This window comes from Terrapene carolina, unplaced genomic scaffold (genome assembly GCF_002925995.2).
Source record: "Terrapene carolina triunguis isolate 2854851 unplaced genomic scaffold, T_m_triunguis-2.0 Scaffold714, whole genome shotgun sequence".
Classification (NCBI taxonomy): Eukaryota; Metazoa; Chordata; order Testudines; family Emydidae; genus Terrapene; species Terrapene triunguis.
The window spans coordinates 4592486-4694020 of record NW_020665065.1 but is presented as its reverse complement, the minus strand read 5'-3'; the positions used below and the strand labels follow the sequence as shown (position 1 = coordinate 4694020).

The window sequence follows — 101535 nt, the reverse complement described above, 5'->3', positions numbered from 1 at the left end:
CTGTAAGTCGACCTAATATACACATAGGTCTGCAAGTCCAAGTCCCAGAATCCGAGTGCCCCCAACCCCTGTTCTCCCTACCAGGGCCATATGGAATTGGAGGCTTCAGAATAAAACTTCATATCCATGACAGTGTCCTATGATAGTTGTTATATTTCCAGTTCCAAGGTCTTTCCAAAGGTAATAATATGATCTCCAGGCTATATTCAGGGATCGTTTCATCCAGCCCTGAAATGTGGCCATCGCGGGGTGGAAGCAGGCAGCTATTTAAGAGTTCACAGCCTTGCACCAGGTTAAGTGCAAGGCTGTGAGTATTCAGTTAATTATTCAGTAAGTATTCAGTTAATTACAAGTGGAATGTAGGTAAGTGGAACATAATTCCTCAAACAGGAATTTGGTTAGGAGATGTGTACATTGGAAATGTGTACACGGCCAGCAGCACCTCAGCTTCTCCTTGCAGCAGTGTATCTATCTACATGACCCATCACCATAGTGTTTGGGCACCTAGGGTAGAAGTAGTAGGTGGCAGCATCACTTCCAGACACATTTGGGGTGTGATCCTGGCCCCTCTGAAGATGATGGATTGAGACAATGCCCCAGGATTTCACCCATGTCTCCCAGCCAGCACCTGCTTAGCTTGTGAGCACTGACCACATCCCAGCATGAATTGATAGGACGGCAGGATAAGTCTTAAATATTTTCATATTCCAGCTGCCTTATCTTCATGCCTTATCAGTGTCCTTTGGGCATTTAACCCCCTCACTGCTGTGTTCTGTTGCAGCTTTTGTGCTATTACACAACTTGGCACCATTATTTTGAGTCTTACTATTCCTTTGGGATGTTGGCCCTTGTAATAGCCCAGGTATGTGGGGCAGCAGGAGGTGCATTTCCCCCCATGTACCTGTGCTCTATGAGTACTGACGGATTTAAGTATAGGGCAGGAATAAAATGCCAGCACAGATCTATTCTTAATATGCTAACTCCTGAACGAACCAAGATGGCTCTGCAACGTGGTGGTGGTGGTGAGAGTGGGGAGATGCGGATGGAGACCTTTCTGAAATCAAAGCTCCTTTAGGCCCCACGTTCAGGAAATAATCCTGTTATGTCGTCCTCTTTTATAGGCACAGAATTCAGCGACAACGTATGTGAGGTTTGCCCTGAAGGAACCTTCTCAGCAACCAACATGTCACACACCTGTCAGCCATGGACCAGGTAGGTGACTCTGACTACACATGGCCTTTTCCCTTGCACCGACTTTACACGCTGCATTCTCTCCTTTCATTCATTGTTATTTCTTTGTACCTGAATTTTGTGGCTCTATCAGACCTGGTTAGAGATGCCCTGAAGTTCAGTAGCTGGGAAACGTAACCCTAAATCAGTAGGGCTGTGAGCTGTGTGTTGGGGAAATCCTTCCCCCAGGAATCCCTTTCCGTACCCTGGACACTCTCCGTGAGGGCTGGATTCACCTCGGGGCTGTTTATAAACGTGACATAAGATGGCCGGTGGATTCCAACTGCAGCCCCCTCTGCCAAATCCTCCCTGCACAGAGCCCAGTGACATGGCGGAGACACTGTGTGGAACCAGGTCCTGGGCCATACTGGGACTGGCCATCCATGAGTGTAACAGCCCCAGTTCCATGGCCAGAGAGCCCCGTGGTCACACAGGAGCGGGCAGGGTTTGCAAATATAGAGACTTGAAAACCAGCTCCTCCTCCTATTATCCACCAAGTCCTAAAGACCTTTCTGCTTCCTTGGCATGGGCAGCTGGGAGCCAGTTCAGCCCCTGACGCAGGCTAGGTCAGTTCTGAGGCCTACCAGGGGCCACGACCCCCTAGAGACCACTAATGGGGGGCAGAACTGCCCTGACCCTGCCCCCTCCCTGGGCCAATCCATCTCTGGCCTGCCCCAGGTGAGGTCCCATCCCAACCGCACAGCCCATCTGTCTCACAAACAGTGCAAAGGGGCTGTAGAGCAATGGTGAATCTCGCCCTTCGGCTCAGTTAGGGTTTGCTCTGCAATGGATGATTGTCACCAAGACAGTGAGAAGGCTGTGGATAAGCTGACACGTTTAATAACATGTCTTCCTTCATCTTAGGTGTGAAGAGGAAGGGATGAGAGAACAAAAGGCCGGGACAGCCACTTCTGATGCAGTTTGTGTACAAAGAGGCCTTTCTACCACAGCGATAGCAGTACTAATAGTCCTTGCTCTCTCACTTTTATCTGCATTTGCTGGAACAGCGTTCTTTTTTTGGTGGAAGAAGAAGAGGAAATATGGATTAACACGTAAGTCAGAAAAGCGTGGGACCTGTGAAACCTGTCAAAGGGTCTCTAAAGGGGTCAGACTGGCAGAGTTCGTATTTGGCACATTGGTCTTTGTTTCACCCTGGAACATGCCAACCTGTAACTGTAATTGCCTCTTCAAACCGAGAATCCCTGTGAGAATCTAAATCTGGGTGGCCAACCTGAGCCTGAGAAGGAGCCAGAATTTACTAATGTACATTGCCAAAGAGCCACAGTAATAAGTCAGCAGCCCCCCCATCAGCTCCCAGCCGATCAGCGCCTCCCCCTCCCTCCCCGCACCTCCCGATCAGCTGTTTCATGGCATGCAGGAGGCTCTGTGGGGAGGAGCAAGGGAACGGCAGGCTCAGGGGAGGGGGTAGGAAGGGGTGGAGTGGGGGCAGGGCCTGTGGCAGAGCCAGGGGTTGAGCAGTGAGCACCCCCCGGCACATTGGAAAGTTGGCGCCTGTAGCTCCAGCCCCGGAGTCGGTGCCTATACAAGGAGCCGCATATTAACTTCTGAAGAGCCGCATGTGGCTCCGGAGCCACAGGTTGGCCACCCCTGGTCGAAATCTGCCTTCTTTAAATCTATGCCTTCAGGATCCGCTGGCCCTAAATTTGACCTACTTTACGGGGTGAACTGGCTGGTCCCAGGCCAGGGTGCTGTGCTATTACACCAGCTGCAGTGGACATGCCCCCTCCCCAACTCGTGTCCTAAACTGGTCTTTTTCCCAGGTCAGATTCCCCAGTGGCTAGAAATACCAGCTCTTCACATTCTCCAAGCAACCTGGACCAGTTCTCCCCTGCTTATGATCTTTCCCACTTGTATCTAATACGTACTTACAAAGTTCCCTTTTCATTGGCTGGGGGAGCAGTGATGTTAATGGAACGGGAGTTTGGGCTCTACTCAGAACCTCCTACTGTTGCAGAAATAAGCATCTCAGTTTTGCCCCATCATTTATCCACCAAGAGAAGAATATGTTCTCAGGTCCAAGAGAGAACGTTGTTTACTGGTTCTTGCTGGGGACTGGGAATCAGGACGCCTGGATAATATTCTCAGCTCTGCCAATGACCAGAGGTGTGAATTTTGGCTAATTGCTCAATTTCCCTGTGCCATAGTGTAGCTGTTTGACATAATGCCCACATTATAGGATTGTGTGGTTTGCTGTTTGCAAAACTCTTTGAGATCCTTAGAGGTTAGGTGCTGTATAAATGCTGAGCATTGTTAGACCCTAAAATCACATTGGATTAGCATTGTCACCTAACCACCTTCCTCTCCCAGCGGGGCGATTCCTCAAGATGCTGCTAAGTGTAGTGCAAAGCGCAGTTACTGCACCGTGGGGCCATGTTCTGTGGATGTTCACACGCAAGGCCCCACTGAATTGCAGAGAGCTGTGCATGCGTCTAAGGGCAGGACTTAGCCCGGGGACATTAATACAGAAACACATTAATACAAAATGCACCAGACTGTTTTCTGATGAGATTGCTTCTTTTTCTTTGCAGCTGCACAGGAGACAGGGGTGAGTTGTCTGGTCTTTTATTTACTATGCACAAGCACCTGGCGCAGGGGTTGCTGGATGGTATGAGGGTCTCTGCCATGCCTATGGCTGCTTGCCACAGGAGTCTCTGAGAACAAGTGTGTGTTTGCGTAAACTCTGAAGTCCCCGCTGGTCAAGTGAGATTAGCACCAGGGGCTCTGAAATCAGGAGACCTGGGTTCTATTCCCAACTCTGTCACTGAGTCCCTATGGGACTAGGGAACAAGTCTCTTAAACAATATGGTCTAGATCAGGGGGCAGCAACCTTTCAGAAGTGGTGTGCCGAATCTTCATTTATTCACTCTAATTTAAGGTTTTGCGTGCCAGTAATACATTTTAACATTTTTAGAAGGTCTCTTTCTATAAGTCTATAATATATAACTAAACTATTGTTGTATGTAAAGTAAATAAGGTTTTTAAAATGTTTAAGAAGCTTCATTTAAAATTAAATTAAAATGCAGAGCCCCCCGGACTGGTGGCCAGGACCCAGGCAGTGTGAGTGTCACTGAAAATCAGCTCGCGTGCCATAGGTTGCCTACCCCTGGTCCAGATCCTCAAAGGTATTTAATGTCCATTGATTTTTAAAGGTATTCAGGCCCCTGATTTCAATGGAAGTTAGGAACCTAAATATCTTGGAGGGTCTGGGTCAATGTGCCTTACTGTCTGCATCTGTAAAATGGGAAAAATACCTTAGGGGGTACTGTGATGGGTTGGATCACAGAAACCCCCTTGGGAGCTGCCACCCGATGTACCAAGACTACCCCTGCTCCTGTTTTCCCTGCCAGCTCAGGACTCCAGCACCCTGTCTTGCTGAGCCAGACACTCCCGTCTGCTCCAACACAGACCCAGGGTCTGAATCACTTGCCCCAAAGCTGCAAGCTTACCTAAAAACAGCTCACAGAAGTGTGCTTGTCTTTAGCCCTCAGATGCCCAACTCCCAATGGGGTCTAAACCCAAATAAAGCCATTTTACCCTGCATAAAGCTTAGTTAATACTTAGTATACTATTAACTAAGCTTTATGCTTAGTATACTTAGTATACCCTGCATACTCTCAGTTAATTAATAAGTAAAAAGTGATTTTATTAAATACAGAAAGTAGTATTTAAGTGGTTCCAAGTAGTAACAGACAGAACAAAGTAAGTCACCAAGCAAAATAAAATAAAATGCCCAAATCTATGTCTAATCAAACTAAATACAGATAAGATCCTCACCAGTTCCAGAATGCTCCCTTTTACAGGCTAATCTCCTTTTAGCCTGGATCCAGCAATCACTCACACCCCCTGTAGTTACTGTCCTTTGTTTCAGTTTCCTTTAAGTATTCTGGGGGGGGTGGAGAGGCTCCTTCTTTAGCCAGCTGAAGACAAAATGGAGGGGTCTCCCACGAGTTTAAATAGACTTTCTCTTGTGGGTGGAGATCCCCCTCCCCCCCACTCCTATGCAAAGTCCAGCTCCAAGATGGAGTTCTGGAGTCACCTGGGCAAGTCACATGTCCCTGCATGACTCAGTCTTTACAGGCTGAAGCCATTGTCCACATGGTATCTTGTATGTCTCCAGGAAGACTTCTTATGTGGATTGGAGCATTCCAAGATGCATTGTTCCCCAAGTGCTTCCTGGGTCCTGGCCGCCGCCCCCGCTCAGCCCGCTGCCAGCCTGGGTGAACGGAACCCCAGGCCGGCAGTGGGCTGAGCGGGGCCAGCGCCTGGAACCTGGCTGGCAGGAGCCGGCGGACGGAACCCCAGACCAGCGGCAGGCTGAGATCAGCCCACCACCAGTTTGGGTACTGTCCGCTGGTGTAGTGCATTAAATTTTTCCCCGTAGGAATGTGCTATTTGCGGAGCACCAGGACTGGCAGTCATAAGTAGTACACCGTAAGTAGCACATTCCTATGGGGAGCAATTTAATACACTACATCTGGCCCTGCTCAGCCCGCTGATGGTCTGGAGTTCTCAAAATATGTTCTCGCACCCCTAATAAAAAATTATACTACAATTAGCTTAAAAACTTGAAAACTTAAAAACTTTGTATATTACAGTAATCGTTAAATGTATAATGTTAATAAATGCATAGGTTTGATGAAACAAAGTAGTTGTACTTATGTGCCTGTGCTTAATTTGTGTTTTCGATGATTTACCTTCTAAAAAAATCTCGCATGTCTCGCACCTCCAGAAAGGGCATCTCGCACCCCCAGAACCACTGCACTAAACTGATAGGATCTGCATTTTAATTTAATTTTAAGTGAAGCTTCTTAAACATTTTAAAACCTTGTTTACTTTACATACAACAATAGTTTAGTTATATATTATAGACTTATAGAAAGAGACCTTCTAAAAACGTTAAAATGTATTACTGGCACACGAAACCTTAAATCAGAGTGAATAAATGGCACAGCACTTCTGAAAGGTTGCCAACCCCTGACTTACACTTTTGTTCTAAGTGGGGAACGACGTTAATAAGTATTATAATACTTCATAATGAATAAGAAAACTAATTCTAAGAGAACTCTAGCAGGTGCTAGGAAAATGTACTGGCCATTTGATTGATAGTACCTGAATGTTCATCATCTCTTTGTTTTACTTTGTCATATTTTAAAGGGTGAGCTAAACGAAGAGGTTGCGGAAAATCTGATACAGACTAATAAAAAAAGGACTGATGCAGCCCTCCCTGTTCAGGAAACTACTAAAAACTCTGGCACATCCACCCTTCACAGCACCCGAACAAACACAGGCAAGAGCCGATGCACTTTTTCAAAGTTGGGGAAGAGAGAAAACCATTTGTCAGCCCTGCAAGTGAGAGAGGAGGAACATGGAGAGGAGTCTCTCCTACAGACCTAGGGAAATGGCCACCAGCCTGGATTCTTCTGAAGGCTCAGGACTACTCTAGAAAAAGCTGAATGATCAAGGACCAAAAAATCGATCAGAGTTTAGTGATTGGAGGCTTCTGAAAATCCCTCTTGACTGGATTCTAATGATCATCATCACTGTAACTTTAGGCCTTGGCTACACTTGCAGCTGTACAGCGCTGTGAGGTAAACCTGTCTTCGTACAGCTGAGTAGGGAAAAGCGCTGCAGTCTGTCCACACTGACAGCTGCCAGCGCAGTGGCATGGTCACACTTGCAACATTTGCAGCTGTGCTGGGAGCGGTGCATTATGGGCAGCTATCCCAGCATTCATGTGGCTGCAACGTGCTTTTCAAAACGGGGGGAGGTGGGGTGGAGTGGAGTGTGACAGGGAGTGTGGGGGGGAGAGAGTGCTTTTTGGAGTGTGTCAGCTCTCTATTTTGCAAGTTCCGAACTCCCGGCCCCCTGCTCATTCATTTACTCACTCAAAGCAAACAGCAAACTGTTTGCTTTTTCTCTGTGGTACGAGCTTTGAAACCGGCACTTCCGCATTCCTGCAGCCAGTCACAACAATGGAGAGGATTGGCCACTTGACAAGGTGACTAGTACAGCGCTGCAAGCGTTTATACTCACACCCGTGAGTCGTAGCCACTCCGCTGTATCTCTTATGCTTCTCGGGGAGGTGGAGTACCTGCAGCGGTGTACCCAGAGAGATACAGCACTGTAAGTGCCCTGCCAGTGTGGACAGGGAGTGAGTTACAGCATTGGGGGAGGCTTTACAGCACTGTAACTCGCAAGTGTAGCCAAGGCTTAGTCTCTCTGACTGTCTCCTGTTATGCTGAAGCCTTCCTCACGGACACATTGCTAGGCGTAATGTCAGCAGCCTCTGGGCTCTTGGTTTCATTCAGTAAATACACTTAATTTTCCATTTATTCATTAAAATGTTTGAGAGTTCCTACTCACACACCACAAATACTTAACCTGGTATCCAGGAATCTTTACTGGACTAGTTGCTCTTCCATATTGGACCAGGTGAACACAAATAAAGTGTATAGTCAAAATGGATTTTATACATCGCTTTAGTTTTATAACAGGGCAATGTCGTATTGCTGTAAGTATTAGCTCTTAATATCTCATCCTGTGTTAAATCGGTACCTTTATTGTCTCTTGTTAATCAGATTTGCTTTGAACTTTCTCTATGGGTAAGATAAAATCCCAGTTAAGAAGTATGATTGGAAATAAAGCTAAAGCCTTTCAGTAGTGAAGATTGGAGGGTGGACTGCACCATTTTGGTACCCTTGATAAAGCAGCAGTCAGAGGGCTGGACAATCTAGGTATTGATTTGTGATGAGTATGAAAGAAGAAGACAGTGAAGTCACATTCACCCCAGAGCAACTTTCCTGTCAGTGGGGATAACGGGTTGTGAAGGTTCATTCATTAATATGTTTAAGCACTGCAGTGCTTGGATGAGAGGCATTACAAGAGAGAAAAGCAGCATGATTATTATTCTGTGGCATGGTAGAACTGGGTCTTGCGGAGGGATTTGAAGGAGAGTGCTGTGGCCTTTTCGATTAGTCTGGTTCATCGCTCCAGACCAAAGTGAGCCGGGGAAGAAAGAGCCAAGGTGCTTGTGGGAGAGGCAGATGAATGGGTGATGGAGGCTGCCATTGTGGGAGGCCTGGGGATGCTGGGGGCGATTTAGTAAGATACAGGAGCAGACAAGTAGGGAAAGGCTGCATTAAGAGGAGTCTTAAAGGTAGGGAAGAGACCCTTGTGTTCTATAGAGTGCAGAAGGGTGAGGCTACATTAACAACAATGTGTTAACCCTTGAGGGCTCAGCCGAGTTCTAGTTCATCATTTAGCAGTAAGGCATTCCCTGGGAAATATCCCTCCCTCTTCCACTCTCTGACTTCACCCCCTGAACCAAGCTTCACAATCATCATTGCCGTGAACAGTATTAAATTGTTTAAAACTTGTACTGTGTGTGTGTGTCTTTTTTGTCTGGCAAAAAAAATTTCCCTGGAACCTAACCCCCCCATTTACATTAATTCTTATGGGGAAATTGGATTCGCTTAACACAAGGGTGGGCAAACTTTTTGGCCCAAGGGCCACATCTGGGTATGGAAATTGTATGGCGGGCCATGAATGCTTATGAAATTGGGGGTTGGGGGGTGGGAGGGCATGAGGGCTCTGGCTGGGGTGGGGCTGGGGATGAGGGGTTGGGGGTGCAGGAAGGTGCTCCGGGCTGGGACCGAGGGGTTCGGACGGCGGGAGGGGGATCAGGGCTGGGGCAGGGGCATGGGAGGGAGTCAGGGGGTCAGCCAATGGGAACTGCAGGGCCAGCACTTGCAGTGGGGGCAGCGTGCAGAGCCCCCTGGCTGCCCCTACGTGTAGGAGCCAGAGGGGGGAGGTGCTGTTGCTTCCGGGAGCCATGCGGAGTGGGGCAAGAGCCCGACCCCGCTCCCCGGCTGGAGCGATGGAGCAGGACAAGCCTCAGACCCCACTTCCCAGTGGGAGCTTGAGGGCCAGATTAAAACGTCCGGAGGGTGGATGTGGCCCCCGTGCCATAGTTTGCCCACCTCTGGCTTAATGTCATTTCGCTTAAGGTAGCATTTTTCAGGAACATAACTACAACGTTAGGTGGAGTTACTATATAGCGATAGGGGGCGGTGAGGAAGGTCTGATCTGGAACGGAGTTTCCTCAGCGTTTGCAGGTGGTTAGAGCTGAGGTTTTGGTTCCGGTTCATCTCTACTTAATTAATGTTCGTTAACCTTCACCGTGGTTAATGATTGCTCACAAAGCACTGTGAGATCCTTGGATGAAAGGCGCTAGAGGAATGTAAACGATTGTTAATAATGGCTATTTATTGTGTTACTCACTGCGGCCTAGTGGTGAGAGCCCAGGCTTGGCAGCAGGACGCCAGGGTTCCAGCCTGGCCTGTGATCCACGTGGACCCTTGCTGTGTGACCTGGGTAAACCACAGAGATCTGCCCTGAGTGTAGGAGGAGGGGATAATATTGTAATAGGCTTCTCCCCTGTCCATTAGTTGGGTGTGGGTGGTTTTGGTTTGAGGGAGAGGCTGGAGGAATGGGGTTCAAACAAGTGCTTGTGGGGGGTGGGGCTGCCTGACCAGTTCTAGGGGTACCATAGTCGGGGCTCTGACTGCATAAAAGTTGGTTGGATGTTTAGACAATGTGGTCTCGCCTCATTCCTTTGAGTACCCCTATATGTTACCTGTCTTAACCATCCCTGCCTCACAGCCGGAGGGGAAATGTGGCTAATGTCCATGACACAGTGTAAGATCCTCAGATGAGACAAAGGAGCTAAGAATTACTGTACTGCTATTCAGCACTGCCCTTCTGAGCAGCAATTTGTCTCCGTGCCACTCTAGTGATCTCCGCAGAGGGAGAAATATCCCTTTGACTCAGAAATTATTTGGTGGTTAAGGCCGGGAAGCTCAGTTTACAGGAATCAGAGGGGTAGCCATGTTAGTCTGGATCTGTAAAAGCAGCAAAGAGTCCTGTGGCACCTTATAGACTAACAGACGTATTGGAGCATGAGCTTTCGTAGGTGAATACCCACTTTGTCAGATGCATGTAGTGGAAATTTCCAGAGGCAGATATAAATATGCAAGCAAGAGTGAGTCAGGCTAGAGATAACGAGGTTAGTTCAATCAGGGAGGATGAGGCCCTCTTCTAGCAGTTGAGGTGTGAACACCAAGGGAGGAGAAACTGCTTTTGTAGTTGGCTAGCCATTCACAGTCTTTGTTTAATCCTGAGCTGATGGTGTCAAATTTGCAGATTAACTGAAGCTCAGCAGTTTCTCTTTGAAGTCTGGTCCTGAAGTTTTTTTGCTGCAGGATGGCTACCTTTAAATCTGCTATTGTGTGTCCAGGGAGATTGAAGTGTTCTCCTACAGGTTTTTGTATATTGCCATTCCTAATATCTGATTTGTGTCCATTTATCCTTTTACGTAGGGACTGTCCAGTTTGGCCGATGTACATAGCAGAGGGGCATTGCTGGCACATGATGGCATATATAACATTGGTGGATGTGCAGGTGAATGAACCGGTGATGCTGTGGCTGATCTGGTTAGGTCCTGTGATGGTGTCGCTGATGTAGATATGTGGGCAGAGTTGGCATTGAGGTTTGTTGCATGGATTGGTTCCTGAGTTAGAGTTACTATGGTGCGGTGTGTAGTTACTGGTGAGAATATGCTTCAGATTGGCGGGTTGTCTGTGGGCGAGGACTGGCCTGCCACCCAAGGCCTGCGAAAGTGAGGGATCGTTGTCCAGGATGGGTTGTAGATCACTGATGATGCATTGGAGAGGTTTTAGCTGGGGACTGTATGTGATGGCCAGTGGAGTTTTGTTGGTTTCTTTCTTGGGCTTGTCTTGCAGTAGGAGGCTTCTGGGTACACGTCTGACTCTGTTGATCTGTTTCCTTATTTCCTCATGTGGGTATCGTAGTTTATAAGGAAATAAGGAAACAGATCAACAGAGCCAGACGTGTACACAGAAGCCTCCACTGGGTTAAACTTCTAACCAAGCCCTGAATGATCTGCAGGGTAAAGTGCAAGCGCCCACCGAGTATTAATAACCGTGCTCGTGATTTAACCACTGTGTGTGTTGATATTTCTGTACCCCGGGCCTTGCACAGACTCCTTCATGCAACCTTACAGTGCCTTTGCATCATCTCTCCCTTGCTCTGGACAGGTTCACTTCTGGCCCCTCTTGTTACACACACACACTTCCGTGCAACTGCTTTGCAAAACTGTCCACCTCTGAACTCTTGCACCCCCTCATTTCAGTCCCCTGTGGATTTTGCACAAATCCTTCTACAACTACCTTCTACATGGTTTAGCCACGACATCCTTATTTCCTTTCGCCAGGGGTGCTGTGCAGAGCCCTGTAGCCAGCGCACTCTGTATCCTCACCAAGCTCCTGCATCCCGCTGAGGACAGGACAAGAAGCAATGGGCTTGCATTGCAGCAAGGGCGGTTTCAATTGGACATTAGGAGAAACTTCCTGTCAGGTTGCAGAGTAGCAGCCGTGTTAGTCTGTATCCACAAAAAGAACAGGAGGACTTGTGGCACCTTACAGACTAACAAATTAATTTGAGCATAAGCTTTCATGAGCTACAGCCCACTTCATCGGAGGCAGAGAATGGAACATATAGTAAGGAGATATATATGCACATACAGAGAACATGAAAAGGTGGGAGTTGTCCTATCAACTCTAAGAGGCTAATTAATTAAGAGGAAAAACTTCTGTAGTGATAATCAAGATAGCCCATTACAGACAGTTTGACAAGAAGTGTGAGAATACTTAACATGGGGAAATAGATTCAATGTGTGTAATGGTTAAGCACTGGAATAAATTGCCTAGGGAGGTGGTGGAATGTCCATCATTGGGGATTTTTAAGAGCAGGTTGGACAAACCCCTGTCAGGGATGGTAGATAATACTTAGTCCTGCTGTGAGTGCAGGGGACTGGCCTAGATGACCTCTCGAGGTCCCTTCCAGGTCTATGACCCCCCCTGCCTCCCCCATGGGACATGGCACAGCTCAGCCTCTGCAATCTCTCCTCCATTCGCCCCTTAGTCCAGTCACCCCAGCCATGCATTGCACAACCCCCCTCCCTGCACTGCTCACCTTTGCACCGCCCCTCTCCTTGACGCACCTGTCTCTAGCCCCGCCCGTACCGCCCCCGGGAGGAGCCTCGCCCTGTCGCAGGCGCTGATTGGCTGGCAGCTCACGCATAGAGATGAGAAGGGCGTGGCCCCCGTCCGGCAGGGTCACGCGTGTGCCCGCCCCAGCAGCTGATCGCTGCCGGGCGCTATAAGAGACCGTCTGGGAGCGGGCGTAGCGGGGGCGTTACGGGCGCAGCTGATCATGGCCGCGGTGGATCTCGCCAAAGTGGGAGCCCACACGCTGAAACACGCAGTGAGCGGGCAGGTGAGCGGGGCGGGGTTGGGGGGCAGCCGCCAGGGATGGGGGGTCCCCACCTCTCCCGGCCCTGGGGAGCACGGCTGGGGGGAGAGGAGTCCCCGGGAAGCGAGCCCGCTCCCCAGGGCTGGGCCCTGCTGGACCCTGAGCTTGCACTGCTGCGGCGCGAGGGGTCCCTGGGTTTTCCCCCGGTTAGGGTCAGTCCAGCCGGTCTCCTTCCCGCTGCCCCCCGTCTCTTGCCCTCCGGGCCAGGCAAGGCAGCTCTCCGCGTCGGAAACGTGACAAAACCCCTTTGAACTAGAGGGGCGGGGCGCGAGAGACAGACACACGCAGTGACAATGTTTCATAATCAGTTATGAAAATGCTGCTTGTTTCTGAAGACTCTTGATCACCTTAGACACGCCTTAAATCTCTTTGCTACCATCATGTTGTGGTCGGTGGGTTTTTTTTTTTGCTTGTTTGCACAGGCCAACCATCTTAATTCTCAGCCAGCTGTAGCTTTGTGTTGGCCTACTTTAAAACTAATACAGCAGGGCCTTATCTCACTCTAGCAGAGTAATGATCTTGATCATGTGTCCCTAATAAACCTCAGCAGGTTCTGTTAAATGCCCTGTTTGATGGGGGTGGGTGGGTGGTTCTTGTTTTGTTTTTCAGACTCATAATAATAATTAATTATCTCCTTCCACCCCAAGTGGAAAGGACACGAGTCCGTGTTATTATAACACTTCCTGTTTTAAAAAAAACCACTTGCCTTATCCTAGGAGTGAGCATCCTCCAAACTCGGTTTTTAATCTTTCAGAGAGAAACCTCATCAGTTTATCTGCTACTGGCCAGATTTTCAAAAGTGCTCCGCTCTCATTTAGCCCCACAAATAGAGGGTTATCTGCAATGCCCAGCTCCCACTGAGCACTCCCTGTCCGTTTGGCCCCAATGCTGGGGGCTGAGTATACTTGACCATTGGGCCTCTTCTGTATAGGCCTTGTCATGGTTTCCTGGGCATAGTCAGTGGGGGCCTTTCACACCATGTTTCTCTGCTCCACTTCTCTCTAAAACCAGACAACATGGCTATAAACCACAAAGTGGGGACAGAGATAACGATTCCTCTAATACTGTACCTGGAAACGCCTCCTAACTCTTCAAACAAACTGCCTGATGAGCTTGCCAATGGACGATAGCCCTTCAATTTGATGAGGTTGCTATAACCTGTAAGTTCTGCAACAAGTGTTAGGATGCTTTCCTGGTGCTGGCCCTGTAGCTACCGGTAATGCCTCTCCGTAGGTGGTGGAGCTCCGGGCCCTGTGGCGGGACCAGCCATGTGTGGTGCTCTTCCTGCGGCGGTTTGGTTGCCAGGTTTGCCGCTGGATTGCCAAGGAGACCAGCAAACTGAAAGAGCTGCTGGACAGTCACAATGTCTGCCTGATCGGTGTCGGGCCGGAGAGCGTAGGCCTGCAGGAGTTCATCGATGGGAACTACTTCAAAGGAGGTAGGACTAGGGGATGGGAACTTCGCCCTCTAAGAGTTTCTGAGCTCTCCTGTCTCCTCTGGGGAAGTGCTGCACCCAGTTCAGAAAGCAAGGTACAGGAGCCTTTATTCATCCTTGTGCTAATGCAAAACCTGGGGTGCAGAGACTGCGAGTTCAAGGCCAGAGGGGACGACCAAGTCACCCAGCCTGCCCTCCTGACATGGTAACACCCCCTTTTCCATGCTAGAATTGTTCTTGTATTTCATTCCTGTGTATGCCAGGCAGTCATGAGTTGAAGGACGTGAACAAGGTGTAATTAGTACTTCATGGCTCCAAAAAGTTCCCTTCAGCGGGCTTGGCATTAGCAGCTGCTTGGAAGGTTAAATTATACTTGCATAACCAGGTGGAGGAAACCTGTGCATTGCTGGCAGTCTCAGCAGAGAGGCCGAGGACATGGTGGCCATGGAGTCTACCCTGCCCCTGGGGCATGTCCTCTAGAACCAGCCCCAGCCCGACTGGAAGAGCTGCATGGGGAAGCCTGCTGTACATGCTCTGTGGATAACTTCAGCTTCCAGCACTGTCCAGCAAATGCCTTTCTCCAGCCTCTAAAATTGGGACTGCCAGCCCAGACTTCAGAGCTGAGCATCTTTGCTAGCTTGCTAACTTGTACTAGGGCCAGCCGGGTGCAGTGCTGGGGCCAGGATCTGGGGGTTGTGAAGGCGGCTTAAAGTCACCTGCTTGTCTCTGGCTGCCTGTTACCCATTGCCTCTCACCCACTGATTACCTGCATCTGCAGATCTGGCCCACTCTTGACTAGCTCTGCAGAACCTGATTTCCTGCCTGAGCTCCACCACACTTCTGAGTGCCCCTCTTTTCGCCCCTCTGTCCATACCCCAGAATGTGCTGCCTCCATGCCCAGCCATTGGACCAGTCTCCTGAGTGACATTCATGCCACACCCTTCTTCAGTATAAAACTCTGTGCCATGGATCCTCATGCAACGCCACTGACGGCCTCTAGGTACTACAGGGGTGTGTGCCTGGCAGCACAAGTATTCGTGAAGTGTCTGGAGTGCTTGCAGGGAAGCTGTCTTCTGTTATAGTCATGGGCGGGGGGGGGGGGGGAGACAATTAGGTTTGAGGCAATATCTTGCTGGATGATGATGCTATTTTGTGCGCTTGTTCTAGAGACTAGTCGTGTTTTGACTATGAGCTGCTTTGCTGGCTGGCTGCTACTGAGATTTTTTTTTTTTTTTGCAGACTGTCATAAAACAAATACTGCTGAGACAGCACATCTACCCTGGTTGTGTTAACCTCACCTTTTTTCCCTCCCCAGAACTCTATCTTGATGAGACTAAGCAGTGCTACCATGACCTGGGTTTCAAAAGGTGAGTGGCTCCTATTGACTTATTGTCCCCAGTCTAAGAGAACCTCAGCCCTTAATCAAAGCAATTTGAAGGGACGTAGCTAAGATGGCTGGGGCCCATTCTAGCAGAAGGCAGCACCCACTCCTCCGACTGAAGACAGCTTTGCCCCAGTGTAGTTCTAATGGTCTCTGACTCCTGTGGGAAAGGGCTGCCACGTGGCAAACTGCAAGGCTCCCTCAGTACAAACCCACTTGGGGCGCCAGCTCTTGCCTGTCGCTTCGTTACCCTGGGGGCCATTAATGGTTAAGTGACTGTACTTGGTTTGAGACCTAGGCAAATATACAAGGCTTGGATCAAATTAAAAGCCTGGGCATACGAGCGAGATCCTGAGCTCAGTGGCTTCTGGCTAGCTTGTGCTGGTGTGCTGGAACGCACTAACCACAGGGATCCGTGGTGGTGCTTAGGGTCTTCGTTACAATGAGTCAAAGTCAACTTTCTCCTTTTCCTCCCCTGTGTGCAGCCCCCTCACCCAGGGTCGCAGGGCTCGGGCTGCAGCCTCCTCTGCCCCACCATGGGGTCATGTAGTAACTTCATTGTCCTGCAAGCCCCTTCAGACAACAAAGTTGGAGAACCCCTGGCTAATATGACAACATTCAATAGCAAGCTGCATGTAATGAGTGCAGATCTCTCTGAGAGCTTAATTATTGGGGTCAAATCCTCAGCTGGTGTAAACAGTGTAGCTCCATTGACTCAGCTGAATTAGAGCAGCAGAGGATAACCAACATGTCCTTTCTTCCCCCTCAGGTACAATGCCTTGAGTATAGTTCCTGCTGCTCTGGGGAAACCAGTTCGAGAAGTTGTCACGAAGGTGAGATCCTAGATAGTAGGAAATGCACCATCTAAAGCAGTGGTTCTCAGCCAGGGTACGTGTACCCCTGGGGTACTCAGAGGTCTTCCGGGGGTACATCAACTCGTCTAGATATTGGCCTAGTTTTACAACAGGCTACATACAAAGCACTGGTGAAGTCTGTACAAACTAAAATTTCATACAATGACTGGTCTATAGAGCAGTATAAACACTAAATGTAAGTACATATTTATATTCTAATTGATATATTTTATGACTATACGTTGAGAGTACTTGATTTGTCAGCAATAATGTGGCTGACACTTTTGTATTTGTCTGATTTTTGTGAGCAAGTAGTTTTTAAGTGAGGTGAAATTTGGGGGTACACCAGACAAATCAGACCCCTGAAAGGGGTACGGTAGTCTGGAAAGGTTGAGAACCGCTGCTCTAAAGGCCTGACCAGACTTGTGCTGAGCACTCGCAGGACTTCAATGGGTACATCTGGGACCCTTCTGTCCCACTGGCTTGAGTGGGTTTTGAGAGGGCCCTGAGCATCCTCAAGATGAGGCCTTTGTATCACACTTGCAATGGACTTGGGCTTTATTTTTCCCTCAGGCAAATGCGGACGGCATCCAAGGCAACTTCAGCGGTGACCTCTTGCAGAGTGGAGGAACAATAATAGTCAGTCAAGGTAAATAAATGTGAATCCATCTGTCAAAACTATCAGGTAACTGGCCATAGCTGGTGAAGGAGACACATTTCTAGATGACCTGCTTGGAGCAATTTGGCTGGTCGAAGAGCCTATGCCAGGAGAAGGCTTTAGAAGCCATCACATTGAAATCCTGCCTCAAGAAGGCAAGACAACTGGGTTTAGGGTGGGGAGGCTTTGCAGATAATGGAGTGGGGTGGTGGGGAAACCTGACAAAGGAAAAACTGCTAGGCAAGCATCTGAGTAGTTAGATGTATCAGTTGGTCACGAATGGATGCCATCCTTGCTAACGCTCTGCTATTTAATGGGGTCTTTCATGGTATTAGTTAGGCCAGTTAAGTCACTTTTATACTTTCTCAGATCCTGGAAAAGTGTTTTTTAGTTCTTCCTACTGCCTACAAACTAAGACTAACCCTTGACCCAGCACTGCTTGGCAGGTCCATGGCCTGCATAACGGTTCAGGCATTTGACTTCAGTTGTACTTGAAAGTATGCAGTTAACAAGAGTATACAAGGGCTCTGCCTGGCAGGGAAATCTCTTCTGGCTGAAACTTGGTACCTCCCAAATAGTGGAGTTAATGCAGAGCCCTGGCCCATCTCTGCAATGGGAGCTGTCCATGCTGTGGTGTCTGTAGCTGAACGTACTTAAGCCTTTTTTGAGATCTGATCCACAACATGTCATAGTTTTCTCTAATGCTGCATTCTCCAGTTCTTAGAGTTGGGTCCAGCTCTTACCACCTGGTGGCAGTATGGTAGAAAGCATTCTCAAAACACTCTTCTTAACAAAATTTAATTTTTTTTTTTAAAAAAACCCGTAGCTAAAATGCTGCCTCTTCTACAGAAAACAAACGTTGTTGCTAACATAATGTTTAGATGCTGGAGTGTAAAGCAATAGGAAATCCAGAGTGCACCTGTCCCAGTTGGATGTATAGAATGTCTGAGTACAGAACATGCTGCTTCCTCTTTAATAAAATAGCCCTCTACGAAGTCAAAGTTCTTGCTTGGGTCTCAAGTCACACTAGTATGTCAGACTGCTCTCCGTTCTGCCGCAGAACATATTCTGAGTGACTTCTCAAAGGGGAGCTGGCAAACACTTGTGATGAACACACCTGTATTTATTGTTTGCCGACCCAGGAGTGACGCTAGGTTTTTGTAATTGTTGGAAACGTCAGTCTTCCTACAGGCTTTAGGAAAGCCCCATGCTACCCTAGAACTGCTGCATCTGGAATTCACATGAGAGCGTGGGTCAGTACAGGTCACTGCAGACACAGGACTTGTACACACTAGCGCTCTACTTCGGTATAACTTAAGTCGCTCAGGGGTGCTCCCCTGAGTGATGTAAGTTACACCGACCTAAGCACTGGTGTAGACAGCGCTATGTTCGTGGAAGAGCGTCTCCCACTGACATAACTACTGCTGCTCGGGGAGGTGGGGTGAGTAATTTGATGGGAGAGCTCTCTCCCATCGGCATAGAGCGTCTGCTGCTGTCGCAATTCTAGTGTAGACTCAGCCCTGAGATTGCGAAGGTTTGAATGGGGCATGGAGGGCAATCTGATCTCTCACCCCTAAAGTGTTTTGCAGTCTGTGGTTCACTCTCTCATTGGGGTGCACGTGAGCTGTTCTAGTTTTGATGTGGACGGGACAGGCTGTCAATCAGTGACCCCTTATTAAAGGCTACATACATTCTCTGCCTTGCTGCCCAATGCTGGTCATTTGTAATGACCTTAAATACATTCTGTCCTTTTTCAGGTGGAGAGAAGTTGCTCCTGCACTTTATACAGGATTCACCTGGTGACTATGTTCCCTTGGAAACAATCATCAAAAGCCTTGGGATCTCGGCAAGTGTTAAAGAGGGCGTGAAACCTCAGGTAAGAGCTATTGTTCCTCTAATGCTGGAAACTGAGCTACCATTTTAAAAAGGAAGGAACCTGCTGGAGCCACCTCACTCCAAACTTTACCTAGCTCTAGTTAAAATAGAGCACTGTACCAACAACGAACCAAGCTCGTCTCCAGGGGAGAGGAATGCACACTCCAGACGTGTGATTGCTAAAGTGCACTGACTGATCAGTATCAGAGGGGTAGCCGTGTTAGTCTGGATCTGTAAAAAGCAACAGAGTCCTGTGGCACCTTTAAGACTAATAGATGTATTGGAGCATAAGCTTTCGTGGGTGAATGCCCACTTCGTCAGACGCATGTGACAAGCCCACGAAAGCTTATGCTCCAATACATCTGTTAGTCTTTAAGGTGCCACAGGACTCTCTGTTGCTTTTGACTGATCAGTGTAGACCCTGCTGGAGCGTGCTCGGAGTTCCCTGGTGTGCTTTAACATGGTGCTCTTTCATACCCGATAACAGGAAGTAGGTGTTGCTCCTGTTTGCCAAGAGAGACTACACTTTGAACAGGACTACATTAAAACACACTAGGGGACTTTAGTGCCCTCCAGCAGGGTCTGTACAGTCCTGTTAGTGCGCTTCAGTAATCATTGGGTGTAGTGTGCATTGCTGCTCATGTAGACAAGCCCTCACTCTCTGTTCGCTAGCAGAGTCAAGACACTCCCATAGAGATGCTTGAAAAGTAGTGGATCTACTGCAGTCAAGGAAAAAATCAGGGGGTGGGGGAAATGTAGCCTGAATGAATCCTTGGCAATGTGTCTGTGTTTAATGAAAACAGACCAGGTGGCCTAGCACTTCCACCCCACGCCCTCTGGAACCTAGAGCCCTGCTGTGTCCTCCAGAGAGGGTTAATATGGAGACCAGGACCATGTTCTGCTGCTAGTCACTACCGTGACTCCTCTGAAGTCTGGACCCGAGCAGAAATGGAGCTTCTACAGGGATCTTTGGCAAAGCTAGAGCAAGAGGGGGGCTAAATCTGTGCCTTCCCTATAGCAAAGCTACTGTTGCCTTATAATCCAGCTCAAAGGAGCACTTCTACCCAAGAGTCTCCATGTGCTTTTCAGACCCTTTGCGGGAGGGGAGAGCTGGGTGAGCAGCATGAGGCACAGAGGAAGTGTCAATCTGGGCAAAATGTCTTGAGCTTTCAAAAAGGGGACTCAATCCTTATGAACTTTTCCTCTTATTCAACCAGCTCTGGAGCAGGGTGGGGCTCGAGCCTGGGACTCCTGGCTTCCAGTGCGCTTCTTCCTCCTAAAACACCCCTGCTGCAGTCCTGAGCTGACTGTCTGTCTCCTCCCCCTCCCTTAGATCTGTGAGAGGCTCCAGCCGTCCTCATGCTGTTACCTGGGGGTTTCAGAACCCAAAGCAGTGGTACCTTCACTGTTTCACTCCAGGCAGTATCAGGAATAAATCCATGGGAACCCAGCAATTTCTGTCTGATAAAATGATTTAATACAAGTAAACGTGCTTGTATTTAAAACTACAAATAGATATTAAGCATACACAGGCATAAGCAATAAGTTTAGGACGTTCCAGATATAGTTACCCACAGTCTGAGATGGTTTTGAGTAATCACTAGCCAGACTTCCAGGGGCCCTCTTTCTGTCCAGTTTATGGGGAGTTTAGATGTCAGCTCCTTTTCCAAAGAAAAGCTCCCTCGCACTGTTCCAAGGTATGTACTTTTACCTAATTTTTTTTATAGCTAACTTTAATAAAACACAAAACCTTAGTGACTTTTAGTGGGTCAGCATTCTAACCGTTACTGGATTACCAATTTTCACACAAACAGCAAAGGGAAAACAGGTAACTATGCCAGCTTTCTCTTTGCTGTTTGTGTGTGAAAGCCCTCTAGCAGAGGTGTGGCAAGGACAGCCAGATTCCCATCAGCTTGCTGCTAAAGAGGATTTGGAAATCACTGGGCAGCTCTTAAGGCTAATGCTCTTTGGGAACAGAGCACAGTGTAATGCAGTTTGCCTGTTCCTAAACTGTCCCCAGGATCTCTGTAGCAGTAGCTCAAATAGCCCCTTGCAGCTGAGATTTGTAGGTGCCACTAACTCTTGCTGAGCATCCAAGACTTCCAAAGAGAAGTCTTGGTGCCTGACTTCCAAAGAAATCAGGCTCTCCAAGGAGTGGGTAGAACAGTTACTTGACTACCCACACACAGTCACTATCGGGGGGAGGGGGGTAACCGTGTTAGTCTGTATCCAAAAACAACAAGGAGTCTGGTGGCACCTTAAAGACTAACAGATTTATTTGGGCATAAGCTTTCGTGGGTAAAAAAACATCACTTCATCAGATGTGTGTGGGTAGGAGAGGAAAGGACCAATCAACTTTAGTGCCTTCCCCCTGAGACAGTATACGTGACTGGGAGGCTAAGCTGTCAATGCCCTCCAACAAATTTGTCCCATAAGGTTAATGGCAGCAGCCTCACTGATACCTACAGTGCTTCCAATTACCAGAGGAAGGTGCTTTTAGACTGGCCGAGCCAGCAGTAGGCCTAAAAGGAGATGGTGTGACTAGGGATTTCAAAGGAAGGGCAGATGACTGGCTGGGCTTAAATACTTGGCTATGCTGGCACAGACTCACTCGCAGATGGAAAGATTCCTCTAAGTGGGAGGCTTAATAAACGTGTATGGAAAATCAAGTATAACGTCCATGTGCTGTGGTGACTTGGAACAAACCCCTCCCTGGTGTGTTAATTATCACTTGGAACAGCAGTTCTGGCACTTGCCCCTAATGGCACCTTTCTGCAGAATCATTAAGTTCCACAGTAACTACACTGTCAACCATGCAACTGCCCCCTGACCTGAACTGTTCCTCAGGCCCGGCGACAGCAATTCTGGGCCCCAGGGCAGAACAGTTCCTCCTCCTCCTCCCCCCAAACGCTTCCCCTTGTTTTCTCGGGATACGTGCACTCTAGTCTCTTGTCTGAGACACTAGGCTGCTATTGCAACTCAACAAGGATCTACTAGAGAGACAGCCTGTAAAACACGGGTTCATAACTTCCTTGGTCAAAACTCTAATTTCCTTCCATCCACTAGTTATTGTGAACTTGTAGCCACTCTGGGGTTTTCTTGCAAATGAGATAAAATGTGTAAACTACTTCTTTGTGTTCTTGGAGAAATAGGCCAAGACTCTTTACTCCAGGATCAGTTCTATTGAGTAGAATAACAAATCCTAGACTGATAGTATTGCAGTTGTCACAGACACCTACCTCTTGCTCTGTTTGTACAGCACACGAGATGTACCCATGGTTTGCACCCATAAGCTGAGAGAGAATTCCTGCAGGAAGTGGACAAACAGGAAGCCAAAGGCAGCCATCATTGCTGCATATGAAAGTGCACAGCTTGAGGGTCTTTGTGCTTCGAGGGAGAAGGAAAGCAACCCACGTAGGGAGCCCCAGGAAGGGTGGATTAGGGTTTGTTTGACCTGGTGGAAGAAGCCTGGTTTTTCAGGTTCAGAAGTGGATTCCAGGTACAGGTGCCTTTATGGAGGCCATGAGATGAAGCTGGGGTCTAACCTAGTGGTTTAGACAGGCTAGAAGAAAAGGAGGACAAGTGTAGAGAAGTAAAAGGAGCAAAATAATCTTTTGTGTAGGACTTCCTGGGTGTCTCCCCTGCCCCGTCTCCCCTTGGGCTTGAGGGAGCCACTTTGCTAACCCAATGACTCTGTCTCTACAGTGCGATGAAGAGGCCTGTACCAGATGATGGAGAGGAGCAGGGAGCAATTTTTCTTTAAGCAAGAAAGAAGCCAATGTGGTGACCTTCTCTGTTCTACTGCTTCATAGCTGCTGTAATCTCACCCCACTGTATCTATATTCATACTTTTGTATAATGGCCAAATCACTGAAGTGTGAGTAAATGCCCTAAAGCAAAGTGCTGTGTCAGACTGTCTTGGACAAGCATAACAAAGCTTTCCCTGTTGCTCAACGTTGTAACCAATCACAGCTAGTATGGTGGCTTTCTCATTGGATCATTTTGATCAGGTGACCAGTAGGTGTGAACAAGAGTATTGTCTGAGGATTTTGACAAGGAGAGCCTCTCTTGCTTCATGGCCAGTGCTAATAGTTTGTAGACTTCCCCTATTCGCTTTCTTCCCTGGTTAGAAGTCCTTTCCACCCACGTTACACTTGTCCTGCTTTGCAGAAACACTTCGTTAGCAGGTGGTGATGGCTTAACTTTATCCATCTGTGTTAACACTTCACCCTTCTTAAAGGCATTAAAACAGAAGAGCCTTACAGATGACTGTGGGCAGAGTGCCTGAACACACTTCTAAAGCTGGGCCAGTGTCAGCTTGGTCAGATGGCAGCTTGAATCAGCGTCTTAGCTGAAGTAGGCTGTTGGAATACATACCCTGGGGTGCACCAGCAGGTGGAGATCAGGCTGCTGCCTGCACCCAGAACACCGCATGCTCTTTCATTTAATAAAAGAGCTAAGACTCTGTACTCTTCCTATCTGAGGCTGGTGTCTGAATAGACTTTACTGTAGCTTCAACCTAAGCTACAGTAAAGTGGACTCAAGATTTTTTTCCTTGGTGCAGAGAAATAGATTTTGTAGGTAAATAATATTTAACAGGCACCACATGCCATTCAAAAGACTCTGAGGAAAGCCCAGCAGCCCTATCTACCTTCCATCTCCCTACCTATCCCTCATGATCTTCCTAATGATGAAACTTTAACACTAGCCCTGAATAATCCTTATGTCCCAGGAAAACTCCAGGACATGAGCCTCTCTGGTCATCAAATCCAGGCTGTGAGGAGCAAAGAATGCCAGATCCCAGAGAAGCATTGATGCCTTCCTCCTCCTAAAGCCAGTGTGCATTCGCTGAAGTGCTTGGAGCAAGGTCAGCCATTGGGTCAACTAGGTGCATTTAAAGAGCCATATTCTAACTGCAGACACACCCAAGAGTAGGAGTCTCATGCTGACACTGGAGTTTAACCTTCAACTGTCCTCATTATTTTCTGTTGTGTGAACTAATTGCAATAGGTTTCCTGGTTTGGAAAAGGTGAGTAAGTGGAGATGGACAATAAACATGACAAATAAAGTGACTATTATTCTACCTGCAACTGTACACAAATGATTTAATAAGCTGATTTTCAGAGTACTTAACACTTCTTTGTAATTAGTCATTTCATTAAAAACAGTGTAGAAATAGGAAACACTTAGAGAAAGACTAGCTTGACTATTGTACACATCAATGATGCACATTTAAATATGATGTAGGTTAATTTCTTGTGATCACAGCAAAACATATACAGCATTTCCCCTGTCAAAAGCTGAGGGTGATACTTCTTCTACTTTGCCATAGCAATGCATAGCACTCTGCAAAGGGAAGGTCCCTACCCTGAAGAGGTTACAACTTTTGAACTAGGACCAATTGCAAACCTTGTCTAGTCATAGATTCCAAAGGCCAGAAGGGACCATTGTAATCCTGTAGTCTTGACCTCCTCGATAACACAAGCCATGGGCTTCCCCCAAATAATTCCTAGAGCAGATCTTTTTAGAAACATCCACTCTTGTCAGAATATGAATATCTCAAATCTTACACTGCATCATCCATGCAATTCTGGTTAATTTATCACCAGAGCAGAAAAGCACTCAGGCGTCTACCACCTTCAAAGCAAAGTCTTAAAGAAGCAGTGAAGTTGTTTTTTGTTTTTTAAACGGTGAATGAAAATATTTTGCAAGCTGTTGTAATGCAGAGCTGAGACTTCTTCTGTGCTATACCAGTGCCTTGATCTTTGTATAGGTATAGCTTTCTAATTGCGGGGAGGAGAAAAGGTCTGAATACTTGGCCTGGAACTTCATAAAATGGGAGAATAAGAGATCTGGTTAATTTTTAAACTGTAGCTGCTGTAGCATGCTGTATGGTTCCAATTGTAGATTGAGTCACAAAGTGCTGATTAGAAATGGAATCTAATTTTAATATACACCAGGCATACGAACTGCATGTTAACCGAGGAGTTAACAAATGTGTTATATCTTGGTGCTTAATTTTACCAAGTGAAGGGGCTATCCTTCCTGTTTTCTTCCAACTAAACCACCTTTAGGGTGTTTAATCATCTGCTTTATCTTAATTGAACATCTAACTGCCAAGAAAAAATGAGATCCAGGTTCCTAACATTAAGGGTAATTGAAACTTGCCAAATACACACTGATTTTTATCCTGGTAGGTGAATGCTTCACCATGCCCAGTATTTTACCATCTAAGCTAATTGAACAAGCCCTACCTCACTGGAAGTGACCAAGTGCCTTCAGCTACTCGCTGATGGGAAGTAGATGTGTTATGTTAAACTTCAGTAAATCCCAGAGGTGCCCAAATGATTTCTCCCTGAAAACTACCCCGGAGGAGACCTCAGCAGAGAGTTCCTGTGGCCAGGTTCTGCATCTGCAGCTGTCATTTCAGTAAGTAGACTTTTTAGGTCACTGACTCAGCGAGGAAGGTTTTGTTTTATACATCCTACAGCAGGATGGGGGGGGGAGGCAAATTTTTTTTCAAAAAAAGCTAGCGAAGCTTGTTTCTAGACTCATCTGTTTGGTTTTATGCCTCTAGACTCGGGGGCCAGATTTTTCAAAGGTCTCTAGGCTTTAAAGGCCAGATCCTCAAATATATTTAGGCTCATAACTTGCATTTATTTATTTTTTTCCAGTGGGAGTTAGGCACTTCAAGCTAGATTTTCAAAGACATTTTATTCTACCAGCCTCATTAATGGCTTGAATCTGGTTGTAGATTTTCATTTCTTAGTTGCAGAGCCCATTTAGGTCTAAACACTCCAGCTACCACTGTACAGGGTTGGGTCCTAAACCCCCATTTTCTCCAGCTGATGTTTATATAAATACCAAAACCAGGAGCTTTAGAGAGCAGTCTCATGTATGCACTCTCTCTCTGCCTGAGCAAGCATCTCTAATGTATATGGTCATGCTTGTTTGAGATCTGGTACGTAATACAGCTAAGTATGAAAATAGCCCATGCTCAGTGAATAGCAGCATGTTCCTAAGGGTTTAATCCTGTCCTTGTTTATACCCCCTGCAATACCAGCGTGCATAGACCGTCCTAGGTGGGGCTGAGCACTATCACCTTATCTTGAGGATCAGGCCCTAACTAATGGCACCAGTTGCTTACAGACATAAGGGAAGGCAACTGCCCATGTTACTACAAAGGCTTTCTCTCTTCTATACACCACTCCCGTGGACTTTGTGGTACATAGGAGAGAGATTAGACCCTGAGAAAGCACAAGGTCTCTGAGTTGGGGAGGGAGGGGATAAGGGCAGATAGGTTAGTCATTAAATAAACTCCTTAATCTAGAAATTCAAAATAAATGAATTTGGGATTCTCTGCTGTAGTAGCGGCTCTTAATTTTTAGATGAACTTCATTTTGCCAGGAGAAGGTAATGTATTACATGTACATGCAAATATTATCCAGACTTCATTTGGTAAGACCACACTATTACTGTCAAATAGTAAAATAGCTCAGTGACAACTAGACACTTCTCTCTAGTATAAAGCTGCTACTGGTAATTAGTGCTGATTTAATGAAGTGAATTCCAGCATGCATCAGTTTCTTTTGTTTTTAACTCAATGACTTTAAATTTGAAGATTGTTCTAAGATTATTTTTTTTAAAGGGGTGAGGGGATTAATTAATTTTGTTAATGAAACTTGCTTGCTAGATGGACACTCAACCACAAAATAGAACTCTTACCAAAACGCTACTGACCCTGGATGTAAGTCGCATTCCATAAAAATAAAATTAATCTTAATTATGCATTACATAGATACTAAGTGAATTAATAACTTGGTTTGACATCTGTTAAGATAAGGAATACCAAATGTTGTTAAATTATGAAGAATAAGTGGTATCCTGCTTTCCAGTGGTACATATACCAAAATTAAACATTTTCAATGAAGAATGTTCAAGTCCAATATAAAGGATTGACCATTTCAGTACTAGTTACTCTGAAATTTTAGCATTCATGGAAGAAAGCAATCCAGACCTGTTTCTACAGATAAATGCCTGAACAGTTTGCTGCAGTACAAGTTTTATTTATATAAAAATTAACAAGACTTGTGCATTTTTAAAGTGTAATGACATCCAATCTTTAAAAGCAGACTATAGCAAAATAAAAAAGCCCAGGATTAAAAATAGATAATTGTTTCCCTGTGTAAATGTTTTGCTGTTTACACTAAGCAACAAGCTTTTGCCACTAAAATATTCTAAATATTTACCCTTAATGGAAGAATAAGCATCCTCTTAAATATATTTCTGAAGGGAGGAAGAGACCCATGTAATTCTGAACTTGGCAATGCTAGAGAATCTCCTCTTTTAAAAGTTCTTTACATCTCATTGCGTTGAGATCATGTTAAACTTGCCCAGCAGAGCAAAACAAGAAGTGCAAAAACTGGTTCAGCTTTGCTTGAACTCAGCAGCCAGTAGGTATTTTAACAGACAGCTCACCTTGTAAAATATCAAGACAAATTACAATCTCTTACAACAAAGCAGTCATCGAGGTGCGAGCAGACAGTGTTACATGGACAGCACACAAGTTTAACTAGCTCTACCGTTGGGTTTGGGAGAAGTGCACTAGAAACTGAATCAGAATATTGAAAAATAATTAACTCAGTGAAAAGTCAGACAGGCTTACTGAATCTCGAAAGGATTCGTTAGGTGTAAGACATACTAAAATGAATATTCCTTGCTGAAAAATAAAGCTGCTTTTATTTTTTAAAGAGCTAGTCTTTGTAACCCTGATGTGGTATCTTAACAGTCAGGATGTCATTTGAAACAGTCATTTTTCTCCTGAAGCACACGGTCGCTTTCAATCCAGCCCGGTCAGACAACAGTGCGAGATGCCTGCGTACATTCCAGCCGAACCACAAAAGCCCGTCAGCTGTAGCTTCTTTAATTCTGACTACAGTAGCTGCACCATTAACCTTGGCTGTCACTGCACAGGAAAACATCAGGCACGTCACTGGCTAGAACTGTTCAGCAGGTAGCCACACGAGTTCAGTTTTTAGACTGTGCAGTCAAAGCATTATCAGCATCATTGTTTGTTTTGGCTACCACACTCTGCATTTCTCTACAGGGTGCATGGCTGTGCCCTTCTTACAGTGGAATGCTTCAGAGAAAGCTTCAAAGTTTTGCAAGGATCCCATCACCCTAGACAACACAAGGGAGTAAAAGAAAGGGGTTTATTTGTACTTTGGGGGACACAGTGCAGAAAAGAACGTAAGCATGTCCTTGAGAGAATCAGAGCTGGAGGTCTAATCAGGTCCTCATCGTGCTGGGCACGTACACTAAGAGATGGTCTCTACCCCAGATGGCTTATACAGTCTAAGGCTATGATTCTGCAGTCAGGTTCGTGCTGGCAGGCTTTTGATCCCGCACGGAGCCAGTGGGTCTGCGGGTGGGTGGATTGTTGCAGGATCTAGGTATAAGGCAAGATGCAGCATCCTCAGTGGCACAACTAGTGCTGAGGCCAAAGGGAGCCCAGCCACTGAAACAAACTCCATGAAGGAGAGGGATGGTCCTCAGATGCCTGCAAAGAGCAGCCAGCCACTGTCAAGCACGGCCACTGGGTACAGTCTAGACACAGGTCCTGCTCCAGCAATGAGGTTGACATGGGTAGACACTTGTGCCTGCGTGGATCCACAGTCAAGTGGCTCACAGCCGTACTGGGGCTCTATTCTGTAAGTGACTCTTCCTTACAGGATTCTTCTTCAAATATATACACGTGTGTACACATACACCCTCCCCCCCCCTTCCCTTGATGTTCAGTCATACAGACAAGAGTGAGTGAGTTAGTTTTAAACCCAGCTTGAAGACAATCCAGTGAAATGATGCAAGAGAATTATTCTTTCAGGTGGAGAATCAGACTTTAAAAACAATGCCTGGGGACTCATCGAAGAAGCAATAGCAGGAGTTTTGCAGGCTGGTTTATTGCTGCATTGCCTAATCCATGGCAGGTTCTGGGTGGGATGCAGATAAGGAGCGTACTGCTTCTCAGTGCGGCCAAGTTCCCTGGGCTCAATACGGGAGTGTTTCTTTTCAGGTGTGTCTAAGGTGGTGGAATTCTGGCAGAAATGTGCCTGGAGGGGGTTAATCCAGTTGGATTGTGTTAAAGCATTAGCAAGCAGTTGCTAGCTGCGTAAAACAGCTTAAGCATGCGCTCTCCTTCTGATACATTGCAGTGAGGGGGTGAAATAGGTTATACAGTATTAGCCCAAGTCCTTACGACTCACCTGTATTTCAAAGGGCTGTGAACATCTGTCTTTATAGACTGGCTGGCGTACTCAGGTCTGTAGGAACCACACCACACCTATACAAGGAAGAGGATTAAAAACTCATGGATCAAGAGCAGGGTAATTTAGCAGGCCAAGGTACTGGTGACCCCTTTCACATAGCAAGCCGCTGAGTGTGACCCCCCCCTTATACATTAAATACACTTTTTTATATATTTAACACCATTATAAATGCTGGAGGCAAAGCAGGGTTTGGGGTGAAGGCTGACAGCTCACGACCCCCCCCCATGTAATAACCTCACAACCCCCTGTGGGGTCCAGACCCCCCAGTTTGAGAACCCCTGATTTAGATGGAGTTGCAACTGCTGAAATCGTGCCCTCATTGACGTTAATAGGAGTTTTGCCATTGACTTTCACCCAAGATGTCAAGCCCTTGAGAGGCCCCAGAGATGTTAACACCATGGATTGTCCTCTAGAAACCTCCTGTCCTGGGGAGTCAGTTTTCTCCAAAGCCCCATCTTCCCTACACCATGTTCCCCCAGGTGTCGATCATGCTCTTTCTGTGAAGGTGTTGAAAAGATGCTAATAGTTAAGCCATCTTCAGCGTTGGGTCAGAGGACCCTTTGCTGACAAGCCCTGTCCGTAGGAGGGCGTTTCCTCAGGTGGGCGAGGCTCAAGAGCATTCGGACACATTCTTTGTCCCTAAGCTTCAGCACGTTATAATCCAGTTTATATTTTCATGCAACTCTCGGCAAAAGCCAATGGGTTCCTACCTGGGCAAAGTTCAGAAAGAAAAGTTGCTTGTGAGTCAGGTCGAGTCCTGGTAACTTTGGCTCCTTCCCTTCGTGTTCCAGCCATTTTAAATAGGCCTATAAATGATCACAAGTTCATTTAGCAAGAGGCCTCCCCATTCAGACACGATGGCTACTCTGAATGTCACTGTTCAGATAGGGTAAATCCAGCCTGAAAAGGCCTGGTCCCGCTCCCTTTTACCTTGGACACTTTAGTAATTGTTTTTATTAGAAAGCAGCAATTTGTATTTATTCTCATAAAGAGCCTTCCATCCTAACGGGCTTTGTAAACTTTAGATTTATATAGAAATACAGCGAGATCACTTTGCACATCAGCAGCCACCTCTGGGCCGAAACAGTTTCTGGAGTGTTGCTGCGCATTAACTGGTGAGGAAACAAGAAAAACCTGATGATTTCCAGTTCTGTTCATTCTGTCTGGGGCACCTGGCATTGGCCACTGTCAGAAGACAGGATACTAGACTAGATGGACCATTGGTCTGACCCAGTATGGCTGCTCTTATGTTCTTAAAAAATAACTCCAAATGGAACTGCAGGTGGGATTTTAGATCAGCCATATGTAATTACTTGGCTTTGAATTTGGGCAGCCCACTTGGGTTAACATCTCTAACCTTAAAAAGACTTATCTTTAATGATCATGAATTATCAGGAGCTCTGTTGCAAGTCTCCAGAAAGGTGGCACAGTACGGTGCAGCACTCTGCTGGACCAGAGATTCACCACACGTTCCACAGCAAACAAGAATGGCAACGTAGGACACATGCTACTGTTCTGAAAAGCCCTGACAACAATTCATCTGACAACGTAGATGTAGCTCAAAGCAATCAACGTAGACTGCATGCACGTAATTGTGGTTTGAAATACAAGCATAGTGGCAGAGTGCCCGGGACTTTTCCGTATGACCATGGAAGGAAAAGGAAAGCAGATAGTTAAATTTCCTCCTCACTTCTGTCTCTCTCTCTTCAGGTAACTGCTCATAAAATAGCAGATAATAACCCTGAACAAAGTTAAATCCATTACCTGTTACTGTTGCATGCTAATTGGCCAATTTTCTTTTTTTAGGTCCATTGACATAATGAAGACAATTTAATGTGTCTCATGCCAGTTAAATCTGAACATTTTATTACCATATCCTCTCACTCACATAGATATTCCCAGACAAAAGGCTTTAAAGGTAGCGTGAACGGTGAAAATACAAGTTTCATAGCAAAGAATCTCAGAAGATTGAACTGTAGGGGCCATTAACTACCACCAGGCCACTCTGTTTCCCATATTTCCAATGTGTTCTACAGCAAAGTTAATGTTCAATTTTAAAGGCTTCTCAGATATTCAGAATATTTATCTTTTTGAAAAATCAAGGAATTCAGAGGCAAGGTTACACAAACATCCTTAACTCTGACCCCATATCTCCACCCACTATCCCTTTAATAGGGATACAGGTAGATCATAGTTACCACAACTTTAGAACTGTTTCATGTCAGTAACTACATTCCACAATCCCACACTTTCTCCACGTGGAAGGAGCATTTAGACTGGTGACTACAGTACTCATATCTGCAGCCATTGTGTGTAGAAGCAGAGGGGGGGCACAGATACAGCAGGTCTCTTTTGTGTCTGGAGTGGCACATGTCCTGGCTGTTGCAGGACAGCGAGTGAGACGTACAGCGGGATATCTAGTGTGTATAAAGAAGGTGGACAGGCTAGGCTGAATTGCCCCACTCTCAGCGGGATGGGAATCCCCTGGAATGTCAAATGTACCTTCTCTTGCTCTGAAAATATCTTCCAGGATTGAGAACACTTCTCTTGGGAAGGGGCAGGCTGCTGTTGATATATAGAATATATTGAGTGCCATTTTCAATCTGCTCCAGAGGAGCATGCAAAATAAATAGCAACAAGATGGAGGAAACTTCTGTGTGTCACTGTCTTAAAGGGTATAAAACTTGCGAGGGAAGTAACAGAGGCAACTCAGGGGCTGGATTCTACTGTGACTTTGGGGGGCAGAGACTGTTTACAGATATGATCCGTATTTCTTTGATAGCAATGCAATATTTCTATCAATGCTTTGATGTCTCCCCTATCACACCTGACATGTGTTTCATTTAGTTTCAGGAGGAAAAGTGCAAGAAAAGTAAACTGGGGGGGGAGAAAGAAGGGGAAAAAAAAAGGTTGCTGTGCTTTAAAAATCATCATCAAATCATGTTGCTAAGTAATGAAAGCTCTGTTGCCATGTGACAGATACCATTTGACAAGCTGATTGAAGTTGAAGCAAGCATCTCAGTCCGATGGGCTGTGTCGAGAGGCAGGTTCTTTCACCCTCTTCGCTGTCTATTTATTCCCACACTGCTTGTTCCTCTGACCTGTTTGCACAGCACCTCGCCCAGTGGGGCCCCGGTCTGTGATTTGGGCCTAGGCACTACAGATAATGATAATGAGGATAGCTGTGGTCACTTTTGATCTTGTGATTGGATCCACATGGGCGTGCTTGCATAGATCCTATTCGGGGCGTTGGTCATTTGACCAGTGTTATGCAGTGGCATTCACTGAATTCCCTATGGCACAGGGCACTTTGCCTGGGTAGGGTATTAAACTTCACCTCTCAGTCCCAGGAGTGATGCCCGTAACTCCCAACACATCCTCATGAAAATAAGCACATTTGGCTCGGACCAATTTCTGGCTTTCCTGCAAAAACCAACTCGCAGTATTTTAAGAAGCTACCTTGTAAGCCTGTCGGACTCCTCCATTGTCTGCAATATTCTCTCCCAGCGTGCTTATTCCACTGACCTGTAACACAGCAATTGTTTGTTTACCGTGTGTAATGTCCGTCACTCCAAAAGCATTTCACAAGTTGAAATAGAAACACTATGCTCCCCGCTGATGTGCAGCCACCTCTGGGGTGGAAGCAACACTACATCATGATGGAGGAGAAAGACTGAAAGGGAATAATACCGAATGTTATGGAAGCAGCAGGGTAGAGTGTACAGGGTCTACCAGAATTGGAAGTGGTTTAGGAAAATAACAGCAAACGGGCTGTTGGGGGGGGGGGGTATATTCTCCATCAGCCAGGGCAGTTCATGGTGGGACAAACCCTTTTGTCTATAGGGGAAGGTGGGGTATGTCAAGTTGTGCCCCAAGAGCTTGACAGGGTCTTGCAGCAGAAGCAGCTATGAACCCAATTCATTAGGGTCCTGTTGCCTCCTTTACAACCCATGGCTCTGCTAGACTAGCCTAGTAGCCCAGGTTAGGAAACACCATCTCCACAATATTTCCAGGGCAGCCCTCACCCTTACAGAGCACAGCAATCCTCCGCTTACAATCTCCAGCCCTGAGATTTTTTTTTTCATTTTGGTATAAATGGGGCGTAGGCATCTGCTTTTAAAGCCATGCACCTGGCATGGGCTCAAAGGGGCGGGGCGGGGCAGGGGCAGGGGGAGGGGGAGGGGGGGGGAAGGGGAAATGTGCTGATTCAGCAGAACAGCAACTTTTTTTCTTCTGCTCTGTTTTTAGTTTTCTGCCTTTTCATGCGTTTGGGGGGTTAACAGTTGCTGTATTTAAAAGGGAAACCCTCCTTTTAAAGCAAAACTATGTATTTGACTTTGGTTTGTTTGCCTGCTCTGCAAAGCATTGTAGGGGATGGAGGGTTATAAAAAGGTCAGCCCAAAGGCAGCTGAGGCAGTGTAAGATGGGGGTGTGGTTAGGGAAGGTCTAGAGCTAGGATTTGACTTTGTTTGGAGGGACCTGGAACTTTTCTCTCTTAGTGGGTTCTGCTCATTCACTGTTTCTACATTCTATCACCAAAACTACCCTAGACCTGGATGCATTTAGAGATATCTTCTGAACAGATTTTGGGAAGATAAAAAAATATTTTACCTATTCCTCTGTTCTACCATTCTCTTTAAGTTGCCTCATCCTTTTTAAATCCCCCCTGATCAAATTATAAATGAAGAAACAAAACTAACGAACTCCTACAACTGGGGAAGTAGGAATCAAGCTTTTCTTGTTATCAAGAAGGAATTTGTGTCTTCTCTCTGTTTCCCTAATTCTCTGGGCTGGTTTAGATCTGGTAGCTTTGGAAGAAAATAAGAAATAAAGTTAAGACTGGGGTGGTTTTACCTCTAGAGACCTAGCTTCAAACCCTGGATTGTAGAGTTTGGATCAAGTGCTTGAGACTCTATTGCTATCAAACTAGTTGCTTTCCCATCTGCTAAATTAATTCATAAAGGCATCCTACCCAATCCCTATCCTGTGGAGTGTACTCACATTCTGCCCTCCAGCCAGCTCCCATGTGTAGTTTCCATACTGATAAACCATGCAGCGTGACTGGTCTTTGAAATGCATGGCTGAGAAATTGCTCCACCAATCAAACATATTTCCATCTTTGTCAAAATTTCTTCCTGTTCATGAAAGCAAAGAATGGAGGAGAGACTGTTTCAGGGTGCAATGATCTGTGTGTCCAGAGACCCTGACTGATTGCCAGCTTTAAATATTGGCACACAGTTCCTATAGATACATTTAGCAGTCTAACTAGAGCAACTTCTAAACACGTTTCCCTTCCCTAGTACCCTTGTCACCTGCCTGCCTCCCTTCTGTGTGTTTGTTACACCCACTTGTATCTTCTCTATTTTGAGCATCAGTTCTTAGGGCTAGAGACTGTCTCTTACTATGAGAATGCACAATACCCAGCACAATATGGCCGTGATCCTGATTACAGCTCTTATGCGTGTCTGTGATACAAATAATAATATTCCTAATTAGCCACTAAATCCTTGCAAGCCCGGTGCAAATACAGAAAGTGCTCTGCAATTGACAAATGAGGAACCTGAGGGTCAAAGTGACTTTGCCAAAGCCACAGAGGGAGCAAACCAAGATCAAGATTCTGGTGTCTCTGTTCCTAATCCTGTTGCTCAGAGCACACCTCTTGCTCAATATGGACCTGTATCCAGACAGCTACAGCAAGTGTTTTATGTTTAAATTATATAGGGCCCATAGAGGTAAAAGCCACATTCAATAAAGCCTATGTGTAAAGAATTATTGTTTTTTTTTTTTTAAAGAAGTATCAGAATTGAGTCTTAAGGTCCAAAACCATTTTAGGCCCCTGTCAATGATAATGACAAAATCAATTATTTTTTTAACAAATGGGTTTAAAAATAAAGAGGCCTCAGGGGTCAGGACTCTGTGTGTCATGGTGCTGCCACCAGAATGCGTTTCACAGATTTCATTTTACTTTGAAAGGCAGCACACAGGCTAGTACTGACAGCGTTTCTGATACTTTACTGCTGTAAAAGTAACAGGTTTTCTGGCGTATTGCCATTAATTTAATTCATTTCTTTAAATTCATTACCCTCATTTTGCCTGATCGGTTCCAGGATCATTCACCCCAAATCACGCATCTGTAGCATTGTTATTACTGCGTGTGAGTGTGTGTTTCAATCACAGCAGTCAGAGCGGATAGACTATTACCACCCACATCTAGTTTTCTACTGTGTGATCGATGCAATTATAAAAGAAATATTTTGCTTGGATAATTTTTTTGTCTCTTCTCACCATTGTCATCAAAACCATGAGTAATTTCATGTCCAATTACCATCCCGATCCCTCCAAAGTTTAGTGCCTGTGGCTGTTGTTTGCTAAAGAAGGGAGGCTGTAGGATTCCAGCAGGAAACACTGCAAAATGAGAGAGAGAGAGAGAGAGAGAGGTTCAGAGAATTTCATCTGTGTGTGCTCTGTAGATGGGTCAGCCTTTGGCAGCAGATCAAGCAGAAAATGTTTCCTCTGTTTATGACACTTGCTTTATGCATCTTATAACACATTGAGGATGATCATGTGAACTGAGCTCTGCCTCTCTGACTGTGCAAGGAGTCGTTCTTAAATGATAAACGTAGTAAATCTGTAACTATAAAATCTCCCATTTGAGAACCCACCATAATTTCCCTTCCAGCTCCGCTTGTTTAGTCTTATATAGCTTGTACATTAAAGTGCAGTTATAATTAGAAAAGAGACTTAGAATTACACAGTAGAATCTCCTTATCTATTCCCTTTTAGGGAATCAAGCAAAGAACTGTTTAGGTTACAAGCTGAACGATAATTCCCCCCCACCCCCTAAAGCTGACAAGCTCAGTCCGAGCCTCAGATCTGAAGATCAACCTGGCTTTGTCTGCTCCTAATGTCATCACGAGAGAGTCAACAGTCCAAACTAGAACAGGTCACAAAATGAAACCGATTTTCACACACACACTTCAAAACTGATTTCATTTTGAAATGTTCAGAACGGCTCCATTTGCAGTGGTCGTCGGTTTTGGCAGTTGTTTTTTGGAAAATTTAACAAAAGCAGGTTTTGGGTGAACCAAACAAAAAATTGCAATAACATCTTTGAGAAAATGTAGAGAAAATATTGAAAAAGTCAGATTTTTTTCATGAAATACAAAAAAATGTCTACAATTCCAACAAGTGTTTGCAAAAAAAAAAAAAAAAAAATTATTAAAAAAAAGGCTATTTAATATAGATGGCAATACTTCATTAAAAAAAAAAATGGTTTTAATCAGAACAGAACTGAAAATCCTTCAAATGATGCAGGTGGCAGAATGGACCCTCACCCTGACTCCTTCACCCACAGTTGTATTAAATTTTATGGGGCTGGCACAGAGGTAGTTAAAATTTTGTATTTGTCATTAAAGGCAGCAGCTCTGACTCAAAGACACACCAAGCACCCTGGGTTACGATTACATGTGAATACTGGCTCACCTGTACATTTTTTCCTCTTTGCTGTCCCAATGAACTATGTTCACTTTGTATCACGGAGCCATTTTATGGAGAAGCTAATGGATATTTTATTGCTTTATTTTTGTTAAGAGAAAGGTTAACCACCATATGCGGCCTACAAATAACACTGAGGCTTAATGTTTAAAGCATACTCCATAGGAATTACTACTGTGTATCAACTGTACTTTGGATGACAGCCTTGGAAAAAATCGCTCTAGCCTCCTCCACACTACACACAAAAGCCTAATATAGCGGCAGTGGGGTTTATTCTTCCTTGCAAGCGTTGAACAGGAGACACGTGACCTTCAAGAAGGAATGAAGGCTGCAAATGGATCATTCTAGAATGGGTCGTTCTAATAAGATGCCTTCTAATAAGTGAAAAATGTGAAAAAAACACATGGCAAAAATTTGTGTCGGGAGATGCAAAGCCCTTTGTAAAGGAGGATCATTGTGTACCCAGACCAGTCACTAGGAGAAGAAAGGCAACCAGTTTCCACTAAGACAGGAGCAGAAATGTTAACACTGTGAAAAATCAAACCAGAACTCAGTAGGTACATTTGCTCTGGACCCTAGATACAATGAGCCTTGGTTTTATTGGCCAGGGAGAGTGTGGAGGGGGGGAAGCAAGAATATTTGTAGGAGGAGTTGGTACTTCTTAGCATCCCATATGGGCCCAATCCAATAAAGGATGTTTTAGTCACAGCTTTTACAGATCTGGAAGCTCTCACGAGTTTGACGTCCATTAGCTGAGGCAAGTTTCTTCAGTCTTGTGTGTCTCTCATAAAAATAATTTCAGTGCCATCTGCACAAACAGCAAAGCCGGGAGCAGCGCTTAAGTTTCCCAGGCATGCGGAGACATTAAACAGCCTGAAATACATGGTAAGTGCTCACTACTCCCTGAAGTTGGCACTCACTTGGTGGCTGTTCCTTGCTAGGTTGTCAAACACAAGGCTATTTCAACGAAGGAATGTAAACAACTTTGCCAAGTTTAAGTGAGTTGAATATTCATCACAAAAACAAAGGCTGGAGCAGAACAGCTCATCCACCTCGCACCAGGAGTGCTACAAATGTTCAATCTGGGCTGCATATGGGCAACCACATGGCACCGCTAACATGCATTGCTTCACATACACAAATTATTCTTAAATTCCACTGCTCAGTCAAAATGGTTTGAAACCTACCTATCTGATTTCGGTTGGGGGAATAGAACGCGTTGACCACTGCAGCACCAATGATCCATCTAGAAAGAATAGTACGTAAAGATATAGTCATTTTTATAAGCATTCTCTTTATTGAGTTAATCTCCTCCTAGTTGCATATGAAATGGGAGGGGTGGAGGAGAAGAAAGCAACTGGGAATGGTTCAGCAAGGACACTCAGACTGGAAAATGGTAACGCTCTTTTGTTTATATGACACCGTTCAGCCTAAAGGATCCCAGATCAAAGCCAGGTGTCATTTTGCTCGCTATTGCTAAGCAGCCACCTCTGGGGTGGAATGTGGTAGCTGTTTAACAGTTCATAATACTGCAATTTAACAGTTTGAGACAGGAAATGAAGACTACAACATCTAAATAAAAATGCAGAGGGGAAGTTTAGGGCAGCAGAATGGATTTACCCACACTGAGAACTGGGACAAAGTTTGTCTATTGAAAATGTTTAATTAGAACAGTCAGAGAGTAAATCATTACAAATTTAGAACCAGACGTACTACCATCTATATTGTGAAACCGATTTTTCATAAATAGTGAGTACTCATTTTGATAAGTAATTCCTGTTTGAAGTATATGATTTTGGAATAGCAACCAGTCCCTCCTCAGTCTATAATGAATGGCTACATCACTATATGGTTTCACAGCATCTCCCAGACAGACCTCACTGCGTCATGAAATGAACAGGTGAATAGCCAAGAGACTTGTAATAAACCTTCGCTTTTACTCTACAGAGGGACATTTCCAGGATGTGAACATAGGCATTCCGTCTGACTGTGATAAGTAGTTGATAGGATGCTGAATAAGATATTAGTTATAAAATCTTCTTCAATTTGGGTCTTTAAACAATGGACTGTTAACGATCTAAAGTGATAAGTGGTTTTATGGCTTATTGGGAAAATCTTCCAAGCCTTCAAGGGGACTTTGCTGGAAGTCTACAAATCATACACGAAAAATGAAAGCCATAACTCCACACACTACCAAATTACCACACAAAGAAGGCCTGAACCAAAGCTCATTAAGTCAGTGAAAAAAAGCTCCCAATGGGCTTTCGATCAAATGAATGACTTTTCCATTACTTAATACATCCCAATTCCCAAAATACCAACCTGTGAGTGATAGATACTGTAACCTACACAGGCTTTAGTAGGTATATTCTGCATATTAGATGAAAATAAAATGGCTGCAGTGCAAGGCACTGACATCAGGGCACTTATTCCACATCTTAATCTGAACCGAATGGCTTTTGGCTGCAAAGTCCTTAATATCATTGTTTATGAAAAAATCATAATTTTAGGCTTGAGCCTGCTTCCTTGGAAGTTCACGGCCAAATTCCCGCTGGCTTCAATAGAAGCAAGATCCCAGACCAACCCTTTAACAGCATATTTTGTGTTATATAAACAGAGGTGTTAATCAAATGCATTTTGGAGTTTGCTTCTGCCTTTCTTTTGTCTTGGGAACATCCTCCTGCTGCATGGAGGCCTACTAGCATGTAAACAACCAATCAGTTGTTGGCTTTCTTGCTGTTGCCCGTAACCAGCAAAACCACTCATGCTGAAGGCTAATGTTACAGGACGATGCTCCTTACTCAACAGCAGCTTGCCTTGCCACGTGTAATGGATTTGGAGCTGCCTGTAATAGTTTATGGATGCTGTATGTTCTCTGTGTGTCTAATTGTTGTGAGGGGGGTTTACTCTATGCCCGTATTAATTCAATAGCAGGATGGTCAGGAAATGCACACCCAAAGCAGGGACGAGGAGGAACCAGATAGACCTTTCCCAGCAAACGCTGAGAAACAATGCTGGGGCCATTCACTTGGACGCTCTAGCTCTGTCCCACGTGGCCCTCACCGGACTGGTTTTGGGCAAGCATGGGAGCTGACAGAACAAAGACTGTGGGCTGGATTCCTAGACAGGCCCTCAAGGACAGGGAGGGAGAGATAAGGTGAACCGAGACAGACTCCAGAGGCTGGGGGACCAAGGGAGAAGTTAGACCTACCGGGGTCCCCAAGAAGAGGATGGTTAAATTCTAGCTATACGTGTGTGGGCCTTTTATTGGTTTAAAATCCTTTTCTCTTATGTTATGCTTTGTTCTTGTTGTCAAATGAACAATGCGCCTGTTTTAAGAAGGTTGTTTTGGGTCCCTGTATGCATTGCTGGTTCTAAGCTCCCAAAGCGAAGAATTGCAGGTACATGAAACCAGTGTTCTTGCAGGGCCTTGCAGCACAGTCAATACACTGGAAGGCTTGAGCTCGGGACCCAGCCCAAGAAGGGGAGAATCGTCAGACTCCACCTCAGAGCGGTAAAGGCCTGAGGCCTGACACTTGAGGGGGTGGACTCCGAGAGGCCAGAGAAGGGGTTAGAGGTGCAGCTAGCCCTGTCGCCATGACACTGATATCGTAAAAATTACATTTTCAGACTATTAAATTCACATTTCTAATAGTCGGGGTGAAAATACTGATATTTAATTGCTTCATCCCCCATAGCAATAAATTAGCTTAATTAAAGCTGGGCCTGAGCTTAAAAGTTCAGTTCTGGATCCAGATCCAAACAGCTCCAAAGCCCAGATGTGTTGGGAACTGGAGTTTGAAAGGCTATTTTAAGCCACAGTTTTTACCTCCTTTCAGTTATTCGCTTTCCAAGGTACACACTGGCCCATCCTCATTGCTCCCCTGCCAGGAAGATCAGTCCCAGTGTTTGTGATAAGTCGCTCCATCGTCATATAATAGTGTGTAAAGTGGTTCTGTGAAGGATTTTAAACTGAGATTCCAAAATGTCTGAATGATCCCATGTAGCCACTGTTACGTACATTACCACTAGAGGCAGACAAAGAGCTATTTGCTCAATTCCCTCAGATGCCCCATTCTTAGACAGCCACAAACAAAAGTATTCTTAATGATCTGATATGAGTGGAGAAGGGCAATGCCACCACTGTAGCGCCAGGGTGGTCCCTAACCATTATTCCAGGATTTAGGGTGCTTATATAGCCATGCAGTCTGGACACTCACATATCTTGGTCAACTCTCTCTCGAAGTTTTTTCAAGCTCTTCTGGGCTCCAGCCCTCAGGTTTTCCAGGCTGTTTTCAAAATACTTGTGTTCACTGAAGTTTAACTGAAGAAATACAAATCCCAGCATATTAGCAAATTTCTTTTAATGGAGAATTTCCTTTAACCACCACCTACGGGATGTTGCTATGAAATATTTGTCCTGTAGTTATGCATCGTATAGAAACAGATGGCCAGCTCTTTCTTAAATAGTGAGTTGTTTGGGGGCAAGGACTAGGTCTTTGCATGTGTTACACAGAATCTAGCACAATGGGGCCTTGGTCCTGATTGGGCATCCGGGGGTGACAGTAACACAGGTATTTAATATTGTAAATAGCAATGCAATATGTTTACACTTTTGTATTAACCCTGTTCAGGTACATGCCGCATACTTACATTTGCATATTCCTGATCCAGTTTTTCATTCTGATCTTCCAAAATATAGTCTGGGTAGCCAATTTGTTCTTTAATTGCCATTGCCTACAAGAAAAGAAAGCCCACAATGGTCTCACAATAGTAAAAAAAAAAAAAAATCTGGATCACTGCAGACAATGGATCAAATTCATTGCTGGTGTTGGTCCACTAGTTTCAGTGGAGTTAAACCCGGGGTGAATTCAGCCTAGTCAATATTCATATGATGAGCCAACAAAGAGTGTATTTGATGTAAGTATTGAGAATGTGTGCAAGGGTTGTTCAGGGGTGATGGGCTTGGGTAGAAGCATTTGGTGCACTTATATAGGGCTTCCTGAATTCAGAGGAAAGTGACTTCAGTGGGAACTGGAGTGGGATTCAATGATCCTTTTAATGTTGAATCTCCATGGGACACATTCTGTCCTCATTTGTGGCCTGGATCCAAGTTCCCCTGAAGGGCCCTAAAAGCTTGATTCAACGTCTAGGGATGATTCCCATTGACTTCAACAGCAATTGGCTCCAGATCCAATTCATGCAACGCCACTGAAGTCAATAGTCCGACAAGATATGAAATGAACACAGGGTTCCTTCTGCTTCCTCATGCCATATGAACATATGGCTGCATTATTTAAACATGTCAGCTTCTGCTACCTCTGACTCCCTCAGAGAGAGCACCGGACATGGGGCTCTCTGCAGTGAAAACCCTCAAACGCCCCATTGCTGAAGAAGCACAGCCTTTTGCAATGCGGTATAGAGTGACCCAAATACTTTTTGAAAAGAGGCAACATTACTGAGAAGTAAGAATTTTTTAATAGGCAAAAGTTTCCATTTGGGAACCATCTGAATACCTTCATATTGTGGAATAATGCATGATGGACTGGCTAGCATCAAAAAGGATGCTCTTCATTTGATTCATACACAAGAAGAATTTAAGGAAACTTGGCCTAATCTTTTGGAAGTTTATTACTAATATATTTCTTTTTAATTAGTTTGACCAATTTGGCTCTTTTAGGTAACTTGTAGTTTGTTTGGGTTTCTTTGGCTTACCACTTTTATGTGATACATTACATTAGATTCTATTATAGTTTGTTTGGAAATAAAAAATGTTTGAAAGCTAAATAAATACAGGATCAAAGGCAATATCCTGGAGAAAATTATGGATAACTGTGAAAGTGGATTTTTATTTCTCTCTCTCTCCTTTTTTAAGGGAGGGAAAATAAGTCTTGCAAAATTTGACACGATCTTCTGATATTCCCGCACAGCACAGTGTGGTCTCTTGTTATTTCTGACCTTCTCACGAGCTTTCTCTTTTGATGTTTCATCCATCCACTGTAATTCATCGAGCGTCTCAATGAACACTTCCCGGATTTTGTCTATTAAGTCTCGGACCTAAAATAGAGACAAGTAAGAAATTCACCATTGACACACTATTTTTTCTTCTCAACCACTTCTAGAGAGATAGCAGGCTCCTAATGAAGAATAATCTCCTCAAATGCTTTGTGATAGCACATGGCGCTCCACATTTAAATATACATCATAAATGAGTTCCCTGTGTCTGCTACCTGCTGGCTGATTGGCACAGTTCCCAAGACTCGGTTATGTGTGTCTCCTGACTTGACTGAACTGTGGGAGACATGAACTGGAGGAGCTGAAAGGCAGGCAAGAGATAGGTATCGTGCTCAGCAGCTAACCATGCTGGGATACCATTGGGAGGCAAAGCATGTGGAAGATCACAAATCACATAGCTTGACCCATCTGAGCTGTCTGGCCTAGTGGATAATGCACTCGACTGGAACACTGGCACTCTGGGGTCTGTTCTCAGCTTTACCACTGGCCTGCTGGGTGGCAGTCTTCAGTATTTCCCAACAAAACAAAGAGAGGATCTGGGGCCTGCTGGTATTCTGTCAGAAAGTGGCTGACTATCTGCAGAAGGGGAAATCCCTCTCAGAAGAGAGAGCCCATAATCCTCTGCTTTAGGAACAGGGCTGGCTCCAGGCACCAGCTTACCAAGCAGGTTCTTGGGGCGGCCACTTCGGCGAGGGGCGGCACGTCCAGCTGTTCGGTGGCAATTCGGCGGACGGTCCCTCACTCCTGCTCGGAGCGAAGGACCTTCCGCTGAATTGCCGCCGCAGATCGCGATCGCGCCTTTTTTTTGTTTTGTTTTGTTTGGCTGCTTGGGGCGGCCAAAACCCTGGAGCCGGCCCTGCTTAGGAACAATGAAACTCCCACCCTGTCTGTCTCCCCCCGAGTTACGTTAAAGCTCTGCACTATGTACATATTTAACAGATATTAAGCCACAGGTTTGGGGTGGGAGTTGAGGCGGGGGATGAGGGGATCCACGGGAATTGTGGGCTTATGAGAGCATGAAAGGTAAACTACATACCATCCTCTTGCTCTCACCAGCAAATGTCTCCCTGACATACAGAGCTCCCACCGCATTCTCCATGTTGTTGTTGACGTAACTCACGCATTCCCGCCAACGGGCCTCTTCCAGTGTTGTCCCATAAAGTGCCTGGAAGAGAAATGCAGGGGGATCAATTCTGCCTATGTACCTTCCCCTCAGCCCCACCCCAAGTTGTTAAAGGGCAAGAGGGCTAATCAAAGAGAGAGGCCCTCATCCATTCAGCTTCTGTCCCTTCACACTTTAGCTTTATTTCTTCGGAAGCTCTGGTCTTCCTTCCATTGATCCGCTGTGCACAGGATATTATTAGGAGGTGGTATGGGTACTGTTCAATTTCTGTCCCACCACGCTGTCATTTCATGGCTTATCTGTCTCTCCATCTATCTGTCTGCCTAAGGCATTTCTGTAGTGCCCCTCACCTTGGTAGCTAAGCATGATACCCACCGCTGTTCCTACATGCGTTGGCTTTACCAGCCATTCTCAACCAGGGGTCCGGGACCACGAGCAGGTTTTAGGGGCTCGGCCAAAAGGGTTGGCATTAAACTTGCTGGGGCCCAGGGCAGAAAAGCCAAAGCCCCGCCATGTGGGGCTGAAGCCTGGAGCTGAAGCTAAAACCTACGCAACTTAGCTTCATGGGGCCCCTTGTAGCATGGTGTGTCCCACGCACTCGCCCTGCTTGCTACCCTCTAACCCCAGACCTGGCTTTCATATGCAGAAACGCTAGTTGTTGTGGCACAGGTGGGTGGTGGAGTTTTTATACATGTTGGGGGGGGGGCTCAGAAAGAAAAAGGTTGAGAACCCCATGGCTTCACAATCTATAGGAGGTGAAGGCATCTGTTGGAAGAGTTGTCACTAGTGATGGGCTAATGTCAAATGGTTTGGAGGATATGTATCCAAGAAAGGTCTACCTGGAAGCCCTGAGCCTGTGGAGTTCGGATTGACCCAGAATTTCTCATGGTAAACAGGCTTATTTCAGTTCCCATCTTGAGTCTAATACTAAAGTTGGTGTTTAGTTTATTTGATCTGGTTCTCTTATTCCTAGTGACTTGATGGGATTTGTATGTTGGCCCATCCCCACATATAGGTCCAAGGAGATGCAGAACCCATATCCTTGTGGGGCTGAAAGAAGCTGAAACATCTTAATTGTTCATTCAGCTTTGCTTTGCACGTTTCATGTCTGGGCATCCAGCAGCAATCTTAACTCAAAAAAGAACAGACTTAGATGACAACACTAGGGATGGGCCTGCCCTTGAACTCCAGATGTTAACATCTCCAGACTCTGGCGGTGTTTGGAGCTGAATTTAAACTTCACACATTGAGCCAACCTTTCACTCAAAGCAGAGGTTAGAATGTTGATTTGGTTAAAGTCCATTGTGCAGATATGGACTGGCTGCCCTTTGTCTAGGATCATGATGTTCTGATGCTGATGGGTTCAAGGCCACTAATGCAGAATGATGTCACAGCTGAATGGACTCTTTGGCAGGGGAGGGGGCTACCTTTCGGTAGTTGGCCCGGGCATCCTTGAAACGCCGACTCAAGCTGCTGACCCTGTCAATCACCAGTCGCCAGACTAGGTAGTTCTGGATGGTGCTGTGGGTAGAAAGAAAAGTGGAGTTTAATGTCATGCAATGGGCCACTCTATTGTAGATAGTCAAAGGGCAAACTTTAGTCTGAATGCAGAGGACAGGGCTAGCAATGGCTGCCAAGTTTCTTGCAACACCTATGGGGACCAGGGGGGCTGCTTTTATTTAGCACAGCTCATTAACTGCAGAAGCATCCAGAGTGCACAACATGCATAGAGGAGCCAGACCATCAGTATCGCTTCACACACCCCCATTCCCCGGTGCTCTTTGGGGACTAAGTTTCTAATTTCCACCTATTTCTCCTTTTAGAATGTAACGTGAGCTAAAGCACACCCTCTTGTTTCTTTTCTAGGACACTAGTCAATAAGAGGCTGAGAGACCCTCCCACACTTCAATGACTTGCCTTCCACCACCCCTGTAAGGTTGTTATCCCTAATGTATAGCACAGAGTCCCCAGAAATGTGATATAATTTCACCAGGGAGTCTGTGGCGTAGCCAGGAAGAAAACCCTCCTTGTTCCCACTTTGGCCCATTTGAGCGCCAGATGGCGCCCCATCTCTTCTACCTTAACCCAGTTCTTTCCCAGGACCATTACCTTGCTGAGTAGTTGGAGATAATCGCTTTGAGCTCCTGCAGGTAGGGCGCGCCGTACACAACTACCTCCTCATCCAGGTGGATCTGAACGTTTACTGAAGACATGATGCCTTGGATGAAGAGAGTCCAGTTAAACTCCTGTGAGGGCAGAGAGAGGCAGACACACCGATTCCAAGCTTTTCTTTATACCTATTCCAATGGAATCCTGCCTCCTCTCACTGGGCTACCTGGGACTGGACACTCTGGCTAGCAGCAGGGCATATTCAACAGAGAGGATTCCTGCCTATAGAACTGTCTCCTTCCTTGTCCATCAACACTAAGGGTCCTGCTGTAACTTGTGTTGCAATAGTTGTAAATAGCGCCTAGTTGCATTGGCTGTAGAAGACAGAAAGTCTCTTAGTTATCGGTGGAACCAAAAGCAAGCGCCTGTCATATTTTATTGCCGGATCTATAGGCACAGATATTTAAATATGCCATAAGCATGCATCTGATCCCTTTGCTTCTTTAACTGTGGAGCCAACAAGCCCTGCTAGAGCTGGGATCTTTCCTCCCACTCCGGGTGCAAAATATGCTCCTCCATTCAGTCTCCTGGGCTGCAGAATAGGAAAATTCAGACTGTGATGTTGCCCTATCCCCAGGATAATTCAGTCACAGATGAAGCATTGTTGGAGCCATTGAACATTGTAACTGGCTAGGAAAGAGATAAACAGCACGAAGTGCAAGACAGGCATGAGGAAAAGCTGCGGAACTTAATGTCATGCAAGAGGCCTCTGTTGTTGGTGAGACAGAGACTGATGAGGAAGTAGCACCAGTTTAAAAAAAAAAAATCTGTTTGTGGCACCAACCAGTTGGGATGAGGCTGGAGAATTGAAGACAAGTCTAAAATGGAGATTGGTGCTCTCAAAGAGGTACTGAGTGGCACCCCATCATGATGGATGCAGGCCACTCCAATCCACCCAATAGAGAGCTCTGTGGAGGCGAGACCATCCCAACTTCCAGAAAGAGGACAAAGGCAATACCTGCAACCGTTGTTTTCAGGGTGGGGGTGAAGAGCACTACAAGTCTGGATGGATGTCGTCTCAGCAGGAAGCCCCAAAATAGTGGACCAGAGGGGAAACTACATCCCTGTCACTCCAAAGGGCCTTGAGTGACCGACCACCACCAAAGATCCCACAGAGAGAGTCATCAAAAATAAACAGGGAAATGAGAAAGCCAGGGGACTAGTAGACGTAGACATGTTAAAGACTGGTATAGATATACTTGAACAGAGGAATGGTAACTGTGAGTATAATTGTAATATTGAAAGGAGAGTAGGTAGTTGTTCTCTGATGCCAAAGCAGCATGCTAAGCTAACTAACAGTGGGGGAAAAAGTAGGTTTGGTGTATTTTGAATGAGGTTAAAGTAGCAGCTTTGTGAGACATGGAATGCATAGTGTCACACCAGTGGGTGAAGGCAAATCTTCTCAATGACCCAGGAAGTGAACTCCTGGAGTTGCTGGAAAACGATCAAAGCCTGAGGCTCACAGCTTCTTATGGCACCCCGGTTTCCTATGGGGTGGGTGGGTTGAAATACACTTTCCGCTGCTAGATGGCGGAAAAGTACTGACAGTGTCCATGCTGGTCACAGCTCATAAGGTGGCGAGTTCTATCATTGGACAAAAGGGCCAGATGACACAGGTCGCCAGCCTTCCAGAGTCATTTGTCAATGGCTTTTCCTCATGGTTAGTAGAAAAAACATGAATGTGTTGGCACAGTTTCTAAAGGCCACAAAGTCCCAGTAAGAGCCCTGCTATTCATGTTATGTACAGCTGCACCTTCTGAGCGATTGGGAGCTGTGTTGTGTCAGCAACGGGAGGGCAAGTTACAGTGGTAGCTATGGCTCTAGGACCCTTTCTCCTGTAGAAAAAAAGATATAATTTACATTCTGGAAAAGTGGAGTTCCTGGCTCCAAAATGGGCAATTTATATTCGGCACCATCCTTCACTGTTTACACAGATGATAATAACCCATTGACACATGTACTGACATCAGCCAGATTGAAGGCCACTGGCCAGTGATGGGTAGCTGACTTGACTGACTTTAATTTCAATATCAGATACCGGTCTGAACATCTAATATTGTATGCGCTTGAGTTGGGCATAGGAATTTCTCAGTAGTTACAAGATAAGTTTGTGATGCAAATCAAACGGATAACACCAAAAATCTTGGTCCCTAAGTAGCAAAGGATGTGTTCATGTTGGACCCAAATAAAAGCTTTGCAATCAAGCAAGACTTACCTGTGGTGCTCAAAATGCCAGGACGACATTTAATGTTGCCAGGGGTGTGTAAGGCATACAGCTAACAAACTGCACCGTGCACAAAAGGGGGTGAACTTTTTGGATAACTCTCCCCTGCATTCCCCAGAGGCAGTAATTTTCAGCCACTCCCTGCCCTTGCCGGCTGAGGTTGCTGTTGTATGGAGGCGGACAGGTTGTTTTTGGAGCCCCCCCCCCCCTTTTTTTTTTGCACAGACCCCCTGAGTCTCTGCTCTGTGCTACAAGTGTGAGCTGTATGTTTGTAATGATGGAGCTAATAAAAAACCCTGTGTTTTTGAAGGACAGAGTCCGCATTTTGAAGCATGTTACACACAAACCTTTCCTACCTTTGGCTAGACAAAGTCTTTGGCTGGAATTTTTGTTGAGAGATATTGAATTTGCCACCAGAGGGAGCCCATAAAGTCTGTGATTATGATATTATATTGAATGCCATGAAGAAAACAAGCAAACTGTAAATACATATAACACCGAATATACATCGATATCCTACTTTATTTACCCTTTCAGACCTCTTTGGCCTGCCCAACAGCTGGGAACCAGCTAGACTTCATTTACTTTCTGTTTTGCTACTGCAACAAAACAGCATGACAAGTCTTCATCTCGGTTATATTTTCCCACTCGGTTCCCAATTAAAATGGGGGTTGAAGGCTTTTTTACACGGTGGTAAAGTCTGTCACTTGAGTTCCACCCTGCCCTCTGTCTGTAAAAAATATATAGCACAGCTCGGAGGAGACCCTGCCCTTTGGGAAAATTCCAACCTGAAATTTGATAGTGTTCTGGATTCCCATCAAATTCATCTAGTAGTGATGGTGAAAGTAGAGACATTATTTTTCCCACTAACTTGGCTAGAATTACTACTGTGCTATTCATCAATAGATACATATATCACTTGCATATCTGTGCTAAAACCTACTTAAAATAATATTAAACCCATGGCAGGATGGATATTTAGTTAAGGGTTTCCCACTACTTTTGTCGTGTCAAGGCATTGCAAGTCAAAATGCAGATAGGATTAGCTATTGTTCGGTTGGGGGCTTGTGAGCTGTAGACATCCTTCTACACAAAGTGAAGAAGTCACTCAGTCATTTGACCTCTTTGTGCCACTGAAAGTTTAAACATGGCTGGGAGAAAGGAAACTCGAACTCATTCTTGGGACAACTTGTGGCCACAATTGCTTGTGGCATTTGCAGACTTCTGCAATGATGTTGACGGAGATACTTCCATGCTAAAACAGATGAATGAATCATTACAAGTTTTACTAAATGATTATGCTAGCTCTGAACAAACCATGTTTTACACCTGTTTCTTCTGTGCCTAGAACTAAAGGACTTTAAGCCACCCTTTTTGGACTGGAGTTCACGTATTTATGATCCTGCATGATTCAGAGAGTTACGGTCTGGCAAATGCTTCAATTAAAAGGAAAATGCCTTAAAAATCTCTTAGCTTTACATTAAGAAGAGGCATCACTTTGAATCCCTTTTGTTTTGCAGGTATAAAGAGTCTGCAAAGCTGTTTTCCATTGACTAGACCAGGGGTAGGCAACCTATGGCACATGTGCCAAAGGTGGCACGCGAGCTGATTTTCAGTGGCACTCACACTGCCTGGGTCCTGGCCGCCGGTCTTGGGGGCTCTGCATTTTAATTTAATTTCAAATGAAGCTTCTTAAACATTTAAAAACCCTTATTTACTTTACATACAACAATAGTTTAGTTATATATTATAGACTTATAGAAAGAGACCTTCTAAAAACGTTAAAATGTATTACTGGCACACAAAACCTTAAATTAGAGTGAATAAATGAAGACTCGGTACACCACTTCTGAAAGGTTGCTGACCCCTGGACTAGACATTGGGAGGAGCTGGAAGCCATAGAATTCTTACCAAAACACTTACATTCAATGCAAACTTTTCCTGGAGCTCTCTTAGGGTCATTTTGTTGTACAATAAGGTCACGTCATGCCTTTCTTCTGCAGGAGCAGTAGCCTGTGGACATTCACATATTATCTTCAGAATTGACTGACAAGAATTTCAACAGCTGGAATCGCACAAATGCAGGGGTATGCTCTCTTGCACGCGCACACACACACACACTCACTCACTCACTCACACTCTCTCTCTCTCTCTCTCTCTCTCTCTTAATTGCTCCTTAAAATATATTCAGTGTTTTTAGAAAACTGGGTTTTCTGCATTTCAGGATATCAGTTAACATCCCAGGGAGTGAGTTCAAGACCACTATGCTAGTTCAGTAATATGATGGCCAAGAAATTCCCTCCATTCTCTTCAGAACCTGAATGGAAAACTGCAGCTGCAAAATGAAACTTGCAATGCAAAAATCCCAGCATTGGAAAACTGAAGTCTGGGGGTTCTCTTCTGCTCTCAGTTTAAAAAAAAAAGCAAATATACAGGTAAAGTCAGGATATTTATAAATATGGGAAAATTTACACTCCATGCAGTGCTGTTTTTTGGGCAGATTACTGTGTTTGATCTAACTGTGGTTGGGATTTCTGGGAAATACAACCAGTCTACGCCACGGCTGAACTTTATGTCCACCCAAGGCCGGCTCCAGCATTTCTGCTGCCCCAAGCAACAAAACAAACAAAACAAAAAAAACCGCGATCGTGATCGGCGGTGGCAATTGGAAAAAAAAAAAAAAAAAAAAGCCGCCGCCGGCGGCGGCAGTTAAGCGGCAGGTCCTTCGCTCATAGAGGGAGTGAGGGACCTGCCGCCCCCGAATTGCTGCAGGTGCCGCCCCTCTCCCTTGGCCGCCCCAAGCACCTGCTTGTTAAGCTGGTGCCTGGAGCTGGCCCTGTGTCCACCTCTATCTGCCTTATACCTAAAATGCATTTATTAGTCTCTACTTGTCTAGTCATTTGTTTGCTGACATAGCAGATTAGAATAACTAACTGATCTTAGATAAATGTAAGAAATAAACTTCAGCTACACAAAAAGTTGCAAGCACCTTAGCCAACATGTTTATAACCCAGATATTAAGTGTATAGAGAATCTGTGCTATATCCCCTATTTTTGGTGTCCTATTCAACATGGCAAAACAGAGATCCTACATAAGAAAGAACATGAAAAATAAAGATGTATTTTTTTCATAATCGTAAATAATTTTTTTAATACTCAACAAATCCAAATTTTTCACATTTTTGAACTCTTTCATTGCTTGTGTACTTTTGGAGAGTTTTGTCATGTATAAATACTAATAATTATAAAAACAACAAGAAGTCTGGTGGCACCTTAAAGACTAACAGATTTATTTGGGCATAAGCTTTCGTGAAGAAGTGAGGTTTTTACCCACGAAAGCTTATGCCCAAATAAATCTGTTAGTCTTTAAGGTGCCACCAGACTCCTTGTTGTTTTTGTAGATACAGACTAACACAGCTACCCCCTGACACTTGACACCATGCAAGGCAATAATTATAAAGCTTATTTGAACTGTAGCATATGGGTATATATATAATTTCTTTGATTATTTTGGCAATATGGCTTTGAACTGCTAAAATGTTTAGTAATGGTTTGACATGTTATTCCACATCCCATGATATTGAAAAGAAGTCATTCAACCTAGGTAAAAATGTGTCCTTGCAGTAAATTATTCAGCCATTAGAAGTCTCTAGGTTCAATACAGAGATCCAGACAGGCTGTGGTCCCTGTTAAACAACAGAGACAGAGCTGGAACTTAAACGATGTGGAAGTTTGTCAGTAGTGGTAGGTATTTAAAAAAAAACCAAACGCCTTTCAAGATGCTGCAGCACTTTAAAAGCACCGAAAGAGCCCTAGATCTGTCCAGGGGAGAATTCCCCCTTGTGTAGATTTTATAAAAGACAGTTTATGTTGCCTTGAAAGGCCCTTGCTGCAAGTCCCAGCATAGGGGGCATGACCGGGGGCAGAAGGAAACATGGCCTTCGTCAACCCCACTATGACCATTCTGGATTGTGCGATTGAACAATTCACGGACGCTGCTTCAATTTAGCCCATAATCCTGGGTTGACAAAAGAGCTATAAAACCACCTTTGCCTTGCCTCCGTGTGGGCTGTGAGTTTTATGTTATGCCTCATGGAGGTGCAGCACAAAAATCTCACCACTCCTGTTCAAGAGAAGCTGTGGTTCCATACATTATGAAAACCTATCACTCTTTCTCAGTTCACCTATCAGTCTCCCATAATCTCCCGTACTCACGTTTGCAATCTCAGTTTCAAGCTTCATAACCTTTGCCATTTCCTCTTGGACAAAATTGTCGTCTTTCGCCAAATTCTTGTCTTCTCTGATCATTTTGGCAATGGTGATCATAAATTGCAGGTAGGCTTCCCGCACCTAAACACATACGAAAGGAAACCTTGTGTGTCTGTGTCATTTTTATAAGGTTAACTATCTACATTTTTCTCCACTTATCAAGGCAATCTTGCCCAGAAATTCAGGTTTATAATAGCATCAGTATGAGAGATTTTCTGTGGTGTATCTTGTTGAGGGAGTTCTAGGGAAATCCGCAAATGCGCCAAGAATGAACCATAGGGCTAAATAAAAATGCAAAAAGAAGCCATTGATCTTCTCCTAGAGATGGGCTTGAACCAAGCCCCTGGATCTTAACAACCCTGAACATTGGCAAAATTTGGTTCCCAAGCCAAGCTTTGCAGCGCAGACTCTGCCCTTGTCTTTTCAATGCAAACTTCTCTCACCCATTTAGCTTGTCTCTTTTCTATTGCTATTATCGTACAGTAGCACGGAGATGCCTCTCCCAAGAACAGGAGCCCATTGTAGTCGACACATTTCAAATACACAGTGAGAGACAGCTCCTGCGTCCCAAAGCTGTAAATTAGACAAGACAGATAAAGGTGGCTGGAAAAACAGAGGCAGAGAGAAGGGAGGTGATTTTACCTATTTCCTTATTGGCAGAGGTGCCTTTTGGGAAGACTGAACAACAGCTATCCCTGTGAAGTCTCTTCATAGGGGATTGGCTGGCTTTTGGAAACTGGAGAGAACCCATCTTTCCCTCTGCCCCCACAGGCCTTCTAGGCGCCAGCATTGACTGTAACTTTTTTTTATTCTGATGTAGCAGAGTTTATGGTCCACCCCTTTAGTTCACACAGGGACCGAACTAGTGCAGCTGCAACTTGGTGTTCTTATTTTCCACATCAGGGATTACGGGCCATAACCTCAATTGGTGGTAACTGGCATCACTCCATTGAGCTGGTGTAAATCGATGCAGCTCAACTCAAGTCAATGGTGTTCTGCAGATTGATAGCAACTGAGCAGCTGTCCATTTATTTCCTCCTTTAGGATGTGCTGCTCACACTCTGTCTGTGGGTATCATGTGTCTAGCTATCCCACAGGCCATAGATCTTCTAGTCCGCACCAGGCTTTGAAAGGTCACAGAGGTGTCTATTTGTTCAGCACTTGTGTAATAGTCTGTCTAGAAGCAAAATTCAGTAATGGTCACCAAACAGAAATTTCCAAGAGCCAGATTCTGAGCCCTGTATTCTCCGGGCAAGCCCCACTGAAATACACGAGACTGCTGGTGGAGGAAGGTATTATTCAGCATGAGTAAAGGTGCCTGAATCTACCTAAGGTACTTTATATGCCCCCCATTACATGTGAGCACTTCACAGTCTTTCCTGTATTTAGCCTCACAACATCCCTTAAGGTAGGGCATTATCCCCTTTGTACAGATGGGGGAACTGAGGCCCAGAGAGGCTAAGTGACTTGCCCAAGCTCACACGGGAAATCTGTGACAGAGTAGAGAATTTGACCCTAGATCTCCCAAGTTCATGCTAGTGTATCACTGGACCCTGCCCCTCACCCCTAAATGAATAAATGCAGAAGCCACAAAGGCTCCTTGCTTTGGACTGTGCTGAGGGAATAGTGCCTCCTAAGAGTCAAAATAACAAGGGTAAATATTTAAGGTTTAAAGTTTCCTCAATAGCAATATAAGAAACCCCCCCAAATGTAGCCCAATTGGCTGAGAGAAAAGCTCTTCTTTTCCCTTCCCTTCATCCCCAGCTTCAGTGAAGTTATGGCACAAAATATAGAAGGGAATCCAGCAGTGGGGGAAATTATGGTGAGGCTACCTACAGCTGTCTTTTTATGTTGTTAATTTTGGGATCACTGCTGTATTGCACTTGATCTCCTGCCTCCTTGGAGTCTAAGTTTGACCATGGGTATGATGCATCATTTTCACGCTCCCCTCCCCTTCAAAAAAATTTGCTAACATGCAAATGAAACCTGCAGTAGGGGAGCTCACTTCCAACAGACAAGGCCCTGTCCGGCCTGCCCGCTTCAAAATGCCCTGGTACCACTTCCAGTACAATTTTGTTTCCCTTTTAGATCAAATCCAGCCCTATGAAGTACTTGACTTGTTTTGCAGGTTTCACTGTGTCTCTAAGAAATCCTGTAGGCGATTGCCTTCAACACATGCTCGATGGAGTCTGTGAATGTCAGAAGACTTTGGCCATATTCTATAAATAGTACCGGGAGTGCATTGAGATAGCTCACATGCTGAATTCCATGGACAGAACAATATGGGACACAGGACATAGGAATCACAATTTGTTAAGGTGGCTGAGGTGAGGATGCCGGCAGATCCGCTACCATCAGAATCTCACAGCTCTGTAGTTTGGATGACGAAAGCCTTGGAATTATATCTCACTACAGGCATGATCCAAACCCCACTGAAGTCAACGGAAAGACACGCAGAGATATCAACAGGCTTTGGATCAGGCCCCTACTCCTGTAATATGCAACTGAGTCTGAAATGTTTGATCATTGTCTACATGGTTCCCCCTTCATTCACATTAGGAAATTCAATTTAATGCTCGGCTGCAAATCTACTCAGTTAGCATGAAATAATTACGAAAATAAAAAGAGCTTCAAAAGTATTTTCAGGCCTGAAATTGACAAATTATCTCTATCCATCTACATTTGCAGCGGCTTAGCCAGGCATTTACAAAGAAAAGCAAGAAGGAGAAAGTGAACAAATTTGGTCTGTGCAGTGGAGGAAAGTGAAACAGTTTCAAAATAGTGTCTCCAAATGTTCATGTAGGTTTTGGAACTCACAGCAAAAAAAATAAGGATCACCCAACACATACAGGATCAAATTCTCATCAACTGAGGATCCGGTCCATTCATCTTTCTTCTATTTGTCCTGGTCAATCCTGATTTCATGAATGGAATTGTCTGTCATGGGGGATGTCTGAAACCTTCTACAGTTGGGGTTCATCAGAATGAATTTGGGGATTTGTATGAAATTGTAGAAATATGGGAATAAAAGAATTATCTCATTGGATCAGACCTGCTGTCCCTCTAGTCCAGTGTCCTGTCTCTGACAGTGGCTGGTACCAGATGTTTTTAGAGGAAAGTGCAAGAAACCCTGCAGTAGGCAGATGTGGGATAATCTGCCCTATATGAAGGTCTCATCCCTATCCCTAAAAATTAGAGATTGATTTAAACCCTGAAACATGAGGTTTTATCTCCTTTCCAGTACTCTTTTTGTTAGCATGAACTATCACAACTCTGGATAGTCTTGTTATTTATATAAATGTCAAATCCATCTTCGAGTCTTGCTAAATTTTTGGCCTCAGTGACATGCTGTGGCAATGAGTTCCACAGTCTAACTGCGATTGTTGGAGAACATGAAGATTCAGCTCCTTGTGGCTTGTAAAAGCAGTGTTCACCTGCACATGATTAGTGAAAGGCAATTTTTAGTAGCAAAGTTCAGGAATACTTACTCTTTGGTAATTGCCACCATTAAAGTAGTAGTCTCTGGAAGGCATTCCCAAACTAGGCTGGTCGATCTGAAGGAAATCAAGTACATATCTCTAGTGAGTGATGAGCAGTGAGACTGGTTGGCAAGAAAGGGTCATTCAAGATCAACGTGAAAAGCTGCGTGGACCACTGGAAGGACCATAGCACTCTGTTACATGATAAACCCACTCAAGTAGCAAGCTTAGCCTATTATTCCTTGGAGCTGGAAGTGAGATGGAAGCCAGAATGTCTACTTCCAATCCTCAGAGGTCCAAGCATGGGACTAAGATCTGACTCTTACTCTCTAGGGTAGTATCGGATGGATACTTATCCTGGGCTATAAGGCAAGATTTTTTCAATGACCACTGAGACTTCTGAAAGACCAAAATAAAGTAACCTGCCAGAGAAGATGTTGCCCACTCCAGGGCTAGATTTCACATGTAACAATAAAGGATATGAGACTGACGATATTCATAGCTCTATATGGACTAGCTACGTTTATTGGATATCCGCAGTAGAGTTTCATGCCATCTATTGAACCCTGCCGGGTAAGTCACAATACTCTACAATGGCCCAGTGGGTGTAAATCAGTATAGGATCTGCCTCAAGATGTATTTGATACTGTTTGGGGTACCATGAATAGATTTGTAGGGTTTTTTTAACATGCACATTTCCCCCCATGTTCTGAATGCTCACCAATACAAATCAGTGCTTATGGAAAGCATGTCTAAATGCGATACAAGTTGCGACCCATTGTGAATCTGGAGTATTGGGATTTATGGAGCTGTAGTTCCCGATTATTTTTCTTACATAAATGATATGTCTGCTGGAATCCCGGTCATCGTTCCATACAAACATATCAATGAAGACTCGTTTGTTAAATCTGGAGTTCAGTGTGGAGAGTTTTTCTTCCATGCTCCAATTTGGCTCTGGGGGAATAAAAGCATTATTTATTGATATGCATCAAGAGTAATTAAGTTTCATATACTGTAAGCCTATTGCTTAAGTAATTTAAAATCAGACTGGACAGAGCACTTGAGAATATTTTGTAGGGAACAATCCTGCACTGGCTGGGAGTGGATGAACAAAGTGATCCCAGAGGGACTTCTCTATTTGTAACTGATTATTCATCATTCTTTTTATTAGTGTAAGTGCTGGACAGTTCTACCTTGTACAAAGCACACAGCCACAGGAAAACCCAATTCTTGCTCCAAGCAGAATGTTTAGATATGCAGACAAAACAGTTCAGACGCACAAGGCACTTAAGTGACCCAGCTGATGTCCCTCTTTTAGTGTCTGGCCTGGGTTTTGCTGGACAGAACTGAGACGGTCGCTCTAAGCTGGGGGGGGTCAATGCTGGTGGGCTTTGTGGAAGAGATGAGTTTTAAGGAAGCACAAGAAAGAAGAGGAGGGTTTTTACCTTGCACCTCCTGGATGGGAGGGTCTTGCAGGAGCAGGGGCAAGACGAAATAAAAGGAATAGACATTTCTTTATGGCCAGTTTGGAGATTAGGAGTGGGATTTTCAAAAGCTACCTGCGTTGGTCTAATTCTGCTTCCAGGGAAGCCAATCATTGATGTAATCCATTGACTCCAATGGGAGCAGATTTGGCTAATGCGGAGTGCTTTTTAAACTCCCACACTGGGGCATATACTCCATAGATCACACCAGGAGCTAGTTATCTACCTGCCCAGGCATTTTTAACATGCCCATCACCGTGGTATCTAAATAGATCTGTTCTTTTTTCATGTTTCTGATGACAGATCTGCTTTGTTTAATAAAAGGGAGGTTCACATCTATAGCATTTGTAAAGCAACTACCACTTTGGTAACTAAATGTCAAAAATATGTGCATGCAAAAATGTATATGCAATTACACACCTCTGCTACAAATCACCATCTTGTTGCTTAGTTAGCCTGTGGTGCTTCAAGAGCTAATTATGCTAGTTGCATACGAAAATATAGGAGCACAATTTTTGCATGGGTGTGTGCACCTTGGAAACTTGCATCTAAAAGTTATAAAAACAATGGGGTTTTTACTTTCAAATTTTGTGCCTGTGTCTTGAGGTTTTATAATTGTGCACATTTTATCAATTAAAAAAGTTATATCATCTGCCCTTTACCTGGATTATTTATTGCAAAAAAATTATCTCTGTCTATAAAACAGGGTTCTGAAATCTTTGATTGCAGGCATTAAATCCAGGCCTTCTTGTTTATGCAGATTGATGTATTCTAAATGATGTGAGAATGTCTCTCAGAACTTCGTTAAGGAAAGCCTCAGTGGAGATGTGATGCAATGACATCAGCCTCTTTAGGAAGATAAATTACCCTAACCTGACAATGTAGAGCTCTCTGAGCACACACTATTACCTTTGGTGATATTCCAATCTGCCGAAGCCACTGGCCAATCTCCAACCATAGCTAAAACCTCTAACAGGGGCAATGAATCTCGCTGCTCTATGAAGCCTGAGGAGGAAGAAGAGGAAATAAATGTAAAGTCCTGTTTCTGATTCACTAGAAACGAAGAAAAATGGATGAAAATTTAGACTAAACTAAGCAACTGAAACTCTTGCAATAGGGGAGGCAGATTCTAAAAGTCCCCTGTGAACCTGGATGGTGTTACCCGTCGTGGTGTCATCTTTCAACTCCACTGGGCAGTAACCCTATCCTAACAAGAACTCTTTGAACATGAAAGGTTCCGTTCACAGGGTGAAAGAGTTAGCGATTTGGGGGGTGTTTTGTGACTCATTCTGAGGTTCAAACAAACGCCAATCCTCTGGTATTTTGTTTGGTGGGTTTTGACTTGTGAAACTGATGAATTCTGTGCAAAGCTATTAGTGTAACTGTGACACCTATGAGAAGGGAGGGTAGGTGTCTGAAACCTCAGCCTGGTCTCTTGGGCCCCTGATTTGTTTGATAAGCTTTTGCACTGCTTCAGTCCTCACCTTTGTAGAACATTATAATGCCTGGGCAGTGAACACACACATTGTTTCTAACATTGTGTATGTCCTGTAAATCCATACACATAATCTTCAAATTCTCTCCAACAAGCAGTTATCTGCCAATGAAGATAGACTAGACTTCTCCGGTAAAATGTAGGCATGGAGGAGCTTATATTTCATTGACCTTCAAAGACTCTTAGGCTCCTAAATGCCTACTTTCTTTATGTACATGTGCCTGAGGTGCTTTAGAAATCATCACTCTGTGCCTTAATCACATTTTGTTATGCTTGTAAATGACTTCAAAAGCAAAGCAAGTTTCATTTAAAAAACCACATGGAGTTGCTAAGTGACAAGAGTTTAGTCACCCATCGCGTCATTTACAAAACTCAAATAATTTAAAGCAAGGAAATAACATTTAGAAGCATCCTAAATCTTGCACTGTCCACATGTAACTCAAAAAAGGGGTTTGCTGGATTTTTTTCAGATGTTTTAGAAACATTCTCCTTTGCCTTCAGAACTACTAGAAGTTATTCGTTACTCTGATTACGAGAACAAAAATCCTCATCATGTAATGCTACTTCCTGGCATTTAAGTGCCATCATTTTTGAGCGGGGGAGTTCTGTAGAGTTTGCCCAACAGTTGGTTTTGCAGATGACTCTTGGGGGACATGCTCCTTGGAGCTGCCATTCCTGAATATACCAGGGAACTGACCAAACTCTTACTGAAGCCAACAGGAAGACTTCCATTGACTTCAGTGTGGGACTTGTATTGGGTCCCAGGAGAACATGGGATAAGATGGATGTTTGTGTTCAGAAAGGCAGGCTCTTCATATAGAGATAGGTAACCTATTACCTAATGTGCCATATCCCAGAATGCACACCCTAAAGCTTTGTGCGCTCAAGTAATCTACCTGCAGAGAGGCAGGTTTTTCAGGGGAGATCCTGAGAGAGGGAGAGAGACACGTTGGTGGGAAGGTTTTGCCAGAGGGGGGTGGGTTAGTTACTTTCACAAGTATAGCAGCAGCAGAAGAGGAGACTTACTCTCATTCATGCAGGAAGTGTAAAGCATTTTAGCTTTCCGAAAGGCTTCTCGATCATCCTGCTCCGGAGACTCCAGCACACCTGGAGGGATGGAACCACTGCAGTGAGATGGTGCCCCGGGGAGCCTCTTTCTCATCATCTGAATCAGTGGTAGTGCAGGAATGCCAGCAACAATCAGCATCCACTGGCTCCATTGACCATGAAATGAGAGTGCTCTGTCCTGGAACTATTGTACAGGAAGGGGGAGGTTGTGAAGGGGACACCCCCCCCCCCACATGGCTTCTCCTACTCCCGCTGAAGTCAATGTCACAACTCCAATCGATTTCAGTGGGATCAGGGCCACCCTCTCAGTGTTTGTGTGTTGAGGGGTGGGAGGGGAAAGGCCTGGACAAGAGATCGGGTACTGCAGGTACCAGAGCGTTCATTACGTAGCATGTCACTGCAGCTCATGCTGATTTTTTTTTTAACATACAGTTGCCAGCTGTTAACACAAATAGAACCAATGACAAAAACACAACTGTGGTATGTCAGTAAACGTGGTGTGGTAGCCGTTGGCAAAGGCTGGCTTTATCATACCCACCATTGTGGAAAAAACATGACATAGGTCAACTTTTCTTTATTTTTAAAAAAATCAGTGGTGGTGAGAAATCTCCATGTCATCACCTCTGCACCCATCCCCCACTCAGATCTAGCACTAGAGAAGTTTTGCTGGTAGAGCTATTCAGACAAACCATCCTAGACACAGGTTAGACTGTGAGCTTTTTGGAGCAGGGACCATCTTTGTGTTCTGTGTTTGTACAGCACCACGCACGATGAATCCTGCTCCAAGGCTAGGGCTCTTAGGTGCTACGTAATACAGCTACTAATATCCTGGCAAAGGAGTGCTTTGGCCGGCATAGCTTATACCAGTTCCCCAAATGAAATAAGCTATCCTGCCAAAAGAATTTTTTTGCCTGTATAAGTGCGTCTACACGAGGGCTTTGGCTGGTATAAAAATATTGTTAGAAATCACACCCCTAACTGACATTACTGTACTGGCAAAAATTGTAAAGTCTAGACTTGGCCTGAGACGCCTGGCTTTTTTCAAGAGTCCGGATCAGATCCTGTGGTGGGATGAATCAATGTCGTGCCATTGACTTGAATGGAACGATGTTGATTTATGAATGAGGCTCTAGCTTTTGTTGAGGAAGCCATGACTGGGAATTACTTCCAGACCCTCTTTCGTGGTTTTACAGACCATGCAGGCAACGATATTTTTTGGGGTAGGGGAGTGAATGCATTGGTTTAATGTGGATTTAATTGTGTTGGCTACCACTTCCAGGGGGCCGGATATGTCTTTAGTTCAAAATTCTGATGCTCAGTCTCGCTATTTTGCATACGTGCTGTAACCCTGTCCCAGTCGTACCTTTCAGGATGATCTCCAGTTCATCTCTCAGGATGTCAAAGATGCTGTATCTGGAACTGGTTTCTGGGATGACATGCCGGTTCAGCCAGCCCCCACAGGCGTACTGATAGAAGTCCGTGCAAGGCTCAGTCGTTGGATCCATGTTCTGAAGTATTCTAGCAGCTGCGTATCACAAAAACCAGATCTCTGAGTTGCATAGGATGTCCAAGCTGCACATAACACTCTGAGGTTATTCAGGGAGGGGTCACTGCTCGGTTCCCTCCCTGAGCAAGGACACAGGTATGTTTCCCAAGAAGGTGCTCTGCAGAACAGATCTTGCATCTTCATACTACTCATCTGGGATAAGAGTCACTCCGGTGCAGTGAGACTGCAAAAAGCCCTAAGCACCATGTCCCGTCCATTTAAACCCTCAGTGAAAGGACCCAGTGGTGTGCAGGACTTTAAACCAGCCATCTGCACAGGGCAAACTTCCACCCTGGCAAACCCCTTCAGCAGGGCTTTGACTGGCTGCCAGTGGTAGTCCCCCATGGTGACAGTGCCACATTCTGATGGAGTGAGAAGGGAAATCAGATCTATGAGCAGAATATTTGGCTGGGCAGGGCAGGGCAGGGCAGGGCAGGGCAGGGCGGGGCATGATAGCTCAGTGGTTTGAGCATTGGCCTGCTAAACCCAGGGTTGTGAGTTCAATCCTTGAGGGGGCCACTTAGGGATCGGGGGCAAAATCAGGGATCGGGGCAAAAAAAGTACTTGGTCCTGCTAGTGAAGGTAGGGGGCTGGACTTGATGACCTTTCAGGGTTCCTTCCAGTTCTAGGAGATAGGTATATCTCCATATATTATTTATTTATTATTTTATTATTAAAAGAGCTTCTGTGCTTTTTATTAGCTGGTTAAAGTCACTCAGCCTGCAACCTCCTGCCTAAGGCCGTTGACTCCCAACGGTAATTTTCCCCTGCACTAAGGAGTGCCAGACTTCTCCCTATTAGTGTCACCTGCAGATACTAATACTAATACAATAACAATACCATGTAGCTATGACATAGTGCATTTCATCCATAGATCTCAAAGCACAGCATAAAAGAAGTATCATTATTTTACAGATGGGAAAACGGAGGCATGGAACCCTTGAATGCTGATATGTGCAGCCAGCTTTGGGAAAAATTATTCTTCAGTCCACGCAGCAGATCTGGTCTCTTATCAACAAGGCAAATTTCTATTGCATAGTCTGCCCTGATTCCACATACAAAAACACCATTGAGAGTGGGGATCCCAGGAGAATTTTTTTCCCTTTTATGTTGTTTTCTTAGATAGTTTGAATGAGTCTGATGAGAATGAACAAGTAGTTGCTTACCTGGCTGGTCAATGCTAGGTAAGGTGCAGCAGGATTGCTCCGTTTCGGACAAAGGGTGGGATTTTCAAAAGCCCCTTACTTAACAGCTCAAGTCTCATTGTGCCTAAGTGACTTAGGTGCAAAGGTCCCATTGAAGTCAATGGGACTTGGGTTCCAAAATCACTTGGGTGCTTTTGAAAATCTCACCCAAGATTCAAATCGGCAATGCTAGTATTATTAATGCGGCCAAACGGGAACTTTCATTCCTTTCAGCTCCTGAGCATCATTTCAATCATCTTTTCCTTTCCTTTTAAAGGACAGTCTATTACTGGGCTTGGGGTGAGAGGTGGGGGCAGTTCCTACATCTGACATGACTCCTCTGCAGACAGGATACAGATGAAGAATTATTACCTGCTGTAACACATCCAGGAGTAGTGCATATGCTGCCTGAATTGGTGCCATACTGCATATCTGTGGGGGAGAATAAAACCACATGATGCCATTATTCATTTATGTAAGGAAGAGCAGAGCACCGCTGACACTCAATAGCTGCTCGACTTCATTCCAAGCTCATCTGTAATGACCTTTTTTAATTTTAAAGTAAGTGAATTCTAGTGCCAGGGAAAGATGCCAGGATGACAGACCTTTGTTTATCTGAAGAATAGGTGCAGTGCGGGCAGCTACAATGAAAGCTTCACTCAGGCTGTCCTGCCAGAACACCTCAGCTCATTTGAAGGGGGTGAGAGACGAGATCAATTCCCAGGCTAATCCACTCCGTAGTCGCTACAATACAATCGTTTATGATAAAACAGACAATAGCTACTGAAAGTTGGACGTCACTTTCTGTGCTTCCTATTAAACTGCTCATGGCACAAAGCACCTTGTTGTACTTTTTCCTATAATTCAGGGTTGCGGCTCAAAACCATTGTGAAACCTGGAATCTAGCGATGGTATTTTGCCCCGATGAAAACCTCTCTCAGAATAACTGTGGCTTTAAAAGCCAAGTGGAACAAGGTGCTTCTAGCGTGCTATAAGCAGGACTTCTCCTAGGCTCTTTTTTTCTATTCTGCTGTTCGCTGTCTTTTGGTGAAACTTACCCCAATGCATACCTGGCCCAGAAGCACCAGGCCTAGGCACCATTCAGGTCCTGAGTAAGCCCTCAAAGTTAGGCAGAAATGTGGCTTTAGTGGAGCATAGTCCTTGCGCTTGGCCAGTCAGTTGATCTCTTTGTGTCTCAGTTTCCCTATCTGTAAAATGGGCATTACCGCACTTATTTTATAGGGATGCTGTGAAACTTTTTTCATTAGTGTTTGTAAATTGCTCTGAGAGCGTCTGCTATAGGAAGGTGCTATGTTAGTGAAGGACATTTTTGTCATTAGTTGTAAATGTTATAAGCAGGAATAGGCCCAGGCCACAAAGCTGGGATCTAGTTCCAAACTTCCCCCCGAGTTTGGGATTGTTTGGATTTTACAGAGTTTGGCCTGCTCCCCAAGTCCCCCAGGCTTGTTCAGGAATGTTTGGATGTGGTCTGCTTTATGCCTATGCTTTTCCCTGGCATAATTTCAGTCTGATTTGTGCTTGGCTGCTTTCTGTTAGGCAAAGGATCACGGAGCCCTCACTGGGGGAAAAAAAAATCACTTTCCAAGTGGCTTAAACGTGGTTCTCCTGTGCAGCAATGTTTCTAGCGGAGAGATATTGGGCAAACCGATCCAAGCTGAATACAAGTGTTTGACAAGAGCAGGCCCTGGTAAAGTAATTCAGGGAGACGTAGAACAGTGGGGAGGAAAAGAGTGCTTTGAAGTTCATCAGTGGAAGCAACATCAACAGCACCCCTGTGACTGGGAATGTAACATTCAGGGCTAAACCAAGTGGGCGTGTGTGTGTAGAAATCTGTGTTAGAAAAACTGCACAAATTAGGGTGTAGTAATTAGACAGGGGACTGGGAATCTGGACCGGAGGCGATTCAAGTATTTCTGACAACATACAGAACTACCCAAAATTCAAGGTTTTTGCACATTGTACAAACTTGAAAATAGGCCCATTTTTGTGAAAAATGTTCCTAAACTGCATAACTTTTTGAGCTAAAAAACAAACCCTTTTTAATGCAGACAAGCAGCTTATGTATCAAAGGCATGAACATTCATGGGGATGCAAATATTGGCATACCGAAATCGCAGATAAAGGGGGAATAGGAGACGGGCAGAGGAGAGGAAGAGGAAAAAGCACAATAGTCACACCCCAGAAATGTGTGTATTTTGCACTGGTCTAGTCAGTATCCCGGGGACCCCACTTTGGTTGGGCCTGTTTCTTCACTGCCTGAGATAATTTTACACCACTGCAAAGGGAGAGCACAGTGGGTGTACCACTGTACAACATGGCCAGGTCTGAGAAGTGGCATTTTACACATGCTTTGCACTGATATAAATGGTGACACAATGCAGAGGGGAATTAGCCTCTTGCTGTGGGATGTGTAGGACTTCCACTGAATTCCGTGGGAGTAAAGTGTATCACCGGGAGAATCAGGTCCCTAGATTCTATTCCTGGTTTCACTATTGACTCTAGGAGAAATTCACCCCTGTGCAGAAGGAGAGCAGAATGCCTATACGCTATCTGAGCTCCACCCTGGAGGGTTTAAGTGATGCCCAAGCCTAGAATCAGTCATCTGCTTGGGGTGAAAGAACTTCACATTGTACAATTTACAGGGCAAATTACCCAACCTTTCAGTTTCTCCTTCTGCAGAATATAGGTAACTTCAGACCTACTTCACAGGGGCTTGTGAGACTTAATTGATGTTCATAGCTTGTTCTATGACCCCCAGAAAAAGGTGCTTTGAGAGAGCAAAGTGTTACCATTAGACACAATATGTGGCTATGTTTTTTCAGTTGAGCTCTTCAAAAGCACTCACTGCAAGTGACCTATAAAATGTCTGATAAACACATTGCATTAGCAGGTGTTTTCTCTCTTCTGTTTGGGCTTGTTTAAAATGATACCATTTGAAGACCGTATTTTGACCAGGCAACCCCTCTGGGAGGGATAGAACACCAAGTAATTATAATCACATTTGAGACAATCAAAGAACTATGTATAACATAAATAACAGAGGGTGGGGGAAAAATTTGATGGAAATCTGGCACAAATCAGATATTCCTCAGCTTTCAGCTCATGAGCGGACATTTTGATTTCTGTAATAAGAACATAAGAGCGGCCACACTGGGTCAGATCAAAGGTCCATCTAGCCCAGTGTCCTGTCTTCCGACAGCAGCCAGTGCCAGATATGCCACTTATCAAATTGCCCCTCAGCTGTTTCGATTTGTGTGCACACACTGATCTTTCTTGTTCAGGAAAGAGGCCCCTGCCTTTGATCTCTTCATGAATACACGGTTACCTGCAGTGGGCTAACGAAAGCTAACACCAAACAGCGGAGGAAGCCCAAATTGGGAATTATAATTGGGAAAGAACGCAAATGGAATTAAAGCAGAGAGGAGTTTTTTTTCTTGCTGCTATAAATAAACTGCGGTAGGGAAAACACGGACAAAAAAATTCTCAGGTACTCAGGAGAATCAGGCATTTGATTTTTACATCCACAGCATAGGGGTGTGGATGGATTAATTAGAATGAGAGCCACTTCAGCCTGAGATTCATTTAGTACATTGGCAGGTAAAATATGTCTGGCAAGGACAGAGCAGTCTCATTACTCAGTGTTTTCTCCTCCAGTAACAGTCAATATAAAATCTGGACGGCTGGAAATAGGATTGTATCTCCTAAAAATCTTTTTCATTTTCTTAACTGGGACCCAAGATGAAAGACAAGAGTTTTGTGATTTTGTTTCTCCACTTCATTTCTAACAGGTCCACCCAGTGAACCTGCTACCTCTTATTAGAAAATTTCCAGTGGAACATTTTTCTGTCTGAAAATGCTGATTTGTTGGAAGCAAAACCTTTGGTGGAAAAGTGTCCATTTCAATGACATTTTGTTTGGAAAGAAACATTGGAAAAGAAGCATTTTGGTGTGGTGGAAATATTCCATTTTGAACTTTTTGGAATGGAATGTTTCAATTTTCTGGTGTGAAATGACTTTTTGTTTTAATTATTTAAATGTGATTGTCTAATGTATGAAATTAGAAAAAAGTCAACATCGGAAGGAAACACTTTGATTTTATCAAAACAAAATGTTTCGATTGACCCAAAATGAAACTTTTTGGGGGGAATTTTATCTTGTGGGGAAATTTGAAATGTTTTGTTTTCATTCAGCTTCAGCTTCCATTGTGCTAGGTCCGAGCCCTTAACCACAAGCTTGTCCTTCCTCCCGCAGTTGTAGTTGGGTGCATCCTCGAAGTGACCTGAGCGTCACTGAGGTTCAGAGAGAGAGACACACACAGCCCATTCCAGCCATGCACAATTGCTGGTGCGACACACGCTGCAAAATGACTATGATCGAAGAAAAGAAACGGTTGAGAGTCTTCGTTTTAGTGAGGCCCTCTTATGACCTTGGCTTTGGTTGGAAACCCCCGCTGTGTTCAAGGAACGCTTTGAGGTTCAAGAGCAGTTTATGGCTCTAACGCTACTCCAAAGCTGCTGTGATTCATACTTTCCTAGCTGTCCAAATGGGTGGGACCGTCTTGCTGGCACCAGGATTTGAGTCGTAAAATGCTACAGTTATCTAACGAAGACTTTTAAACGGAGGGCACTAACCCTTTCGTCTCACTCCATTCCGAGAGTGCCCAAACGTGCTAACCTGTGTGTCCCAGCCCCACATACCCACGCCCCTCTCTGTCTGCTGCATCTGTCAGTCTCTTCTCACCTACCTGTGGACAGAGCAGCATGTATGATAAAATACCTCCACTGAGCTAATAGTTATAACTCGCCATCCTGAAAGGAAAAAAACCTATTCAGAAATGTCTCTGGCATGTTAAAGTATTTGAACACTTACAGGCCCCAAAGAGCTTAGAACCTAAATAAACAAGACAGATCGGAGAATGGAATAATTACCAGGCCTTCTTTTTTTTTTTTTTACAGCTAGTGACCTGATGCACCCAGAGATTTAGTGACTGGCCCAGGGCCATATAGGAGGTCTGGGCAGAGCTGAACACAGATCTCTCCAGTCTTACTCCAGTGTTTACACAGGTCCCTGCCTCTCACTGGGGAACAGACAGGCTCATGGTTAGGAAAGATGACAAGAACTAAATACACCTCATCATCAGCTGGTGTAAATTGATTTCACGGGTGCTTCAATTAAATGTGAACAAATAATACTGAAGTGGGATAGATAATAATAGTTTCCAAGCATCTGAAGGGTGTAGACCTGAATCGAGACAATGATTTGTTTCGTGTGTCTCCTAAGGGGAACACAGGTTGAGTATCCAGACACATTCCCTAACGGTAAGTGCATTAGGTTGCAGAATATTCTCTCGTGAGAAAGAATAGAAGCATTTAAGTGGACTAGAAAAGAGAGCGAGTTAGAAAGAGAGACGTGTCCTGGCCCAAATATCAGCTGCCCATTTAAATACAGTGTTGCCTTCACAAGTGCTCCTCCCCTCGCTTGGCCCCTGAGCTCCATGCTCTCCTGCTTCTGAGCCTGATGCCACCTACACTGCTAATCACATTGAACAGCCCAATAACATCTCAGCGACCTGTTACACACTCAAAGGGAGCATTTCCCCTGGCTATCTCTCTAGGATGAAAGGCAAGAGTTATATACATGATTCAATGGTATTTGAAGATTTGTTGGGGCTGTCTTCTTTATTGCTACCATCTTTCATCTTCCCCGTCTCAAAGAAAAGCCATCACTACTTCTTGTTATGAGACAAGCAAAGCAATGCTCGTTTACATGAGTTGGGCTTCTAGTCATCCTACATTGTTTACGTGACATGTGTCTTCGACAGTTGATGTGTGTCTGAATCCACACATGGCAGAACTAAGGCAGTGATGCCAAGTGGATAGAACATGGGACAGGGCCTAAGGAGATCTGGGTTCTATTCCTGGCTGTGCCACTGGCCTGAGTGATTCTTGGGCAAGCCATGGCATGTCTCTATGCCCTCAGTTTCCCCATCTGTACATTGGGGATAATTATCCTGACCTTCTTTGTAAAGTATTTTAAGATCTATGGATGAAAAACACCATGTAAGAGCTAGGTATTATAATTGCAGTCACATTGGCTTATTGCTTCTCTTCTTTTTATCCAATCACATTTTATTTAGCAGTTGCACATCCACCACGAGAGGGTTGGCAAAAACTTGTCCTTTCTTGATTATACCAATGTTATCTGGATTCTCCATCTACTGTCTGATCACTTTTATGCTTGAATCATAGTTTCTTCGAATCAAGTTGACGGATCCTGCAGTCAACAGCGGTTAGAGGGGGCTTAGCCCTTGGCAGGATTGGGCCCTATGCCAGGACTAAGATATATGTATTTTTTCAGATCAATTATTTCTTTTCAGTTGGCACCTGGCACCTGTTTATCAACCTCTAACTGACTAGTCCTGGTGTTGCTCAGCAACCCTACTAAAATCTAACCCTAGGGCTTGGATAAACAACTAGCTTCAGACGGGAGATGTGTGTAGGTGCCTCTGGGAATTGGGACGGGATCGGAACCCAGATCCCCATTTTGAAAAAGCTCCTACTGAATCGTCATAACATGATAAATCTCAACTATGGAGCTAAATGACCAGGATTGAAAATTTGTAGCTTGAGCCTGCCTCTTATTTAGATCAGTTCATAGTTTTCAAAGCCACTAATGGCTCAAGCCCCAGCTACATCAAAGAGTGAATTTCAATCTATAAACTACTGGGATAGCTGTGCTCTTCTGGGACAAGGCCGATCACAAAGCACAAGGCGAAGCATCTGAAAACTAGGGACAAAGTGTTCTTGTTTGAGGGGATTTAGCTATGGAACACACTTCCAAAGGAGATCAGATGAATCCAGAGTCTGACCATCTTAGAAAATGCGCCAAAGCCTTCCTCTTCGAAATGCCTTTCCAGCATAAGAATGACAGTCACTACATTGACAGCCTCTTTGACCACTCAATCCCAACCAACCAACCAAAAATAGTAATAAATGTTTTTTTAAAACAATCAAAACACTACCACTATCCTGGACAGAATTTAGACCCCAAAAAGGAGAAGTGCCAAAGACCCCATACCATCAGCTAGGACTTCGCTATTGCATCTGATTTCACATAGAAGGCGCTCACATGCGAGGGTGACAGGCAGTAGGATAGAACCCTAAGACAGACCGATAGATAATTCCCCAAAAGACCGGCCACCATATTTTCTTCCATCATTTCTCATGGACCAGATTGCACCAAATGGCAGTTATCAGCAAAGCATTTTTCCCGACTGTGCCCTGAAAATGACTTCGCTCAAAGGCTGGAACTAAACCTCTATCAGCAAGTATCTAACTCCAAAGCCCCAGAAAATGGACCCTATGATTAAAGCGTAATTGAGCTGGGTGAAGGAGAGACGTCAGGTCTATTTTGAAACCTCTGTAGCATATGTGGAGTTCTAAAACTTTGCCACCGAAGTGGATCATTAAAAATGGCCTGTGAAGGGTTCTCAGCTTACTTCCAAAAGTGGTGCTTTTGTTTCCCCTTCAATTATCTCAATTATGCCTCTGTATAATTCCTGGCAAAAACAAGCGGAGTTGATGCTTTATGTGATATGACCAATGCCGCCTGCACTTACTCCACAATATGCTCAATGGGGCTTTGCAGACTAAGCCGAATAATGCTTTGCACAATGCTTTGTCATTGCTCTTTTCCTGAACCTCACATGAGTTTGCTTGAAAACAACACCACCAGTGGGAAATGTACACTCTCAGTCTACACTGCAAAGCTGTGTGTACTACATTTTCCAGCCTTGCTTTGCCAAAAAGGAAAAATCCTATTTTATCATAGTAGATAGATCTCCCCCTGGGTGTAATTTGAGGGAAAGGATGGTGACACTTGTGTGAACTATAACCAAATACTTAGATGAAGATTCTTAATTTGATATCCTCTGATGAAAACTGCTAAATACAAATGCCTGCTATATACAGGTAGGCTGCTAATCCACAACCTGATGTGACTTACTGGTATGATAGGGCAGGGATAACTCATGGGTTAATACATTTTCCGTAAAGCTCCAAAGCCAGAACAAAACAAATGTCTAGCTAGATTTAGATGGCTGCACTTTGAAATGTCCAAGTATAAAAATCACAATGGGGTGAATAATGCATGAGCCAATGTTTATGACACCAACGTTAAGGCTAGTGCATTGCAATGGGGAAAAACCAGATTATTGGTGATGCTGTGAACAGAGCCAAGTGCATGAGTAAATGTTTGGTTTGGTGGGTGCAGTGGAATTTTTTTTGCTTTTTCTCATAGAGACAAAAAACAAAAACATTTCATTTGGGTTGAACGAAATGTCATTTTGAAAAGACGCTTCAAAGCGAAATGTCGTTTCCAATCAACGTTTCTGAAACAGTTCAACACTTCCGAATTTTTTTTCCAGCTGAAACTATTTGACCCGAATTTGCGAATCGTTTCAGTGCCTTGAAAAATGCATTTTTTAGTCAAATTTACTATTCACTGAACAAAGGCCACCCAGCTCTAGCGGTGTCTCCCTTAGCCCCACTGGTGAGCAGTAAGTCCGTGCCTGAGTAGCTATGGGGTAGTTCCATCAAAAAGCCAACTCAAGTGACAAAATTTCAACAGAGCAACACTGGTTTATACCAGCTGAGGCTCTGGCCCAGAGGGAGAGAGGGAAGTTCAGTGTCACTGGGGTAAAAGCTGTTATAGATTCAAAGGTCTGCTGTTTACCGGAGACATGTCAAAGTTCAATAGGAACCTGATCCAAAGCCCAGTGGAGTCAACAAAAAGAATCCCATTGTCTTAGGTGAGCTTTCGAGCAGGCCCTGGACTGGGATTCACGCTTAACCTAGTCAGTAACGAACCATAGGAACTTATAAATGGGTCTTTAGACTTGTTTAGCACAAGAGTGTCAGTGCAGCACAAGGATTGGGCTGAGCAGTGGGTCGTTGGAAATTTTCGGAAAGCAAGCACACTTTGTGCTTCATTCCCTCTTTGAACTTTCTTTTCAGAAGATGAGAACCCAGCAAATGACACAGTCATATGTTCAAAACCTACTCGGGCCTTGTGCGGAGGCTTTTTGGTTTTTGATTTTTTCTTTTGCCTGAGTGTTCTCCCTCCCCCCTCGCCCCTTTCTTCAAGGACTACAGATGGCTGAGGATGGCACCTCTTAAAGCAATTAGATCCACAGTTGTTGTTTGGCAGGCATCAGTGACACTCACCTATCAGCATCTGAACTGAATTTGTTTCCCACACAGTTCTCCTCGGCAGAAGTGTTGTCAACACTGCAGATTGGCTGTGTAGCTCTTAAAGCTGAGCAATTTATTTGCAACACATAATTTATCCACTGAAGTTAGCTTCTTTTCTGCTGAGAATATCTGTACTGGATGTCCATTTCCTCTCTTTTTCCTCGCCACTCAATTTATTATTATTATTATTTGCAATTTTTGCTTCGCTATTTGCAAATATTTAAAAATCGATAGCTTGATTGTAGGCTGCTCTAAGCAACGGTTGGCTATTCTATATACATGGTGCATTGGTCAGTTGTGATTGGTCAAACAAGTCCCATTGGGATTATTTCTGGAACCTTATTGGATGACTTTGCAAGCACTTATGGCACAAATACCTGTGCGTACAAATCTAAAATTCGTTTTCCACAGATACTTGTGCCTGTGTTTTTGAAATTATTTCTCCATGGCAAATTCAGGTGGATAAAACTTGGGCCCTTTGCAATTCACCTGTCTGCAGACAGTGCTGGATCACACTGTTTTAAATGGGAGTTAAGTGATGCAACTTACCAGGCTTTGACAGGTGAATATCACTTAAGAAGCAAACACAAGCTATCTTTGGGCCTGGCTGATGGAAACGAATTTATAAATTTCAAGCAAGAATTAGCAGATGCTGAATATTCATCCACCTTCTGTCATTCTAGACCTGACCCTCCTCTCATTTGGATTGGTTTTACATCCATGTAACTCTGCTTCCTCCACATTCACTCCAGTATGAAAAGTGAAGAGCATGGCTCGCTCTCATGATTTCATTGTAGAGCTTGTGATAGTGTTTTTGTTAAAGCCCCAGCAACTGGAGGCACGTGATTGCCTGAGAATCTCAGCTTTCATTAAAAACAAAAAACAAAATTAAGTTTCTAAGCTTTACGGGGAAGGGACTGTCCTTTAGTTCTGTTTGTACAGCACCTAGCACAATAGGGTGCTCGTCTGTGGCTAGGGCTCCTAGGTGCTACTACACTACAATGAATAAATAAAACAATAATAATAATAATGTTAACCCTTAGGGTTGTGGAGAAAATCTTGCAAACATTACCTGCGAGAACCCTAAAGGCTCTGAAACCAGAAAGCAAATTTTTCCAAACAGTTGGCAATAGTGGGAGAATTTCATTTAAATAGCATTCATCAGTGGTTTTTATAAAGGTTGACTATGGCTTGACATATTCTATTATGGTAGGATCAGTGCTAAGGTGCTTTTGGGACCAAAGCCTGAGTGATGCAGGGCTGGAATTTTTGGGGTTGTGCTAATAACTCTCACGCTATTTGGGAAATGTCCCTGAGGCTGATCCTTTGGGAAGGTAATGAATGGGGGAAATCATGTAAAGGACTCTGGCATATTTAGATCAAAAGTACATCCCTTCATCTTTGTCTTCCTCCCTGTCTACCCTCCTCCCAAGATCATTCAGCAGTTGTCTCTTTCCTTTGCTTTTGGACTTATTTAGACCCAGCATTGGGGATATAAAAGGCTTCTTTAGAGGTCAAAAATCCCTCAGATCTCTTAGGAAAAGATTTGTCAGCACTGGTCCAAAACAGTGTTGTCACACGGCTGTGTAAGCTGCAATGTTTTGCAACATAACTATGGAACAATGAGAGGAAAAAGGACGTACGAGCCTATTAATGTTCAGCTGGCTAAATAGCATTTTCTGTAAGAAGCATTTCCAGGGAAGTGTCATTTTGATGAAGACTGTATTTGGCTGTAGCTGAGAATCTGTGTACCCACCCAGCTTTTAATTAGAAATCCAGGACCCCGTTCCCATTTCCAACCTTAACACTCGTGTGTAATTAAAATAAAATAAATAAACACAAAGCAAAAGTTCTTGCTCCCATCCTGAACATTCCGTCCAAATGGCATTTCCCCGTTGCTGTGTTACTGGGAGTTACAACGCTGGAGCCCAGATCTGAGCAACGCCTGCTGCCCTCTTGTTAACGTATATTCTAGGAGAGAACAGGAGTACTTGTGGCACCTTAGAGACTAACAAATTTGTTAGTCTCTAAGGTGCCACAAGTACTCCTGTTCTTTTTGCGGATACAGACTAACACGGCTGCTACTCTGAAACCTGTCATTCTAGGAGAGATTTACCAACCCCAGACTGCTCTGCATTTGGTGAAAGCCTTTCCAGTGACCCTTGTGAGGGGGCCAAAGACTTCTCCAGCTGCAAGCTGTCCAGGTTGTCCCTCTCCGCTGAGTTTTTACTTCATTTGAACCTGGAACAGAGGAGCCCCATAGGCAAAGCAAACTGCCAAACAGATTTGGCAAACCCTTTATGGAGCCAAGCATCCGAATCCTGCTCCAGCTCAGTATTTAAAGACACTAGAGCCTCCCCTTGAAATGGAATTTCAGTTCTCAGTAGCACACGAAGCCTGTGTTATTTTTTCTCACATCTCCAGGGGTAACAGATTAAATATGAGAAACTTTCTGCTGAGCATGATGAGTGTCAAACGCTCAGGGGTTTTGTCCGGAATTGTAACAAATGCTGATAACATTCATTTGCTAGTGGCAGAAGAGTACAAGCAACCACAAAAGGAGCCTTTTACATGAATTGCTATTTGGAAACTGGCAGTGTTGGAGTACTTATGAGTGCCTTAGAAAGCAATTCGCTGCAGGTAGGGAATGCAGATACAATATATAGAGAAGAAACCCTGCCTTGCTTTAGTGTTGACGTTAGAATTCATTTATTTCATTCTCAAGTATCTCAACAAAGCTTTGAAATCAAGAGGTATTCAGGGAAGTGACAAAGAGGATGCAGGTGCTGCTACAAATCCTGCCTGCATTGCTTAAAGGAACACTTAAGAAAAATTGTTTTACAATTGAGGTGCCAGTGAAAAACATGTTGTTATGGGGACCCTTTCCATTTAATACATGTAGGCAACATGCACCCTGGCAAAATGTTCACATGGAAGTCACTGAACTGCATCTCACCTACATTTCAAACGGCCCTGTGTGCCCTTATTTCTGTTACTTCTCTTTGCTAGCGTTTTTCAAAGCAGCTTTTACACTGAAATAAACAACGCCCCAGGTGGCTCTGGTAGGCAGCTGTTGCTTTCAAACTTCTGCCTAAACGGAATTTAGACTCTCAGGCTTCTACAAATACACAAAAATACCAAGTGTTAGAATTTACGCACACGCTTCCTCCAGAAACACACACACAGAGCGTGTCGCATACACGTTTTGCTCAGTGAAGACTGTGACACATTTTGTTTTGATCTTTGTCAAATCAAATTTGCTAGATTTTGGATTCAATCCGAATGATTGAAGCCACTTGCATTGCATAGTCGTACAGAAAAGCAGGTGTCTGAAGATAAACATCTCTGTTAATGAGCCCACAGCAAGGCAGAGAGAATGAAAACAAAGTCTCCCAGACAGAGGTGCTTGCACCTTCTCTCCCATTTTTTGATTTAGTGCTGCAGAAAAGACTCTTATGGGTGTGTTAATGAAGAAGGGGCTGGGAGAAGGGAGAGAGCGGCAGGTTTCTTACCTCTACTGTTGGCATACAGGATCACCAGGGCGACCACCGCACAGGTCATGAGCAGCAGCAGGACAGACAGACCGATGGTCACAAAGCTCCCGGATTTCTTCCCAGATTTTGTCGATTTTTCTACAATATCCATTTGACTTTCTGATTTCCCCATTATTGTAACTCTGAAACAGGAGGGGTGAAGGAGGATCAGAAATTAATAGCACCAGGCAACTTACCAGGTTGGCAAAATCCATGACTGCTCAGCCAAGAGGGGACAGGGAAGGGCAGGGAGGGAAATCAAACACTTAATGATTACATGTACTTATCCATTTGGTTGTCCGCAGATTTCCCAACTTCATTCTCCATCTCCAGCGCCCACAGAACTGACTGCGCTCAGTGTGTGCTGATGGGGGCTTCCCTCCACAGCCCCAGTTCTCCTGGTGGGGCAGTGTCCTAAGAAGCCCTCCCTGGGAGGTGTAAGAAGAGTCTCATGATCAATTTGGTCAACTGCCTTGCCCCCAAAGGGGAAGGCGAGTGAGTGACTCGCCCCTCCACCCCTTCGACCAGTGTCTTGCTGCTCTCAGGACCTTCTCAAAGAACTTTTCCCCGGGGGAGTCAGGTAGAGCTGCTAGGCTCTGCTAAAAGAAGCTGAATCCAAAAGAGATGCCTCCAGGTGTCAGTGCCTTTGCTGGGCTGGCTTTTTCCCTCGCAGAGCAGAGAGCTTTGGAATTCAAAACCACCCCAGAATATGTGCCAGCCTGCTGGTTTGTGAGGGCTTCCAACCTCCAGCTCCTCAGTCTTCCCAGATCCATTCCCAAACTTCTGAGCTCAGCCGTGTGCTGCTCCGAGCTTCCAGCAAATGATCCTGAGCAGCAGGGGGAGGAGGGTTTGCCTTGCAGAGAAAGATTGAAGGCTGTGCACTGAACAGTGCGTGCCAGCAGCCAGAGATACAGTGTCTGCTGCAGACTCTGCTAAGTTTCTTCTTGCTTTCTAGGGATCGGCTTGCCTTTTCCTCCGCAGCTGGGCTTATTTATATACTGAAGCACAGGTGCTGGAACTAGGGGTGCTGTGGGGGCTGCCGCACCCCCTGGCTTGAAGGGGTTTCCATTATACACAGGGTTTACAGTTTGGTTCAACGGCTCTCAGCACCCCCACTATGCACATTGTTCCAGCGTCCCTGTACTGAAGTGCAGAGAATTCCTCACTCATGCTGCCTTTGGAAGGATGGAGGGGTGGCAGAGGGAAGAAGGAGGGCTAAGAAGAGAGCAGGTTGGGCATGTGGTTTCCCCTCAGTTTTTTAAATTGGCAACTATAATGTCTAGAGCTGACATTGGGACGGCGTAAATGGGGGGTGGGGGGCGTTGGTGTTTTCAGTAGGCTGATTTGCTTGTGCAGGCAAGGATGCGCTGCGGCTCGTTGCCACGGTTAATACTATGCTAATCTTGGGATTGTTGCCCCTTTTGACCCTAGGGGTTAGCCAATATTTGGGCTCTTGCCAATTGTTTCCGTTAGAAGAAGAAATTGAGGATGGAGTCAGATATTGCTTTGCTGCAATCCTCTTCATTGACAAAGGATGCACAAAGTCCCATTTCCCTCAACACAGCAGGAATCAAACCGGAGGCAGTGTCCTTGTTCAATATTTCAAGCCCCTTTTTCCAGCACTCTGCCCCCAAAAGCATTCTCTTTGCCTTCTCTCAGGCCAGGGTGATGCTACAAGTGCTTCTGTGGCTGTCCTTGGCTTCCTGCTGTCTTCTCTGATTGCTTCTGTGGTGTTTCTTAGCTGCTTCCCCGTCTCTCTTTTTCAGACAGACATGCACACACACGGGGCTGTTTGGAAACCCAGCCCACTTCCGGATCCTGGATGTCTATGTGTGTGAGAACAACTTACGGAGGGAAACCAAGCTGAAGCAATGAGTTTTGGAGGTAGTTCTCAAGAAGTGGTCTTGTATTTCTTGTGGCAGGCAGTTCCATAGCCTAGCTCTAGCGAAACGCTTGTCTCCCTCACACGCAAGCTTTCCCTGCAGGGTCAACGGTTTCATTGTTCCAGCAGAACATAACTGGCAGGGCAGGTCTATCTACTAAGGCACCATTACCATAGACTTAAAGAAATCATTACATGAATGGAAGTTAGGTGCCTAAATATCTTTAAAAATCTGTCTTTAAGTGACTTGTCCAAAGTCATACAGGAAGTCTCTGGCAGAGCAGGGAATTGAACCTAGCTCTCTCGTGTCTCACTCACGGCGTCTTTCTTCAGGGTCCCAGATGGCAACAGGCTTTGAATATTGGGGCAAAGACCCAGACTGGACCCTGCATCGAGGGTGAGCCAGTGCAGAGACTGGAGTCCAGGTGACCCGAGTTGGGACATTTTCAGGGGTGTCTGCTGTCACCCCTGGAGGTGATGAGTTGCAATCCCATCAACATCATCCCCTTTTGAATTGTGTTTTTAATCGGCAACAAACCCACAGTCATCAGTTTAAAACCCTCCCCGCTTCAATAGCTTTTGTTCATTCTAACTCCACTTTCAAGTGTGTTGCTGCTGCTGCCAGTGAGTGCGTCTTGAACCTGGGCAAAAGATTCAGGGTCAAGGAGCTGATTTACAATACAATTTCATAGCTTTATTGTGATTTTTCCTTACCATTTTACATTGCAGACAGCATGCTAACGAGGCTGCAGGCACCCGTAGTAAGATCACATGCTCAGCAAAGTGTAAGCCCAAGAATAGTCCCATTGAAGTCACTGGGCTGATCTAGTTTATTGGCAGATTGCGATCTCTTTGCTCGTTCTGAACAGGCCCTTATCAATGGCATCACCTAGGTAGTACAGTACTAGTCAACTTAAGGGGCAGAATCTGACCCTTCCCATCCTCTAGTGCCACCCCTTACTGTAGTTTCTGGGTGTCTTCCACGCTAAATAGATTGGCAATGCCAAAACCACCCACTTGTTTCAAATTAATCACGTGCTTAAGTGCTTTGCTGGATCAGGGCACAGGGAGTAGCTCTGCAGAAGGCAGGTAGTCAGGCTGGTCCTGCCACAATGGCCACACTTACAAAGTTTTTGCCATGGTGACAGTTGTTCACAGTCCCGTCCCCCTCCCCTCCCCCCGTTACAGATTTCAAATGGCTAAATGTGCTCAGCGTATCCACAATTCTCTGACTGAGTGACAAGTGTCAAGTTACCACCAAAGCAGCTAGTGAAACATGGGGGCCCAGAAGAAGAGCTATTGAATATGAAAGAAAATTATCCTGGAGGCCTTCGGGATATTTTTTAATTGATCCTTAAGAGAAGGGGTCAATGGACATTTTGCTGGAGAGAGTCTTGGATCAGAATGATAGGATGTGACCCACAGGCCCCAATCCTATAAGGTGCTGAGTGTCTTTAACTCTTATTGGCTTCATTGGGAGTCAAGGCCCTGATCAAGTATGGTGCCGTGTAGTCATGCATGGAGCAGCTCTCACTGGAATGCGGGACATTCTCCCACAATTCTACAGACGGAAGTTTTTTGGTCCAAGCTGTACATGGAAACATAGGGATCACTTACATTGTCTTACATTCTAAAACCACAGGGTTTTATATCCCTATCAAATGTTTTGTTAGCAATCATGATTCCAATTCTGGGTATTTCTGATATCCATATCAATGTGCAATCCCATTTTGAGTTTTGTTAAGTTTTTGGCCTTGGTGGCATCCAGTGGCAATGAGTTCCACAGTATGATTATGCATTGCGTGGGAAAGTGGGGTTTTTTTAAATCCGTTTTGAATTTGCCACTTTTCAGTTTCATTGAATGTCCCATATTGTTGTGTGAGGAGACAGGGAGAATACAGACTTTTACACTATAGCTGTTTCAGAGGTTAGTACTGACTAAGACTCATCTGACATAGCTACTGTGATCTTCTTAGAAAGGTTTCCGGTGTCATTCTCAGAAAACTTTAGTCATAAAGAGCATTCTGCCTGCCTTTTCCTCCTACTGGTATGAAGCTGGGGTGCTTTCAGGGATTTTTTTCCTGAATCTCTATGGTGGATGCACATGCCAGAAGGGCTGAGAAAAAGCTCATGCCATTTCCCTACAGGCAAAATACTTTGTCTGTGTCCACAATGTTGGTGAATACGAGCCAAAGGTTGTCTCAGGCCAGCAGGAACTTTAGACCTAGTAGTCAGTAGTAATGGATGGTTTGTGCTTCTATTTTCTCTGTCAATGAAATATGTAGTTATTATGGCTCCCACTCTCATTGAATGAAGTCCATAGGAATTTTGCCATTGACTTCAATGGGAGCAGGCTGGCGTGGGGCCACGAGGTTGCAAGTCTATCCCAGAAATGACCTATAAAGAGATTTAGTCACCAGCTTTGTTTCAGATGACATTTTTGCAACCTTCAAGGAAAAATTCTGCAGTTTCCTGTCAACCTGCAACACTTTCCCCAGATTAAAATTCTCACAATTAGTGATTGGGGTTACTTTGTGGGTCTATAAATATGACCCTTTTTTTAGAATTATCTTGTAGAAACTTGTAGCCTTAGCCACTTAGTGTGATTATCTAGTCAGATCTTAGTAGCTAAAGAGGCCATTCTTGGTCAGTCCCTGGATGGGGAACATCTACAGTACAAGCTTGCAAGTGTCTTAGTGAACTATATAACATTACCTGCCTGTTTGCAGTATTTCCTATAGAGAAATGTAGGAAATATCAAACTACCCTTACTTCTTTTCTCAAACCAATCTGGCTGTTGACTTAATGGCAACCACTGTGTGTGCTGATTGTGTCCTAAGGGTACTTTTCAAGAAAAACTTAGTTTTCATACTTATTTTTCATTTCTGCATGTGCATTTATATTAGTTAACCTTGTTTAAGGTTCATTGTATGACAAAACAAATGTTGAGGGTTATTTAAATTAGGGCTGTAATAAAAAAAACATATATGCATGAAGAGTATGCGTATAAAATTTGTGGATGACACCGAGCTGGGAGGGGTTGCAAACACTTTGGAGGACAGGATTAGAATTAAAAATGACTTTGACAAATTAGAGAATTGGTCTGAGATCAACAAAATCAAATTTAATAAGACAAGTGCAAAGTACTTCACTTAGGAAGGAAAAATCAAATGCACAACTACAAAATGGACGTACCTGGCTAGGTGGTCCTACTGCTGAAAAGGATCCAGGCGTCAGAGTGGATCACAAATTGAATATGAGTGAACAATGTGATAAGATTGCAAAAAAAAAAAAAAAAAAGGTAATATTCTGGGGTGAATTAACAGGCGTCTTGTATGTAGGTCACGGGAAGTAGTTGTCCCGCTCTAGTTGCTTTGCTGAAGCCTCAGCTGCAACCCCGCGTCCAATTCTGGGCACCGGGTTAGGAAAGATGTGGATAAATTGGAGAGCGTCCAGAGGAGAGCACCATGGATGATGAAGGGGTTAGAAAGCCTGACCTATGAGGACAGGTTAAAGAAACTGGGCATGTTTAGTCTTGAGAGAAGACGACTGGAGGATGAGAGGCCGGATAACAGTTTTCAAATCTGTTAAGCGCTGTTATAAAGAGGATGGGGATCAATTGTTCTCCATGGCCCATGACAGTAGGATAAGAAATAATGGGTTTAATTTGCAGCAAGGGAGATTTAAGAAAAACTTTCTAACTCTAAGGATAGTTATGCTCTGGAACAGGCTTCCCAGAGAGGTCATGGAATGCCTATCATTAGAGAACAGGCTGGACAAACCCCTGTCAGGGATGGTCTGGGTTTACTTAGTCCCGTCTCAGTACAGGGGGCTGGACCTGATGACCTCTCGAGGTCCCTTCCAGCCTGACATTTCTCAGAGTCTGAAAGATCTATGGCAAATGAGTGAACAACCCACCAAAGACCCTTTCTGCGGACACAGACATTTGAACAGAACAGTGTATGCAGAGAAAGGTAAGAACCACAGATGGGATAGAGCTAAAATATATCTTACCCAATAAAATGAGTCATCATTCTTAATTCATCAGCAAAAGAACCTGTAATTTGACTGAAGCAATTACAGATAATACGGGCAGCAAATGGCTAAACTGATACTGATGATCCTTAAGAAGACTCTGTACCTTTAGATTCAAGCTGGTTTATGAGAAGAAATTTAGTAGGAATGAAAACAAAAATATGATTTCCCCCCACTGCTTTACACATCTATGGACAAATTCTCCCCTACACACGGGCACACAGAACTATGGTTAATCAATGGCAGTTGGAGCATATATCCGAGAGCAGAATTAGGCTCTTAATAGATATTAATAGATGGGGCAAGGAGGTGCTCCTTCCGTTATACAAGGCGCTGGTGAGACCTCATTTGGAGTACTGTGTGCAGTTCTGGTCTCCTATGTTTAAAAAGGATGAATTCAAACTGGAACAGGTACAGAGAAGGGCCACTAGGATGATCCGAAGAATGGAAAACCTTTCCTATGAAAGGAGACTCGAGGAGCTCGGTTTGTTTAGCCTAACTAAAAGAAGGCTGAGGGGGGATATGATTGCTCTCTTTAAATACATCAAAGGGATAAATACCAGGGAGGGAGAGGAATTATTTCAGCTCAGTACTAATGTGGACACGAGAAAGAATGGATATAAACTGGCCGTGGGGAAGTTTAGGCTTGAAATTAGACGAAGGTTTCTAACCGTCAGAGGGGTGAAATTTTGGAACAGCCTCCCGAGGGAAACGGTGGGGGCAAAAGACCTCTCTGGCTTCAAGATTAGGCTAGATAAGTTTATGGAAGGAATGGTTTAATGGGTTAACGTGATTTTAGTCAATTAGGTAATAAAGTGCCATCGCTGGTAAAATGTGGGTCTGGCTAGAGAATCTTGCCTGTATGCTCGGGGTTCTACTGATCGCCATATTTGGGGTCGGGAAGGAATTTTCCCCCAGGGTAGATTGGCAGAGGCCCTGGAGGTTTTTCGCCTTCCTCCGCAGCATTGGGCAGGGGTCGCAAGCCGGAGGATGCTCTGCGACTTGAAGTCTTTAAATCACGATCTGGAGACTTCAACAGCTGAGTTAAGGGAAAGTGGGTGGGTCAGCTTTTGTGGCCTGCATCATGCGGGAGGTCAGACTAGATGACCATAATGGTCCCTTCTGACCTTTAAGTCTATGAGTCTATGATATATATTATGTGTGAGAGAGAACTTAAATATATGTATCTTCAATAGCTCTACACACACACACACATATATATATATATTTATTTAAGAGTTGCACTAGTAAGAATGGACCTTATTATGGTTACTGGCACCTTTTGATTAGGACAGAATACAGCTCAGTTTGCCTTAGGAGTTTGACTTGATGTTAGCGATGAGATTAATCAAGGAAGACTTAGTTAACAGGTACAGAGGTGTCAATATGGTGTGCCTATGGTGTGCCCTGATTTTGATTTAAGACAGCCTGTCTCTTGATTTTTATTAGTTGTTTCTATTCATGATGGGGAATCTGATAACCAAGATATTCAATTGTTTTCTTTAAAAAAAAAAAGAGAGAGAGAGAGACAGAGAGAGAGCAAGCATCCTTTTTCTTCTGTATCAGGAGAGGGCTCAGAAACTGTAAAGGACACTTTTGCAGAATCATTAATTCTGTTGATCTTGAGCAACATCTGTGTGGTCATTAGCACAGGGTAATCAGTCATTCTGACAGTTCTCCAACAGGGCCATGATGTCCCTGTTCTGTTCATTGCTTCTGAAGGAAAGGACTTATTTTGGTCTCTGACAATGCGTCAATATCACCAGGTGGCCTTTATGGCAAAGAGGATATGATGATGCCACCTGCGAGCATTTTAAAAGTCACCAGGAATAGCAAGCCAAGAGTAGCACTTAGCTCTTATATAGCACCCATAGATCTCAAAGCACTTGATGAAAGAAGGCAAGTATCATTCTCCCATTTTTACAGATGGGGAAACTGAGGCAACTTGCCCAAGGTTACAGAGAAGGTCATTGGTGGAGCCTATACTAGAACTCTGATCATCTGACTCCTAGTCTAGTTCACTATCTGCAATTGAACCTGTAAAATCAAATAACTGTTTAAAAGATGTTAAGGAAAAATTCTGTCAGATTTTTCTTTTCTAGAAATTGTCATGCCGGTTAAAGTTTTCACCGACTGGAAATTATATTTTTTGTCCTATTCTATAAATTATTTCCAGGGCTATTTCAGTGGAAAGGCATGTGAAATGACCAGGGGTTTGTAGCCGGCATGGTGCTGCTTTGAAAGAATGTTTTTCTCTTTGCTTTCTTCATGACTACAAGGGGCTTTGTAATCATGTGTTAGATGAAGAAATCTGGAGCTCTACAGAGCACACAATGAAAAGATTACAGTTCACAATACAGCCACCTACTATGGTAGGTTTTAAATGACTGTACCCTGAGACGGTGGGGTAGGCATATCCAGTCTCATCTCTGGACTACTGCCTCCTCTGGAGTCATTTTCACCAAGACACCAGACAACTGGTCTCCTTGGTCCCAGAAGACCCCGAATGCAGCAGACCCATGGAAATCTAAATGCAGAGGACGGGTCACACTGTGGCATGCGGGGCATTCTTGTGGAGCACCATGGAACATTGTTCCACCAAGGCGCCTGTAGCAGGCTCACAGCGGGTTACTGAGTGTGGGGAAGGGGCATTGCCTTTTGTCTGTTCAGCAAGCAACAGGCATTTCTAGAGGGCTGTATAAAGTAAATAGTGGTGATGAGCACCACAGAAATGCTATGTGTGCATAATAGCTAGTTTTACACCCCACTGCCAAGCACTAGCAGATGTCTGGAGTGCTAGTGTAACACCGATAGACCCCAGTGGGCAGGATCGAACCTGGAACCTATGGAGCTAAATGCATGAGCCTCTACTGCATGAGCTAAAAGCCACCTGCCCCTTAGCGAAGGCTGTAGCAGACTCATTAATCTCTATGTGGTCTGGGTGCCGCTACATGGGACAGAGCACCACACCCAGGAGGGTTACACTAGCACAAGGCAAGGGTTAGGTCTCATCTGGACTGCACACAAATCCTAGGTTTTACCAGAGATGCCGACTTTGATTTCCCGCAGGGTGTTCGACCCCTGCTCTGCCCCAGACCCCGCCCCCACTACACCCCTTCCCCCAAGGCCCCACACCTGCCCCACCTCTTCCTGCCCCCGCTCCATTCTGCCCCCTCCCCCAGCGTGGCCCACCCTCACTCCACTTCTTCCTGCTCCACTCTTCCCCCTTCCCCCAGCACCTCCTGCCCACGGCTGAACAGCTGATCCTCGGTGGGTGGGAGGTGCTGGGGGAAGGGGGAGGAGCCGACTGGTGGGGCCCATAGGCAGGTGGGAGGCGCTGGGGGGAGGAACTGATTGGCGGGGCCTGCCGGTGGGTGCTGAGCACCCACTATTTTTTTCTGTGGGTGCTCCAGCTCCGGAGCACCCATGGAGTCAGCGCCTATGGGTTTTCCACTGGCTCTTGGCACAGGGTTAGCATGGATAGCAGCCGTGTAAGCGTGTCCCTCACTGTGCTGTACCAAATGCACCTCAGCCCTGCTGCTCCCTATGGAATGCTAAGGGGCAAACAGCTACTACTTGTAAAATTTAAAACCCAGCTTCCTAAAGCTAGCAGATGGGGCATAGCACTGACACATTTCAAAGACAGCATCTGTCTGGTGTGGAGCAGGTGTTGTCTCTTGTGTCTTCGGAAACAGCGGCTCCGTCCCTCTAAGCCAGACCGAGTCTGCAAAGTAACCGATCCACATTCAGAGAAACCGTGAGACAGAGAAAACCGAATACCTTCGATTTCCAGTGTCTTGTGCCCCGGCTGTCCTCCGTGAGCTCGAGGCGCTGGTGAAAGGGTGACGTTAGAACTCTGAACTCTTCATCGACAGCCTGTAGAGTGATGTGTGAATGGATCAGCGCTTGGATGGGCTGCTGGTTTGGTCAGCACTGGAGCAGGATGGAAGTGGTGAGACCCTTTGCAGAGCTCTAGGGCTATTTTTCTAATGTTAGCAACCCCTGGCATATCATGGCACACATCTCATCGCTGGAGACTATGAAGCTGTGGAGATGCCCCGATGGGCGCTGGGTTTGACAAGTCTCCCTGTGGCCCTGCACGGTCAGCAAAAAGCCTTGGGCATTGTGATGCAGTCTGTGAGGGTTCTGTGCAGTCACTCATCTATCCCACCAGACTCTGAGATCTGCCTTGTTATCTCGTCCCTGTTTCCTGCTGTTCTGGGCAATAGCAGCAGGGAAAGAGGCTGTCTCTGGCTTGTTGGTACTGGTGAGCAAATGTCCATGCACCTCAATGGAACACATCAAGTAAGATGAATGAGGCACAACAGTCCTCTCCTCACTCATGGTAACTTGGCTTGGCCATCCCGGTAATGGGTGAAGATCCTGGCAAGCTCACTACTGATTGGAGAGCAACCTGCACCCAAAGTAGCCCTAAACTCTGGGTAAGTTTGGATCCGGACCTGCAAGCAAACTACCCGGCTGCCTCTTATCCCGATGACGGGCTGAACAAACACCTGGATGGGAGTGTCCGACTCCTGGTTTCTGAATACTTGCGATGGCCCGAGCGGAGATGTTATGTGACCTTGCAGTCTCCTTACTGCTGGTAAGTCCCCAGAACAACGACGCACGCAGCCAGGAACCACAGCTATTTATTACTGGAAGTGTGTACAGTGGCAGCTGTCTCCCTGGGGCTAGTGTTGCAATTATCAAACAGTTTCTCTCTCTCTCTCTCCCTTCCCCAGACACACCCCTCAGCATCCCACTAATGCTGACATCCATGGCTCATAACAATCCTGTGCAGACCAAAGGCCTTTCTTGTTAGAATGCAGCAAATGAGGGGGATTATCAAAAAAGCTCTCACGATCGGTACACAGGCCTTCACTCCCCCTTGCCGCCTACCTACCTTTCCTTGCTTCCCTCTAATTTACTCAGTTTAGACAGGTACTGTTTAGTGAGGGCCAGATTCTGTTGCTCTTAGTCACTTTAAACCACTTTCTCAACAAAGTCACTTTCTCAACAAAGAAGTCCAATACGCTGGGAAGCTGCAAGACTTTAATGGGACTTCTTGTGCAGTATAATGCTACTTACCATGTGTCAGGGTATTGGAATCTGCAAAGTCCTCAAATTAAACATACAGAAATGAAAGAAAGTGTTTTATCTTTCTTCTTTTTAAGCCCTTCCTTCAATAAAGGCCAACACCGTGGTACATGATCCCGTGTCCATTTTGACCTGTGAGATTTTAATGATCGACCTGTACCTTGAGCCCAGGGTGGGGGTCCAAGTAAGAATTTAAATTAATAAATTGACATGCAAAGCATATTCTTATGTTATCTTGCATCACAGTTTTGCTTTTCATTATGTATTTCTGCTTCCACTGCTTTTGATTTTATTATTGAGTGACACAAAGTATTATGCTTTAGGACTAGGCAGGTCAGTGGAGTGGCACTTATCATGTGTCAAGTCTTCGTTCTTTCTTTTAAAGCCACTGCTGTTCAGCACATACAGTCTGGCAACTGCATCAACCCCAATCCAGGTAGAAATATTTAACGAGAAACATATCTGAAACCATCTGGAGAGGAAATATTTGCATTTTCTGCTTTTATTGCTGATTAGAAAGGACATGTCAGAAGGGGTGAAAACCTATCCCAAACAGATGTTTTAAAAATGATTCTGTTAAATACACAGTTGCATTTGGTGCAATAAAAGCTACAAATGTGCAAGGATAAATATTTCTGTTATGACTTGGGTCCCTTTGCATCAATGGCACAAATGTTGATGTATTCTGCCTATTTGCTCTGAAATATTGTAAAAAGGGAAGTTCAGTAACATCAGCTAAGCGAAGATCTATCTAATGAACATCTAAAAGTGATATATTTACTACACACAGACATCGGTTTTGCTTAGGAATAGAAATGGCAGATAATATTCCAAAATTGTCTAATGTTAGTACATTTCATGTTTAGAATCCCAGTGCTGTTTAGTACCCGCAGCTCTACCTACCTGTTTTCTGAAACAGAGAACAAATATTTCTATTTAAGCAACTATACTCTGAATGAATCTTCTGTACACTAACCTCCATCCATATCGATGGTAAGGACTAGCTGGAACGCAGAAGGAAGCATGAAGCTGTACTGTAATGTTAAAAGAAGTACCATGATAATGAGGAACCCAGTAACACTAAAACTGGGAAACTCCAACGCAATATTTTGATTTCTACTTTTTGACTCATTGTCTAGAAAATGCAGTGCTATAAAGGATGACTCACTGTGCGCATAATAACAGGTTTGCCTTTGAGCAGCAGTGTAACTTAACAAGACTTAACTGGCACTTTAAAAAATCTTGCTCAAAGATTCCCGCAGGTAGCCAGTTGGCTACCAGATTAGTGTAAGCGAACCCCAGCAGACACATTTTCCAAACCAGAACAGAATCAGGAACACCTCCAAGCTCAGATGCTGCCTTGCAACTCTTCTCCATATCGAGATAATTGATCTCTTGTAAATCATTAGAACAAAAACTCCAGGCACTTGCAATGTTAGATGTATAATGCATGCTATTAATTTTTGCCATTGATTTCCAAATGCATGCAGTCTGAAGAAGTAGAACTAAGAAACAGGTGAAATGAGAAGTTTTCTTACCTCTGTCTTGTGAAGATTGTTTTTCTCAGCTGCAGAAAGCAGGTAGTGCCTGTGGTTTCTGAGATGTAATTGGGATGTTTACATTTTCTGGCAGTGGGAAAGGAAAGCTTATTATCAGCACTGATCTCTTCAACAAGCTTGTCTCAAGAAATGGTTTTACAAAGTACTGAGGCTACTTCTCCCTCCCTCTTTCCCTCATGTCCATTCACTCTCACACACAGGTGGCTTAGAATGCCCAATGAATTAAACTCTCTGCTAGGTGATTACAGAACATTAGAATGAAAATTTAACTCTTTCTGCTGTGTTGGAAACCACTCTATTTTGTATGCAGGAGGGGAAAAGCCTTGAAGTACTGTAATTTATGGGACATGTCTGCCAGTCAATGTCAAAGCTGATTTTCCAGCATTTACAGATGTCTGTCCTATAATGATAATTAGTTTTTAAGAAAGCTATAATTCATAACGATATATTTAATTTCTTCCCAAGATCTTTTCATATATCTAGTCCAGATAGACTTCTGCTCCATAAAGGGAATGTCTTGTTTTCCATCCATTTAATTACAATACACAGTGATGCATTTAAAATATATTTGTGATGGTGCAAAGTTCTTAAATTAAATATATAGAAATGAAATAAAGTATAAATATATTTTACAAAGTATGATCACGTGTGGAGACTGAGTAAAATGCATCTTGTTTTAATTTGGTTTTGTTACGTTTATACGCGTATGAACCAGTATGTATTCCCACACAGTTCATATCAGTATAAAGATACATGTTGAGTTATACTGTGTAGATAGCTTTACATTTTGGCAAATGACTATTATAGCCGTCACTTCGTAGTGATTGCAAATGCCCAAGTTATAAAATAGTTTCCAATATTGTTCTAGCCCCTGCAATAGAGTGCTGGTCCTGGGGACCATGTAGGTGTCTCTGCCCCTTGTTCAATGCTCAGGGCCGGCTCCAGGCACCAGCCAACCAAGCATGTGCTTGGGGCGGCGCCTGGAGGGGGGCGGCACGGCGGGGCGCTCCGGCCGGAGAGCGGCGCCGCGACCGGGCTCGCCGCCCTCCCCGCGGCGCTCCGGCCACCAGGGAGAGCGGAGCCGCAGCGGGCTCGCCGCCCTCCCCCGGTGCTCTGGCCGCCGGGGGCTCTCTGGCCGCCGGGGAGAGCGGAGAGCCCCAGCCGGGCTCTCCGCCCTGCTCCCGGCGCTTTGGCCGCCGGGGGCTCTCCGCCCTCCCCCCGGCGCTCTGGCCAGCGGGGGCTCTCCGCCCTCCCCTCGGCGCTCTGGCCGGGGGAGGGGAGAGCGGAGAGCCCCTGCCGCAATGGGAGGGGGGGCGGCCGCTGGCTTTTTTGCCTAGGGTGGCAAAAAAGCCAGAGCCGGCCCTGTCAATGCTCAAGTCCTTTAAGATTGAGGGGACTGAGTTATGGGAGTAGGCTGAATAGCATTCCCCACTAAATGGGTAGGAAATAGCTCTCAAACCAGTAAAGAGGTTCAAACTGGTAGAAAGACTGTGAGCCTAACCTTAGTAATGTTATATGGAATCATGTAGATTTTCTCTAAAGCACATGTGCATTTTGTTTAATTAATCACAGAAGCCACATGCAGACACCCATACTTAGTGTACTTTACTCAACAAGTAGTCCTATTAGTTTTAATGAGGCTGTTCAAGGAGTGAGGTCCTGATGCATCAAAGCAGGTAAGCACAGGCTTACGTTTGTGTGTCCTTAAGTCTATCCCTGTTCAGCAAAGCACTTAGGGCCCAATTCCAGGAAGTATTCACAGCTAGGACTGCACTTAAGCACAGACGTAAAGTGCTTAAGTGCTTTGCTCTATCAATGCCTAAAGTATTACTGAGTGTGAGAAAAGAGATGAAAATCTGGCCCAGAGCAAGTATCTTCAAAATGTCTAGTTCTCCTATATTTTATACGCTGTTATATTTTACAGTGCAGCAAATCTGATGGCTGAATGGCCAGATTGATGTTCTTCATAGCTGCTCCTGCACTTCATGTTACCATGCCTTTGATGTGATAGCATCCACACCTCCTTATATCTACTGGGTCCACAATGGTCCAGAAAGAATTTTAAATCCTTTTTTATGCTGCATGTGGTGGTCAGCTGCAAAAGGCTAGGAAATATTGGTAGAGCAGGAATGACACAAGGGCAGCAACTAATCACATCTTTCGTATTTGTCACCAGTCAGTGTCTAGATTGTCCAGCCATCTCACGGCTGCAACATTGAGGGTAGCAATGTGTTGCAGTTCACCCTCCAACCTTCTAATGATGCGTCCTTCCACCACATGCTTGACCATCTGCATTGCTGCCCACAGTCACACTGTGAAGATTGGGCTAAGCCACATTTCAGCATTGTGGCAGCCACTCGGGCCGGTCCAGTGAGCAGCCGGCTAAGCCTAGTCCAGGATCTGCATCCCAAGTTGCAAACAGGTGGGTGCCTTCTCGTGGCATCCTCTGTGAGTAGAGTAAAGTGACACGAAAGCAGACAAAATGTGGAAATTGCAGAAGGTTACATCAACTTAGCCACTGTCAACAAACAAAACACACAAACTCTGCAACCGTTGGAAAAATGGTCGACAGTGAATTTTACCTGACCACTTTGGTGTAACCAGTATTAATCAGTACTGCATAACTTGTTCTTGTGGCAAGGAATTCACTGGTCTGACGTTCTTCAGCTTTCTCTGATACTTCCCTTATTTCCTACATTAAAAGACTAATTTCCAAGAAGTGCTGAGTGCAGTTGGGAGGGAAATGGTTTTCCTGTCCTACAGGAGTTTGCAAAATTTTTCTGGTACTGAAATGGGAAGAAAAGTCAAAATCTCAGAAAATATTTGCAAATTTATAATCCAAATATTTTTGGATTCAGATTAAAATTGAAATATTTCGTTTTGTTTATATTGAAATGTTTTGCCTTAATTTTGCCCTTTTAATTTTTTAAACCTTTTTTTTAGTGTAAATCGACTGAAATTTCTACAAGAAAAGTCATTTTCAATTGAAAAACAAAATTTTGTTTTTAAAATATCAAAATGAGGCATTTTGACCATTTCAGAAGTTTTTTAGTAAATGTGATTTTTTGAACCAGGAGATTCTTCAAAACCTAACTTTACCTGCAAACAGTTTTGATTTTGATGAATTGACATTTTCCAAAGAAAAAACATTTAGTTAGAAAATCCCCAACCAGCTTTAGTGCTGAGTATCCACAACTCCTGTTGAAGTCATTGAGAAGTGCAGGTGTTCAGTCCCTTTGTGTTAGTATCACTACATAGTCGGGCAACAGCCATATTTGCACACAACAAAACAAGTGTTGATGCAGCAGTGGACAAATTCCCCAGCAGAGGAGATTGGGGATCATAGAATCATAGAAATGTCAGGCTGGAAGGGACCTCAGGAGCCTAGTCCCCTGTGCTGAGGCCGGCCAAATAAATCTAGACCAACCCTGGCAGCTGTTTGTCCAGACTGTTTTTAAAAACCTCCAATGATGCCGGGGATTCTACAACCTCCCTTGGAAGCCTCTTCCTGATCTTAACTACCTGAGAGTGAGAATTTTTCCCCTAAATCTCCCTTGCTGCAGATCAATCCCATTACTTCTTGTTCTACCTTCAGTGGACATGTAGAACTGGTCACAGTGCTCTTTCCACATTTTGTCTACTTTCATATTTAAACACTGTTACCCAATCCCCTTCTCTGTCTTCTTTCTCACGAGTAACCAGGGCTAGTCGTTTAACTTTTCCTCAGAGGGCAGGTTTTCTAAACCTTTTATCATTTCTGGTGCTCTCCTCTGGACGCTCTCCAATTTATCTCCCAGAATTGGACACAGTGCTCCAGCTGAGGCCTCCCCAGCGCCGACTAGAGCGGGACAATCACCTCCCTTGACTTACATAAAACACTCCTGTTCATTCACCCCAGAATGACCTTAGTCTTTTTTGCAACCTTATCACACTGACTCATATTCAATTAGGGGGGGAGAGAAAGCTCAGTGGTTTGCACATTGGCCTGCTAAACCCAGGGTTGTGAGTTCAGTCCTTGAGGGGGGCCACTTAGGGAGCTGGGGCAAAAATCTGTCTGGGGATTGGTCCTGCTTTGAGCAGGGGGCTGGACTAGATGATCTCCTGAGGTCCCTTCCAACCCTGATATTCTATGATAACCCCCAGATGCTTTCCCGCAGCACTACCGCTTAGCCAGTTTTTCCCCATTTTGTAGTTGTGCATTTGATTTTTCCTTTCTAAGGGCGTTACAGATGAGGATACTGAGGCAAGATCCTGCAGGGAATCAGAGTTCGAATCAGATTTTAAGGCCGGGAGGAGCCATTAAGTTCATCTAGTCTGACTTTCTGCACAACACAGATCATAAAATCTCACACAGTGATTTTTGCATCAAGCCCAGCACCTCTGCTTGAGCTAGCGCGGAAGTTTTAGCCAGACTTGCAGTCTGGATTTAAAGACTTCAAGTGATGGAGAATCCCCCACATGCTAAGACAAGTTGTTCCATTGAACAACCTTCACTGTTAAACATTTTGGACCTTATTTCTAATCTTAATTTATGTAGCTGCTTCATCCAGCCACTCAATATATTTTGCATTTTTCTGCTTGATTAAAGATCCTTGTACTATCAGACATCTTCTTGACATGCTTGTATTTGCGTTCAAGGAACGTCACAATCAATCCTATTGATCATCTATCATTCGCTCTCGAGCTATTGCTACTGACCTCTGATCAGCCCAGGAGTCCACTATCCATCGCCCTCTTGTTACATTTGCAACCAAACACCAGCGTGTTTTCTCTCCTGCTGCCCCTCACACTTGGGAGGAGCTCCCGAGAAACCTCCCCAAATCAATGCATTGGCCTCCTTCAAATCCTTCCTCAATACTCCCCTCTGTCATGATGCTTACAGAAAACTTAAGAGTGGTTAGGCTGCTGATGTGCTGAGACTACTGCCCATCATGCTGACCAATATTGTCTCATTGTTTTCTCATACTCCGTCTGTCTATGTGTAGCCACCTGTTGTCTCTTGTTTTATACTTAGATTGTAATCCCCTTGGGGCAGGGATCATTTTTTTGTTCTGTGTTTGTACAGCACCTAGCATAATGGGGTCCCATGATGAGGCACTATGGTAATATAAATAATAATTGTGTGTAACTTTCTTCAGGTGAATAGTCCCATTGACTCCTGTACATAAGTGTTTGGAGGTTTGAGGTCTGAGTTTGGAAAGTGCCTGGCACACTTTTGTGTCCTGAGTTATAACAACAATAGTGCTATCCGCTCAGGAATTCCTAGCTTCCAGTCTTGTGCTCAGACCACTAGATTCTACCTCTCTTGATCTTGGGCGATTAGTGGACAGTTTTCTGGTATAATTAACACTAATGCTTAGGGTTTGTCTACATTAGCACTTTTGTCAGCACAACTTTTGTCGGTCGGGGTGTGAAAAAACCCACCTCTGACCGACATAACTTTCATCGACATAAGTGCTGGTGTGCACAGCGCTATGTTGGTGGGAGAGCTTGTCTCTTTCACCACCAGAAATTGGTCCAATAAAAGATATTACCTCTCACCCAGTCTCTCACAAATCTTTTGGTCTATTGTGAACTGTAGAGGGTCAGTTCCCTGGCATTTCCCTCTGCATCTCTACTTGATGTGTGTTTATACTGCAGTTCATCAGTGAGGTTTATTAGAAGGCTTAATTGGATTCCATTAGCAGACATTTAAGCCAGTCCAAAGCAGCTGAGAATGCAATCAATTAAAGCATCCAAACTCATTAATGATGTGGACACAAGATAATTTTTGTAGGTGGCTAATTACCCCCTTCGTTATGTAGAATTCATTGCCCAAGAATGGCAAGAAGATGCATGAAAAGAAAAGAAATATCAGTGCAAAAATACACGTTGTAACCCCCTCAACAAGGCAGTGAAGAAGCAAATGGTGATGTAGGAAAGCTTAATTTGCTGTTAAAACTCGGTAACATAAGAACCAACCCTGCACTTTTGCCCAAAACGCAGATGGAACCCAAACATAGTCTTAACTTCATAAGATTTTAACATCATTTTTAGAAAAGATATGGAGTATAGTAATAGAAGTCCAGAGTGTTTGAATGATACATAATATCAGATGTCAGAGGCTTCTGTACATTCAAAGATATTTCAGGAGGAATGGATCTTCTGAAAAATGTCACCAGACCTTTTTCATGCAAACAATGGCTTGATTCATTCTGTTGAAATGTTGCCCCCTGGCTCCCTGCAGACCACTTGCACAGAACTTCCCAGTGAAGCAATTCATCCATATAAGTAAGAGTGCACTGGGGGCAGTGTTGATGTAATAAGAGTATGTCCCAAGGGGCACAACAAGATACACAACGGTAATGGAAAAGGGTCATTAACAGTCTTCTGCATGTGCCCTGCTTCACACAACGCTGACTCTCACTCTCCATTGCTGGATTTTCCACTTAGTTACTTTGGGGCAGGTCAGGATTGGGGCCAGTAATCCTATTCTCACATTCCGCACTTCCTATTCCCTTTACATGCTTTGGGGCAAATCCTTTGCTAGTTTATACCCCCTGCACCTCTACTGACTTCCTTGGCGTCACATGTGGCGCGTATGACCACAGAATCTGTAGGCTCGATAGGTCCATTGCAACATGCTTTCAGGAGCCATGACCAAAACCTTTTCCATGTGGCTGCTCAGACATAAACCAGACCATTTTGAGGCCCCAATCCTGCACTGACCTTTGGAGCAGATCCCTCAGGCTTAGCTTCCCCTGGCCCAAAGGTGAAGGGGTGGGGCGATGCATGACCACCAAGACTCATAGGGAGAGGAACTCCAAAATGATGCATTCAGGAGACTTACAGTATGGTGGGATCCCTTCCTTTTGTGTAAATAGCTCTTTAATTTTCGATTAATAAAAATGAGGGCGCACTAAATTCATGCGGCGCCTCAGTCATTTTGGGACTAAAGGCAGGTATGTCGATCCAATGAGGTGCGTGAGGGGAATGGGACCCTGAACATTGATGGTGCCCCACTGGGGCTTGCAGGATCAGGCCTTATTTAGGAACCTACCTTTAGGCACCCACGTTTGAAAATGTTGGTCTACGTAAATAAATAAATAGAAAGTCAATGGTAGAGTCATGCGTTGAACCCAAGTCTTCTGACTCCCAGCAACGTGCTCCAACCGCTAGCCAATGTTGCTGTCAGGACTTTCCAAGTTGCCGGGCTGTTTCAGTCAGCTGCGTAGTCATGCATTTATCTTGTGCCCTCACAGCAGACCGGCTGTCAAGTAAACAACTGGTCATGTGCATGGGGTCCTAGCGATGCCCAGCAAGGGGGATCACTGGGTTATGCAATGTGTCTGTGATGCAAATGCAGCACTGCAGTGTTGGGGAGGTTTTGTGTGGCCTCCCACAATAATAAAAAAAAAAAGCTCATTTATGGAAATTACAGCAGGAGTAGGATTGGGGGGTGGGGATCCTTTTTCCGTTCCAGTAGGCTGCTTCTGGGAGATTGGAGCGCTGTGCATTTTAAATAACAAGCCATTTTATTTAAGGTGTTGCTGAGTAAAGGCTTAGTGAACCAGCAGATTCCAGCATGGACTGGTTTAGGGGAAATGTGATTAAAAAGCCGAGACTCCAAAGGCAGCCTGTAATGGCAATGATAATTTCATGTAACACATTACAGTAATAAGGACAGTGGCTCCTCAGAACCGTGGCAAATTGGAAATTGCTTGATGCAGAAGCAATGCAGTGATAATTCAGAGACGGTAGTAAAACAAATGGGTTTTAGATTAGCTGTCATTAAGCAAAACAGCTGTCTCCAAGTGTCAAATACTGTCCTGACTTTCCCCCATGCAAACCCCCGATGTCAGGGAATGACTGCACAGGCTTTGCAGGTGTGTAAGCCAGGGCAAAATTTTGCCCGGTGATCTGTATCTGAAAAGCACAGTGGATCAGAGTGAAAGTCCGGGCAGCTGCTTCACTGGGAATGTATCCGTTTCCAGCATGTGTCGGATGAAAAGCTTATGCTGGCTGATATCTATTTCTGGTTCTGTCGGTACCTGGCAGTGCAGAAGCGAGAGCAAGTGAAAAATAATGGAGAGGAGAGGACTTGACAGGAAACCCCCCCACCACCATTTTTTTAAACTCAAAGAAGTTTGGCGTTTGGCTCTGGTTAAGTTCTGGGCAAAGGCTCTGACTGAATATTGAATCCAAACCAGCTCACCATCTTTGCAAACCTCTTTCTTTGCCTCCTGGGCTGCAATACTTAAGGTCAGGAACCTGTATCTATTCCACTGTATTTGGGCTATCACTGTTTGTGGCTGCTTTCTCCTTTATATTCTTATGAAAAGCACGGAATAAATACTTCATAAAGCTAGGGCTGCCAAGTGATCCTGTTTCATAGAGACATTTCAAGTCATTATTTTGAAGCTTTCCTTCATTATTCATTACCTGGTGACAATGCAGGGCCAGGTGTTCTCCGCTCTTCAGCTTGGTTCCTTCCCCATGCAGAGAGCTGATGAATTGCAATTGCTACATCTTCATCGGCTTACCACTGAGGCTGCATAACCGCATTAAAGGAGCCGAAGCAATAAAAAAGGGAGGAATAGAAGGTAGACTGTTGTCTGCAGCTACAGTTAAATATAGACACTGATTCTATAGACACAGCCTTTTGGGTAAATGCAGCTTTAAGGTGGATTGAGAGTTAACTGGTGTTCATCAACTCTACATGGACCAGATTCTCTTCTTGGTTACACCAGTGTAAATCCAGATAATTGCAGATATATCAAGTGCAGCAGCCCTGGATTGACACCAGTGTGAGACGGAATATGGCCAAAAGTATTTAGAATGGGAGACCTATCAGAGAGTTCAGAGGGCGGGCATTACAGCCACCTAATGACATCCTGCTCCCAGCCACACACAGGGGATGAATTGGCCCAGATGTCTCTTTTTATCAATACCTCTGAGAATCACAGCTCCTCCTTAAGGGAACGCACAGAACCAACCTGCCACGCATTTTCCATCCAGGTGTTTGAGGAGAAGCAGAAATGATTTCCTATTAGAAAATACTATAGGTGGAAAATGACTCAGTAGGGTAGTTGCAGGCCTGATGTGGGATATCTGGGTGAGCCTTGAAGCGAGAAGAGGATATTTCATGCTCAGTGCTACTGCAGGGCCATTCCTGGTGCATAAGGACTGCTGGCTGGGTGACAGGATTGGAAGGAAATAAGGACAAATTCTTGTTCCCCAGAGAGAGCAGGAGGGAATCCTAAGACTCTGTTTTGGACTGCGCATGGAGACCCAGAGAAAACCTCAAAACAGAGGGCTTGATGTATAAACTACACGGCCCTCCTCTGTCTCCCTCCAAATATAAATGCAGAATGGCGTGACTTGAGCACACATTCCTGCATGTGTCTGCTCTGTTGCAGTTCCATTCTCCAAGCACTCTGGGGCTAGATTGTGCAGCCCTTACGCCTGGTGGGGGGAGTGCTCCCTCTGAAGCCAATAGAAAGCTTCCATGGTGCCAATGGGAATTGCAGTGCGCCCCACGGACTTATCACCACGCCTAAGAAGGGCTACTCCAATGAAGGCCAATGGAGACTGGATTCTCAACACAGACTTTCTCCCAACAGGTTGAACTGAAAAAGAGATTTTTGAACAAATATATATTAGTAAATCCAAGTCTAGTGGCAAATACCTAATAGCGGAATGGTGTGTGTGTGTGGGGGAGAGCACCAGAATCACGGATGCGGAGTCGCTGGAATGAAGAGAGTCACAGCTGACTTGTTTGCTCGCCAGAGTTCCAGGAATTGGGGAATTAAAGTGGGTCATGATGAGTGTGAAATTCCAGTAAGCATGTAAAATGTGATGACGTTGCTAATCAAGCCCTCTCACTGTGACTAATATAAAAGTTCTATTTGATATTCTAATAAATTATTTGGGAAAAAGAGGCCGTAACCGAGGAATAAAGAGCAAATCAAAAGCTGGGGCGCTGGCAGAGATAAGAGCTTTGATCACAATAGTTTAATGGGTTTGGAAAGAGGGGAGAGGAGATAAAAGAAACAAATAAAAATGCTGATGAGATTGGTTAAGACCTGCTGAGAGAAGCAGTCATTAATCTGGACCATGACTAATAGAATAAGAAGTTCTTACATGACTTTATGGTGCTTGAAGAAATGGGAGTTGTAGGGACCTGAAGACAAATTCTCCTGGAAGTAGTTCCATAGCAGGCAGTGGAGTTACAGCAGGGTTGAATTTGGCCCCTTTGTTTAAAGGAACACGCCAGGGAAATAGGAAAGTTCTTCTAATCATGGCACCTAATTACAAAGAAGAGTAAATTTTTAACAACAAACAAAACTAGTCTCCTAGAAAGAGGCAACATGGAGTGGTGTGTGGTGCCTTGAACCCAAGAGACCTGCGTTCTATTCCTGGTTGTGCGTGACACTGAGCAAGTCACTTCGCCTCTGACTGTTTTCTCTTCCACCCTTTGTCTCTCTCGTCTAGATAGGGCTTGATCCTGCACCCTTAATGTCAATGTCAAAACTGTCGTGGTGCAGGACCAGACCTTCAGACAGTACGCTTTTGGGGTTAAAGGCTGTCTCTTAACACACATTTGTACAGCATCGAGCACAATGGGGGGCCTCATCTCAACTGGGGCCTCTCTACATGCTACCAAGATACTGATAATTAAAGGAAGGGAGCTACAATCTTGGTTAATTACTGCAATCCCCCCCCATAAATATTAAATGAATATGCTTTGACTGTATGTGCACCCCTTTTATGCTGTATATATTACCCCTTTTGAGCCAAGACCACAGCCAAAGTTTGGGGCCCTGTAGGTTGCTTCCATTAGAAGGAGAAATCGATGATGGAGCCAGCCATTTCCTTTGTTGCAATCTTGTTTATTTATAAAGATTCTCCGTGAAGTCCTGTTTCCCTGAACACAGTAGGAATGAAGCAGCAGGAGACAGTTCCTTTCTTTGTAGTTCCAAGTTTGCCTCGCCAGTGGCTTGTGTGTAATGAGTTGGTGAGTCTTAGCCTTGTTTCTAGTGGGCCACGCGCCCGCATCCCGTTACAACTGCTACTCATTATCCCCTTTCTGGGCACTCTCACAGTGTTGCCATCCCCAAATGTTCCCAAATCATGAGTTGGGCTTCAAAAACATTCATGAGAATGGCTTAAAATCATGAGTTTGTTTTAAATAATGCATTTTTAACAACAGTTTTGAAACTTTTTAATAAGGCGAAGTTACAATAAAACATTGACATCCTACATCATACGTTACTTAGTAGGAATCAGGTTAATATTCAAAGAACCTGGCTAAAGCTTCTGGTTTGCTATTTGCCTTCTGACTTTTGAGCCTTTAGGCTCTGCTGAGGCCCCATTTTCATGCTTCTCAGCAGCCTTGAGGATGAGATATTTACATAAAAAATGCAAGCTGAGATTCACATGGCACTGGGAGCTGGAGCTTTAAGGGAAAACAACAATTATTGTGAGGCTTGTAACAAATTGTGAGGGTTGGCAACACACTGCCCTCAGCAGAGGGACCAAGGGCTGAACGAGCTATCCAGTTCTTTCCCCCAACCACTCCCAAGAGGTGTGGAGCCTGAGTCTCATACAGGTTTTACACTGGAATTAATCCTGATTTACACCAGTGATAACTGAGAGAAAAAATCTGACCTGTGGGCTCTCAGAATGAAGTTAATACAGGCTAGGGAAACTTGGGTACCTGTGTATTGCTTCTGGAGAGGCCTCCAGGCCTTCATTCTTTAGGGATGTCTATGTGGCACCTTCACCAACATTAAATTGTCTTTACAAGCAGCGAATTGCAAGCAACAGGGAACACATACAGCGTCACTGGACAGCAGCCCCGCAAATGCCATGAAAGGCGCAAACTTGCTAAAGAGAGAAGCGATCGGCTGACTAACACCACTTGTTCAGCAATTAAGAAAGGACACGCTAACAGGAAAACTGATGTCAGGAGGCTGTGATGTGACTCATTAGTTCAGTGAATCCAAACAACAACAACAAACCAGTTCCCCCCAAATAATCCCCCAAATGACGTGCTGTAAACCTCTTAATGGTGGTTTTGCTGCAGAAGAAAAATCAGTATTCTCTGCAAGCCAGGCTATTCCTTTCAGCTTGCGTGTGTAGCCACCATTAGTCTAAAAAATATAATTTCATGCTTGGGAAGAAGCTGTTCTATGGCTTTTTGATGCCAATCAGGAGGTGTAATTGCTTATCAGTGTCTCCAGCAGTAAATTCATAGGAAACTTTCTTGACCTTGAAAGTGAAAAGAAACCCAGACTGACCCTCCCTGTGCTCTGAAGGTAGAAAAAACAGTCATGTCAAAAGGTTACAGTCACGTTCACTGGCTGCTGGGTTGGTTCCATGGGAGTCGGATGCAGTTTTATTCTGGAATATTGTCGTTCAGTAAACAATGTAAATTCATCACAAAAGGGTGAATTTGTTCTGATCCCCTTCTAATCTAAATCAAAATAAGAAAGCAATTGTCTTGTTTTCCAGGATGGCTTTGAAGTTTGTTTACAACAGCAGACTTTTATTCCCCCCCCCCTAATTATATTGTCCCATTTCATGGACTCATTGGTATTGGAGATGGAATAGGCCACTTGGAGTCACTGGTTACACCAGTGCAAAGTGAATATAAAGCACTGCTATTCTGGGGCCCCGTGTGCCATTGCTCTGCACTTTGTACACTCACTCTAGATGCAAAGTGGAGGCCGACCAGAAAGGGTTTTGTCTGGTCCATTCCCCAGCCAATGCACCATTCTCTGCACTATGTTTTCTATTTGGTCCAGTGGAATTCCATCAGCCTGTTGTGTCTTGTCTCTTAGGGCTGGTCTACACTTACCCCCCAAATCGAAGTAAGGTACGCAAATTCAGCTACGTGAATAACGTAGCTGAATTCGACATACCTTACTTCGACCTTACCGCGGTTCAGACGCAGTCCACACGCGGCAGGCAGGCTCCCCGTCGACTTCGCGGTACTCCTCTCGCTGAGCTGGAGTACCGCAGTCGACGGGGATCACTTCCTGGTTCGATTTATCGCGTCCAGACCAGACGCGATAAATCGAACTCGGAACTTCGATCCGCAGCCGTCGAACTAACCGGTAAGTGTAGACTAGCCCTTAGATTGCAAGCTCTTTGGTGCAGGGGCTGTCATTTGCTATACAATTGTACAGCCCCTAGCACAGCATAGCCCTGACCTGATTGCCCACCCCTGATATAGACCAATAGCCTGAGGTTATCCTTATATAACATTTATATAGTGGTATTCCCTAGAGGGCAAACTACGGCCCGGGGGCCGGATCCGGCCCTTCAGACGTTTGAATCCAGCCCTCGAGCTCCCGACAGGGAGCGGGATCCGGGGCTTGCCCTGCTCCGCACGTGTCATGGGTCCGTGCGGCTCCCGGAAGCAGTGGCATGTCGCCCCTACGCTCCTATGTG

The 101535-nt window shown here is 44.8% G+C and overlaps 3 protein-coding genes across 4 annotated transcripts in view; 2 read left to right on the top strand and 1 right to left on the bottom strand.

The window, feature by feature from the left end:
* TNFRSF14 (TNF receptor superfamily member 14) overlaps positions 1 to 6716 on the top strand; it is a 16802-nt gene extending 10086 nt beyond the window's left edge. Inside the window, exons 4-8 of the mRNA XM_026660104.2 lie at positions 162 to 180; positions 1122 to 1212; positions 2095 to 2282; positions 3780 to 3796; positions 6406 to 6716. Of these exons, the coding sequence (XP_026515889.1) occupies positions 162 to 180; positions 1122 to 1212; positions 2095 to 2282; positions 3780 to 3796; positions 6406 to 6645 (555 nt within the window). The 3' untranslated portion in view covers positions 6646 to 6716. The remainder of the gene's footprint in view (positions 1 to 161; positions 181 to 1121; positions 1213 to 2094; positions 2283 to 3779; positions 3797 to 6405) is intronic.
* A 5805-nt stretch (positions 6717 to 12521) lies between these two features.
* PRXL2B (peroxiredoxin like 2B) lies at positions 12522 to 22745 on the top strand. The gene is made up of 7 exons (XM_024207898.3): positions 12522 to 12606; positions 13876 to 14080; positions 15393 to 15444; positions 16228 to 16291; positions 16886 to 16961; positions 18728 to 18846; positions 22551 to 22745. Exons 1-7 carry the CDS (start codon positions 12544 to 12546, stop codon positions 22575 to 22577), a joined length of 606 nt encoding a protein of 201 aa, XP_024063666.2. The 5' UTR covers positions 12522 to 12543; the 3' UTR covers positions 22578 to 22745.
* A 5180-nt stretch (positions 22746 to 27925) lies between these two features.
* MMEL1 (membrane metalloendopeptidase like 1) lies at positions 27926 to 75852 on the bottom strand. 2 transcript variants are annotated; one of them, XM_024207888.2, is made up of 23 exons: positions 75803 to 75852; positions 75505 to 75668; positions 63093 to 63152; positions 61354 to 61515; positions 59949 to 60029; positions 58337 to 58432; positions 56779 to 56897; positions 55953 to 56018; positions 52411 to 52545; positions 50119 to 50208; positions 45912 to 46048; positions 45230 to 45323; positions 43716 to 43844; positions 42623 to 42721; positions 41318 to 41401; positions 40885 to 40988; positions 37852 to 37910; positions 35456 to 35575; positions 34172 to 34305; positions 32630 to 32695; positions 29881 to 29976; positions 29108 to 29184; positions 27926 to 28025 (listed from the first exon to the last, which is right to left on the bottom strand). In XM_024207888.2, the coding sequence occupies exons 1-23, from the start codon at positions 75850 to 75852 to the stop codon at positions 27926 to 27928; spliced, it is 2322 nt and encodes a 773-aa protein (XP_024063656.2). The 2 variants fall into 2 exon arrangements, with proteins under 2 accessions (XP_024063656.2, XP_024063657.2); XM_024207889.2 differs by lacking the exon at positions 75803 to 75852 and having other exon boundaries at positions 63093 to 63128; positions 75505 to 75658.
* Between the last annotated feature and the right edge of the window lie 25683 nt (positions 75853 to 101535).

Coding starts and splice junctions, on each gene's coding strand:
- PRXL2B (XM_024207898.3), top strand. CDS start 12,544: ATGGCCGCGGTGGATCTCGCCAAAGTGGGAGCCCACACGCTGAAACAC. Junction 12,607..13,875: donor AACACGCAGTGAGCGGGCAG/GTGAGCGGGGCG, acceptor GCCTCTCCGTAG/GTGGTGGAGCTCCGGGCCCT. Junction 16,962..18,727: donor AACAATAATAGTCAGTCAAG/GTAAATAAATGT, acceptor GTCCTTTTTCAG/GTGGAGAGAAGTTGCTCCTG.
- MMEL1 (XM_024207888.2), bottom strand. CDS start 75,852: ATGGAGAATGAAGTTGGGAAATCTGCGGACAACCAAATGGATAAGTAC. Junction 56,898..58,336: donor AGATTGGAATATCACCAAAG/GTAATAGTGTGT, acceptor TTATTCCCCCAG/AGCCAAATTGGAGCATGGAA. Junction 35,576..37,851: donor CCCCAACCGAAATCAGATAG/GTAGGTTTCAAA, acceptor CTCATTTTGCAG/TGTTTCCTGCTGGAATCCTA.